The sequence below is a fragment of the Gossypium hirsutum genome, chromosome A06, assembly GCF_007990345.1.
Source record: "Gossypium hirsutum isolate 1008001.06 chromosome A06, Gossypium_hirsutum_v2.1, whole genome shotgun sequence".
NCBI lineage: Eukaryota > Viridiplantae > Streptophyta > Magnoliopsida > Malvales > Malvaceae > Gossypium > Gossypium hirsutum.
In genome coordinates, this window is record NC_053429.1 from 4,210,001 (window position 1) to 4,319,350 (window position 109,350).

The window sequence follows — 109,350 nt, forward strand, 5'->3', positions numbered from 1 at the left end:
AAGAGATATAGAAAAGCTTAACCATTGAACCAACAAGTTCATTCTTAACATAAATTCGCACAGAATTAAACTTAAGGCAATGACTCAAGAGTAGAAGTTAATTAAAATAAAAGAGCAAAACTTCCTAAAGCATAGCTTGAACCTCTAACCTTAAACAATCAAACAGATACATAGAGCATATAGCCAAAGATACAAAGATTTAATTACAATAAAATTCAACAATCAAACATTCAAAATTTTGAGGTATTACAACACACGCTAAAAAAATTATAAGAAAAGAACATGTAACTTAAGATTTATTAACTAATGTATTAATTTAAAAAAAAACCAAACAACTGAATATTTTGAATTAATATATTAAAAGGTGTATTAAAATTATAATATTCCTATCAAATTAAGTATAAGCATTTTTTTATGAATAAAGAAGCTAACTAACATTAATTAATTCTATTAAAAAAATTCCCCCACTTACCTATAATTCTAAATAATAATAAATGTGCTTCAAAATAGGGAAAAGAAAGTGTTATAAAAGAGAAAATTAAAAGAGAAGAAATAATAATAAGTGGGGAACAAAGACAACATGTTTGATGTTGGGGAAAGTCAAGTAAAGAGATGAGATGGCATAGTGGAACTGAAGCTGTCGGAAATAAAAAGAGTTTGGTAAGAGGTGTTAGGGAACAACGTGGGATTGTGGGTTCTCTTTCTTTTTTCTCTTTTCTCAGAAAAGAGGAAAAGGATAAAACTATTAATTGCAATTCTCAAAGTAGAGGTGTTATAGTTGAGTTAAAATTGAATTAATCGATCGAATCAATTTAATTTAGTTAATTAGTTAGTAATCGAATTTAATTTAGTAGGAGATTAGTTAATAATTTTTTAAAATTTTAGATATCGATTAATTTAGTTCAAAAACAGATAATTAAACTAAATGAATAATATATAATATATTTTTTATATTCAATTTATTTTTGAACTATTTTTTTATATTAATCAAAATAAATAGTATACATTATATATATAATATATTTTTTAAACTATTAAAAAAATGTAAATGAACATTAGCAATATATTTTTTTATATGTTTTATACTTATTTTAACCAAAAGAAAAAATATATAAATTTCGATTAATTTAGTTAACAGACCGAATTAATCGAAATATTTCAATTCGATTAACGGTTAAAGATTTTTACATTTTAGGTAATACAGTTAATAATATTTAATTTGGTTCAGTTAATAAATGAAACAATCGTTTGAACAACCCTATATCAAAGCTATGTTCTGCTTGTTATTGTCTCAATCTCTCCTAAAAGGGTTAATATATTATTTGATACCTAAGTTTGAATTCAATATTCAGTTTGATACTTCAAACTTTTTAATCCTAAATGGTACCTGAGTTTGGTTTTAATGTGCATTTTGGTATTTGAGTTTTTAAATTTTGATAGTTGATTTTATTTGTCCTAGTTGTGTGCCTAGATTAGCCTCAATGTTCAATTTTGATACATGAGCTTTTTTTTTACCCAATTAAGTACCTATCTTTTTTTTACTAGAGCACATATGTTAAACATTCATTTGGGTTACATGGTGTTGTTCAGTTTGGGTACTAGATTGAACATTGAAATCAAACTCAGCTACCAAATGATATATTAACCCTATATATAACTAATATTGATCCTTACCCACACTTTTGGTTGAGTTAGTTTTCTTTTTGGGTCAAATTATAGAATAAAAATTTGAAGGTCAAAATATGTTTCAAGTTTTTGTAATATTCGTAAATTTGGAAATTAGTCTTTCTACATTTTGAATTTGAAAATCCAAGTTCAGTTGTTAACAACATTGAAATTCTTCTATTAAATTTGTTGGTGTGACATTTTAAAATTAAAAAAAAATCATTTGTCGGCCACGTAACCAAAAAATTATTGTAACGGAAATGAATTTAATAAAAAAAATTTGATGATGTTAATAATTCTTAAAATATCATGTAAGTATTTTAATCATAATAAAGTATCTAAATTAACTAGTGTCATTAAAAAATTTGAGGTATCAAATTATGTGAAAGATTAATTATAGATGTTAAATCTCAAATTTAAGTGTAGTATGCAAACCAAAATTAATATTTGGCTATTGTATAATAATAATAATAACAGAAGGTTGTGACATGTGTTGCATAAGAAAAAGCCCGTGGCATTCCTTTTATATATAGTAGTATAGATTAAATATGGTTATGTTAGGAACCTCATGTGTTGGCCTAATGGTCAGGGTGTTCTCCACCTTAGGTGTGGCCTGGGTTCTAGTCGTACTAGTTGCGTTGTTGTTAGGGCTTTGCCTTCTTCTTGTAATTCATTAAAAAAAAAGATGGTTATGTTAGGTATAAATAATATTTCTAACCTTTTACCATGATTAAATTTGAAATTTAATATCTATAATTTAATTTGGTAAAATCTATGTTAGGTATAGATTGTCTTGGTTATATTATGGTTTTAATCTTTTTACTATGTTTAAATTTAAAATTTAGTTCTTATACTCTTTGGGTAAAACTTAGTCTTTATATATTACAGTGTCATTTGTTAATCTAAATGATTATCAACCTTAACAATTTTAGTTAAAATGCTTGTGTGGATTTTTTCTTAAAAGCACACATTTGAACTCATCATGATAAAATAATTTTAATAGACAACATAATGGGCCCCACCACGTACATCCCGAACGCACTCCTTAATGATAACCACCTTACCACGTCACTAATATCAGACAATAGGACTTCCCCTATAAATACCCTTTAGATCAAAGGAAAAATGATCTTCTCCATTGTCAACCATGAGCTCTTACTCTTAGCATACAATCCTCTTTTGCCTTCGGCTCTCCGTCTGTTTAAGTGAATCGACTTCTTTTGCACCACCACCTTTTCTTCCATATCTCTTCCTTTGTTGAGACTTGTATTAACAATTGGTGTGGTGAGCGTGGACAAACCATGGCTTCCTCCTCTCAGATTGATGCTTTCTTTAACCCAGCAAACCCAACGAACTCCACCAACCCAACAAACTTTTTAGCTTTGATGAACCCCGCCAACCCCATTGCCCCTAAGCTTCCTTCAAGCTAAAACTTCCCCCAAACCATTCCCTTGACTTAGTCACCAACTTCAAACAGACCTAGTGTGTCAATTTCTCATCCTCTCCCTTCATTCTCGTAGTTATTGGCATCACTTTTTATTCCACCAGCTCATAACCTTGCCCTTTTTGTTGTTTATATCCCACTTATTGTTTCTATGGCCAAAAGGGAAGAGAGGAAAAAGAAGAAAAATAGAAGAAATGAGGGGTAGAGGTGGAGGTGAAAAAAAAGAGCTGAGGAGAGGAAATTGTGGAGATGAAAGAAGAAAATGTGGAAGGGGAGAGGTCAGGAGGTTGCCACCGTTGATGCCCCCCAAGTGGCTAGGGTTTGAAAACTTACCAGAGAAAAGGGAAAGGGGCAAACACATGTGAGAGAGAAAATAAAATAACTAGAGATTGGTAATTGGTTTATGATGTGTCTTAGTTCTTTTTCAGTGAAAACGATCAAGTTTTACAACATAATTTTAATTAAATTTTTAAGAGTATGCTTAGTTTACGATTCATAGTTGAATACATGCATTTCTGTATATATCTATATTATTTAAGTGTTTGATTGAGTTGGCATTACCCCAACTCTATTATGAAATTATCAAAAACTCGTTATTTTTATAAATCAACAAAAAATTATTTTAAGGGTATTTTTGTCTCTTTATTTCTATATAAAATTTAGAAAATTACTTGCACATTATAAGATTTAAACCCAAGACATTATGATCTTCACTATTTTCAATTTACCATTTCAATAAAAGCCACATTTGATTTTTATATCAATGTTGTATAAATTTGTTACATAAAATTTTAACCACATCGTAAACGTGCCACAATCAAGTGTATATATAAAAAATAATCATTCATTTATATCATAATACTTTGAGGTTGAGAATATTGCTTTTCATGGTTATTATATCAAATCGAACCAGTTGAAGTGAAATTATTGATCCAACATATCTAATAGGTACCATAAAATAGGAAAAGGATAGAACCAATAAAAACTAGTTGAACTACTAAAAACTTTATCAAACAAGTTTAAAACATGTTGAACCGGGTTTAAAGTTTTAATTTATTTTTGTAATTTATAAAATAAATGTTTATGTTTCTTTTATTTTTTTATTTTTTTATCTGTTTTTTTTAAAATTCATAGTTTAATTGGAAACCTTTAATCTGTCCATTAACTTTTCTTTTTTCTTTTTTTTTAAAAAACTATGAATCACAATAATAATTAAACTAAAATTTTAATTGAAAAAAAATAAAAAAGATCGAATTTTTAATTACCAATCTAAAATTTTATAGAAATACAAACACTAACAGCATATTTTAACATTTTAATAGTGATGTGTATATATATATAACATTCACACATTGACTTGAATCTCCTGTAACAAAACGACAAATTAAATCTTAATTACACATATTCCCTAGGAAACAGTAGCTAAAAAGTAATAAAATATGGTCCGTCACCCATCACATTCAATGTAGAATCAACTGCCATCTGCCATCCTTTATTTTGGGTAAATTGCACCATTAGTCACTAAATTATGAGTAACTTTTTGTTTTGGTAGTTTAACTAAAAACATTTACAATTTGGTCACTAAACTATTCAAAAGTTTTTATTTAAGTTATTAAACTATTCAATAATTTTTATTTAAGTCACTGAATTGTTAAGTTTTTTTTTTAAATTCCGCCAGCGAGCTCCAAGCATTCATCTACGACTGGTATGGTGAATCAATAATCATCAACAAGTAGAACAATATACCTTAGATCCAAGTTGATCTGACGGTTAATGTCAGAGATCGAATAATTTTTTTTTTTTGAATTTTGATTCGGAGATCCGTGACACCCAAAGTTGTTTCATGAAAAAAATAAACTGTAGAAGAAAAGGGGAAAGAAAGCTTTTGACTGGTGCAAGTAATGCTAACAGAGAAAGTCACTGATGACTTAAACAAAAAGTTTTGAAAAATTTAGTGACCAAATTATATTTTTAAAATTAAATGACTAAAAGAAAATTTTACTCATAATTTAGTCATGTAGTTTACCCAACTTTTATTTTTCCTTTCGTCTTTTAGCATTTAGAAGCTGCAAAGGCTTCAATTAAATTTAAAGTGGAGTTTTGGACCTTATTATTGAATCAAAGGGCGGAGCTAGGGGTTGGCAGGGGTCCGCCCCCTCTTAAATAATTTTTTTTTTCATTTAGGTTCTTTTAAATTTATAAAATTTTAAATTAGTAAAAGTAAAATTATACTTTAACCTTAAAAAGATTTAAAAAATTAATTTAATCTTTTAAAAATTATAAAAATATAAATTATTAAAATGATGAAATTATATATAATTTAACTTCAGTCTCCAAAAAATTTTCAAAGTTCGCCCTAACTAAATCTCTATTTGGTCCAATTAAAAAGAAAAACCAACTTCCAGCTTATGATCCATTGAGTACATTATATTGCACCTTTTAGAAGCTCAATATTTCAGGTCAAAGATGCATGTACATTTTGGGCCTGCCTAGTTTCCCCAAATTTCTAATTAGTACCTTTCCAAGTAGGGCCTATGGTGCATCATCATAGGAGGTTTTAGAGAGATAACATATTAGATAAGGCTCTTAACTTTATTCTATTTTTTTAAAGATAAGTCTGGATACCCTTTTTTTAAGGCCTAAATAAGTCATTTTTCTTTAAATTTTCAAGTGAAAAGTTGATTTATTTTAAGTTTTTATTTAGGAATAAATTAAGTTTTAGGGGTTAGATTTGATATTGGTTAAAAGGTTTATTATAGTATAGATTACAGAGTTAAGGGCTTATTTGGGTTTAAAGAAATGTACCTAAGATTATATTAAATAAACTGGTGAAATTTAAGGTTTGAGCCGAGCTGATGTATAATTTAAAGCCCACTTTTAGGCCTTGAATATGAAAAATAAGCCTAAATTTTTTATCAAAGCTTGACCTATATTAAAATATTAAATTCAAGCCCGACCGTTTTATATTAAAATACATCAAATACACTAAAAATATTAAAATAAATATTTCTTAACAAATTGAAAATATAAATAAATAAAAAAGAGAGAATAAGCATTTGATTCGGGCTAGGTTTGAGTAAAAAATTATGCACAAGGCCTAACCCGTTTAGAAAATGGGTCTTATTTATTGTTTAATCTCATTTTTCAAGTTTATATTTTTGTTTAAACCTTCTCATTTTTCGAACAAACCTTTAGGCTTGAACGAATGACCCGACCATAATCAGGTCTATATGAGATACAAGTCATCTTTTTTATCTATAAAAATGAAAATTTCATTTTAAAAAATCACCGAATCTAACGGCTCTTCTTGTACTTTTATTAGTCTTGCAAAGTTTAATAGATGGACTCAAAATTGATGCCCATAAACAAGTGAAAGAAACCCCAAAACAAAGCAAAAGCCTGACCAAACTTCAATAAATTTTACATGAATCTCAATATCAATATGGTTCAATATTTTCAATCAAATTATGTGTTTCATCTCTTTATTGTAATATAATTTGGGACTTATTCCATATTTTCACTTTATTTCTGTTTTGACAGTCTATGTTCAGAGTTTGTGATTATCTTTTTCAACAATGTTAATTCAATATTTTAACTCGTATTTTTTTATTTAAGAGTGTAATATTCCTTATTAATTACTATTAATTTACAGAATATAGAGAATTAATCACTGATTTTTTTTATTATATAATATCAAAACCATAATTTCACCAATACATCTAACTGTTTTGAGTTGAAAATTCACACATGTATTATTGGTACTCACACAAGATCTTAGAGCTAATAAATAGAACACATATGTTTACAAAATTGGTTCAAATCTAATAGTTTATTTGGGTTTGTATATATAAACATTTTGATTATCCCAATAACTATAGAAATTGGGTCTGAAAAATTCTATAGAAGTGATAAACTTACTATTCAATTCAATAATTTACATACAGCTAGCCCCACTTTAAGTTACTAATAATTGTTCAAGATATTATACTTTCACTTATTACATCCACACAATTTAATATTAAGTTTTGTCCATCAAATTTCCTCATTTTTGGAACTTCAACCACTGCTTTGTCTGTCAAACCTATATTCTCTATCATTGAAAGCATAGCTATAAAGCCTATTCCTAACTTTAAGCAACCCACATTTTTTACCCTAAAAACCCATCCTCAAAAGTTAGTCCACATTCATAGTTTAATCATATATGTGTCAATATTTTTTTTTTGTTGTTGCAAAATAAAAAAGAAGTTAGGTATAGAAGGCTATGCTCCTTAGATTTAGAGTGATAAACTCTATCATATCTCTTTAAGAAAGTTGTTTAATATTTAAATTTTTTATTTTATGAATGAAATTTATTTATTAAACTGACTTTTTTGAGTTATATATAGTGAACTAGATGATATGATGATATATCATTTAATTCACTATATATGAATCCTGTATACATTATGATTTTTTATAATTTCTTTTTCTCATATACACAAAGATAAAAATCCCTAGCTTTGATATCAAAATTAACTTTGGAGGTATATATATATATATATTTGTATGTATGTGTATATTGACACACTCATTCCACTCTTCCTCCTCAAAATCCTAGTATGCTTAGTGAATATATCTGGCCATAAAGTGAAGGCTACTTTTATAGGAATCAAGGGCCTCAAAGAAAGCTTTCATATATGTGCGGACAAATGTTATCAGAAAAAAGAAAACATAGTTGTCTTTGGATTGATTCATTGAATCAAAAATGAATGATTTGATCGATTCAACTTGTGATATATAATTGAAATCAATTAAAATTGATTTGAACTGATAAAAAATTAAAAATAAAAAAACGTTTAAATACAATAAAACTCAAATCTATTTTTTTTTTAAATTTTAACAAAAATATTTTAAATATTTTAAAATATAATTTTCTTTTTTACTAGGGCGGTTAAACTAATAACTATAGTTTCAATTAATTCAACTTTCAATCCGGTTCTTACAATATTGAAAAACAAGTAAGATTTTTCATGTATCAAAATTAGTTGTTTTGACTCGAAATTATCAATATGTTTGGTCTAATCGTGATTTTGAATAGATATTATTTTTGATATTATATAATCAAAGGAAGTGTATACAGAAAGGTCCCCCATGAAAGAAAATTGATGGTGAAAACTCTGAATTTGCAATAAGGAATGGTTGGTTTTCAATGTTTATAATGTAAATGGACAGTTCATATCCTTGTCCAAACATATATATTTTTCAGTGTTCCCTGAAAATTTCTCTAGAAAAATAACAGATTATTAATATTCTAAGGGTGAGTTTCGATAGACAGTGCAGTGCGTTTAACTTTCTTTTTGTCTCACGCTACAGTATTGTTACAGTATTTAATCTCAACGCCACAACTGTTTTTACACTAATCGTAAGTAAACACACTACTTATCCAAATCCACCCTAAATAAAAAACTCAAAATTAGAACCGAAACAAAACAAAAATCAAATCAGTGGCCAGCTGGGCTTCTAAGTTGGTTGGCCAAAAGTTTTGAAGTAAACCATAAATATCTTTAAAATCACTACTTATTGTTCCTTGGCTGCTCCTCTCCTTTGAATGGAATTTATGCTCACAAAATCTTATTTTCAAGATTACTAAAGAATCTTTAAACTAATGGTTGCCATTGGCCATATGCTACATGAATGTTAATATGTAAATACTTATAAAATTTCTTGTAATTATTTTGGAAAAACATAAGAGAAGGATGAAAAAAAAGTTTGAGTATGTTTGTTAGATTAATTAAATGGAAAGAATAAAAAAAAATTAATGCATTTAAGTTCTAAACTTTATTAATTAATTCAAATATATTGTCTAATGGGATTAAGTCCTTATATCTGTTATAATAAATGTCGATAATAATGGTAGAACGATAGTAAAAAAAACATAAATTTTGTGTGGAACCCTTTTCGGGGAAAAACCACAAGTAGAGGAGAAAAAAAATCATTAATGTTGAAAAATGAATAATATAAGAGAAGTTTTGACTACATTTATTTAAGGGTTGATAAACATTGTTCTAATCAAAATCAAATAGAAGAATAATTCCCTTATTTTTCATTGTATTTATTTTTTCAACAAGTGACGGGGATTCGGGTTACACAATCTCTAACAATATCCTTACTATATATGGGAGAGATTTATTTATACCAATATAAAACTTAAATAATTTTACATCATTTCCTAATTTTTTATACAATTAATATTTTAACAATTTAACCGTCATATTTCACGTTCCATTCATATCAAGTTTGGCATAAATTAAAATTTCCTAACTATTTATTTTATGTAAAAAAATTCAAAATATTGATAATATTTTATATCGATATAGTAGAGATATTGAATCTATTTAAAAATTTACATGCATAAAACAAGTACAAATATATTGAAAAATTCAACAATTAAATTATTAAAATATTAATCTTATAAAAATTACAAATGGGTATAAAATTATTTTTATATATTTGTCTTTATGCATTGGAAGGTGCCACCGGCTTTGGTACCTCCGCTTTTTATGGTGGAATTGTTTGGTTGGCAAGAAAATGAAGGAAAAGATTCCTCAAATTTAAAAAACCCATGAAAATCCACCAATATTTTTTCTCTCTCTCTTTTTCATTTGTTTTGTCACTTTCCACATTGATGATTAAGATATTTTCTGACACTAGGGAAAAAAAAATCTACCCACAATAGTCATTGTTGCAATCATCCAAAAAGGAAACACATAAATTTTTTTAAAATAAATAAAACTAAATATAATAATTTAGAGTAAAAAAATCGAATTAAAACACTTTTACATGGGTATTTATTTTTAGTACGGTGCGTTTATTTTTTTTTGTTTCATGCTACAATATTATTACAATATTTAATTTATAATAAACGCATCGTTTATCCAAATAGGCTCTAATCTGATTAGAGTTAATATAATAAATTTTGGAGATCTGAAAGTGAAGTTAAATATCATAGATAACCATAAATTCCGAAATTTTTCCATGAAACATTCATTGGTTTTACAATCTTAATGCATAAATGTTTTGGAATATTGAAAATCATTTAATGTTGTTTCTGTATATATTTTAGAATTAATTTTTATGTGAAATAAATAAATAAATTTAGGGATAAGTATGATTCTGAAATTTTAGTTTAATGTATAATTTGATATGTGAATTGTGATTTAATGCAATTATATATATGAAACATTGATCGTGGTTTAAATTCACATATGAAATTTTAATTTTTATTCAATCGCATACATTTAAAGAAATAAATATATCAATTATTTTTATATTAAATAAATATTATTATTTGTGAGTGCAATACGTATGCATAAAATAATATTATATTGATAATGGTATTAGTGGTTTGTGAATATTGAATTAAATTAATATTTCATGAATAAAATTACACAAAATTAAAATTTATGTATAATATTGAACATCAAATAAAAATTCGTGCGTAATTTTATAACTATAAATTTACAAGACATTTATAATTAAATAAAAATAAATAAATCCATAAAAAGATATGAATGTGAAATAATATAATTGTGCTTCTATTTTGTGAATTATTGTATAGTAAGCTGATAATATTATTAAAAAATCATTAAAAACTTTTTAGTACTTTTTGAAAAGGTTTTGATTTGTTGTAAAGTTATTGGACAATTTAAATATAGAAATATCATAAAATGTTAGAAAATTATATGACAATAAATGAAATGAAATAAGGTTGTGCTTGTTTCATTGAAAATAGTTTTCGGAAAATGATTTTTAAAAAATAGATTGATTTTCTGGAAAAAGTTTTACTTTTTAATGTCAAGATGATTTTGTGTAAAATATTTTCCGTTGTTTGATAAATTATATAACATAATATTTTATAATAAGTAATATCGTGTATAAACTTAATAATAAATAATTCTCAATTTACGTACATGAGAGTGAATATTATTGCTTTAGACTTGGAAGGGATAAATGAATGTCAGGATGATTTAAATGAATACTTATATTTATATAATCAAAATAATCATATATTATACTATAAGGCATTCAATAGTGATGTATTTATAGTTTTAATATATATTTATTATTAAAAATTAATATTAATATTTTCAATAATATATTAAGAATATTATTTAAAATTTAAAATTTATTATTCAAAAAAAATTGTAATATTAAATACTTTATTAAAATAATAAGCTATATTCATAAATTGTTATTTTGTTAAATATAAATAATTAAAAAATAGAAAAAAAAATGATTCAACTATTTTCAGTACTGTTTATTCGATTTGCAGGTTAATTGGTCTAACCTCTTATTCTGAATCAATATTCAATCAGTTTTCAGTCTAATCGATTCAATCTATTGGTCATGTTCTAAATACAATTGCTTATTGTTGATTGAGCCTTAACTTAATTGAGACAGTTGTTATTGTAGCAATCAAAAGTTGAAGTGGGTTTGAGCATGCTTAAATACATTTTTTTTAATGATTTAAGGACTAAGAAGAATTATGAATAAAAACAAACATTGCATAAAGAAAAAGAAATATATGTTTATTTTCTTTAATCTATAGATTTCCATCACAACTTTAATAGAATATTTGACAATTGTACTTCGTAAGAAAAAAAATGTGCATTATTATCAATGCAGGAAGACATGAGTTCGAGTGCGTTGAATCGCATTACCTTTCTATTTATGGGTTAAGAAGAGGTTCTGAATAATGATCAAAACCTATAATCAGATTGCTAAAAAAAAATACTTTACCAAATATATCTTTTAGTTGAGTTCTAATTTCTTTTTGAAAATTTACTCATATAGTTGGTTACTCAACTATTAGTTATCCAATTATAAAAAAAAAATATGTTCGTCAACCAAATTATTGTTGTTATTATGATTTTTTTTTTATGATTCATTCATTACATCATTAGCACAGGGGTGAAAGTGTCATTTTAAATTGATATAATAATAAATTTAACTTTTAATATATATATTATTAATTTGGTCCTCATCCTATTTAAAATTTTAAAAAGTAAACCATTTAGAAAATTTAAAAACAATCATAAAACTATTGGCTACTTTTGCTGGAAGCTTAGGCATAGGGGCGAAGTCAGAAAAATTTTTTAGGGAGGCCAAATGAATTTTTTATTTTTTATAGTATATATTTATAATTTTTAAAGGATTAAATCAAATTTTTAAAATTTTAGGGGACGAAAGTATAATTTTACCTTTATTAACTTAAAATTTAAAAAAATTTAAAGGGCTGAAATAGTAATTTTTCATTTTAAGGGTCGAGTACCTTCCAATCCCCTAAATTCGCCTCTACTTAGGTGACAGGCTTGAGTGGAATCTTTATATTGAAAAGTAAACACAAAGAAACTGCTGCTGAATCACACGTCACATGTTTTTGTGGGAAAACAATTTCGTTGATTTAAAGTATTGATTCATATTAAATCCAATGTTGAGACGTGAACGACTTAATTCACCTCCACTTGTAGGAAGGAAAAAAAAAAGTACAATGATAAATTTATTTCTCAAGGTTCATATTTTATGTAGCTTTTAAAAAATAGTCAAATCGTTTTTAACAAAAATGATAACTAAAATATAAATTTTAACATTTTTGGTGTGACAATTCGCATGGCAGTTTATGTGCATATCATGTTAACTTAACATTATTTGTCTTATATGTCACATCAATAACTAATTCAAAAATTATAAAAAATCAAAATCAAAATTATATATAAAAAGTTCATAAATTAAAAAAATATATGGAGTAGAAGCGAATTGTCATGTAAGCTGGAGTGATTACAAAATTAGCGGCTTAGTTAGTATTTTCATTGAAAAATTTTATTTTGACTCTTTTTTTAAAAAATTTAATTCAAAAAAAAAGAATAAGGATTAAATTGATAAAAAAATGTTAAAGGCTAAATTTGACACTATGCAAAAAAAAATTCTATAAACATTGCATGACTTAAACAAATTATCCATGTTATAGAAATTGTTATAATAAATATCGATAATGACAGTAGAACGACTGCAAAGCATTAAGAAAAGAAAAATAAGAACACACAGATTTTACATGGAAACCCTTTCAGTAAAAAAAAACCATAGGAAGAGCAGAAGAAATTCACTAATGTTGAAAACCGAATAATACAAAAGGAGTTTCGACTATATCTATTCAATGGTTGAAAAATCTTGTTCTAATCAAAGTCAATTAGTAGAAGTGTAGTTCTATATGGACTCAACTTATGCGGTATAGACTATACCGCAGGGGCGGACAGTTGTAACCCTAGTCCAGTTTTGTGCTTAATGGGGATAGAAGTCGAAGATTGTTTCTTCAACAAGTGACGGGATTCGAGTTACATAAACTCTAACAGAAGCAATTTACCTAATAAATTCAACGAGAGGGTTTATCATTTCATAAATGGTACTTATTTAAAAATAAATGCTTAATTTTTTTTTTAATTTTTATAATTAAAACAAGAGTAGTGTCGTTAGGGATCGAATACAAACTCATAAACCATAACATCGATTCTCTTTATCACTAGATTAGAGGATGTTGGCATAAATGGTAAAAATTTAATCACAATTTGTTTTCTACATTGGACATGATAAATAATAAATTAATAATTAGAGTAAAAGTGTGAAATGTTAAAAAAGAAAGAAAGAAACAAAGTAGAATGTTGCAACATTTATAGTAAATTTAAGATGTCAAAATTAAGGCCAAAATAAGGAAACCTCCAAACTTATTATTTACTATCTATTGCTTTGAAACAAAATTTTACTTTTTAATTTATTACCCAATATTTTTTTATTTTAAATGAAATTAATTTTTACATAAATATGTTTTTTTTAATTTTGTATAAAAATAAATATCTAATATAATTAACATTTACTTTTATCCTATGTGGGTTTAACTCAAATTTGTTAGTTTAAATTTAACTAATTATTTGATACTTTATGAATGTACTTTTCATCTATAATACAATTAAGTTTTTTTTATTAAATTTATATCACGAATTCATTAGACACTAATTCGATCAGAAAATGACAAAAACAAACTATTTGAACTAAGAGTGCATTTAAATACTAAGTGTAAAGATTACTATCCTCAGAAAGACCCAACATATCATGAAGGCTGAAGGAAAGTGGAGAGTCAGATATATTCCACGAGCTCAAAATTTAGTGGCGGACCATCTCACCAAATTCGGTCTAAACTGGAAGTCCAGTCTTTATGTCTTCAATGAAGCTCCCAAGGAGGTTATTAATTTGTTAAAGAAGGATAAAGACAATGGTTGTTTCATGTAATTGATTTCTTTCAATTTTCTTTCAAAAAAAAAATACTAAGTGTAAAGATATAAACTATTTAGATACAATAAAATATAAATATTTATTCAAAAAATTAAATTGATTCAAATATTTTAGTATTAACTTATAGTTGAACCATCTTTTCCTTTTAGTGATTTATCTAAGAAGTAATAAATTAAGGTTAGTACTTAGTATATGGTTAGTGTATTTTTTTATTCCGCAAGTAATTTTAAAAATTGTTATATGTTTCTTTAAAAAAATATTTTACGTATTTTTAAAACACTTATTAACCCCTGAACTTATTTGTAAAATTTAAAAACACTACTAATAATATATCAAATAATTTTTCTTAAATAAAAAGGATTTTGAAAAAGTTTGATAATGATTAAAATATTACCTAACAAGTGAAAAAGTAAAAAAAAAAAAAAGGCAATGTGGAAAAGATTAGACCCAAAGTCTTAAAAGGACAAATGATGCTAACCTTGGCAAACACCAAAATGTTAAGAAAATAGAGTTATTTTGTTTATATAGTTTTTAATTCAATTACCACTTTTTTAAATTATATATGTCTGAATAATTAGAAGATATTATGATTTTTTGGGCCTCTAATTTAAAAAATTTTATTTTAATTATTCATTTAATTTTTTTATTGTTTAACTTGCATTATTTATTAAATTACCAAAAAATAAAAAAAGTTAACATTTGTTAACATTTTTTACATGGCATAAACGTGGATTGTCACGTTTGCCACATTAGCAATTAATTACTTTTTAAAAAATTAAAAATATTTTCTAGAGTTTAGGTTTAAAAATATTTTTCATACTTTTTAATTTTTAAAAATTTAAAAAATAATTAATTGCTGATGTAATTATACACGCGACAATTGCCACATCAATAAAATTAACAAACATTAACTTTTATATTCAATTTTTTAGTGATTTGATAAACAATATAAATTTAAGAGTTAAAAAAGATGAAAAATTAAATTGAAGACTGATATTTATGCCTAATTAAAAATCTACACCAATATATATCTGATTAATTTGGAATGAGGAAAATAAATTAATGAAAAAAAATCACTTCCATTACTTCAATCACTACAAACATATTTTCATAATTTTTTTATTAAAATTCTCTCTTGTTGCATTTAGTTTTTTCATTATTAATTAAAATTTATTTTATATTTTTATATGTATAATGGGTGTGCCATTAAATTAATTTTTATTTAAATTGTTGATATTAGAAAATATTAAAATATTAAAATATATTTATCTGAAGAAGTAATTTCGATCAAATGAAAATAAATCAAATTAATTCAAAATTATATATCGAGTAAAATTCTGCTGTTAATTCAATAATAAATTTATTAAAATATTAATAAAAAAATAATGAAAATAATTGGTCAATACGAAAAGAAATAAATTTCTTCGTTCGGTAAGCTACACAACAAGGTCAAGGGGAAAGGGAAAAATGGAAAAGACTGCGGAAAGCGAGTTGTCTATAAGTGAGGAGCACGCGCATGAGGAGAGCGTGGAGTAGAAAAGAAATAACAATGCCACGTAGGCTCTGTCAGCCTTTTCCTCCAGTAGTCCCCCTTGAAGCTTCGCTAACTGACAACTGTTTACTGCTTCACGATTGGACGGTGTGCTTTTTATTTTGGTGTTGAAAAGGCATAGAGTTAAGAGACCTCAATTACGAGGGATTAATTTAAACTAGGTCCTTCATTTTTCTAATATGTGTACAGAATAATCACTGTTTTATTAATTCATAATCTAATCATTTTCCTTTCATTTTAAAATTTGTAAATTTCTTTCGGTACATAGTAACTTGTGTGTTATTTTTTTAAATAATCTCATTATAAGTTCTGATAATATCTGTTTTTTTAGGAAATGCCTAGAACTAACCATAGTTCTTTCTTAAACTATAAATAGAAGAATAATGCACTTTAGTACATTCAAATACATGTCCTCTTTTATTATCTATGTATATTATATACACTTATAAAGTTTCTAATTAGTTAGTGTCACGAGTTAAATTAATACTAATAAGAAAAAGATTAATTTTTTATCATAAAATCACTTCATTAACAAAGTCAAAAGTACACTCATGAGAAAAGGGATAGTTTTACACTTTAAGACAACAAACTCTCCTCGAACATCCATTCCAAAATCTCTCGCTTACATTGGAAGAACTCAAAAAAACATTATTAACTAAAGCGTTTGATATACAACTGAACAATGTAATAAATATAACGATCTGAATAATATAAAGTTTTCTTAGCTAAATGATGGGCTGCCTTATTAGCAAGCCATTAGTCCACTAAAAGGATAGCTGTTGAAATTCAGCTCTCAATTTTAAACAACCCCTCAAATCAAACCGTACTCAGAAGCAAAAGATTTTCCACATTGGAGGGCAAAGATTACCTCTAAACAATTCGACTCAATGATGATACTAGTGAAGCCACAATGCTTGATCCAGGACAAGGCCTCTCGAACAGACATAGCCTCACCGACTTGCGGGTCCAATCACGTGGCAAACGACCTCGAGAAGCCACGCAAAAAGGAGCTAGTTGCATGTCATAGAACCATCGACATTTCGTCCAAACAAAGATTGTTCCTCCTCCCAATCATACAAGTACGCTTCAGAAAAATGGACAATGGCCGCCGCTGATATGTCATTACTGTTTCAGGCTGGCTAATTGCGAAAGTGCAAACAGGAACATATCATAACAGGTTGAAAAATTAAAGGCGTACCCCGCTACAGTCCATACCTCAGCCGCCTTCGGACAAAGTAGAACATGATCCATTGTCTCAGTCGACCCACACCGATTGCACTGAGGATCAAGGTCACACCCTTTCGCCACCAAAGCTGCCTTACATGGAACGATACCGCGCCCACACCTCCAAGCAAAGTCCTTTACTTTGGGCAGAAGAGGCAAGTTCCAAAGCCTCTGCCAAGGTCCCTGTACTATGTAAGACTCCTGATTCACACAAGCATTCAGCGCAACAGCATAGCTAGATTTTGTAAAACACAAGCGTAATGCTAGTTAACTATTTTAATGTAATACTAAATAAAAAATTTATATTATTTTAATTAATAAATTAACAATTAATACTTGAGTTAGGATTAAAATTTTAAAAATAGAAAAATATAAAAACTAAAAATGATTAAATTGGAGAATATACGACAAATACATTACTTATCATAATATGTTACTAATACCAACAAGTGTTGGGTGTAATGATAAAACACAATACATTTTTAAACAGATAATGTATGTTCGAACCTTAAAAATAACAAATATGAACCGCAAAAGGGACATGAATGATATAAAAAAATACCCGACTAAAAGTAAAATTTAACCTAATGAATTTAATTGATATTATTTGAGTCGATACTGAAATTTCAAAATTAAAAAAAAAAACTATAATTGATTAATTCAAAAATTAAAGGACTGAAATTAAAGCCACAATTTTCATATAACACAAAAAGAAATAAACTATATCCAAAGTCACTAAATTTTTAGTAAATTTACGTTTTAGTCACTCAACTTCAAAAAGTTACAAAATAGTCATTGAATTATTCCAAAGTCTTCATTTAAGCCTCTGGGTTGTTAAAATTATTATTGTATGGGTTTCTTTGTTTGCACCACCTGTACCAAGTTCTCATTTCCCTTCTCTCCTACAGTTCAGTTTTTTTTTATGAACCAAACTTTTAATGTAATGAATTTGCAAATCAAAATTTAAACAACTTTTTTATTCAATTTTAGACACTGATTGTTAGATCAACTTGAATATAATGTATGTTCCTTTACTCATCAATGGCAATTGATCCATTATTCTAATCATCGAATCATTGTTTGGAGCTTGTTAACCTGGACTTAAAAAAAAAATAATAACCCGTGACTTAAATAAATTTTTTTGAATAGTTCAGTGACTATTTTGTAACTTTTAAAAGTTAAGTGACTAAACTATAAAATTATTAATAGTTTAGTGACCTTAGGTACAACTTACCCAAAAAAAACTAATAGTAAAACTCAACTAGGAAAACCCAAATAAATGTCAAAACCAGTCAACAAAAGGAAGAAGAAAGTAGAAAACAGTATATACTATATACATACATAGACAACATAGTAGTAGCTATTTTATTTACATTTTCTTTTTGAAGAAAAATAAAGAATAAAAAGACAAAAGCTTGTAAAAAAGAAAAGGGAAAAAAACACACCCCAAATAATGGAGGAGAAGTGTGGAGGGATAGGATATTTACAGATGAAAGAGAAGAGTTGAAGAGGCAAAGGCTAAAAACATGGAGAATCCCAATGCTCTCTCACAGTCATATTAAGATTTAAGAAGAGAAACAAACCCCACTCTCACTCTCCACTCCCTTTATTTTATGTTTACTCTCCTTTCCTTCCTTTTTCCTGTCTCTCTTGCTTTAAAAGATTGAACTTTTTATTTATTTTTCAATGCTCTGTTGCTAATTCGATTGAAACCAACAATCCATTCTATAGGGGAAGAAGATCACTTTTTTTTTGTATTATTCCACTTTGGGTTTCTTTTAGATGGCGGAGCAAATGTCTGATGATGACGAAAGGCAGCAATCTCCGCCGTCAGATCTTGATTTCACTTCCAACAAGGCACGGACTTGTATCGTCACCGGGTCGGTTTCGGGTCATTCCGAGTTTCAGTCACTGTACCCGGATCAGGTTCTGGAGAACGTGTTGGAAAACGTGCTTCACTTCCTTACGTCGAGGCGGGACCGGAACTCTGCCTCATTGGTGTGTAAGTCGTGGTATCGGGTTGAGGCGCTTACCCGATCCGAGCTGTTCATTGGGAACTGCTATGCGGTTTCGCCGGCTCGGGCTACCGCTCGGTTCACTAGAGTGAGAGCTCTTCATCTGAAAGGAAGGCCCAGGTTCGCGGATTTTAACCTTATGCCACCCGATTGGGGTGCCCATTTCAATCCTTGGGTCCTGGCTTTTGCTAAGGCTTGCCCTTGGTTGGAGAAAGTTTATCTAAAGCGTATGTCCGTGACGGATGATGATCTAGCAACTTTGGCTGAATCGTTTTTAGGGTTTAAGGAGCTTGTTCTTGTTTGCTGTGATGGGTTTGGAACTAGTGGCCTCGCCATTTTTGTTAGCAAGTGCAGGTATTGTTCTTGTTTTTCTTCCTTTTTGATGATTATAATGCTATGCGTATATAATTAATGAGTTGATTGGATCTGTTTAAGATGTTTAGAGTACTAATCTATGGTTTATTGGCTATTAGGCAAAGAGATGTTATGCATTTCTGCTGAAAATTTTGTTTGATCTAATGCTTTGGGTTTGTAGATCTGTTATGTTTATATCTTGATCTGGTATTGTTTGGATGATGGGAAAAAATGTTGTAAGCAACAATGAATTTTTTTTTGAGGTTAAAATTGTATGGATACTTGATTGATGTATTTCTATAATTGCAGACAGCTTAAGGTGCTTGATCTGATTGAATCCGAGGTTTCTGATGATGAGACGGATTGGATATCGTGTTTTCCTGAGGGTGAATCACATCTCGAGTCATTGATATTTGATTGTGTAGAATGCCCTATAAATTTTGAGGCATTAGAAAGGTTGGTGGCAAGGTCTCCTTCACTTAAGAAGCTTAGGCTAAATCGATATGTTTCAATTGGGCAGTTATACCGTCTTATGGTTCAAGCTCCGCAGCTCACACATCTTGGGACAGGGTCCTTTAGCCCATCAGAGGTTGCAGGGCAAGGTGATCAAGAACCAGATTATGTAACCGCATTTGCTGCCTGCAAATCCTTAGTTTGTCTCTCTGGGTTCAGGGAAATAATTCCGGATTATCTGCCTGCAATTTACCCTATTTGTGCGAGTCTAACGTCTTTGAATTTCAGCTACGCCAACATTACTGCCGAACAGCTTAAGCCAATTATAAGCAACTGCCACAAGCTTCAGGTTTTCTGGGTATGTGTTTCATATTTTGTTCTGTACAAGGCTTTGTGAAGAAATTAGTTCTTTGAAGCTTACCTTGCTTTTGATATGCAGGTCCTTGATTCAATATGCGATGAAGGACTTCAAGCAGTGGCTGCAACATGTAAGGAATTGCGTGAGCTTCGGGTTTTCCCTGTTGATGCTCGTGAGGATAGTGATGGTCCTGTTTCTGAAGTAGGCTTCCAAGCTATTTCTGAGGGTTGTCGGAAATTGCAATCTATTCTTTATTTCTGCCAGAGGATGACTAATGCAGCTGTAATAGCAATGTCCAGAAACTGTCCAGATTTAGTTGTTTTCCGGCTATGCATAATGGGTCGCCACAGGCCTGATCATGTGACGGGGGAACCTATGGATGATGGTTTTGGAGCCATTGTTATGAACTGTAAGAAGCTCACTCGTCTTGCTGTTTCTGGTTTACTGACAGATAAAGCTTTTGACTATATTGGACGATATGGGAAACTGGTACGCACATTATCAGTGGCTTTTGCTGGAGATAGTGACATGGCGCTTAAATATGTACTCGAGGGCTGTCCACAATTGCAAAAGCTCGAAATTAGAGATAGTCCATTTGGAGATGCTGCTCTTTGTTCTGGTTTGCATCACTACTACAACATGAGGTTTCTTTGGATGTCTTCATGTAGACTAACTCACCAAGGTTGCCAACAGATTGCTCGTGCTATGCCTCGCCTAGTGGTTGAAGTGATTAGATCTGCTGATGAAGAAGAGGTGTATGACCGTGTTCAAACATTATACATGTATAGATCTCTTGAAGGGCCAAGAAATGATGCTCCAAAATTCGTTACCATCTTGTAGGCAAAAATGTGGTGCAGAAAGCTATTTCATTTATTCTCATTGTGGAACCGAATACCATGCAAGTTAAAACTATCCCCTTGGGAATTTTGATACAGTCATGGTGTGCATCTTTTAAGTATAACCCATGTGAAGGTCCCAACATTTGCAGCCAAGCAAAGTTGAGTAAATAACATCTGCTTCAAGCTTGGGCTGATACATTGGAATTCAAAGCTAGTCCCTGTGAGAGACGAGAGCTTACCTTTGATAAAGGGGGACAAGTGCAGAAAAGGGATCTCTTTGTAAGTTATTGAACCATGGATGTTGTTCCAGCGGTACGCATTTAAATTTTTACTTATCTTTTTTTTTTTTCTTATTTCATATTCATTTTGTCATTAGTCTAAGTTAGCCAGGGAACGGAGGTTTTTGAATGGAGGGGCAAACATGTGTTGCCTTGTCCTTTGAAGGTTCAAGAATCTGAGGATGTGGGTGGATCTATTTTTCTGTGCTTTCAGCAAAGCATCGATAGGCTGTAGAGGCATTTATCCGCTCTCATTTGTAGTTTTAAGATGTAGTAGTTTTATGGGAGAGCCCCATACTTGGACATCTCTTACTCTCTTTCACATTTTTCTAATTCCTCCATGTTTGTTATTTTCAAATGTGTTGTGGTTAGCGCCTGACTGTTGAATCTTGTTATTGTTCTTGTTAGCCAAAATGTGAGAGAAAGGGGTAACAAAGCCAAATATGCATGGACCATAAAAACTTCACCAAGACACTGTTCTTTTTTCCGTTTAATATTCAATGTGGAAATGATCAAATTGACAGGAAGTTCCATTTAGTGATGTATGGAAAGTGTAGTATATATCAAGTACACATTGCAGGGCATCTCCACCATGTGAGATTCCCATCTGTATCCACTACAACCCCAAATCTTAAAAAAGGGTGGGGGTGTTGGATGGTGCATGTTGGATTTTGGATGTTGGATGGTCCTGCCTTACAAATTTTCTCATGTCCTTAGTAGCTTTGAGTTAATGAAATTTTAATGGAGTTTTCAGCTGTTTCGAGGTTGGTAAAAGTAGAGTGTTCATATTAGGAGCCAGATTATATATTACTCCTATTAAAAAAATGAGTAAATTTGTTAAAATTTGGCGAGGTTGGGAATAACTAAATTATGACACGTGATTTATTATATGTATTTGGATAAGTTTTTAACAACAAAAATAGATATTAATTTTGATGAAAACATTAATTTGTTTTTTGATAAAATATATATATTAATTTATTTATTTTTTGAATATATATATAATTTGATGTTGGAGCTTTAGGCAGTGGTTGAATTAGACTCTTGTTATGTGCTCATACTTCGCAATGCAGATATATATATTAATCTCTTATATGGAAGGTGGGACCAATGATTTGATGATCTGTCACACCCCCTGCGTGTGTTATAAAGTAAAGCCAAGTCCACAAGAAAATGGTGACTCTCTCTCATAATTAGGATGGAAAATCTATCAGCCCTTTGTTTGTTGTTGTGTTTGGCAGGATGGTAAAAGCTAAGTTTATCATCAAAGTGGGATCTGACTCATCTCACTGTGTAATTGAGTAAGTGATGGGAAGCAAAGGCTTGGCCCTTCTTTCTTTCTATCCATTTGTAGGACTAGACTTGTGGACCAAAACCCCCATTATTTTTCTTCCAAGCTCTTCCATACATGGCTAAGGTTTCTTTTTACTAGGTATTATAAAATTAGTATATTCATATTATATTATAATTAGTAAAATTTTATTGTCATTATACTAGAAGTTGATTATATTTTATTTTTTTATTAAAAAAATAGATAAATTAATTATAGTACGTTAAATCAAAGAACGAACCAGTCTTTTATGTTTAAAACTTTATTCATTTATATTGCTAAAACTAGCTTGGCTGATGAAACAATTTGATAGTGATATGTGATGTGTCATATATATCTCATGTTAATGTATAAGGACAAGCTTTTAACGGTAGAAATGGATGAAACTTTTAATGGAATTTGTTTACTTTTTGATCTAACGTATAATGATTAATTTGCTTAATTTTTTAGTAGAGGTGTAAAATGTAATCTAATTTCTAGTGTAGGGGCTTTATGGTACTTTTACCTATTATAATCATGTTTAGAATATTAAATTAGATTTTAATAGTTTTGAGCACGGTAAAAGTACTGTGGAGGCTCACTATACAAGGAGTCAATAGATATTTCTCACAAAAATTAGACTCTATACGTTAGATAAAAAAACAAACAATTCATTTCTGTTAAAATTTTATCTATTTTTACTGTTAAAATTTAGAGTGTGATGAAATAATCAATTTTTTTTAATCTAACTATAAAGATGACTTGTTCATTTTTTTATTAAATGTAAAATATAATCGAAATTCTAGTATAAAAATCTTCATGATACTACACAAAGATAAGAAATGCAAGTCATGTGAAATTGGGTCAGCTTATTATCCATACTCTCCTGGATTGAAGGGGGATGCCATTGATGTAAACTGCATGGTAGCCCCTGCTTTTATTTTCCTCTTGTCATCATCTCTTTACAGTTTATGCCCTTTGATTTTTATTTTAAATCTTTGCTTATTTCAGCAAACCATCCTTGTCAATCTCCAAGGAAAATAAAAATTAAAAGAAAAAGAAAAAAACAGTGAAAAGGACCATATATTAGGTGAGGATTATGCCATTGGATTCACTTGGGAACTGCCCCTTTTGGTGGACCTATTTCTCCTACTCAAACATATCTTATCATTTGAAAAAGAGACTTAAATTTAATTGGATGGCCTTTGATTTTATTATTTATTTTCAAAAAAGTACATTACCCTCCCACTTTTGGCTATGGCTGCCTTGCCTGCCACATGCTATCTTACATTTTCACTATTACAACTACAAATAACAATGCTGGGTCTTTCTTCAATTTTATATAAAATATATTGCACTAACAATGAAGTAAAATATTAAAGACCTTTCAATTTTAATATTGAGAAAATTGGTTCTTTTAAAAAATTTAAATAATTTAATCTCTATTAATTTTAAAATTAAACAATTAAAGAGAATTAATTATATTGTTAATATTTTTTATCAATTATATATAATTTTGATTGGTATGTCGATAAATTTAGCCCTTTATGTGTAAATGTTATAGACTAAATTTGTTGAATTAAAACTAAATTGACAGAATGTGTAAATATTATAGGCTAAATTTTTTAAATCATGACCAACATGAAAGAATGTGTAAACTTTAAGGGCTAAATTTATCATTAAATTAATACAAATTATGTACGATTAGTGAAAACATTAACGTTCTGATTAATTATTCTTAATTACTTATTTTAAAAGAGATTACATTATTTTTTTAAAAAGGATTAATTTATTCAATATCGAAATTAAAAAGGACAAAAAGATACAATTTTACCAATTTTAAATTCCATTTAAATATCTTCAGTTTTGATGATTAAAAAATTTGTACACAAAAAGATTTTTCTCTTTTAAAAAAAATTATTTGCCATATAACATATCCTTCCAGAAAAGCTAGCAGCCTATGGCTATGAGCATAGACTCTCTGTCTTTACAATACTTTACATAATTAGCTTTTAACCATGTGTTAAGTTAATGAAAATTTATATAAAAATATTATTAAATAATTAAGAAATTTCACAATAATAGCAAATGCATGAATGACAAGTGAGATCATATTTTTTAAAAAAGATTATAACATTAAAACAATTTATGATATCGCTTTCTTGTTTTAAGATAATTTAAGGTGTTTTTTTAGAAATAAAAGTGACAGAAATCAATTACATCAACATAATTCATATGGGAGTTCATCTTAGTTGAAGATCATCTAATAATAATGCTCGAATACTCGTTGAAGGCTCTGTAAAAGTGCAAACCATGTTTAAATCTTCAATAGCCATCTTCGCCAAGTAACCTTATTTTTATTCGTTAAAATCTAGATAATTTGAAATTTTTAAGGTTATTTCAAGTTTAATTTAAATTTATTTATATTTTTAAATTATCTTCCTTAATGATAATACATTCTCTCAAAAATATGCATATGAAATTTTATTTTGAAATACCCTCACGTTTTGATAAAATTTTAAATCTAATTTTTCTAAATGATCTTATTCTATTTTATATTTAAATTAATTTTTTAAATAATCTTATTATAGGTTTTAGTCATATTTTCTCTTTTTAACAATGCCTAGAACTATTTATAACTCCTCTCCAACCCATAAATTGGAGGATAATACACTCAACGCACTTGAACTCAAGTCCTCCTGCATTGACAATAATACCCATATCAATCGAACTAAGACCCAATCAGCAAAATTTTAAAAGCATTAATTTTATATTATTTTCCTTTTACTTTAAATTTCATTATTAGATTACTTATTTAGTTTGAAAAAAAAATATCATTCGTTTATGATACCAAGAGAATATTCACACTAAGTAAAGAAAAGAAATAGATAGCAATTATATTTATCACTAGCTTTAGAGGTAATTCTTTCATTATGTTTGATTGAGGATTGCTATAATATCATTTATGAACATCTACACCTATTTTGTAAAATTTTTTCCTCTTCCATTCAAAAGTTCCACAATTTTATCTCACAAATACATTTCACAAACATAGATTTAATTCTCTACATATGCATATAAATGTGTGAATAAATGATAAAAGAATAAAACGCATTAATTTTTTACGAACAAATTACTTTACATCAACTAACGACTCTTGAATTGATTGAGAAAGTGTTCGATACCATTTTAGTAAGATCTTAAGTTCAAATTCTATAAATAGAGATAACAATATTAGGTAAGCTTTGTCTCTCCTTTAGAAGTCTAACTTGAGTTGACTACTAATTTAGTTGGAGCGTAACGTGACTACTAAATATTAGTAAGTTGTAGCAAATTGGGATAGTTGAGGCAATCTTTATTACTATTTATTGGCTTTATTGGGAAATTGACCTTAAATTATACCCTAATTCTCATATTGGACCTTAAAGTTTTTTTTCTTCAAAAAATGGTCTATAAACTATTAAAAACTCATAAAAATCAACAATTTAGTTATCGTGTTGATTTTACTTAAATACAAGGATGAAATTACTCAATTTATAATAAAATGATTAATTTACTTTTCACCCTAAGTTTAATCTCCAACTCTCAAAGAAATTTTCTAAAGATTTTCTTAAAGCATCAAAATAGATAAAAATAACATGGAGACTTTTTTATTAGGAGTTGGATAACATTTTATTCTCTCTACTAAAAATGACAAACTAATCATTACACATTAAATTCAAAAGCAAATTAGTTTTTTCAATTAAAAATTTCATCTATTTTTGTATTATTAAAAACCGGCTTATGTTGACACCAAACAATAACACGTGACATGCTACATATACTTCATGCCAATTTATAATAACTAATTTTTAACAGTAAAAACAATTAAAAATTTTAACAAAAAAATTAATTTACTTTTTAATTTAATATATAATAACTAATTTATCTATTTTTTAAATATAATATAATATAATATAACCTACCTTCTAATATAATAAACTCATTATTACTTTTTACCCACCAAAATCTATGAAATTCAAACACAAATTCATGAACTCACCTACTTCAATTCTCACCTCCAAAATAGGGTAAATAGGGTCTATGGCTAATGTGTGTGAGAGATAGAACAAGGGGCTCCTTTTTCTTTTTAATTTCACTAAAAGCTGAGAGAGACTTGAAACATGTCACTAATCTGAGAAAAGAAATGAAAACTTAACCTTTCAAATAAAAAAGAAAGTGGGGTAGTCCTCACCCCTTACCATCAAATTGGCCTTTCAAAAAAAGTAGTGTCAGATATCATCTGAAGCTGGTCAAAAGAACCTTGAAAAAGGAATCTAAGACACTTACTTATTTTAAGTTTTTTCATGGTGGAGCCCCATTTGGTCAGAATTGGCATTGCCCTTCTTCAACTTAACAACAAAGAATTTAATAAATCAAGAACCATCCATGAAAGAAATCTCCAAGCTTTTGGACAAAGCTTACACATCAGATCAAATTTGAATGAAATAAAGTAAAGATGGGGTTTAGTCCCTGTAAAGTCTGCCTAACTCTTTTTCTTTTCTATTCTTTTTTCCTCCCCCCCCTAAGGATACCAAAATATAATATAAAAGAAAACTCAGGTCAAATTGTGTAGAAAGTAACTATACTATGAGTTTTTTATGAGTTTTTTTGATGGATTTGATCCCTATATTATAATTTATTAAAATATGTATTGTCAGTCTTGAGACAACTTCTTTTTGTTAAGCCATGAAATAATTTAACATGATTTTTTTTAAATATGGTGATATATGAGAGATATTTTTATACAATTTAATAAATATTACTAGATTATGACACACAACGTAAAATTAAATATTTAAAAATTTAGGTTTAAATCTCATTATGATTGAGTTTTTTTAAACCTTAAATGAAAATATAAAAAGATAAAAATAACTTATTAACATAATTTACTTTATATATAAAAAGATAAATTGGTGTTTAATTGACTCGTAATACCAATGTAATGAAAAGTTTTAATATATCTATAAATATTTTTCCTACTTCTTGTCTTTTCATTTTTAAATGTGAAAAAAAAAAGTTATCCAACTGTATTAAAAAATGCCAAGGTATGTACTCATCACATGTTTAAAAGAGAATAACCCTCGTTAAATGAAAAGGCTGGTCTCCAGACTGAAAATACTTGTTCCTAAAAGTAAAGACTAAAAATAATCCGATTACATTAGAAGGGCTAAATCTACAAAAAAATGCATAGTATAAGAACCTTCTATAGAAATTGACCAAAATCCAATGATGCAGACTTTGTTATGGACAAATAAGAAAAATGAAAACCAAGACGCTCCAATTCAGGGGCAGTGTCAAACCACCATGATTACAAAACAAAGGGTATTTCTTTTGATGGTTATCAACGGCAAACACTTTGAAGTCCTAATCATGAAAATTGGAATATAAGAAAGGAAATATCCACTAATAAAGTGACTTACCATCATAACCGTCGCCAAAAACTTATCGTGGTGTTTAGAGCATTGAGCCATTTCGAGTCCTTGTTGTCCGTTGCACGCAACCTGCTCCAAAAAGCCAGTAAAAGAGTGGTTGTGTTGAACCCCCATAGCCAGTGAACATGGTTCCTGGCCAAATTTTTTACAAATAAGCATCTAGAAAATATATGATGTCATGCACATGAAAATTAAGAGAATCTGTTGTCCAATGCAATGGTTAAGAGAGGTAAAGCAAAAAATATTTATTATATAGTGCTCCCCAACATGACTTTATTGCTTAAGACATATAGATATGATAAATTTTGGTAAAAGTATTATAGAAGTCTGAGTCAGACTGAATTTTACTCTATTTACTCAAAAAATAGTAAATTAATATTTATACAATAAATAAAAGAGCAAACTAATATTTCTAAAAAATTTCATCTATTTCTACTATTAAAAACTGGCATAAGTGATAGAATACTCATATAATTACATGTGGCATGCCACATGTAACTTATTCTAACGTACAACGACTAATTTTTAACAGTAAAAATAAATGAAATTTTTAACAAAAGAACCAATTTGCTCTTTAATCAAATGTATAAAAACTAATTTGTCTATTTTTAAATAGAAACAAAATATAATTTAACTCCTAATAGAAAAGCTTTCACGGTACTTTTACCGATAAACTGTGAGATGATATGTTCATAAAATGATATTGATGGCCTACTTGTAAATATGCTAAACAAATTATGAGCAAAAGGGCAAGTTTTTTTACAAAAAATGCAATTTAGCAAGGGCAATGAAATGAATGGCACTAATAGGGGCTAAAATAACAGTGTCACACATTTATTCGCAAGCAAATTAAGCTTTCATACAATGAGTAAAACAATATAGGTAAGAACAGTAGTAAACGTAAGGGAAATTTGCCATCTTTTTCTTCTTTTTTCTTTTCACATCTTCTGAAATATGAATGTCTCAGTCAAGATTACATGTAAGAAATCTTGTTCATGCCATGCACTTGCGTCTTTTTAACCCCCGACCGAACTCCAGATTAACATTTCTGTATTTATAACTTGATGCTGTTAAATTTTTATGGTTTAAAATCTAGTCCCTGCGAATGCCACCAATGAAGTACATCCTTACATGGTTTGTGCAGAAATTGATAGAACAATACCGCAGTGGTGGACTTCACAATGAAGAAGCAGAATGTACTACTCAGGGCCAAACGAATCTCCAAACTTGTTTTCCATTGATTTTTTCTGGGGAATATTCCAACCTACCAAATATTACACACATTACCAATTGGACTAGCCTTCATTTGAACTTTAACCACAATTTTAAATTCTGCTCCTGGTCGAGGAATCATGTCCTCTATCTCCAAGGTAAACCAGGCATCTATCAGGAAGGAAGAAATTTTGAAGTGAGATGTAACTCTAGTGAAAATCCACTTTTTAACGTACAAAATCTGCATTTTCTGAGAAGCGGGATGGTTTCCTTTTTTCTTTTTTTTTTATAAATAAAACAAATTGGGTAGGGAAGAGCTTTGGGTGGCTTGGTCTTGCATGAAGTACTGCTCAAGGCGATTTAACTTCTTGAAAAATATTTAAAGCATTGTCAGCTTAAGCTAACATGGAGTTGACTCAATTATCAGCCCACATGGAAATAGCATTTATCCAAATATAGATCCTTAAAAAGGGTCCATATTATCCAAGCTCAAACGTTTATATATGTGGGTTTGAACTTGGGATAGATTTTGGACAAAATCCTCTTTCATTCATATTTTACAGCCTAGTTATTATAGTAAGCAACCTGTTGTGCAAACGGGACGGCTATCCTTGCCAAAACTCAAAACGCTCAGGTCGAAGTCTGTATCCTCTCCAGTGTTTAGGCTTTGGAATCAAACTCCTGCAACAAGGAAAAACATGAGGATTTTTTTGTTCTGATTACCGTTGCATTTGAGTCTCAAGCTTTTGATATAGCTAGTCATTTATGACGATGACCTGATGACCACATTAGATGCAGGTTCTAGAACCTGATTGAAGAAAATAGATAAATGGATATTAAGCCAACAAAAAACAGCTAAATGCAACACAGAGTATAGAAAATGTTGATACAAACAAAATTATCTGGGTCAAACACTGAAAACGAGTCAACTTACCCATCAGACTATTTTTCTTCTAGATCTTTGTTTTGTTGGTGCAGTACAAGCCGTCCATGAACTACAGTACTCTGAAGCAAGAAATTGATCTTTACTTTTCTCAAACCTATCATTTTTACTTCTAATGGACATTAACAAGGGAAGAAAAGATTTAGACCTATTATTCATGTTTCCAGAACATATTAACAGAATATAAAGTCACAGACCTGCTAGCTAAGTATAGCTCCAGTTTGACTTCCTCGAGGACGACTGTGGAAGTATTGCTTTGATTCCTCATCAGGAACGTTCTGCACCAATCCTTCCACTCTTACCTGGAAATCACAGTTCATTATAGCCCTTAGATATTCATAATGGAAACCAATGAACAAATTATAAGTTTGCACTATTTAGTCCAATTCTGTTCCACATTACAGCAAACTTCAATTTTGTATTGAATAATTCAAGATATATGCCTAATGGTCCAACACAAATTTCAACATACATCTGCAACATTTCTTTATTCATTAAAGCAGTTATTAGTAAGCTTATGGATAACATACAAAATTACAAGACGCACCCGAGTACCAGCAGGATTTCAGATTGCTCATTAAATTTACTCCCTCAGGAAGGCACCTATGCATAAGTACCAAGCTGCTATCATCTATCTCGCAATCCATCATTCGGACTCTTTCTCTTACGGACACACATTGACACATACACATATTGGCAGAAATAGGAAGGTCTCCGTGCACAAGTACAGAAACATTTTATCTAAAATCAGCATCCTCTCCATGTCAACTATGACAACCCAAAACAGTAGCCAGAATTCAATGTTAGTAATAGACTAAGACAACTCAGCAAGAAAAGCTTACTCCCTTGTTTTAGTCCCACTTTACATTTGTTTATACTCCTACTTTAGAACCAAAAATGGTCAATAGCAAAAGGCAGCTGGTTGCAAATGTGGATAATACATCCATAGTGTTAAGAATATGTGAATAGGATTGTGTCCCAAAACAATTGACAGGAAAGTAGAAATCAATTTCCTTCCCTTTATTTCGATTTCCAGAATGACCTATTTTGATTAAGAATTCAGACGCATCAAAGGGAGCTTGAAACCTTAGGAGTCATTAGAGAGGCCTAAATCTCTTTTAGCAGTAAAAATTCTGCTTGCCTTTGTTTTATTCATTGTCTCTTTAAATAGAGATAGCTTATTACAATGGTTAAGGAAAGTCGTATCAAACTAAATGAAGTCCTAAAAAACAACTATAATTCTAAGAGTCCTACCACATACCAAAAACTACTACTCGATATGCTGCTGTGTCCACAACAACACTCAGCTTCTGGAGAAAAAGCTTCTCAAGCTCAAAGTCAGGATAGACTTGATGATATAAATCAAGCCCAGTTAGTCTCACTTCAGTTTCTGGTTTTGAAGTATTTTAATGCGCTAATTCCTGCCAAAAGAGCTTCTCACATTGATGCCTAACAATATTGATTCATCACAACTATAACCTAAGCCCTTCACCCTTTGCCCTTCTCTCAGCCATTTCTGCCCTTGATGAATTTTTTACAAAAAAAGGCAGATGAATTTAGACAATTAGAATGAACCAAATCAGGAGTGCTGTGGAGCTCAACATCAAGTCAAACACAATCGGTTAACCCAGCAGTGAACAAACTAATGTGCAGATCTGCTCTGACATTCTTGCCCTTGCCAATCATTCCTGGAACTACCATTGGTATTTTCGATTGAACCCATTTGTTTCAGTCTGACATGCTTGCCTTAGCACTGAACTCATTTTTTTCAGGTTGACCAAATCTCCTAAGGGGTTGCTGCTTACCGAAGGATCAAAACAAAGTGAGCAATAATCTTGGAATTCTAACCAATTAGATTAAGTTGAAAATACCAAAGTTACACTTCACCCAGCACGTTGAAGGCTGCCAAACTCACATTGTCCACAAGCGGTCTTCTGACCCATCAAAAATAGGGAAGTCTAATTTCATGACCTGGGAGCAGCTCCTTTGAATGGCAAAACCACCCACCCGACAGCAGTAGCACCGTGCCTCCTCCAGCAGCTGGTGGGAGAGGTGCGCAGTCTAGGCTCTTATACTAAATTGTTAAGAATAAACGACTAAAAGATCAAGCCATAGGGTGATTGGTAGGGAAGTTGAGATCAATCGCCTTTCATTTATTCTGATTTCTGGAATGATCTATTTTGATTAACAATTCACACTTGTCAAGCATAGTCTGAAACCTTAGGACTCATTAGAGAAACCTAGGACTCATTAGAGAAACCTAGATCTCTTTTAGGGGTTTGGTAAAGTTTTGTTTGCCTTTGTTCTGTTCATCGTCTCTTCAAATAGAGATTACTTATTACAGTAATTAAGTAATGTCATATCAAACTAAATTAAGTGCTACAAAAAACAATTCCTTTTTTTCTAAGAGTCCTAAGACATACCAAAATCAACTTCTACTAAAATGCTGCAGTGTCCACAACATATATTTACAAAAAAGAAGTTTCATATTAAAAATAAAGTACAAACATACATAAAGGATTTCAACAGTTGGCATGAACCGCACTAAATCCTAAAGTCCACCATGACATGTTTCCCACAAAAAAATCAAGTGAAGAAAAGGAAATGATAGATAATCAGTATCTGAAATAGGTAAACTTCAATAATTTCAATCCTAGCATGCAGAAGTTACTCATATTCAAATATGAACCATGTTTTTTAGAAGAATAATCTTTACTTTCTTCAAAAGATAATTTTCACATCAACAAAAGTCATTCAATGTTCAAAATGAATAATCACAAGCCAGAATCCAATGTCCTACCTGCTGGTGAAGCCCATCCCAGTAGAAAAAGAAGTGATGCATGAGGGTTTTCAGATAACTCACGTGCCTTTCGACTTTCATAATTGGTATACCTGCTTAAAGTAAAAACATAAAAATATCACCAAAAAACATATATGTAAATAAAAACTACAGAAAACTGCTGTTAAAAGCACACAGTTCCATGATAGTAAAGGAACACTAACCAGACAAAACCATCTTTATCCACCTCTTTTAGCAATACCATTGCTGATGAGCTGCAGCAGACAGGAAGATGGTAAAACAAAACGAGAAAAGATCAACCAATAAACATCCAAAGCATAAATAAGTACTAAAATAAGCAAATAAACTCCAAAAAAAGCAGCTAACAGCTACCATCCCAAGCCCCATAACGTTGTTACGGGTTTAAACCAAAAGAAAAATGGCAGAGGTTGATGAAAAGGATTAGCACCCATAATGTTGCATTAACTGAACTCCTTTATCCAGAGGAATACATTTTCAAACTTCAAGCACTTAAACGAGTCAAATATAAAGCAGGTTCATATTGGTTAAGCTTATATTCCAATGTATGAAAATGGTTCGCTAAACCCAACCGAGCAATAAGTGATTTAATGAAGTGATCTAATCAGACCAGTGAAAATAAGCAATAATTCCAGAGCGCACATAGGTATGGAATATTGCATAAGTTTGCTTATTAAATATTTTGAAATATGTACAAAACACTTTAGCATAAAGAAAAAGAAAAAGAAAAGAGTTCTCGTAGCAGTGATAAAAAAAATATAAATTTTGAACTATAAGAAGACAATACTGATGAAGAATTAGAGAATCATCGCAGCATCATTTTATTTGCTTATAAAGAGATGGTAATCACAATATTATTGCAGCAACATGAGTAAAAACATAAACTAGAAGTTGAAAGAATTGAGAAAAAAAAGGAGTATTAAGTATTTACCATGAAATGAAAAGCCAAATATAGCATCTACTAGAATGTCAAAGTCCTCTGACAGGTCTGCAGGCAGAGAAAAGAGACTGACAGAGATTCCAGCTGCAAAACAAGCAGATTTACGTAACAACTCAAACCAGTTTATATTATTACAACATCCCTTGTGCCATACCTGAGTAACAAGGCCAGAATAAAGGGGTTTGGGAGTTCGCTTAGGATAACACGCAAAGGGCTTATACCCAAAGTGATACAAATGATGAGCAGCAACCAGCCCGTCACCTCCATTGTTTCCCGGACCACAAATAGCAAGAACACAATTATACTCACTCGGTTGACAAACCTGGAACAATAAAAGCTCCATTTGCACACCAAGAAACTATGTATCATCTTTTATGATCTCCAATAGAATTGTCAACAAAACAATATATACTTGACAGTAGTAGTAAGTGGACACTGACGGTAGCAAATAGCAAGACAAGGTAGAGCAACCAACTTAATATAAACAAAAAAGAAGCAGAACCCTTTATTGCAAACTTCTAATGCAATCTTAGACAAACTTAGACGCATCGAAATTCTGCGTGTTTACATTAGTATATGGCAAATAGAAAAAATTTTAAAATTCAACAAACAAAATGAAAAACGAAAGGTAATAGCCATTACCTCAGCAATCGATGTAGCTACGCTTAAACCAGCCAATTCCTGAAAATTCACATAAACTGAAACCATTCAAACTTTAAAACAAAAAAGAACAGGAAAAACGAATTGAGTTTTAAAAATGTTAACGAACCATTAACTGATCCACGCTAAAGCCAAGAGGCCCCATAAGAGTCTCATCAACCTCAGCAGCTTCTCGCTGTGTTAGGTACGAAATAGAAGCCGGATTTTGCACCGATGACTCCATTCGATGGTCCACTCACTTCACCGGATTTCAAACAAAACGGTCGGGTTGCAGGGCTCGAAATTTTACCCCCCCAAAAACCCAGATAATTAAAAGAATCTTTGCTTCACTTGGTTAAAGTGGTAGTAAGAAGGATTTACAGAGGAAAAGAAAATGAAAGTTTCTATTGAGAAGAAGCGAGGGAAATAGGCATATGATTTGGCTTTTATAAATGGATTGAGAATTGTTGTTTTACTAGTTTTAAATCTGCAAATGATGATTATATATGGGTTAATATACAATCTAGTATCTATATTTGGTTTCAATGTTGAATTTGGTACCTGAGTTTTTTTTTCAGTTTGATACCTTAGTTTGGCTTCAATATTCAATTTGGTACTTGGGATTTTTATTTTTTTTACAATTTGATATTTGAATTTGGCTTTAAAGTTTAATTTGGTACCCAGACCAAATGTTTTCATGTGGCCTAATGAATATATTTCACACGCATGCTCTAATAAAAAAAACATAGGTACCTAATTGGGACAAAAAAGTAAGTACCAAATTAAACATTAAAACCAAATTTAGGTACTAAATCGAGACGCAAAATTTTTTAACTATCCAATTGAAAAAGTTCACATGCCAATTTGAATATTGAGGCCAAATTCAAGTACCAAATTGGGAGAGAGAAAAACTATATATCAAATCAAACATTGAAGCCAAACTCAAATATCAAATAATATATTAACCATTTATAAAAACTAGTTTGCACAACTAAAATATATTAAAACATTTCTTCAAATGGTAAACTACATCATTAGTCACTAAACTATAGGTAAGTTTTAGTTTTGGTCATTTAACTAAAAAAAGTTACAATTTGGTTATTAAACCATTCAAAAGTTTTCATTTAAGTCACTAAACTATTCAAAAGTTTTAATGACCAAAAAAATTAGTTAACTGATCAAAACAAAAAGTTTCCTATAATTTAGTAACTAATGGTATAGTTTACCCTTCTTTAAAATACACTTAAATAATTGTAATGTTTAAAAAATAATATGTTTAAAAATTAAATTAGTATTGTCAAAATCATTTATTTCAATATTGTTTCTTAATTGAGTTAGTGTTAAGAGTCAACCATACACCAACTCAATTAGGTAATGAGTAAATTTTCATTTTTTTATAAAGTAAATTGTTTTTATTTTTTAGAGCATGATTTGTCTTTTTATATATTTAATATAGAAATTAAAAAAATGCACACATACAATAGAATTTGATTTTTTTTTCTATAGAATAGGATTTGAATTTAAAATACTATTGTTTTCATATCTTCACATTTACCAGTTCAACTAAAACCTCGTTTATTTTTATATCAAATTTTTATAAATATATTTGTTACATAATTTAATTTTTACCCACATTATGGGTGTGTCGTAATGTAGTTTAATATAAATGAATTAATACTTTGTAACCCGTATGATATATGTGTTAGATCTAATGCCTTAAGTATAGTATATTTATCTTTGTACACTTGTATTTTTCAAACAAACTGATTCAATAAATATCTATTGATTACATTAATATCTCTTATACATAACCCTCAAAGGTTTTGGCACGCAAAGCAAAATGTAAGCAAATATTAGTTCACTGGTTATCTAATATTTAACTAATATTAGCTCAATATTAGTAGATAACCCTCAAAATGTCATTGGACAAACACTTATTAAGTGGCTTTCATAATGATATATAATTAGGAAGAGCTTAGTTAGGATACTTGATTAAAATAAATTCCACAATAGAAGAGTTCATAGGTTAAAATTTTAGCTTATACTCAAAAGTGCTTTTTGATCCAAAAACACTTTTGAAAAGTACTGCTAAAATAGCATAAGTGAGTTCCATATATATTTATAAGCTTTTACTTTGCTCGGGTTGATTGGACAAGTGCCCAAATTTCGCGATTTGCTATTTGGCTATCTTGTATATTCAATAGGGGTGAGTGCTCGATTGAGTTTGTAACACCCCCTCACCCAAAGCAGTCACCGGAATAAGGCTACGAGGCATTACCGGACTTATACACTAACATTTATACCAAACCGAGTCATAAACTTTACACTTCAGATCAATTCTTATCAAATTTTATCTTAAAGTCCTTAATATGGGCCTACGGGGCCCTATATATGTTTTAGAAGTGATTTGAGACTAAACCGGAAACTTTGGAAAATTTTCCTTGAAGATAGGGGCACATGCCCGTGTGGCTTGGGACATGCCCGTGTGGCCTGGAACATGCCCGTGTGGCCTGCCCATGTGCAGATTCTGACTTTTCCACATGGCCTGGGCACACGCCCATGTGATTTGGCCGTGTGAAAACATAATTTTTGACCATTTTAAAGCTATTTTCACATATTAAACACGTCCTATTCATGCCTAAAACATTTACTTATATATCTTAATCAAATAACATTCTTTTTATCCATTTCTTGTACCTAAATACAATTATACACTAATAGAATCCAACCAATCAATTATTTCAAGCCAAAACATGTATATTTCATTTTCCATTCACAAAACATTACATTCAACATAGTTTACATACTTAATTATTCATATAATTATATTTCTAAATCAAATCATATACATGCCATATAAAATAAAAATTTGTTTAACAAAAATCTACCGGAGTAAATCTGGATAGTGTGACCCTTGGTGTAGATCCGATCCTTCGTATGTATATAAGTCAATCTACAAAACAAATCACATACACAAGTAAGCTTATAGAAGCTTAGCAAGCTCATAGGCATAATAACACAAATCTTACCGAACACTGTACACAATTATATATGTATTAGTTAAACTATTTCATCCTGCAAATCACAACTTCATTAATAAACTCATTTGAATGATTTTCATGATGCACTTCACGAACTTAATTCTTTTGGGCCCATTTCTTATTTATTTCCATTATCAAATTAGGGAACAATAATAGAGTTGAGTGCTTCATTATCCATTGCCATAGTAAACTATGGACTTTCTCATTATCACACATCACATACCGAAGCCATAGCCCTGCCATGGTCTTATATGGATCACATATCATACCGAAGCCATATCCTAGATATGGTCTTATACGGAATCTCATTTTCACATCACACCGATGTCATAACTCAGCTATGGTCTTATACGCGAGTATGAATCACATTGTACCGATGCCATAGCCTAGCTATGGTCTTATACGGAAGCACATATCACATATTTTCCGTCAACTCAGTATGGTTATAAAATGAAAGCACTCAAACCATTGTTCCAACTAATTTGTTCTTTTAGTTACACGTTATTCATTAGTTAATACAATTTGATAATATTCATCTACAATAAAATACTTTAACAGTCATAAGATTTTCATATCAAACATTGAACTTTGCCATATGAACTTACCTGGGCTAATTTGCGTAAGTCGTAGAAATTTAGGGACTATTCTTGAATTTTCTCCTTTCCACGATTCACTTCGTTTTCTTAATCTATAATTATAAAATCATTCCTTCATTAGCATCTATTTCAATTTCATTCTATTTCACAATTTATTCCCTTAATTTTCAAAATTACACAATTACCCCAAACTTTTCAATTTTTACAATTTAGTCGTTGCTCAATTCATTCATAAATTAAACTCATTGCTTTCAAATATCATTTTATCTAAACCATATAAACTATTTCACAGCCTTTGACATTCTAAGATTCAACACAAAACTCTAATTCCAACAACGTTCACAATTAGGTCCTAAAATAAATTTCTATGCAAATCTCTTCATAAAATCATCATATAATGAAATTAAAACCTTATACTCAACTTGCTATTGCAAATGCCAAAGCACCAAGAGCGGCAACTCCAAGTTCTTTCATACCCTCAGCTCAGGGAAAAGAGCTAACTGCTGCGGGAGAGGCGACTTCTCTTTCACTTCATTCACGGGAGACCTACCAAATCTGCGCATTTCTATAAGTCATGGTCACATGTCTTGTGAACATTCAACCATCAAGAGTGAAGGTCAAAGGAATGCTTTTCTAATGAAATTAAAACCATAATTCCATGACAAATCATCATAAACTTTCAGCACTTACTCATGGTAACTTTCTAAAATATTCATAAAAGCAAAAACTAATGAATTAGATATTAGGACCTAGTTGCAAAAGTCTCAAAATCACAAAAATCACAAGAAATAATCAAGAATTGAGCTTACATGTAATAGAAATATGAGAGACCAGCTTAAAATAACCCTTCAATGGTGTTTTTGCTGGAGAAGATGAAGAAAATTGAAGAAAAATCTAGATTTTTACCTAATATATCATATTTTACAATTTAATAATTACCCAATTCCAATTTTGCCCATTGTTCACACTTGATTTTTATTTTTCCAGCACACACCTGCCGTTCAGCCCAATAATAGGTGTTTAATTACCTATTTAGTCTTCCTTTAATAATTACTAGAGCTATTTAATCATATTTCACAATTTTACACTTAATTCAATTTAGTCATTTTTACCCAATTCACTACCGAAACCTTAAAATTTCTTAACAAAACTTTAATACTAACTTACTAACACTTCATAAAATTTATAAAAGTATTTATGGCTCATTTTATGAATTTGAAGTCTCAATACCTTGTTTTTATCTTATTTAATCTACAAATTTCTTTTAATTCATAATTTCACTAATTCGAAATTATTTCTAAAACCACACTTAACTTTTACTTACTAATATCTAAACTCACATGTCGGATTTAGTGATCTCAAATCACTATTCCGATATCACTGAAATTTGGGCCGTTACAACACTCCCCCCTTAGGAAATTTCGTCCTCGAAATTTCGTACCTGAAAACAAATGCAGATATTGTGATCTCATAGATTTTTCCGTCTCCTAGGTTGCCTCCTCCAATCCATGTCGATGCCATAACACTTTTACTAATGGTACTCATTTATTCCGTAGCTCTTTAACTTCCCGAGCAAATATTTTCACTGGTTCCTCCGAATAAGTCATATTTGATTGTGGCTCTATCTCAGTATGAGGAATCACATGTGAAGGGTCTGATCTATACCGTCTCAATATAGATACATGAAATACATTATGAATTTTCTCAAGTTCTAGAGGCAAGGCCAATCTATAAGCTACTGGACCAATCCTCTCAGTGATCTCATACGGCCCGATAAATGTGGACTAAGCTTTCCTTTTCTACCAAATCGTAGAATTTTCTTCCATGAAGAAACTTTCAAGAACACACGATCACCCATATTGAACTCTGTATCTCTTCTTTTCAAATCCACATAGGACTTCTGACGATCAGAAGCAGCTTTCAAACTTTTTCGAATAATCCGAATTTTTTCTTCAGTTTCCCGAATTAAATCCACTCCCATTAATTTCGATTCACTTAATTCTGACCAATACAACGGAGTTTTACATTTTCTTCCATACAGAGCTTCAAATGGTACCATTTTGATACTAGCTTGATAAATATTATTATAAGCAAATTCAGCTAAAGGTAAATACATTTCCCAGCTACCACTGAACTCGAGTATACAACACCTCAACATATCTTTCAAAATTTGAATCACTCGTTCTGATTGCCCATCAGTCTGAGCATGAAAAGCTGTACTAAATTTTAATTTGGTACCTAAAGCTTCCTGTAGTTTACTCCAAAATCTCGAAGTAAACCTCGAATCTCGATCTGAAATAATTGACGTCGGCACCCCATGTAATCTCACAATTTTTGACACATATAATTCCACTAAATTTTCAAGCGAAAAATCCGTTCTGACCAGAATAAAATGCGCTGACTTAGTTAATCTGTCTACTATCACCCAAATTGAATCTTTCTTCTTCGAAGTCACGGGCAATCCAGATACAAAATCCATAGTCACATGTTCCCATTTCCATTTTGGAATCATTACAAGTTGTAACAAACTCGTGAGTACTTGATGGTCTGCTTTTACCTGTTGACAAATCAAGCATTTCACTACAAATTCACAAATTTCTCGCTTCATACCTGGCCACCAATACATTTTCTTCAAATCACAATACATCTTCGTACTGCCCGGATGAATCGAGTACATGCTACTATGAGCCTCTGATAAGATATCATTCTTTAATTCTGGATTATTCGGAACACAAATTCTATTGTGATAGTATAACATACCACCATTATCAATAGAGTACTCTAAGTTCATGTTGTCTTGAACTATTTGTCGTTTTAGCACCAACTTCAGATCTTCATCTTGCAACTCTCGAATTCGTTGAAAGAATACTGGTTTTGCATTTAATTCCGTTAACATAGAACCATCTTCATTAACAGACAAATGAGCATTTAACGCCCGAAGAGCAAATAATGACGATTTCTGACTAAGTGCACCTGCCACTACATTTGCCTTACCCGGATGATAATCAATGACAAGATCGTAATATTTCAATAGTTCTAACCATTGCCTCTGTCTCAAGTTTAGCTCTTTCTGCGACATTAAATATTTCAAACTTTTATGGTCTGTATACACATAACATTTCTCCCCATATAGGTAGTGTCTCCAAATTTTTAGAGCAAATACGATAGCAGCTAGCTTAAGATCATGTTTAGGGTAGTTTCTCTCTTGTGGTTTTAACTGCTGAGAAGCATATGCTACAACTTTTCCTGACTGCATCAATACACAACCTAAACCATTCAGAGATGCATCACTATATACTATATACGGCACACTTGATTCAGGCTGAGTCAATACTGGGGCCTTTGTCAACCTTTTCTTTAATTGATCAAAACTTCGTTGGCATTCTTCCTACTATACAAATCCAACATTCTTCTGTAGTAACCGGGTCATCGGTAAAGCAATCATTGAAAAATCATTCACAAATCAACAGTAGTAACCAGCTAACCCAAGAAAACTTCGCACTTCCGTAACATTCTTTGGAGTTTTCCAGTTAATCACTGCTGACACCTTGTTCGGATCTACTCGTACACCATCAGCCGACATAATGTGACCCAAGAATCCCACTTCATGAAGCCAAAATTCACATTTGTTGAATTTTGCATATAACTGTTTTTCCCTCAAAATCTGCAGTACAATTCTTAAGTGCTGAGCATGCTCAGATTCTGTCATTGAATAGATTAGTATATCGTCAATAAACACAACCACAAATCTATCCAGGTAGGATTGAAAAATTTGATTCATTAAATCCATAAAAGCAGCAGGAGCATTCGTCAAACCAAATGGCATAACTAAAAACTCATAGTGACTATACCGAGTTCTAAAAGCTATTTTTGGTACATCACATTCCTTTACCTTTAACTGATAATACCCAGATCTGAGAACTATTTTAGAAAACATCGCGGCATCCTTAAGTTGATCAAATAAATCATCAATACAAGGCAAATGCTATTTATTTATTTTTAATCGTTACCTTATTCAACTGTCTGTAATCTATACACAGCCTCAATGAACCGTCCTTCTTTTTCACAAATAAAACAGGTGCACCCCATGACGATATACTCGATCTAATAAAGCCTTTGTCCAACAACTCTTACAACTGTGTCTTCAATTCTTTTAATTCAGCTGGAGCCATTCTATACGGTGTCATTGATATGGGAGCTGTTCCCAGAAGCACATCTATCACAAACTCAACCTCTCTATTGGGTGGTAAACCTGGTAATTCTTCAAGAAATACATCCATGAATTCATTCACAACAGATAATTACTTTAACTTTGATTCAGGACTTCGAGTATCAAGAATATAGGCTAAATAAGTCTCATTTCCTTTACGCAACAATTTTCGAGCAGAAATAGATGAAATCATTCTAACAATATCATCCAAATTTCCAGACTCAACCAAAATAATATCTCCTGTCTGACATTTCAAACTAATTCGTTTTTCTCGACAATTCACTACGGCATCATGTTTCATTAACCAGTCTATTCCCAAGATAATGTCAAATTCCCGAAAGGGTAGCAACATCAAATCAGCGGGAAAATCACGGCCCTTAACTTTCAGTGGACAGTTGTGGCATATTAAATTAACTACCACACTTTGACCTAACAGATTTGTAACTTGTACATCATAAACAGTAGGCTCAACAAATAAATTCTTTTCGGATGCTATCATAGTACAAATATATGAATGAGTAGATCCAGGGTCTATTAAAGCATACATAGGAACATTATAAAGATAGAAAGTACCAGCAATTACGTCCGGAGCTGTCCCTTCTTCTCTTGCTCGAATGGCATAAGTACGAGTAGGAGCTCTAACTTCTGATCGACTAGCAGTATCTTTCATACCCAAACGAGTAGCCCCTGTAGCACTGCTCTGACCAGAGCGTCTTTCTTTTTGAGGAGGAGTTTTCTATTTCTTCTTCTGTTCTATTTCTTCTACTTGTAATTGGGGACAATCACAAATAAAGTGATCCGTGGCCCCACATTTATAACAAGTCCTAATTTGCTTCTACATTCACCGGGGTGACTTCTTCCACAATGTTGGCACTTAGGCCTTTGGGTATTTTGTACACTACCAACACTAATAGCAGGTCTGTCAGATGCCTTATAATCAGATTGTCTTGGTCTACTCTTTCCCGATCTTTTCAGTGCTGAAGTGGCTCGACTAAATTCCTTTTTAGATTTCTTCATTGGTAAAGCTGAAAATGACTTAGATGCACTTCTTTTAAAAGATTCTTTACTTCTTCTATCTCGTTGCATCTTTCTATTATATACTTCTTCAAGTTTCTGAGCACGATCTGATAAAACAACAAATTCTTGTATCTCAGTGCCCCCTATCATCATTTTAATCTCATCATTAAGCCCTTCTTCAAATCTGATACACATTTCTTCCTCAGTGGGTACGATATCTCGAGCTTATTTACTCAGATAAATAAATTTTCTTTCATATTTAGCCACTGGCTTGTTTCTTTGTCGCAAGTCGAGAAATTTTCTTTTCTTCTTATCCAGATATCTTCTACCGACATATTTCTTCTTAAATTCATTTTGGAAAAATTCCCAAGTGATCTTCTCAGCCGGTACCACAGCTTCTATTGTTTCCCACCAGTTATAAGCTTCTTCTTTCAGTAATAACACAGAACATACTAATAATCATCTGGTGAGCACGCCATTTGCTTAAACAACCTCGTTATGCTTCGTAGCCAATACTCAGCTTTGATGGGGTCATCATCTGTTTTTCCCAGAAATTCTTCGGCCCCATGTTTTCTGAGTTTTTCAAATGGAGAACGTTTACTAGATTCAGTTGTCGGAGGAGGTGGAGGAGCAACCGGGGGTACTACCGATGTTGAAATAGGGGGAGGAGGTTGCTGAGTCTGATTTCTTTCTCGCACATTCTCATTATACCACTGATTCATTAATCCATAAATCATATTTTTGGGCTCTTGTTCTCGCATCAATGAAATTGAAACTTCACTACTTGTTTCTTGTTCAGAGGTTTGTACTCTACTATTAACTTATTCTTGCTCAGTTTGTTCTGGTCTATCTGGCATTTTTTCAAATCGAAGATAATCTATAATAAAAACAAGGATTAGATCGGATCATACACATCACACTATCACAGATTTATATGGCATGTAATTTTAAACACTTTTTTCATCATACATATTCCAAGAATTGGCTAAATCGAAGCTCTGATACCAATAAATATAACACCCCCTAACCCCAAACCGTCTCCGGAATAGGCTACGAGGCATTACCGAACTTATACACTAACATTTATACAAAACCGAGTCATAAACTTTACATTTTAGATCAATTCTTATCAAATTTAATCTTAAAGTCCTTAATATAGGCCTACGGGGCCCTATATATGTTTTAGAAGTGATTTGAGACTAAGCCGGGAACTTTGGAAAATTTTCCTTGAAGATAGGGGCACAATGCCCGTGGGGCTTGGGACACGCCCGTGTGGCTTGGAACATGTCCGTGTGGCCTGCCCATGTGCAGATACTGACTTTTCCACATGGCCTGGGCACACGCCCATGTGATTTGGCCGTGTGAAAACATAATTTTTGACCATTTTAAAGCTATTTTCACATACTAAACACACCCTATTCATGCCCAAAACATTTACTTATATATCTTAATCAAATAACATCTTTTTTATCCATTTCTTGTACCTAAATACAATTATACACTAATAGAATCCAACCAATCAATTATTTCAAGCCAAAACATGTATATTTCATTTTCCATTCACAAAACATCACATTCAACATAGTTTACATACTTAATTATTCATATAATTATATTTCTAAATCAAATCCTATACACGCCATATAAATCAAAAGTTTGTTTAACATGGCCAAATCACATGGGCGTGTGCCCAGGCTGTGTTGAAAAGTCAGAATCTGCACATGGGCAGGCCACACGGGCATGTTCCAGGCCACACGGGCGTGTCCCAAGCCACACAGGCATGTGCCCTATCTTCAAGGAAAATTTTCCAAAGTTCCCGGTTTAGTCTCAAATCACTTCTAAAACATATATAGGGCCCCGTAGGCCTATATTAAGGACTTTAAGATGAAATTTGATAAGAATTGATCTGAAATGTAAAGTTTATGACTCGATTTTGTATAAATGTTAGTGTATAAGTCCGGTAATGCCTCGTAGCCCTATTCCGGTGACGGCTTGGGGTTAGGGGGTGTTACAGAGTTGAGTTAAATTGAGTGAAAAGACGTCAAATTAATTGAGTTGGCGAGTCTTATTTTATCAGTTTAACTTAATTTGAATTTTTTTTCAAATCAAGTTACTTGAAATGAAACTCAAGTCGAGTTGAATCGAGTGAAATTGTTCAAGTTAAGTTAAAAAAAATAAACATGTCAAATTAAAATATTGTTACAGTATAATTAATTCCATGTTAGAGCATATAAATTTAAAATCATATATATTTGGAAATTTTTCGAAGCAAAATAAGAAAAAAAACACTATTATTTAAAAAAAATTAAAACTATTATAAAGTTAAATCATTAATTAACTTATTCTCAAAAATATTATTTTAGAAATTTTTTAAAAGATTTAACTTTCTATATATATTCTTTAGAATTTTTTTTAAAATTATAAATTTTAGAATTTTTATAAATATATTAAAATTTAAAAATTATTTTAATTATTTTTGTAATTTTTATTGAGATATGGTCAAATTTGCTCGTTTTCAAAATTGACATAGACCAAAGGGGTATTTATACCAATATGTTATTCGAATTATTCGAGTTATTCAAATTGTAAAATTTATTTCAACTCGAACTTGAAACTTGGATAAATAATTCGAATTGACTCAAAAAATCAAATAACTCAATATTTGAATTTTCTTCAATCTTTTCAAATTGAATCGAGTTTTACTATTTAAAAAAATTAAGTTTATTTTTTCATTTTGCACATTATTAAATATTTTTAAATTACTATTTAATAAAAACTTATATTTTTATCTTTTTAAAAGTACAAGATGTTAAACCTTCAACATGAAGTTTTACTTTAGATTTTAAAAACATTTTGATTTGTAATATTAATTTTTGTAAATATTTTAAGAATTATTTTCATTCTATTTTATTTCCAATAACTGACGTGGAAATTACATGTAATTTTATTTTATACTTAAAATTCCATGTCATGTATTTAAAGACCTAATCATCGTGCTATTAGTGATTTAACGAATATGGACTCAAAAAACAAATTTGATAACTCAAGAACTATTTTGTAATTTTTTAAATTTAAGTGATCTAACTAAAAATTTACTAATAGTTGGATGATCTTATGTAGTTTGCCATATATAATTTGAAATTTTAGGGGAAAAGAACAATTGTGAAATATGAAGAGGACGAGATTTTAATTTTATTTTTCCTTAGACCCTAGTTTGGCAAATTACAAAATCTACCTAAAATTTAAAAAAATTAGAGCCGCACGATTGTTAAACCAACGGTAGATCGTTCTCTCAACAACGTCGTAACAAAAAATAAAAAGGTGTTTGGGGGACATTAAAGTCTATAAATAAAACCTTTCAAAATCGGGCGAGAGCTCTCGCGTCAATTTGTACTTCTTTCAATCCGATTTGACTCAGTTACCTTGTTTTAAGGCGTTTTTGGCTCGCTTTCCGGTCGTTCGTTTCGATGGCGTCGACCTCAAACCGAACCGGTGGCGGTTCCTCCTACGGCGGTGCGGCTCCTTACCGATCAAGGTTTGATTTCTCTTCTTGAAATTCTTTCGATTCGATTCATTTATAATTCAGAGAATCCAGAGAGTTAAGAATTTATTAGGTTTCCTTTTTCATTCGTTTTTTTTGCGGTAATTTTGATTTATTGTTAATATTGAAATAGAGATGGTTTAAGCACGAGACCGGTGGCTAGCTCCGATGAGATACAATTGCGTATTGATCCGATGCATGCTGATTTGGACGATGAGATCTCTGGTCTCCGTAGCCAAGTTAAACAATTGAGAAACGTAAGACCTTTATCGCCTATTTGTTGATTTATTTTCTAAATTCATGTTTTATGATTTATTTGATGTTCCCTTTTATATTGGATGAATTGCATAAATGATATAATTGAATTGATAAAGTTCAACAGGATTTCGCTGAAAATTTGATGTGTGTTTTTTTGCCTTCATTTGTTTGGCTTTTAAGGATTCAAGCTAAATTTTGAGTTTAATTTATTGCTTAGATAAAATATTGTCATGCATTTGGATAGCTTTGAGTTCTCAGAAGATGCCATGATGATGTTGTCATTGTTTCTCTGGGCATATTCATTCTTGAAAAGAAAATTGAAAATTGAAAATTAAAAATTAAAACCAATGTTTATAAATATCAAAGGTCAGTTTGAAGTGAGATAAACAAGGCTTATAAGATTTTATCTTCTAATGGCATTGAATATGTTTTTCCTTTTCTTGTTGGAGTTGTTTTGTATTTTTGTCCATATCGACTTGTATCTTGACACTTGAAGCTAAGTTTAGCTTCTGATTTTTATTTTTCCTTTTGGGTTTGGGCGAGGGGAAGGGTTCTTTTCCCTCCTATTCATTCTCCACCCCCTTTATTTTTTGATGAAATATTCATTCTCTACCTTTAACTGACTGATTCGTGTTAATCTTAAATCTGTTACAGGTTGCTCAAGAGATAGGATCAGAAGCAAAATTTCAGAAGGACTTTTTAGATCAGCTGGTATTTATTAATTATTACTGCTAAATCTACGCTTTCTTCACAGTTGTTCTCTTTATGGTTTCTTACTTATGAAAAATTGCGATGATGTTTTGTTGCTTGCAAATAAGGAATGACCACCTTAGTTTATCAAACACATTTTTGTGGTTTTACTATAATATCAAAGTGAAGTGGAGGGGCAATAGAATTCTGAATTCTTTGAACCATTGTAGTCATGGAAAATAACCTGAAAAATAAGGGGAAATAATAATCATTGCTTATCTGCACTTGACATGGCATTATTGTGTAAAAAGATGGTGATAAAATCTTCATCTGTCACTAGAGTTATTAAGGAACAGTTTTCCCTTTGGAATTTGTATGGGAGGAAATGTCCTTTTCTTTATCCTTTCAGTTCATATGCTGTATTATTTAAGAAAATATTGATTATGGTTGAACATAATGCACCCCCTTGTTCTATGATTCATCCTGTTATTATTTTTCTCCATCTCTTTGAATTTTATGGTAGACAAGGAAGTGAAGTTATGATAGTCATCAAGTTCATGGTTGCTAAGCCTTAATGCAAAAGAAAACTATTATCATGCCTGCTAATGGTTTCTATCAGTTTCTTGTCTTGAATGATAATTGTTGGTTGAAGATAGCACGGCATAACGTAGTGCTTTGTGATTTATATTTGAAAAAAATGCTTTCTTTTTGGTTTCCCGCTTCCTGAACATATAATCTCACTTTATGACAGCAAATGACCATGATTAAAGCTCAAGCAGGGGTTAAGAACAACATCAGGAAACTGAACAAGAGTATAATCAAGCATGGGTCAAACCATATTGTTCATGTGGTTCTTTTTGCACTGTTTTGCTTCTTTGTTGTCTACATGTGGTCCAAAGTATCCAGGACATGAAGTTCGCAAGACTGCCGGATACATTGTTGAACGGGGATTGAAAATTTATTCAGCAAAGTTGGTTGTGTATAACTTTGTTTGTTCATGACTTTATCAGCTGTATAATTGACAAAGACATCAATGTTTCTAGGTTTAATGCTATGGTAAGAACGCTAGTTCTTTCATCCTAAAGAGATGTTTTGCGTTTATAAATCCCTAGTTTCTAATGCATGATTTGTTTAATCCGCGCTGCTATTTTTAATTGTTTTGAATGTTTTTGCCTCCTGTTATACTGAACTTGTAAATTTCAACATAAATTTTGAAGTTATTGTTATTTATTAAGATTCAACATCTTCTTCTTCTTTTATTTTTTATTTTTTATTTTTATGACCTTGAAAATGTTAATTTAAATCAAATTATGCCAAGCTGTTTTTAATTAACTCTAGAGGGGTTCATGGCCCGGGCCGGGCTCAACTAAAAATTCATGCCTATTTATTGAGCTTCGGTCGGGCTGGGTCCAAAAAATGGGCTTAAAATTTTGCCCAAACCTGACCTAAATAAAAATACTAAAATTCGGGTTTAATCTGGCCTGATCATATTAATTTTTATATTATTTTTAAATATATATAATACATTAAAAATACTAAAAATATCAAAATAAATATTTTTTAACAAATTGGAAATAAATTTTAAAAAATATGTAGATTTAAATAACACTAAGATAAATGTAACTTAACAAGCAAATGCCTCTAAAATAATAAAAAAATTAATAAATGCCTTAAAATAATAACAAAATTAATAATAAAATAAGTTTTATACAATGTCCAAACAGTAACAACAAAATAGTAGTAACATAATAGTAAAATGGTAGCAAAATAGGGAGAAAACAATAAGAAAATAACATTCAAAAATAAAAATAAAAAGTGCAGATTTTTTTTGTCATTTAGTGAATTCGGGCTGGGCGGGCCTGGGCTAAAAATACCTTACTCGAGGCCCGGTCTATTTTTTTAAACGGGCCTTAATTTTTGTCCAAACCCATTTATCGAGCCTATATTTTTACCTAAACCCTCTCACATTTCGAGCAGGCCTTCAGGCCAAGCTAGATAGCCCAGCCCATAAACACCTCTAAAGAACCCCAAGCTTTTGTCCGATACTCATATATTAGACTTAGAGCCTTCAACTAAATCCAAAAAATTGAGTCCCCACATAATCAAAGGAGTTAAAAAAATTAAATTTTCTATGATATAGATTATTTTATTTATTTTTATTGTTAAAAATTAATATAATTTACAAAATAAATAAATAATTATTTAAGGCCATGCTACATATACCTTATACTATTGTACATATATAAGGATTAATTTATTTTTTTTAGCAAAAAAATTTAACTTTTAATACACAAATTTTCATTTTTTTTACCGGTATCAAACTTCTAATACACATTTTAACAATTTTGTTTTAACTAAACCGGATGAACAGACTAAATTGGGAACTGAACGAAGTATCAATCCAAATAGAGGTTTTAAATTTTTAATAATTTTTTAATCGGGTAAACTATAAAAATAGTCAATTTTATTATTTTTAATCATTTATGTTTGAAATGTTACTTTTTAGTCACTTAAATTATCTTTTTAGTCACTTAAATTATCGTTTTATTACGAAATTGTCACTCTACCATTAAGCTCTGTTACCTCCCTAACAGCGGTCCTACATGGCAGTCCAAATGAGTTTTAAATGTCGACTTAGATGTCCTACGTGGCAATCCAAATTAATTTTATTTAATTAAAAACCTATTTTCATCTCAGCATATGGATATCTAAGTTGGCATTTAAAACTCATTTGGACGACCATGTAGGGCCGTTGTTAAAAATCTATTTTCATCCGACATTTGGATATTCAAGTTGGCATTTAAAACTCATTTGGACTGCCACGTAAGATTGATATTAAGGAGGTAACGGAACTTAACGATAGAGTGACCATTTCGTAACAAAACGATAACGTAAATTACTAAAACATAACATTTCAAACATAATTAATTAAAATATAATTTAAGGCAAACAAAAGTGACTATTTTTATAGTTAATCTTTTTTTAACCTAACTGATCAAATCAATAAATCCAAATAGAGGCTTTATATTTTTAATAATTTTTTAATCTAACCGATAAAATCAATAACCTGACCGACTTCACCACCAATACAGCTTAAAAAACATTTCATTTCAATAACAAAAATAGCTTACGTCACTAACGAAGGAAACCTTTTCATTTCCATTACCAAGCAACTGTACAACCGTGAAGTGATTTTGAAAGGAACTATTTACATCAATTCTATAGACAAATGCTCACCAGGCTAGTGCAATTATTTAGTTAACACGATTTGCTTGGAAGCCAGAAAAAGATGACAACATTGTCACCAGGATTGATGTTTCCATCCATAATCATCATTTTAGGCCACTGAAAATTGCAACCAGGGTGGGTTAATTCTCTCTAAATCCCCCAGCTCAAAATACAGCGGAGAGATAATCATGTATGTTAGCGGTGTCAGCTGTGGATCAGAAGGCTCTACAGAGGTTGTTAGCAGTCAAATTAGATGAACACTGCAGCTCTATAGGTCCAGGTGGACTACAAAGTCGACTCCTCTTTGGTTCCGATATCCTCACATGGGAAATTGCTACTGCAAGCACATCCACCACCCCGTTTTCATCTAGTTCCTCAGACTTGCAGCTTGAACTGTTTGACGATAAGACTAGCTCTGGACGTTGACTACGAGAACCACTGTCTATCCTCGTTGCACTTGACTCAGATCTGGGAGAATTGAATTTTTGGATTGACGGTTCTACTGGATTCTTCGACTTCGATTTAGTGTATAATGTCTTTAATGAGTGCTCGGTATAGAACAATATCCATGGATGCCCTGACATTACACGATTCAATAAAATTTAAGTTATTTCAAAGAACTGTAGTGTCAGCAACCCCTATTCAAGTCCGAATATAAATTTCTAACTAATAACAGATTGTTCAGGAAAAAGGGGATATAAAATGACCACATAAATCCAAAGAAACGAAGATAACATGATAAAATTCATCTACATTTCATAGCTGAAGACCGAAATATATAATTAGCAAAATGACATGATTCATTGATGGATGCAAGGGTGTTTGACAAACTTAGTAAAATGCATTTATTATTTAATTATTCTACGAATTTTAGAAAGAGACAGTTGAGGGCATTACTTAGTACTTCATCGGCCGTTATTCTTGATGAAACATCCCTCGTCAGTATTCTTGCCAATAAATCCCGCGCGGGTTTAGATACAGACTCCCACTTCCCTGACTGAAAATCCAGCTTTACATTCTTGATGGCCTCAAACACTTCCTTCAAGGAATCTCCTTGAAATGGAAGAACACCGACCAAAAGTGCATGTAAGAGCACACCAGCACTCCATATATCAACCTTCTCGGAATAATTTCCCAACAGTACTTCAGGCGCAACATAAGCTGGACTTCCAGCCAAACCAGACAAAGTCTGACCTGTAGTAAATAGTAAGTTGTCACTTAAAAGCATTAGCCACAGCTTAGAGAAAAATATAAATAGATTTGGTTATAGAAAGGGTAATATGTAACGGCCAGACAGGAAGAAAATCTTCCTTGTCTCACGCAACAATTTAATTTGGTCTCTACCACTTCCTTCGTGCATGTGTGCAATGGATTTGAAGACAACCACAAAGTTGTGATGATTCCATATTTGATAAACAGTGGGACCATATAAACTTAACTCTAGGTCTCCGAATATTTGGATAGTGAGTTGCAAGATAATAAACAAAGCAACAATTTAAAAGATTCGATAGAAAGGGAAGGTAATATTCTTCAAGGTAGGTTGAATATACCGCTCCTTCGTGCATGTGTGCAATGGATTCGAAGACAATCTCAAAGTTATGATGTTCCCATATTTATTAACAGTGGGACCATATAAACTTAACTCTAGGTCTCCAAGTATTTGGATAGTGAGTTACGAGATAAGAACTAATGCGACAATTTAAAAGATTTGATAAAAAGGAAAGGTAATATTTTTCAAAGTAGGTTGAAGATATTCACCATTGGAGATTCTCATGGCAAGACCAAAATCTGCCAGCTTTATCTTTCCTGAAGTTGTGAGGAGAATATTTTCAGGCTTTATATCTCTATGCACAACTCCCATCTCATGACAATACTTAATGACTAACATCACATCCTTAAAAATATTGGCAGCACGTTGCTCGGAATACTGACCCTCTGCCATTTGGTCAATCAAACGACCTCCAGAGCACAATTCCATTACGAGATGAAAGCAATCCGGCTCCTCATACACTGCCTGCAAAGTCACAACCCCCGGATGACCAGATAAATGCTGCATTATCTCTACTTCTCTATGAACTGTCTCTTCTCCCTTATGCAAGGTTTTACATGCAAACTCTACTCCACTAGTCTTAGACCTACACAACCAAACCAACCCGAATTTCCCCTGTCCAATTGGGTCGCCTTTAACATAATCATCCTCAATCTTTTTCTTCCGACCAGTTCGCGTAATGACCTCAATACACCCTATCTTCCTCTTAAGACCTCTTCCCGGAGGAACCAAAGAAGATGCACCGCAAGGTGGGGCGGTCGCAACACCAGCTAGTCTACTTTTACATGAACCAATAGGATGAGCATCTACATCTTCTTTGCACCTTTTTTTGATCCTTGCATAATCTTCTAAGGAATAATGGGACCTAATGTTAGATGATCTAGAGTCACAAGCGGGTGCAAAATTGTTGGTTACCTCCGGAGATACATTGGTTTCACTTCCTTTCCTCTTCTTTCTCATCAAGTCAATTATTCAATGTAAACAATCTTATCTAAAACTAGATCTTCGGTACATTGAAGTTTCAGGGAGAAAACAAATTAAAGATAATCAACGAAATACCCAATTTTACTGCTTTCCTGTAAATCAAGAACGAAAAGAAATAATTATAAAAAAATTGATTCACTAATCCATAAAAATTTTGTGAGACCCAATTAAGCGAAGGAATTAAAAATCTGATATATTTAATTAAAAAGGAAAATAGTTTTTTTTAGAAAATGAAAATCAAGATACTAAAATTGATCCTATTTGCTTTTTTTAGTGGATTCTCCTCGACCAGATAGAACCCAAGATCAAAATCCTATTATTCTTCCATGATTCAAAAAATTCAACCCAATCATAAAACAACTAAACCCCCAAAAAAACAAACCCAGAAATTAAAGGCGAAGAACGAACCTTTAAACAAAGCGAAAAATGCCACAGATTCCAACAGAAGGGAGACCTCGGTTGAAAATGGTAAAGAGAGAATGAAAGACAGTAAGAAGGGAAGGAGAATCAGTGAAACCAGATATAAGTATTATAATTGGAAAAACCCCGGGAGAGAAAATCGGAGGATCAAATCGGAAAACCTAGAAATTTCCGGGCCAAGAGATTTTGGGGTGATTTTTTTTATCTTATTCGCACACATTTAATAAATTATATTATTTATACTAAAAATTTTATCACTTGTGCAGATTTAAAATATAGATACTATTTTTAAATAACATCCTATAAATAATAAAATAAATAGTTTAAAGTTAATTAAAATATATGAAATATATACGATATTAAAATAAAAATAGATTAAATTATGGATAAAATAAAATTTAAGCATATAAATATCAAACAAATAATATTAAATGTAATATAATTATTTATCATGATTTTTCATCAATTGTGAGTTAGTATTGAGTTGATTTGTGATACCAACTCAATTAACAATATTATTAATATATATAACTGGTGGAGATAATAAATCGTGCATATTAAAATGGTTTATAAAATAACATCAAAATAAAATATTGGTTGAGTAATAAATTTAAGATTTTGTCAAAATGGAAAGACTAAAATACCTTAAAAAACTATAATTTATTTTTATAACGGAAGGGCATTTTTATAATTTCTTAATTGAGTTGGTGACCTAGTTGAGGATGATACCAACTCAGTAAAACATTTAATAAATAGTAAGTATGGACATACACATGGCAGAGATAATAAATCGTGTATATTAAAAATTTATTAAAATAAATCTTTAGTTGAGTTATAAATTTAAGTTTTTAATAATTAAATCAAATCATATTATATACATATTTTTATTAGTTTTTATTAAAATAAAAATACTAAAATATTATTAAATAATATAACTTATTTTAATTACGAAATGATATTTTCGTAATATCCCTAATTGAGTTGATTGTGGTAAAAGATTTCTACCTAAATTATAGGTCAAATTTCAATTTCAACCCCTTTACATTCTAATAGCTTTTATTAGTCCAAATAATACTTAAATAATGTTAATTATTTTCTTTAAAGTACTTATCTGAATTTTCTTAAAAATACCCTTTAATAAAACTCATTCAATATCTTAACTAAAATAGTTAATAGTCTTGTTTGGAATAATTAAGGATTAAATATAAAATTTATAGAAGGGCTGGAATCATAATTTGACCTAAGTTCAGGCATTTCAACGGCGAGGAAATTGGGGATGTGTGAGTTCTTAAACGCTACGCTTCTCTGCATCCCGGGGAGGGGGGGGGGTTTATTTAGGTACCCGCTTTTCAGAGAACCGGATTGGTTGGGTTTAAGTGATTCAGTGGTATACGTGGCCTTGAGATGTGTGCACTTTTATGTTTCTGTTAAAGCACGTGATGAGATGTGAAATGTTGAGTAACACGCGCGGGTCCAGGACGTGGACGTAGATCTTTTGGTTCTTGTCGATATCTCCATTAAACATGTCTTTTTGTACGGGTTGTTGTATTTAGCTTCTCGACATTGGGTCAAAGTTCTTTTCTTCGGCGTGAAGTCTATCAAGGTACATGTATATATTTTTAAGTAAATTAGTGTATAAAAGTAAAATCTTAATAGCAAGGTGATTAACACGTAAATATTCTGATCATTATATTACCATACGGAATTCATCAAAATTCTTATATTAAAATATAAAATTAATATAATAATTAAATAATAATTTAATTAAAAAAATTACCAAGTCATCTAAATAAAATATAAAAAAATTATATTAAAAAACTTTTCTTTTTTAAACATTAAACATTCCTAAAAATACCATTAAAATATTTTTTTAACTAAATATAACGACGTAATATAATTATGTTATTTGATAAAAATAAATAATAATTTTAAAATATTTTATATTATTTAGATAGTTTTCCATAAAAATTAAATATAATAATTTGAATATTTATTTTTTAAGAAAATGCTATTATATTTAATTTTTTAATAAAATAAAATTGACTTAATATTTTCTATATTAAATGATAAGTAGTTATTTATTTATTTATTTTTTTGATACAATGATATGGATAAAGGATGGGATAACACAGTTTGAACTCGTGTCAAATAAGTGCTTGATAAGAGGTTTAACGATAACTCGATACAAGTCAAGATATCTATCTATTTATCTTATTCTAACACTTTTTTTTTGTTAAAATTTTTATTTTAAGTAAAAATTTAAAATAATTATCAAACACATTTAAAATATTAAAAGTTAAAAATTTTTATTTCCAATTATATAAAAAAATTTGTTGACCAAACATACAAGATAAATTATTTTATGTCTCACTTGGTTACAGGTATAATAAGATAAGAAAAATGCTTATTTATCACATATGCAGTACAATAATTAGACATAAAAATTTCCATTCTCTTTGCTAAAAAAAAATGAATGATTAAATATCACCAATTAAATTAATTTATTGCTCACTCATATTTTAGGCTAAATTAGCCATATATGCCGCTATTTTTTTTAATTGGCCTAATAGACTTTTCTTTTTCCTGAAGATTTAAGGAAATAGGTTAATTTTAAAATGAGAGTATGGAAAGCGCGTCCAATTGAACACTTTTTCTGCACAGTTGGCAGAAAACATGTTAGGAAAAATGCGTTCAATTGGATGCGTTTCTTTTGAAATTTTTAAAAAACGCTTTCAGTTAGACACACTTTCATACTCTCTTTAAAATCGACCTATTCTCCTAAATCTTAAAAATAACTTACCTATTTGATCAATTAAAAAAAACTATATATACGCACAATTTAGCCCATATTTTAATATGGGTAAAAAATAATATTCATACAAAAATAACATTGGTAAATTTAAAAGCTTTTTTCTTTTTAATCCCAAGACTGAGGTGGTAAATTTCCATAAACATGATGGAAGCACCTCTGAAGGTAAGGAAAATGAAAATGGCGGCGATATTGAAGAAACCAAAAATGCTATTAACCCCAGTTAACCCCTCCAAAAACCTTGCTCAAACCCTCTTATTCCCATCAATCTATTCATTTGCAGCAAAACCCAAGCCCATAAACTATCCCAAATTCTCCTTCTCGGTTATTTGCAGCCAAAGCCAACAAAAATATCCACCTTTCGATTCTTTGCTCAACTCTTATCGTAAAGAAGAAGTTCGTTTCACCATAAAAGACAAGACTCAATTCACAGTTGTTTATCAGAGACTAATCTTCATTTGATAGCTTCTGGTCTGAAATCCAAAACTAGAGGCAAGGTAGAGACATGATTCTCTTCTTTCTATTTTGGTTTACGAATTTGTCTTTGTTATGATTTCAAGTTTTGTGCTTTTTCTCGGCAACCAAACAAAGGGTAACTTTAAAAAGATGGGATTTTTTTTTTAAATTCATTTGTGCAGGTTAGAGATATATATGATGGCGGGGGTTATCTTGTATTAGTGGCTACTGATCGTCAAAGTGCATTTGATAGGATTCTTGCCTCTATCCCATTCAAGGGCCAGGTTTTTATACTTGCTACTTTGTTGATGATGGTGAATATTTATAGTAGTAATTGAGATGAAGGGATTATTGTTGGGATGTCAATTTTCTGGTTCTTAATGAGACAAGTTTGTGGTGGTTTAATAGAACACGACATATAACTCCAGATGCTGTTTTCTCAGTACCATATAAAAATGTTGCAACTGCTAAGAAAGGTTCTGTCTTTCCTATTGAATTTGTTGGTAAGTTTCTTTGATATTCTCATATTTCATTTTGCCATAAAGATGGGATAATTTCATAAGATATGGAAGATAAAAAGGCCTGTTTGGTGTGGTTATTATGTATAAATGTTGATGATTAAAATTACCTTTATGCTAATTTTAAAAGTTGTTATGATTAGCTGTTTGGTGAAAAACAAAAAAAAAACAAAATTGAATAGTTGTTTGATAATACTATAACTTTTTATAGTTTGGTGACAAAAAAATATAATTTACTAATAGTTGAATGACCAAAAAAATTACTAACAATCGGGTGACTACAAGTATAGTTTACTCTATGCTTTGTTCATATGTCAAGCATTATAGCTTTTTATATAGTAATATCGTTGAAGGTTAAAGTTGTTATTAGGTCAATTTTAAAAAGTTGTTATTGTTAATTCGTTGGTGATCAAAAAGATAAAAATGAAAAATTATATAACCATTTTCTAACATTTCATAGTTAGAGACAAAAAATAATTTCCTAATTAATTGAATGCTCATTTTGTAATTTTTTATAATTAAATAATTAAAAGAAAATTTTATTAGTAATTAAATGACTACTAATATAATTATCATTATTTACTAGATTACCCCAAGTTATAATAGGTCACCTAAAGTTATTACTATCTATCAAATTATCCGGAGTTGTGATCTATTATCCGTGTGTTCAAGACACTAAAATTATTAATATTACCTTTTTTACCCTATTGTCTAACAAATAAAAAGAAAAAAAAGTTGACCTTCCATTGCCCACTTAAAAGGTGATGTGTTTAAAAGATGCATTTGTCTTGTATTACTAGTGTTGAATAGGTACATGGGGCAACCATGTGGTGCTGACATGGCTGTCACGTGTGACATAATTATTGATAGCTAAATTTGGAAGGAAATTATCACTTGCCATGGCAGATAAGGGTAATAATGAAAAAAGTAAATTACATTATTAGAGTTTTCATTTTGTTCATTTAATTAAAAAATAATTTAATTATTTAATTATTTAAAATTTTTTGTTTAAGTTATTGGACTGTTAAAACTAATGTTATATGATTTTCTCTGTTCTCACTGTCTGCTTCAATCGAAAGTGTTTTTTTCCTTTTCCCTTCTATGTTTTAGTTTTTTTAATGAAACAATTTTAAACGTCATGAATCTACAAACTAAAATTTAAACAGGTTTTTCTCCGATCTCCAACATTAACTTGGATCAATGGCATGCTCTTCTAATAAAAAAGTATAGATTACTTTAATATTGGACAACATGATTACAAATAAAATTAACAAGAAAAATAAATATTTTAAATAATTTTATCTAATTACTTCAGAATTCTATATTTATCGAGTTATTCTCTCTTAAATATTAAACATATACCCATTATCTATCATCAAAACAAAGTGGAGTGAATTTTGGTCCTTTATAAAATGAGAACGAAATCCTAACAAGTAAAAATAATATATAACTATCAATGAGGTTTTGATGTTGTTGGTGAAAAAGAAGGCTAAGATGCTTAGGCTTTATGAACTTTTACCATATGTTATGATTCTTTCTTTTACTTAACAATGGAAAGAGGATGAAATGCGACAACTTTCTCGAGAATTTAATATGGGAATTCTTCTTTAATATTTATCAACATTATCCTAGGATGCCGTGAAGAAAATAGCATCAATATGTGACAAATGAAATGAGTCGGTTCAACAAAAGAGAGTGATGGAATACATTGTTATGATAGTTGAAACGACGAATTTTCTAGCTACATTACAATACTTCTGTTCTTATTTAAGAGTAGCTTTGGTTGAATATTTTCTGTATTGTAAACGACTCCTCCTTAATTGTTACGAGGTTCTTTCAAAGGAGAGCAATGGAGTACACTATTTTGGTAGCTAAAACGACAAATTTTCTAGCTACATCACAATACCTCAGTCTTTATCTAATGGCAACTTTGATTGAATATTTTATGTTTTTGTAAACGATATATTCTTAATGGTTTATAAGAATCTTTTCAAGGAAGCATACTTGTCACCCGATGTCTCTTTTATTATGATGATTGTCAAGTTGATAATTTCTATAAAATTTAAACTTGAATCGGTAAATCCACTTTAAAATTCAAATTTATTTATTTTGCATTTAATTTGATTATTATTTTTTGAATTCAAAACTGAGTTAATTAAATTATATATGGACTCACTAAATATTTACATTTAGTAAATATAAAAATATTTTTAAACAAATTTTTTTAAAAATAAAGTAATTAACCAATTCAAAACAAAAGTAAAATAAATTTAAATAATAGATATTTCTTTATTAATAACCTCATTGGCTCCACATTTTATCATGAATAATAATTAAAATATTTAAAATTGAATATGATCCAAATCTACAACTTTACAAAAATTAAACTAGATACCTAATTCTTACTATTCATTTTCATATTTAGATTATAGGAATTGATAGAAGTGCTCATGGGTCGATATAGGTTTGGCCTGGGCCAATGAAATGTATCTAAACTAATCTTTCAACTTTGAGTTTAGTTGGATTGAAGATATGAGTTTATTTTTTGTCTAAGCCCGACTCAATTTAAAAAAGATAGATCCTAGCCTAACCCGACACGCTCATATTTGATTTTTTTAGATTAGTTTTTATTTAAAAATAATATTTTTTACAAAATATAATATACTAAATACACTAAAAAAATGCTAAAATAAAAGTTTTCTAGCACATTAAAAAGTATTTGAATTAAAAACATTATAATAAATATAATAAATATTTTATTATATTACATATAATTTTTAAAATTTTATATTTTGGGTTGAGTTATTTAGTTGGGTAAGTTTTTTTTTCTTTTTTTTAGATTTTGAATAATAAATTTAATTGTTATTGGGTTAGTGATTTAATATAAATATAAATATAAATATATATAATTATTATTTAACATATATAATTAGGACAATATTTTTATAATATAATATATTTGAGTTGGACTACGTCAGGCTCAAGCAAAAAATCTTACTCTAGACTCAATCCATATAGAAAATAAACCTCAAATTTTATCCAAATATATTGTTTGAGCCTTATATTTTGTTCAAACTCTCTTATTTTTTAGGCGAACCTTCACACTTGGGTGAGTGGCCCAACCATGAATAATCCTAAAAATATTTAGGGATTGTTTGGTATGCGAAATGGAGCATCACTTTTGATAATATAAAAAAAGGTAAATTCCGCCCTTAATAATGCAATTTTCATAAATTATTATCGTAGGTACCAAAAAAAATTACATTTTAAATACTACAGATAAAAATTATTTTCATTTTGATCCTCCATCATTAATTTAGTGAAATTTTATTTTGGTGACCGGTAAAAGAATTACAAAAAGATTGAGTGGAGGCGTGCCAAAATTGGCAGATCATTCATCTATTGGCTTTTCTGGAATTCACCTTCTAAACCCACCACCTATCAGTGTCGCCATGGACGAATAATTCATCTCTCAGTTTCTTTAGCGCTTCAAAGTTGAGAGATACACCCTTTGGTACTTACTGAACCCAATAGTTGGAAAAAGACGCTGCCGTTTTCTTGGACGCAATGAAGCTTTTTTAAAAAATAGTCTTAAACCCCTTCTTACATAAAACCCTTAACTTTCCAATTTAGAATAATTTACCATTCCACTGCAACCTAATGAATCGCCCCCATTTCTTCTTCCCCTTTACTCTCTTCCTTGCGCAACACGACTTCTTTGAATCTTTTTATTGCCTTTGACACCTAAACATTTCAACAATTCTTTTTTATTTTTTTCCCATTTAAATTGTTCATAAAATTTGGTTCAAGGTTTAATATCTTTCAACATTTCAGCTCCTAATGGGAAGATTCAATTGGCTAAGGCTAGTAAGTACGCTCGACCCAATTTTTTTTATTGACCGTTTATATTGAATTTCAATTTAATTCGGCGAATTATGCTTCATTTTTAGCTCTTTATTGATGATTTTATTTCGCGGGTATTCACATGCAGTGTCGACGGCATTGGGTTTCAACCATGCCTGTGGAATGGACGATTGATGGAGGCGATGGGTTTAGGAAATTTTCTACAATATTCCAATCGTTAAATCGTGAAAGAGGTATTACAGCTTAATTTTTAAGTGCCGATTTCTAATAATAAGCTAATCGTAACAGTTATCTTTATCTTTTTTTTTGGGGGGGGGGGAATTAGCTTTGCACAGTTGCAGTTTTGTTACTGGGAAACCCCTTGATCTCATGACCCCAGGAATGTCGTTGAAAGAGCGATATTTTCATTCAACAGGTTTTTTTCCCTTTACTTTTTTTTTTCTTTTGAACTTGAGGAATTCAATTCTTGTTAAGAATTCAAATTTTCTTGAGGTAATTTGTTTTACTAGGGTCTCACTTCTCTGCTAAACAAGATTACTACGAAATTCTTGGGGTGCCTGAAAATGCGACCCGAGATGAGATTAAAAAGGCATATCATGCAGTGAGTAGACTAAACTGTTAATGATTAACATGTAGAAACCATCTGGGGAATTCTTTTATTGTTTGTTTGGTTATGCAGCTTGCCAAGAAGTACCATCCTGACGCTAATAAAAATAATCCTTCTGCGAAGAGGAAGTTTCAAGAGATAACAGATGCCTATGAGGTTTGTAATTTCTAGTTGTTGGTTAAATAAATATAAAATTATTTTTTTGGAAATCCTTTTAAACATTTTCCATTCAATCGTTTGTTGTGTTTAATTGCAGACTTTGCAAAATCCTGAAAAGAGGAGAGAATATGATACGGTAACTAATACTTCCCTCTTTTTCCTTATTAGTTGTAGTACTTGCCTTTTCTTTTACCTTCCAGAAGTGAATCGCTTATACGGTTTTGCTACTATTGGTGCTTTAGGCTATTGTTGCCACCATGTTTTGTTCAGATAGGGCTTTTAAACTATCCGTAGTTTGATGTATGCTGTTTCTAAACTTATTGAATCTCTCTGAATCTTTATGAAAAAGATGCGTGCCGGAAGTTCAGAAGACATGGGATATGGTGCAAATGGTGCTGAAGGGTTTGGATTCTATGGTGCAAGTGGTGCAAAGGGGTTTAGATATACTTATCAAACAAACTTCTCTGATTCATTCTCTAAGATTTTTTCTGAGGTATTTTGTGTTCCCTCTGTCTATTCTTGTCTTTTTGGATTTGGTTATCATGATGGCTCAAAAATGCTGAAACTTGATGCGTTGCAGATATTTCAAGATGAGATGGATCAATTTGCACCAGATATCCAGGTCAACACATTTTTCTAGCCTGAAGTTTACTACTAGCTTCATGCCTTACATTTCAAGTTAAAATATGTTCTGTTTGGAAAACTTTTAGACAGAGATCTTGCTCTCTTTTTCTGAAGCTGCTAAAGGATGCACGAAGGATCTACAGTTTGATGCATTTGTGACTTGTGATTCTTGCGGTAAGTAGCGCCTAAAATTTTTTGGAATCATGTTGTGTTCAAGAACCATACAAGCACAAATGTAATCCACTAAATGCATAATCCCTGTAGTACTCAATTTACATTTGTTTAATATGTATTCTCATAATTTCGTTACTGTTAGAAATCAATTTTTGCTTAATTTGTTGCAAATATTTTCCAGCATCTTGTCGGATTTGTTTGTCTTCTCTTTCCATTTGTCTGAAGAATTGATTTCTTTCCTCATTATACATGATATAGTTTTCTTGTGCTTTTTATTGCATAATGCAGATGGGCGTGGCTATCCGCCTAATGCCAAAGTGAAAATTTGTTCAATTTGCAGAGGCTCAGGGACAGTGAGTTTTTTGACAATCTATTTTGATGGTGATTAGTATTTAAGTCTTTCAAATGGGATTCACTTTCGGAAGATGACCCTACCATTTTATTTATTATACTGTATTAACGCTTAACCAGATTACAATTCCTCCATTTACATCAACATGCCATGCTTGTAAAGGATCGGGCCGAATAATCAAGGTCTGATGTGATTTTAGCAAAACATTCCCATTTCTTCTCTTATTTGTACACCATGTTGACAAGGTTTCACTCACGATTCAGGAACACTGCATGTCATGCCAAGGTTCAGGGTTTGTTGAAGGTGTTAAAGAAATTAAAGTTACAATACCTGCAGGTAGTATTAGATATTTGTCTTGGGTGAAGCAAATTTTAATTTCAGAAGTTTGATGATAGCTTTGGTTCTTAGCAGTTTATATGCAGAAAGTGGTTGCACATGTATTTCTATAAGATTTAGAATGTAGCTTTAAGATAATCTTTACAACTACTTTGTTTGTATCTTAGGATCGCTTTGCAATCCTAATATATTCTTTTTTTCCTTGTTTGTTTTTGGTTTTGATTGTTCAGAAATTTCCTATGTAATATAGTTTGTTAATTAACCCATCTCTATGATAAGTTCATTTTCTCAAGCCAGCTAGATCAAAGATGGCTAGGGCTACTTTTAGTTTCTGAAATTTGCATGGATCTATGAATGCCAAACAAGTTCTAGGATGGAATATTGTTCACATGAATGGTCTTCCTTCAGTGGAAAACATAATATGTTGCTTAAGATAGTAGCACTAAGTTTGTTGATTGCAGTTGTTTTTCTTCTAAAAATATGGATTAGGTGTGGATTCTGGAGATACAATACGTGTACCAGAAGCTGGTAATATTAGGCGACAAGGAAGTCAACTTGGTAACTTGTTCATTAAGATAAAGGTGGAGTTACTTCTATTGCCTTGTATCTCTATAAAGCTCACTTAAGGGCTGTTTTCTTAAGGGTGATTATGTGCAAATGTAGACTGCATTTCATAATTCTGGCCATTAGATCTGTGGTTCTACTTTTTGTTTGAGCTGGCATACATGTGACACATTTATCTGAAGCCAGAATATGATAAGTTTTTACATTGATTTGAGGACACCAAAACAGCTAGTTTGAAGCCAATAACTAATTGCTATTTGCTTTTTGAGATATATATCACCTTTGCTTTTGTAATCTAGGTTGCAGCTGATCCTGTCTTTACTAGAGATGGTGCAGATGTTTATGTTGACTCCAATATTAGCTTTACACAAGTAAGAGTTTGTTCCATGCAAAATACTTACTACTGCATCTGATTAGAGCAGATGGGCAATTTCACCGTATTTGAAACATTTGATGTAGAGCTTTTTTTTTTTTTTGTTACTATATGTTTGTTTCCTGATGTTGTTTCTCTCACCTTGATCTTTTTTATGTGCTTATACTATATTATCTCTTATTATTAGTAAAAACATCTCAGTTGGTTTCTAAGTGTGTGCATACTTTCTCCCTTCTTGAACTAAACTTTATGTTGTTTCTCTTACCTTATCAAGAAACTTCTATTGATTTGTTAAAAAAATTCAAATAATTCTATCAATATTGGATTTCTTACAGGCAATTCTTGGTGGTGCAGTGGAGGTGCCTACACTATCAGGAAAGATTCAAGTGAAAGTAATAATTTTGGTTTTGTACCACTTTTTTATTTGCATTACACAATGTACCCTTCAGTTAGAGTTGATTGAAGGCAAAAGTAAATTTCTGTTACTAGAGTAGCTAATCTAGTTATGCAAAATTATGTTCTGAGTTTTTAAAATCATTAGACATGAGCCTCAGTCTTATCCAAATTTGGACATGTTAAAGTATGAAACCTGGGATGAACTTCTCATGTTTATATAGATACGTTATAATTTTTTAGCCCACTATCTAGAGCCTGAAATATTTTTAAATTTTTCAACAGTTCACATGCATCAAGGTATCCAACATTAATCAATTTGTATTTTGAAATGATCAGATCCCAAAAGGATGTCAACATGGACATCTTCTTGCTCTAAGAGGCAAAGGCATGTTTTAATCATTCCTCCCTACTGCCACTCCCGCTCCCTTTTCCTAGGTGCTGCTTGAATTTACTCTCGTGCAATTTCCTGCCATGAATGTGCTTTCTTTGTGAGTTCCTGCAGGACTGCCGAAGCATGGTTTTCTAGCATATCATGGAGATCAATATGTCCGTTTCCGTGTTAATTTGCCCATGTAAGTTTCATTTAGCTTATTCCAGTTTATATCGTTGGTTGGATTATCTCTACATTTGTGATTGTTGATATGAAGATATATGGATCTGTTTGGAGAGGATGGCACCTGAGATATTTCATTCCATTGATGCATGCCTATCTGTCTGCCTTTTTAACTGAGGCTTAGTTGAGTATGTTATGCTTCTGGCCATTGGAAAAGTTCTTATGATGCTTATTAAGATGATGACTCTAGTTACAAAGTTTACTTCTCTCTCATCCTGTCTCCTTTAATGTGGAGTAAAGTTGGATAATCTGCTAAGATCATTTTAATTCAATAGGCTATTTCATCAAAATATAAACTGAAAGCTGAGCATACTATACCAGTCATAGTTAGATTTGTGGGAACCATATTGCCTCAAAAATGCTTGATCTTATTTATTGTTTACTCTGCTGAGCATTTCTGCCTTATGGAAATGGAAGCTTTCATCGTTGGTGTACATACATGAGTGCTTGCTATAGCTGAGTATCAGACTGTGCTGGTAGAATCAAAGTTGCTTCATGTGGTTATTTATACTTGTAAACTATAGCCTCTGTCTAATCCCTATGGGAATTGTGGTTGATAGACTGGTAACTGCTATCTTTTTCTGTCTAGTCAGTCTAAAGATATCAGAGCATTCTATTATATGTGTCGTTATTATTGCTGTTTTCTACTGAGTGTTCATAACTTTCTTTTGGTACTGTATGAAAACTTTCGTTTACACAGGCCCTGTTTGCCAGAACTGGGTTTTATCTTTTTTTTCATCTTAAGACCAATATACTACTGTGAAAACATATTTCCTAATTTTTGTTGTCTCATTCTTCTTCCTCCCTACCTCCTTCAGTGAGATAAATAACCGGCAACGTGCGATTTTAGAGGAACTTGCAAAGGAGGAAATTAATAATGAAAACGAAAGCACCGATGAAGGCAACTGGTAAGTGTACTTCACAATAAGCTTGCATCTGCAAGTCCAGTTCTTTCAGGACTCACTTACATCCTTATTTTAACGAGTTCATATTAGTATTGTCAAATTTGATCCTAACTTGAATGCTCAATTCAATCTAATTTGATTATAAAAAAAGTCAATGATTCAAACCTGAATTGACTTAAACCTAAAACAATCTGAATCTAAAACTACTTTAACTCGAAACGACTTGAACTTGAACTTACTCAAAATGATCTAAACCCATAATGACCTGACCCGAAAACCAAGTCTCAAACTTGAAAGACTTGAACCCAAAACAGCTTGAACCAAAACAACTTGATCCTGGAATTGACACAAGTTTTAGAACCTGAAATCACTCAATCCAAATTGATCTGAACGAAAACTAACCCGACCCGTCCAATTAACAGGTCTAGTTTAGATTTTGGCACATTTTGTTCTAGGCATAATACAATGACTTCCATGATCTTAGATGTTCATGAAAATAGCTGTTTGCATCTGCATGTATCAATGGCGATGGCTGATGTTATAATTGGGAATGTCATCATGCTCCTGATTTGCTATCTTTTAGAATATGTTTTATCCTATATTCCAAAGTAGATTTTAGATTAGCTGTGTCATTTGTTGATAAAGTACAGACTTTTAGTTCTACTGACCAATGTTCAATCCCTAACAACCTCAAATACCAAAAATAAAAGGGGACCAGTTTATTTGGATTCAAATACATGTAGCAGTCATAAGTTGCCTGAATATTTTTTGGGGTTACTTTAATAATTATTTTGATTGTGATGAAGACCCTGAAATGGACAACAGGCTTTACCAGCAGCTATCTACTGGTTGAACTTACAGGTGGGAGAGAATTGTTGAACATGTAACAGCTCCAAAGTTCATGATTGAGATTTCTCTACTCTTGCTAATCCTGCTCTTCCTCAAAAAGACATTGGCCTAAACTCACTCCAATCACAAAATATGCCGCAACGGGGACGATATAGGAAATGCCCCGCCACCCCATTTTTCTTTTTTTCCAGTGGCCAGAGATGGGGATTGCTTGTTATGGTTTTAGAGGGTTAAATTCTCTAATTACCAATAGTTTGCTTGATTCATCTGGTTACTGATTACAAGGGCATCAAAGAGTGCATCCATTCCCTCCCCCGCCAACAGACTTTTGGTCTTATTAGAGTGCTCTAGCTGTCTGGATATGGTTGTTGTTGTAAAGCAACTATACAATAAATGAAAAGGAAATATGCTTATTTATTATATAATAATATACAGCAGCATCTTAAATTGACTGTTAAATATATTCTTGGAGAGAGGACAAACACTTTGTTTCTAAACAAAAGAACAAGAGATATTTGAGTTTAAATTATTTTTATTTTTGTTTTTGTTTAGTTGATTCTTGTATGTATGTGATATTCTAATGTTTCATGTCTAATAATGATAAAGTTGTTAAACTTTTTAAAAAACTTTACAAGTTTGGTGATAAATAATGTGTTTAAATAATTATAATTAAAAATAATCAGATTAAAAGCTGGACTTAAACCTAACACACTTTACCTTTTTCATTTTAGGCAAAACTTAATTACTATATGCTAACATTTGGTAACAATCCTTATTTATTGCTTCAAATTTATTACAACACAAGTATGACATGGAAGCTTCGCAGTATATATTTGGCTTCTGTCATGTACCAAGGTGCTCTCTAGCATTAGGTCTACGAGCACGTTTCAAACAATTAATTAATCAAATACACAACCATGAAACATTATAATAAACTGGGACAAGAACAGAATCAGATAGGGCCACGACATGCAAGAAACAATTTAATAGTTACAATTTGGAAACAAAAAATTTAGCAATCTCTGTTATGAGACGAACCATCCACACTGAGCCCTGGTTCACAATGAGAGCCGCCAGCACCTACAGCTTGAATATTAGAGCCCTGCTGATGCATTGGTACTGCCACAGTTTGTTCTGCTGCATGTGGGGTTGTTGGGGATGAGGCGCTGGTTCCGTCACTTTCTTCATCGGAAGAGCTAGCTGCTGCTGCTGCTGCTTCAGGAACCATGACTGGCTTCTTTTTCCTTTTGGCTAAGCAAATGAATCCAACCAGAAGGAATGCAAGGAAAAATGCACCACCGAGGGATACACAAACGGCGATAATAGTTGTGTGGTTGCCACCTCCTCCTCCTCCTGGTAGTGATGGCGGCACTGTCACCTCTGATTCTGACGATGGTGACAGGGAACTGAAAGATGGTGTTGGTGCAAGAGGCAAGCTACCAGGTGATAGTTTTGGTTGTGGTGAGTATGAAGGTGATGAAGATTTTGGTGGTTTTGCTGCTCCTGGTGGTGTTTTACTAATGTATGGTCCTGGTGCAGTAGCTGGCGGTGGTACTTTACCTGGTGGTGATTTTGGTGGTGGCGAGTATGAAGGTGACGACGAAGATTTTGGTGGTTTTGCCCCTGCTGATGGCGTTTTGCTACTGTATGGTCCTGGTGCAGCAGCTGGCGGTGGTACTTTACCTGGTGGTGATTTTGGTGGTGGAGGAAAGTGTGGAGGTGATGAAGATTTTGGTGGTTTTGTTGGTGGGGATGAGGAGTGAGGTGGTGATCCCTTGGAGGGTATAACCGGTGGTGCAGCAGCTGTTGGTGGCGTTGGAGCTTTACCAGGGCTTGGTGGATGTGAAGGTATAGACGGTGGTGTTGCCTTACTTGGAGGAGTGGTTGGAGTTGTAGGACTAGAGGGAATGCTTGGAGTAGGTTTTGGCGGAGCACAATGATGTGATGGTGCATGTGGAGGTGACACCGGAACTGTCGTCGGGGTCGGTGGAGGCACTGGATACGGTGGAGAAGGAGGCGGAGATGATGGTGGTGGTGGAGGAGAATGGTAATAATAGGCCATTTCTTTTAGTGGAAAACGAGATGTTCCAAAGCTACCTATGAAGTACCCTTGCTTTGGATTTGGGCTTCTATCTATTTATAATACTTGGAGATATCGGACGTAATCAGGTTTTAAAACCTATTGTGCACATTTATTTAGCTGTCATTGAATTAATAAATTGAATGATTTTTGCTTCTATTCTTTGTTTTCATATGATCAAATACTATAAATAAATTCATATGATCAAATACTATAAATAAATTGAGTTTTAAATAAATCCAACCAAAAACATATTCAATTAATTAAATATTTTATTAAACTCTAAAGCATTTTGGAGTTGATTTGTAATATCATTCTCACTATTATAGACTCGCTACTCGTTTGGGTCTTGACTCGTACTCTATATGATTCGCACCTTGAGTTTGGGTGCAGTGCTCTCGTGCCCTTTTGTGAGACCGTACGATGTGAGTCCGTACCATCATATAGGCGAACTCACATCGTATAAACATGTGTTAACCCTAGAGTAGGGTGCGTGTCGATGTGCATGATAACCTACCTATTATATCACATTCATGAACAATAACCATATCATATAAATACATAGATTAACCCATCTGAAGGTGACATACACAGAAACACTAACAAGATGAGATAATAGTGATACATTTCATGTAATTTATTTTATTAACTATTTATTATCTTTCCCTAATAATAAGAGCAATGTTGATTGTCGATAAATTATGTTGTGAATAATAGAAGTGGATAATCAACATATTTTCCTAATCCTTTTCGTGGACACATCTTTGTATTGTAGTGGAGCACTTGAAAAGTATATTGCACATCCAAAAATTATAAGATGATTAATATTTGATTCTAGACCAAAAGCAAATTGTAATAAGAAGTATTTATGATAACTTGTTGGCCTGATGCATGTAAAACAATATAACCCCATTCCGAAACAGGAAACTTTGTTATCATAAGTAATGTTTTAGCAATTAATTGGAGGTACTTGATAAATGATTATGTTGGACCATTTTATGTATGAACATAAATAACAAGACTTTTATTTTTTATTCCAATAATATACAATGGTCATTGAAAACTTGTACCCTTAATTTAATTATTTGTGCAAGTAATCTTGCGAATGTTATGTCAAGAGTTGAAAATAAGCATAAATGTGACTATTCGATAGATGTATTTATCAAAACCATGCAAAATTTAAATGGTCACATAGTGGGTGAATAGGTTTACATACATCACATCGGATACTTTCTAGAAATGTAGGGGATTCTTAACCTGATCTTAAATGATGAACGTCTAATAATCAATTTTTTATGAGAACAAACAACTCACGTGAATTCCTCGATTTGAAATTTCTTCTGATTTTTCAATAGACGTGGTACGAGGCATTACCAAACTTAATATGATCAATAATGTAAAAAAATCAGCCATAAATTTTTTTCTAAATTAAAAATTTTCATACATATGTTTAACATCCCTTACATGGGCCTACGGGGCTCAAAACATACATTCAGGGTGGTTCGGGACCAAACCGTAAACATATGAAACTTTTGCAACACTTAGAAAATTTTCACACTTTGGAGAGTCGCACGCTCGTGTTTTCAACCCCTGTAACTCTCTATTTATAACTTCATCACCCTTGTCAGTCGTACACTTCATATAAATAACAAGAAACGTGTATGGGCTTAATTCTCATTCAATTTCTCATATATATACACAATTTCACGTTATGTAATCATACAACATAGATCAGCCATATCTCTGTAATCTAAATATATTTTCATAACAACTTATCTTAATTTCAGACTATTTCATATTTAAGCTTAAATAACCAAAGTATTTGAAATATCATCTTTATGCAAATAGTACACATGAGGTATATAATTCTATAATTATGAATAAACACATTTATCAAACATTTTCCATATTCATATATCAATGTCTCATGTCTCCATATATCAATAACTGTCATTTTCATGAATTTCGAGTTCAATTTTATAATTATTTGTCTCGTGTTCAATTTATTCCATATTGGAATTTTATTCATTAAAACATTTGAATTATCAATACATATGGACAGTACATTCAAGATGAACAATTATATAATCACAAATGAATTCATTTATCAACCAAGTTCTATACTCGTATCTTATCAACTCGTACTTCTTTGTATCACATAATTCCATGTAACACTTACCAACTTTGTCAAATTAGTGAACGTCTTACGAAATTGAGTACTTCGTTTCTCGACGCCATAGTTCAACTATGGTCTTACACATCTTCACATAATAATGCCATAGCCCAGCTATGGTCTTACACATATTCATATATCGATGCCATAGCCCAGCTATAGTCTTACACGAATCACATATCTCACTGATGCCATATCCTAGATATGGTCTTATACAGTAGCATATATCACACCGATGCCATATCCCAGATATGGTCTTATACGGAAATCACTTGTCACTTGTCACCGAAGCTACCACTATTCACTGATCAGGTAGCCGGAGCTACCATTTTTCACTGATCAGGTAGCCGGAACTATCACTTTTCACTGATCAGGTAGCAAAAGCTACCACTTTTCATTGATTAGGTAGCTGAAGCTACCACTTTTCACTTGTCATTTGTCATTGATCAGATAAGTGTAGCCGAAGCTATCACTTGTCACTTTCACTTTTCCTTGATCAGATAAGTGTAGCCGAAGCTATCACTTATCACTTGTTGCCATGGTCCAACCATGGTATTTTCCTTCAATTCATCTTGTCACTGAACTGAAATGCTCAATTTGATCATTTATTCAATTTCATGCTTTTACATTATTCACGATTTTATCATCAATACATATGAAATAACACATCATGAAATTCATAAAATTAACAAATAATCACTAAAATTTAGCCATATAAACTCACAAGTTCAATTTTTGTATTATAACGATAATCATAATTTCATAATAAATATACCAAATAAGACATTATATAATTTCTAATCCAACACTTATCGATTATAATCGGGCATGTGATCAATTTATACACGAGTCATTCATATATTTTTGTATATTTTCCTCCTCTTCCTCTCCATCCACATCCTTAGTATAAACAACACACTTGAAGGTAATATCATCCATAATTTTCACTATCTACTTATGTGAATATTCAAGCTGTCCATCTGTGTCATAGTCACTAAATTATTTTTATCTTGAGCTATAGAACTCCAAATTAAGATCCATAAATTTTCCCAGAAACTAGACTCATATTTCTTCTTACCATAAAAATTTCATAATTTTTGGTTGGGCCAATTAATACAGTTTATTCATTGAAGTCTCCCCTGTTCTGCTATCTGACAGTTCTGACCCTTCTTCACTAAAAATTAATTATCTTCTCGTACAAGATTCGAATGATGTCCTCGTTTGTTTCTCTTGAAAATAGACTCATTCAGGATTCTAAACATATAAATTTAAGCCTCTAATTATTTTTATCTAATTTTTGATGATTTTCCAAATTCAGAACAGAGGAACCCGAAATCATTCTGACCTTGTCTCACAAAAGTTATTGTATCTTATGATTTACAATTCCATTGCTTACATAATTTCTTTTATAAGAAACTAGACTCAATAAGCTTTAATTTCATATTTTATTCATCCTAATTTGATTTTTACAATTTTTTGTGATTTTTCAAAGTTAAACTACTGCTGCTGCCCAAAACAGTTTTAGTGCAAAATATTGATTTCCATTTTACCCCAAATTTTACAATTCATACAATTCAGTCCTTGCTCAATTAACTCCTCAATAATTTTCTCAATTAATACTTTTTATAGACATTATAAGTTATTTCATAACTATTGAAATTCATAATTTCCACATAAAACTCTAACTTCAAACTCTTTTACAATTAGGTCCCAAACATTCACTTTCTATTCAATTCTTTCAATAAAATCAGAATATAAACAATTTAAAGCTCTAATTCCATACCAAATCATCATATACTTCCAGAACTCATCCATAAAAATTTCAAAAATTAGACATGGAATAAAAAACTAATGAAATAGTAAGTTGGGCCCAATTGTAAAAGTCCAAAAACATAAAAATGTCAAGGAGAAAGCAAGAATTAAACTTACATGGACCTAGAGTATGAAAACCAGCTTGAACCCTCCTCCATGGCTATTTTTCAGCTGATGAATATGAAGAAAAATGAAGAGAATTCTAGATATTCCAATTTAGTCCCATTTTTATTTAGCCAATTTTGTCAATTTTCCAATTTTTCCCTTATTTCACCCATTTCCTGATTTTTATCAGCTATTGCCGCCCAAAATATCTCCTTTGGGCTTATTTTCACTTTAGGTCCTTCCTCATTTGACAATTGAGCTATTTAATCGTTTTAGCAACTTTTACACCCTCTTCAATTTAGTCTTTTTTATTTAATTAACCACCCAAACGTCAAAATTTTTTGACTAAATTTTATTACTACCTCACCAACACTCCACAAATATTTCTAAAAATATTTATGGCTCGATTTATGAAGTTGAGGTCTCGATACCTCATTCTCGACCCAATTTACCTAATTAATTCTTTTAAATCACCAAATTCACTAATTCAAAAATGCTTTTATATTCACATTTGACTCATAGGTATTAATTTATTAAATTTTCAACTCACCCGTCGGATTTAGTGATCTCAAATCTCTATTCTCGATACCACTGAAAATTAGGCTGTTACATGATTATGTGAGTTCTCAATTATTTTTTCATCATTGATGATTTGGATAGGGTTAGGGATAGAGTTGTCCATGGGCCGGGCCCTAACAAGATTTTAGGCTCGGGCCCGACCTGAAAAATGAGCCTAATTTTTTTCCTAAACCCGACCTGAATAAAAATGCTAAAATCTGGGCTTGGTTGGTCCACTTGTATTAATTTTTTTATTTTAAATTTTTATATATAAATCTTTTAAAATATGTAATACATCAAAAACACTAAAAATATTAAAATAAATATTTCTTAGCAAATTGAAAATAAATTAAAAAAGTATTTATACTTAAATAACACTAATATATGTGCAATTTAACAAGCAAATGTCTCTAAAATAGTAACAAAATTAACAATAAAATAAGAGTTATACAATATCCAAACAATAACAACAAAATAGTACCAATATAATAGTGAAATGACAACAAAACAGTAAGAAAATAGTAGGAAAATAGCAGCAAAATAGTGGGAAAACAACAAACTTTTTTCTAAATTTAGGTCGGGCCAGGCCCAAACAAAAAAAACCTTACTCGAGGCCCAATCTGTTTTCTAAACAAACCTTATTTTTTGCCCAAACCCTCTCACTTTTCAGGCGGCTTGACCCGACCCCTAAACAAGTTTAGTTAAGAAGGAGCTATGAATACTTCTAGGCATTATATAAAAAAGAATATATATGATAAAAACCTAAATGATTTCTTGCTTTTCATGATTTTTCTACACATCATATTTCTTAATAAAATCATACAAATATCATCTCCTACAACATAACTAGCACATTGTGGACCATTCATCTTCCTACTATGTCTTAGCTAATAACAATAATAAGCTCCATTCACTTTGTACACATAATATAATTGTTACCGATGCCACTAAAGTTATCATTGTTTGGAAATTTACTTCAATATCATTGTCATAAATCAAATGCTTCTTTGCACTATTTCCTTTCGTTTTCTCTTTAACTGAAGTTTAATCGAAACGACATTTAAGTATTACATAAATTTTTCTGTACTTTTTGAAGGGTTTTTTAAGAACTTTGTTATTATCTTATTTATCTTTTTTTGGAAAAAAAAATATTAAAATTAATCACCTAAAGATTGTTATACCCATCACTAACCCATTTATGATCATGGTTACAACCATAATTACAATTAATTTTGTATTTTTTGAGATGATTATGTTATGCTGCATGGGAATAGAGTTGATGTGGTGACACAAACTTTCATTTTCTTCTTTCAAAATTGATCCATAAGTTCAATCAAGTTTTTACTCGCATTTTTTATTCCAAATATCTCATGTACTCGTAAAGAAAATCTAATAATGATAATAAAAAAATATCCTTACACATGTATATATACAAGGTGATGCAATATCTTCGATAATTTATGATGAAAAAAATAACTTGCTACGAATTTACCTCCATAATATTCAACAATAATATTCAAAATAATTTTTTTTTACAAAATCCTATAAATAAAGATAAATAAAATAAAAATATTACACCTTCTATTTAAGGCTTTTAATATAATAATGAACAAATCAATTTAGTAAATTATTCTATGGCTATTTGGTTTTTATACATGTTATAAAATAATCAAATAAAAAGCATACTAACCCTAAAATATAAAGCGAAAAGTTAATTGAGTCTTAATTCGATTGACAGGGGTGTTGACACCATTTTTTGGATGAAAACGGGGTCGACTTGGATTTAAAAAAAAGAATGAAAACGGGAGTCGCCACCAATCCTTTTTTGACGAGGTGTGATAGGGTCACCTCAAAAAGTGGTTGTTTTTAATAAATGATTTAATTTTATTAAAACAACGATTTTGGTCTACGAAATTCAGAAAAATGAGTTCGGGAGCCGGTTACGTACGAGGAAGGATTAGCACTCTCGATACGCCCAAAATTGGTACCTAGTTGATTTATTAGTGTCTTAGTGTCGAAAATTGAAAATTTGAAGAGTTTTAAAAAATACGATCCTTAAAAGAAAATCTGATCGTGAATTGAAACATAAGATTCTCTTGTTCCGAAGGAATATCACATCCAGCACGTTAGGACACGATACTCTAAACCATCAAAACCAAGATCACCTTATAGTTTAATGAAACCATACTTTGAAGCTTTGAGAGGATATTTGGCTATTTAGTCAAACGAGAAATCGAAACCCAGCACGTTAGGGCACGTTTTCTCGAGTTTCCAAACGCGAAATATTGCCTTATTTAGAAAAATTTTCTTTTTATGAAAGAATAACAAGTATGAAATTCAAAACGATGTGTATTTGATTTGTTCGGAATAAGGTAAAACAATCTACATTAAATGTATGCATTCGAGCTTTAATGCACGATGTGATTTGAATGAAACGAGGAAAAATGATGATATAAACGTGGCAAAATAATTGGCAAATAAAATACTACTACGATAAATCACAATAACATGACAATATGAGTAAACGAACTACAAAGTACCTAATGATAATAACCATACAACACATATTATATTGGCATCAATATTAATGATAAAGAAATGAAACAAAATAATATATGAAACAACTTGAAGTAACTAATATGAAACAAATTAAAATGAATGAGGTAAAAAACGATTTAAAACAAATAATATACAAAGCAAATTAAAATAAATAAAAAATGAATAACAAGCTAATTTTAGATGAGTAATATATGTAAAAACACGTTTGAGATAAATATTACAAGAAGCGATTTAAAATAAATAGCATGAAACGATTTAAAATCATCAATGTACAAAACAACAAAAATGATACATAGAACCAAGTAAAATAAATGATTTATAAAGCAATTTAAAATAAATAGTAAAAGGTTTAAAATAATAACAGATGAAAAATAAATTTGAAATAAGTAATATATATAAATATTTAAACAAGATGTTATATGAAAGTACTAAAATAGCTCAAAAAGAATTTTAAAATGATGATTTTATAAAACAAGCTAAAGCTATTAAGATAGTTCCACTCATGTACAAAAATATTGTGAGTCTTCACGATAATATGTATTATAAATTGAACACTCAATGAGAATAATATGTATAATAATATGTATATAAAAATATTGTGAAAAATGTAAAAATAATAGGATAAAAGAAATCTCAAAATAATTGAACAAATGAAAACTAACATATACAAAAATATTAAAAGTATTTTAAGATAGCAGATTATACAAATAAAAGGCTAGATTAAAATTAAACCTAAAATAAAAGGAATAATTTACAAATAAGATAGTTTTTTTTAAAAAATGCAAAGTATATAAATGTATAGGGACTAGGACTAGAAATAATCCAGGTCCCAAAACGCTACACCTTGGAGTGGACTAAAATGGAATGGTGTACAAATTTTTGGGGAAAAATTAAAATAAAACACATGGATGCTAATGGGGTCTGCTGGAATGTGATGCAAAAATGAGGGATTAATTGTGGAAATTTCCCATTTGACATATAAATGCACAAATTGGGTCTGGGCATGGATCAACACGCGGCCCCCACCCTTAAACACCACCGTTTCAATATTAAAAAAACACAAAAAAGAACCACTGAGCTCTGTCATTTTTACTAAAACTCATATCTAACCGCCCCCATTTTTCTCCTATTCTTTACCTTGGCCGACTCTTAGGCTTCACCGGCACATAATACGCCTCCACCACCGTCGCGGTTTCAGCCAGACCACAAGGATCTGTCGACCATCAGGCCGGAGGAGCCAACGTCGACTAAATCGACACCGAAAATAGTAAATAAACTCCTCTTTTAGATTTGTCAAGTAGATTCGAAATAAGGTAAGAAAAAAATAAGAACACAAAAAAACGAAAACCTTGAAATCGCTGTTTTTCCTATTTTTGTTGCTTTTATTTCTTTCTGCTAATGCGTTTCTTTTTGTTCTTTTTTTTACAAAAAATCGGAAGCCCGCTTGTTTACATGCTTGTTTCGGCTTTATAGCCTTATTTTTGCTCTCTGTTCTTTGTTGTTTTGCAGGTTTTGCAGAGCAAGTGGGCATGGGCGGTGGTGGCAGGTGCTTGGGCGGTGGCAGCTGGTGTCAGACGCGTGGGGGTATGGGGTGCAGACGGTGATGGGCATGCGGGGGGTTTGCTGGTATGGGCCCGGGCAGATTTTGGGCTTTACAGCTGCCCCTCTTTGCTCGTTGTCGTGTAACGAAAACAGAGCAAAGACCAAGAAAGACCAAATTTGCCCGGGCTTGCCGAGCCTTGGCTTCTTTTGGTGTTTTTCTTCTTCAAGTAGCCTCGTTCTGTTCTACTGTGTCTCGTTGCTTCAATCCACTTCACTGCGCTCCAGAGAAACATGACTTAAATCTATTTTGCTGCAACTCCATGGGGATGAGATTTGTTGTTTTTAGTCTGCTCCACTACTGCTTAGGGAGATAAGACTTGTGCTCTTCACTCTATTCCACTGTTGAATGCAGGGAGATAGAGTTATCGGCTTCGATGTACTCCACTGTAGTCAGGGAGGTAAAATCCGCCATCGTCGATCTGCTTTCTTCGATCTTCTTCACCACCAGTATGGGAAAACAAAATCTGCATCGTCGGTCCACTTCCTACCAATATAGGAAGATAGGATCTGATATCTTCGATCTACTTCACGCCAATACATGAAGACAAGATCTGCTTTTTTCGATCTACTTCACCACCAATATGGGAAGACAAGATCTGCATCTTCGATCTACTTCACGCTAATGCATGAAGACAAGATCTGCTTTCTTCGATCTACTTCGCCACCAATATGGGAAGACAAGATCTGCATCGTCGATCCACTTCCTACCAATATAGGAAGACCGGACATGTTATCTTTGATCTTCAATCTATTCCACTGCCAAATACAGGGAGATAGAGTTATCGGCTTCAATGTACTCCACTGTTGTCAGGGAGGTAAAATCTGCCATCTTCGATCAGCTTCGCTGCCAAATACAGGAAGGCAAGATCTGCAATCTTCAATCTATTCCACTGCCAAATACAGGGAGATAGAATTATCGGCTTCAATGTACTCCACTGTAGTCACATGGAGGTAAAATCTGCCATCCTTGATCTTCAATCTATTCCACTGCCAAATACAGGGAGATAGAGTTATCGGCTTCAATGTACTCCACTGTGGTCAGGGAGGTAAAATCTGCCATCTTTGATCTGCTTCGCTGCCAAATACAGGAAGGCAAGATCTGCAATCCTCAATCTATTCCACTGCCAAATACAGGGAGATAGAATTATCGGCTTCAATGTACTCCACTGTAGTCACATGGAGGTAAAATATTCCATCCTCGATCTGCTTCGCTGCCAAATACAGAAAAGCAAGATCTGTAATCTTCAATCTATTCCACTGCCAAATACAGGGAGATAGAGTTATCGGCTTCAATGTACTCCACTGTAGTCACATGGAGGTAAAATCTGCCATCTTCGATCTTCTTCGCTGCCAAATACAGGAAGGCAAGATCTGCAATCTTCAATCTATTCCACTGCCAAATACAGGGAGATAGGATTTGTTTCTTTGATCTGTTCTCTGGGGAACATGACCTGCAAAATCCATTTCATGGACCTATTTATGCCTAGTGTTTAGGATGACATGATCAGAATGAATCAAATGCTCCTAACTAGATGTGTATGTATTATATTTGTAGAATGTCATGAGAATGATCCATTTCTAATGCTTAGGTTGTCATTCCTCATTGTTCATCAAGGTTCTATCGCTGATGCCTTCTTGTTCAGCCAGTACCTCTGACAGAAAACCCAAAGAAATAGTCGCTATTTAGACTATCATTTCTCAAATGTTTCCAACCCTTAGGTTTGGTTAGTTCTAAACAATAGTCCTGTTTCAGGTCCTCGTATTATTTAGAAACTTTCAGAGTAATATGCAGAACTCCTTCTGCATGTGTATTGTCAGTCCATTAATCGTTATTTCAATGAAAAATGCTTGAAAAAGATTATCAAAATGGACAAAATGAAATTTTGTTGAGAGCAAAGCTCTAAACAAACAAATCAATCAAGATAGCAAATTTTGCTGAGATACGAGATGAATAAGATGGAAAATATTATCACAGTGGATAAGATGAAAATTTGTTGAGAGCAAAGCTCTAAATGAACACATTAATCAGGATAGCAAATTTTGCTAGAATACAAAATGAGAATAAATTAATCAAGATGATGTATTTTGTCAAAAATACAAAAAATGAATAAAATGGAAATAGGTGCCCCAGATATCGTAGCATGAGCTTCTCTGCCCCAAACTTCTTAAGGACCCTTTTGAACTTGATATGTGTTTAGAAGTCCTAGAAGGCTTTGTTGATGCCCCAAGATGTAGCATCTCTCCTTCTTATTAATTCAGAAAGGGCGAGACTACTGCATGCCCCACCTTTGAACAAAATTTGAACTGCCCATTCATGGGTTTTCAATTCAAAACCCTTTGGTCTCAAGGCGCCCTTTGCGGGTTTTCGCCTTGGCCTCTCCTTTTTCTTTTTCTTTTTTTTCTTTTTCATTTTTTCATTTTTCTTTTCGTTTTTTTTTAGTGAAGTATTTATTTCTTGAATCAGAATTCTCGAGATTAGGCAGGTTCTTGCCATCCATCCTGTCAATATCAACGCTTTTTCAGATAAGGCCTTCCACATAAGGTCCTTTCCAGTTTGGCATCCATTTTCTTCTGAAGTCCTTTTGTATGGCAAGAATATTCTTCGACATCAGGTCCCCTTCTTGGAATTCTCTGGGGCGAACTTTTTTTGGTGAGCTCGCGTATTTTATTTTTGGTACTTTTGACCAAGACGGATAACTTTGAATCTTTCCTCTTCAATCAAATTTAACTGATCATATCGGGCTTGGACCTGCTTCATCCAGATTCAGCTCTGACAAGACTTGAAGGGTAGAAATATCAACTTTGATGGGTAAAACTACCTCTATTCCATATACTAGTGAGAACTGAGTTGCTCCAGTAGAGGTTTTTCTTTTATTTGGTTTTTTTTGTTTTTTTTTTTTCTTTTTTTTTTCTCATTTTTTTTACTTTTTTTTTGCCCCCACTGAACTGTTCATTTTGAGGCGATATAGTGTTAATCTTGAACAGACTGCAAACTTCTGATGTCGTGCGGTTGTTCAAATTCAATGCATTGTCTAATATGATCCTTTTTGGCATTCCTCATTCACATATGATTCTTCAAGAAATTTGTCGAGTGTCGACTTTATGATATTGGCATATGAAACAACCTCTACCCACTTGATAAAGTAATCGACGAACACAAAGATGAATCGATAACCGCCAAAAGCTTTTGGTGAGGTCGGCCCAATGACATCCATGCCCCTCATAGAGAAAGTCGATGGAAAAGTCATAACATGAAGAGATAAATGAAGCACATAAATCTTGTCTCTGTAAATTTGGCCCTTGTGGCATTTCTTGGTATAACTGATGCAATCCCCTTCCATTGTGGACCAGCAGTACCCATATTTCATGATTCACTTGGCCATTACAATATCAATGCATGTGTTCCTCAAACACATTTTTTTAGCCTCAACAGTGTCCGCACGTCTTAGTAGCTCAGGCATATCTTGGTATGGTCATGTGAAAACATCATTGAATGACATCTCGCTTTGTCTCCGCGGTGATACAGGCTCTGATAATCAACTTTTTCTCTTCTCTTAAGCTCACAATTTTCACTGATTCTTTGTAAAGCAAGATCTGTTTCTCGACTTGTTCTACCATCCTTAACAATCAGGAGATAAGCTACAGTCTCGATCGTCTTCAAAGTTTTGAGGTACCTCTGGACACATATCTTGCTCAAAAGGAGATTCTGAGTCAATAGCAGTGTCGCTCATATCATTGATATCTAGAGACCTGTTATAGGAACGAAAGAAGACTCAACGAACAAATGAATCCAAGGATAATTATCTGTGTAGTATGAGCATGAATGAAATGGAAGGAACAAAAGGATGTTTGCCAAAACAAGACACAAAGATGCATTTCGTTGAAATAAAGAATAATGGACATGTGCCTTTTTCACAAAAGGATTTTCTATTGCTCCCAGGCTTAGAGCAATAAGAGTGTTCTGAATATTACTCTGAAATGGTCCTAAAAATTACAAAAATCTCCTCCACAGTCCAGTTGTGTAGAACACCTCTAGGGATTTAGAAAATGATAGGTTTTTTCGTTTTTAGTTCTTCTTCAAAGGCACAAACACCTTTCCTTTCCATACCATCGATATCTTCAGAGAATTCCAAATCTTCATCATCTATCTGTCTCTGTACTAGAGTTCTGAACTCAATGCACTTTTGGATTTTAGGAAATTTATTGTATGCAATGAAATGTAATGTTAATGAATGAAAAAAATGCATGCAATAAAATGTAATGCAGATGCATGAATGCAAAAAGAGACGCTGATTCTTGATTCAATTCTATTAGAACAACTTTACTAGAAAACAAATCTCTTTACATAAAATGGATATATACAGTTTTGCCCTCGTAGGCGGAGTCATTCGATCCTCTTCTTCAATCGAGCGTTAAGGTAAGTCTCATGAATTCTTCAAAAGGGACGTCGCTTCTATCTCCATTTTACTTGATTCGGGCCGCGACTCGTTACTCACTCATCCTTGTGATGCTCGTTGGCTTCTCTTTAAAAAGTCTAGCGGTTCTCGAATAATCTTTGTCATCTTAAGTCTTCAGGCAACGAGGCAAAGTCGTATAGTCCTCTACTGAACTATCATCCTTCTTTTGTTCTATCTTCTCGGACCGTATTAGGACAACCGTATCGTCATCCACTTTATCAAGAAACCCATTTTCTTATGACAAGCTCTCTATTTAGCAATTGAACGTGAATCAACACCTCTTTTTATGATGAAAATGCAATGCAATCATGACAAAAAGAAAACATGTTAGTACAAAGCAAAAGCAAGCAAGAATAAATAGAACACCTATTTGGGTGAATACTAGGGATTCGAAGTGGTTCTACCTAGGGTGAGCTCCTAAGGTTCACTACATGAGGTTTGGTTCTAAAGTAAGGGTACCTGAACCAGCAGATTCCTCGATCCTCACCCATTGTAGGCTCATGCGGACCGAGTTCGGTTCAGGGGGATACATTTCTCTATGGCCATGCGGAGATGAAAATCTCACGAAGACATAGGTACGGATGTATCCCGGAAGCGATTCACTATCCCATGCGGAGGTGAAAACCTCACGAAGGCGTAGTTTCTCACTCCCACTTAAAAGGGTATGACCAGCGGTCATGCAATGCAATGTGCAGAGGTATAAAATAAAATACAGAACACGATAAAAAAATAACTCAAAACAGAAGAGATGCAATGAGAGGATCGTAAATTTAAATCGAATTTTCCACTTTCAACAGAAAGACAAGAAATAATCAACACATGGCTTGACTCTCTTATTTTCCCCAGCGGAGTCGCCAAGCTGTTGACACCATTTTTTGGATGAAAACGGGGTCGACTTGGATTTAAAAAAAGAATGAAAACGGGAGTCGCCACCAATCCTTTTTTGACGAGGTGTGATAGGGTCACCTCAAAAAGTGGTTGTTTTTAATAAATGATTTAATTTTATTAAAACAACGATTTTGGTCTACGAAATTCAGAAAAATGAGTTCGGGAGCCGGTTACGTACGAGGAAGGATTAGCACTCTCGATACGCCCAAAATTGGTACCTAGTTGATTTATTAGTGTCTTAGTGTCGAAAATTGAAAATTTGAAGAGTTTTAAAAAATACGATCCTTAAAAGAAAATCTGATCGTGAATTGAAACATAAGATTCTCTTGTTCCGAAGGAATATCACATCCAGCACGTTAGGACACGATACTCTAAACCATCAAAACCAAGATCACCTTATAGTTTAATGAAACCATACTTTGAAGCTTTGAGAGGATATTTGGCTATTTAGTCAAACGAGAAATCGAAACCCAGCACGTTAGGGCACGTTTTCTCGAGTTTCCAAACGCGAAATATTGCCTTATTTAGAAAAATTTTCTTTTTATGAAAGAATAACAAGTATGAAATTCAAAACGATGTGTATTTGATTTGTTCGGAATAAGGTAAAACAATCTACATTAAATGTATGCATTCGAGCTTTAATGCACGATGTGATTTGAATGAAACGAGGAAAAATGATGATATAAACGTGGCAAAATAATTGGCAAATAAAATACTACTACGATAAATCACAATAACATGACAATATGAGTAAACGAACTACAAAGTACCTAATGATAATAACCATACAACACATATTATATTGGCATCAATATTAATGATAAAGAAATGAAACAAAATAATATATGAAACAACTTGAAGTAACTAATATGAAACAAATTAAAATGAATGAGGTAAAAAACGATTTAAAACAAATAATATACAAAGCAAATTAAAATAAATAAAAAATGAATAACAAGCTAATTTTAGATGAGTAATATATGTAAAAACACGTTTGAGATAAATATTACAAGAAGCGATTTAAAATAAATAGCATGAAACGATTTAAAATCATCAATGTACAAAACAACAAAAATGATACATAGAACCAAGTAAAATAAATGATTTATAAAGCAATTTAAAATAAATAGTAAAAGGTTTAAAATAATAACAGATGAAAAATAAATTTGAAATAAGTAATATATATAAATATTTAAACAAGATGTTATATGAAAGTACTAAAATAGCTCAAAAAGAATTTTAAAATGATGATTTTATAAAACAAGCTAAAGCTATTAAGATAGTTCCACTCATGTACAAAAATATTGTGAGTCTTCACGATAATATGTATTATAAATTGAACACTCAATGAGAATAATATGTATAATAATATGTATATAAAAATATTGTGAAAAATGTAAAAATAATAGGATAAAAGAAATCTCAAAATAATTGAACAAATGAAAACTAACATATACAAAATATTAAAAGTATTTTAAGATAGCAGATTATACAAATAAAAGGCTAGATTAAAATTAAACCTAAAATAAAAGGAATAATTTACAAATAAGATAGTTTTTTTTAAAAAATGCAAAGTATATAAATGTATAGGGACTAGGACTAGAAATAATCCAGGTCCCAAAACGCTACACCTTGGAGTGGACTAAAATGGAATGGTGTACAAATTTTTGGGGAAAAATTAAAATAAAACACATGGATGCTAATGGGGTCTGCTGGAATGTGATGCAAAAATGAGGGATTAATTGTGGAAATTTCCCATTTGACATATAAATGCACAAATTGGGTCTGGGCATGGATCAACACGCGGCCCCCACCCTTAAACACCACCGTTTCAATATTAAAAAAACACAAAAAAGAACCACTGAGCTCTGTCATTTTTACTAAAACTCATATCTAACCGCCCCCATTTTTCTCCTATTCTTTACCTTGGCCGACTCTTAGGCTTCACCGGCACATAATACGCCTCCACCACCGTCGCGGTTTCAGCCAGACCACAAGGATCTGTCGACCATCAGGCCGGAGGAGCCAACGTCGACTAAATCGACACCGAAAATAGTAAATAAACTCCTCTTTTAGATTTGTCAAGTAGATTCGAAATAAGGTAAGAAAAAAATAAGAACACAAAAAAACGAAAACCTTGAAATCGCTGTTTTTCCTATTTTTGTTGCTTTTATTTCTTTCTGCTAATGCGTTTCTTTTTGTTCTTTTTTTTACAAAAAATCGGAAGCCCGCTTGTTTACATGCTTGTTTCGGCTTTATAGCCTTATTTTTGCTCTCTGTTCTTTGTTGTTTTGCAGGTTTTGCAGAGCAAGTGGGCATGGGCGGTGGTGGCAGGTGCTTGGGCGGTGGCAGCTGGTGTCAGACGCGTGGGGGTATGGGGTGCAGACGGTGATGGGCATGCGGGGGGTTTGCTGGTATGGGCCCGGGCAGATTTTGGGCTTTACAAGGGGTATTGTTATCATTATAGGTAGATGTGGGTTCGAGTACGCTGAAGTATATTATTTCTCTTATTTATGAATCGGGAGCGGCTATAGATAATTTTAGACATTGTGTCAAAAAAGAGTAAATATGAGGAATTGTTACTCTTTTACAAAGTTTTATTTATCGGTCCTTTACATTCAATTAACTATAAATAATAGGCTTAATTATTTTATTAAAAATTACTTTATTAATAAAAGGATCTTCTTCCCTAAAGTAAAAAAAAAAAAAAAAGTCGTGATTTTTATTTCTCTGCTTTTCTGTGCCAGACCAAGCATTTGTCCATTTCTGCTTGGAAAGAATTAATGCTTCAAATCATCCACTACTTATATGATCTCTTATTAAATTGAATTCAAGGTTGGATTTTTAAATAAAATTTTCAATTTTTTTATATAATACAAAACTTGAATTTAAAATTTTAGTTATTTGATATTAAATTTTTTTATGATTTAATTTAATAAGTATTGGATATAGTGGTAAGGTACATTATATTTTTAGGAAAAGACACATGTTCGAACTTTAAAGATAACATTCTTAGAAGGAACAATAAAAAATTTCAAACATAAACATTATAAAACAAGCATAAATGATAAAAGGACGACAGTTCATTTAGGACGAGAATAAGATTAATCATCGCATTTGGTAGTACCACAATAATGAATTAATTTAAACATAGATATAATAATAATAATAATAATAATAATAAAAGTTTTCATAATACTAATTAATTTCCTATAATATTTCAATATAATAATTAATAAACACGTAATATTTAATACATTTATTATATTTATGTTATTTTTTTCATATTAAAAATACAATATGCACAACTTGTTGTCTATTATTATAAACTGTATACCATATGCATAATATCATATACTATATATCCATGACTGCTGTCCTGTAAAGTGTAAAGGATAGTGGTGTTTATGGATTATTTTATTTTCCTACATTTAAATAGTGCCATGATTTTTTTTAACCTATAATTTGCATAACTTATTATTAATATAATTCTAAAAATCATTTATTATTTTAACAAAAAATTGTTTAGTATAATAAAAAAACACTTTTTTTAATTGATTAAATCAAAAATTGATATAAATTAAATAAAAAAATTATTTCAAAATCGACCAAAATTGAAAATTGAGAAAACCATTAAAAATTGGTAAAAATTTATTGCTTTTAATAAAATTTTAAATTTTTTATTTTCATATTTAATTTATTTTTAAATAAATTTTTTATTTTTAAAAAAATTAATTAATAATTAAACCTTTTAATTTAACCTATTCAACTGAGAATTAACGGAAAAGAGGTAAACAAATAAAGAGTTGAGAGCAAAGATTAGGAGTGAACATGTGCATACCTGCCAAAATTTTCCTTTTCTTTGGGGGTGAAATCCTATTATATTTTGTAGTGATATTGGATTTTGATTTAATCTGAAGTTAAATCTTTAAAAAGTAAAGTTATTTCGATAATGTTTTCTTCGGTCACATTTATTTAAAAATTTTATTACGATGAATCTTGTGAAATCTTTTTAAATCAACGATTAAAAAAAAAGAAACATCAATCCATGGTTAGTCATGCCAAATAGGATTTGCGTTCAAAAATGTGAAATTACTTTTTAACCAATTTAATTGATTTAAATGCTAAAGAATGAGAAATAAATTTATAGAGAAAAGCAACATATCTAGTAATTGATTTAAAAAGGTCTAAGTCACCAACAAAATTTCCTAATTTTTAACGTGATTTGATCAAATGACTACAATTTTTTTTATTTTTGTCTTTTAACCACAATCGTTGATTTTAAAAAAGATTCCATGGAATCTCATTATATCTTACATTAGACATTATTGATTTCTCCATTTACAAAACTTAAACTTAAAATTTTGTTTAAGAGAAATCAAATCCATTGCCACTCGATTTAATGATAGATGGTATTAATAACCCTAATTAGATATCGGTAGTTGGTGCATAAACTATGATTCAACTTAAAATAACTTGATTTCAACTTTCACCCAGTACCCAACCTCTTGAAATAAATTTGGAATTTAATCTCTATAATTTTAATTTTAAGAATTTAGTCTTTCTACATTTTAAATTTCAAATTTCAGCTCCAACTGTTACTATTGTTAAGAATATTTTGTTAAATATAGGTTCATTATGTCATTTTTTTAGTTACATTGTTACTAAATGAGTTTTTATTTTTAATTTCAAAATGTAAACCAACAAATTTAACAAAAAAATTAACAGTGTTAACAATTGAGTTTGAATTTTGAAATTTAAAACTAGAGGAATTAGATTCTAGGAAATAAAAGTATAGGAACTAAATTTTAAATTTGTAAAGAATATAGGAACTTATGACATATTTTAACCTTATACAAGTTATGACTTGAAAATAGTAGAAAATAATTCAATTTGTTTTTTAATAACATTTTTTTCTATTAAATGGTTTACATATAATAAAAATATTTTTCCAATATCTTTTAAAATTTTACAAATTAATTTAATTATATTATCTTCAACAATTATTTAATAACAATAATCTTTTAAAAATTCATTGAAAATAATCAAATCCTTTATATATATATATATTCATCTCTAGAATTATATATAAATTTATATCCTATTAATTTAAAAAGGTGGATTATAATTTTAAATTAATAGAAGATAATATATGTTAAAGGTGAACATATTACAATTATGTAGAAAATAATTTACAGATTTATGTCATCCAATGGGTGTTGAATTAACATTGATTTCAGATCAACAAAAGGTAATTTATTAGTATAAATATGTCCATTCTATTTATTTTTTAAGATACATATTTTACACTAATTGTATGATTAACAATTTGAATTTTATGATTGTTGCATGGGTTGATCAATGTACTAAATGAGTGTTTTCCAGATTTGGAGTATAGAATGTATGTGTGCAAGACATATCTATGCCAATTGGCAGAAGACTTGGAAAGGGTTGAATAGGAAGATGCAATTTTGAATTGTGTCAGGTCAACTTTTGTTGAGGACTTTGATGATCAATTACAAAAATTAAAAGCAATGGGTGAGATATCGACTGATCAATTATTAGAGATCCATGTGCATCATTGGGCAAAGTCATATTTTAAAGGGAGATGCAAATGTGATGCCGTGGACAATAATATGGCTGAGGCATTTAATACATGGATACTTGATGCAAGATGCAAACCTATCATCACCATGCTTGAAGAAATTCAGAGTGATGGTGATGACTAGGATGCGTGTGAAGAGAACCTAGGCAGAAAAGTGGAGAACTAACATTTCCCCTGTTGCATTGGAAAAGTTGGATAAGAATGCTACAACCTCAACTAAATGTATGCTTGCATGGAATGGTGATGGAGGGTTTGAAGTGATCCATGAAAACAACCAACACATAGTTGACTTGAAAGAGTTAAAATGCACTTGTAGAGAGTGGGAACTTACAGGGATTCCTTATTGCCATGTTGTATGTGCCATGTACCATGACGGGAAAAATCCAGAAGCCTATGTTTCACCATGGTACAACAAATAGAAATATGTAGCGGCATATAGTCAGGTTTTACAACCAATTAAGGGGAAAATTTTTGGCTCAAGAGAGATGATTCAATTCTTCCTCCACCAGTAAAAAAAGATGCTTGGAAGGCCCAAGAAAAGTAGAAGGAAATCTAAGGATGAACCAAAAAAGAGCAAGTTTGGAAACGACAGTAAGAGAGGCTTTAAAATGTCATGCTCTTTGTGTAAACAAGTAGGAGTCAAAATTTATAGGTAATTCATGGACCACTTTATTTTAGATAAATTTTTCTTTACATTCATATTTGAAAGCTATCAGTGAAAGGATTTTAATTTTGAATATGAGATTTCAACTAAAAAAACAAAAAGGTTATTGGCAAATGAGATTTGAACAACCATTCAAATTGAAAACAAAATAACTTTCTGGTGATTTTTTTTCTCTTATGTGATGTGCAAGTTTAAAGGCTACGGTTTTTATTTTTTTTCAATTCATTACAGAAATTATAAATAAAATTATTAAATTAATTTAGTTATAATAACAAATAAAAAAAATCACATCAAAAAAAATAATGATGGTACACATAACATCCGAGGTGACATCTTAGCTGGCAAAAAAAAAAAAAAGTCGAACAATTGCAGATCGAGTTCTAGCACAAGTACCCAACACCAAGAGTGAGTTCTTTCCTCTGTTGGATTTACTTTGATACTTGGGGTTTGCTCCTACTAAGAGTGAGTTCTTTCCTTCTTTCTATTTTAATATGGTTTAATAGAGCTATATATCATCTCTTTTTGCATTGTTTGGTATATATCATAGCTTTGATATGGCTTTGTTTGTACCTTTATTATTGTAATTAGAATTACGTGTAAGAGGTGTTTTCTCAATCAGTGTTGCTATTTACTAGCAACCCTATGTATCACGGGGTAGAAAACTAGTTTATATATATACAAGATAGAAAATTATAAGATATAGTACGGTAATTATTCACCTTATTTTTTAATTATATTGAAATTTTAACTCCCGTTCATAAAAATATAATACATTTTATATCTAGTCATTATCAATGATGATTACAATAAATAAATAAATAAATAATATTATTTGCATTTATTGTTTTAAACCAATTAATGTGACGGCAAGTATCATCTTCCATTCAATATTCATAGTGTATGTTACTTGTAAAGCTTACGAAGTCGTTATAAGTTATTTTGATGTCCTTTCCCACCAAATACAAAAAATATGACTATTCTTTCTTGTATTTGTATATTCTATATTAAAAAAAATAAAGGTGTCTTTAAATAAATGATATGTTTATCTGTAATTATTGTAAAAATAGTAATGACGGTGAGATTAATTATTACGACGATGAAATTAAATATTATAACATAAAAAAAAACACTAAACATACTACCCATCCAGAAGGATCTTAAACCTTTCGATATCATCTATCACACCAAATAAACGTTATTTTCACCATTCATTTTTTTTTTCATTTTTTAATTCATTAGGAGAACTCTAACTGTATATATATTCATATAAACTAAATAAAGCATTAATTAAGACATTTAAACAAAATTGTTGATGTCAAACACCTATTCATTAGGCGTGGCACTAGAGGGATAGGCTAGTGTACTTTCTTAAAAATGTAAAATTTAATTTGATTTCTTTTAAATTTAAAAATTTTAAATTAATATATAATAAAATTATATTTTTTCTATTTTAAAATTATAAAATTGTGATTTAATTATTTTAAAAATTATAAAATATTAAGTTTATAGTGAAAAAATTACATTTTAACTTTCATAAAAAAAATTTAATTTAATTTCGACCCTTCCAAAAATATGTATTGACTTCGCCTCTTGCAATGGTCCAGCTCCAATTTAATATAACAATATATATATTAATTTTTGTCTATAGTAAAAGGGAGTACTAAAAATAAGAATTGCTTATGACTTTACTAAATTATCCTTAGCATGTGATTCTTTGATTCTTAATTCATACGTTGTTCATATTTCTTCATAACTATTGGTATCTTTATTTAAATAACAGTTGGTATTTTTCTTCAGGCATTTATATTATCCTTAGATTTTCGCGTAATTTCATATCATTCTTTCTTAAAGTTCATTGTTTACTTGAGAGAATGCAATTTCGCATTCTTGCATCAATCTTTATTCTCTCCCGACTTTAATTTTTAAAATATTTTTATAATTAGTATGTTTTTCATTATACAAATTTCTCTTAAATTTTTGTCATATCAAAAAAAAGGGAGATTGTTAGCTTTAATGTTCCAAGCCTTTTATATAATAACATTTAAGATAAATTTTTATATTATGCTTCCTAAGTCATTTGGTAAAAATATAGTTTAAAATTTTATCAAACATCTTTAAAACATTTTCAAAGACTTGCAAAGTACTCAAAAGTATGTTTCGAATGTGTTTTAACGTATCTAATTATTTTTTGAGTCAATATCAATGTGATTTAAAATTTATTCATTAATTTTTTTTTCCAAACTCATGTTTCATGAGAATTCACAGAGTGAGCAAAACTCGATTAGATTCTAAAAATAGAAAAAATTTGAATTTCTAGTTTATCGAATCGAGTTATTTGAGTCAACTCGAATAAGTAATTCGAATTTTAAGTCCGAATCGAGTTGAATTTTACAATTCGAATAATAGATTGGTGTAAATACCCTTTTATTTCCTGTTAATTTTGAAAACGAATAAATTAATCTCTCTTAACAAAAATTACAAAAAAAAAGGAAAAAATATAATTTTTAAAAATCAAAATTTATTTTTTTTAAAAAATCTAAAGAATATATAAAGAAAGTAGAAATTTTAAAATTTTTCAAAAAAAATAAATTTGAGAGCTAAATAAGTTAATTAATGACTTTGAAAAAATTTATAGTACTAAAATATCTTTTTTTTTATTTTCTTTGAAAAAGTTTTCAATATATATGATTTTAAATTTATGTGCTTAAACATGAAATTAGTTGTACAATATACCATAACAAAATTTTAATTTGACATATTTAATTTTTTAATTTAATTTAAATAAGATTCGACTCAAATCTTATTTTATCTGAATTAATTTAAATTTTTTAAATTAAATTAAAATAATAAAATAAAACTCATCGCTGGAGATTAAAAGCTCACCCTAAGACTTCGGAATTCACACTTTGGAAGTTCAGTCCCACTCAACTTTCCATATTACCTGATGGGTCGGCTTAAAACTGGCCTGAATTGACCAAAGTTTCCATATATAATGATTTTGGCACATGGGTGAAAAAGTAAAAGTAAAAAATGGCATATATACTTATATTTTAGATTTTATTTTTTTAATAACAATTTTCCTTTTTTATTTTATATAAAATATACAAATAAAAAGGTAAAAGTATAAATACAAAAGATTACAAATTTACTTTTTTTTTCTTGAAACAATACTAATATATCACTCTCTATGTTTTCTGCATTTTTACAAAAATATTATTAAAATATAATTATTAACAAAAATATGTTAAAGTAAAAATTATTTACAAAAATAATTATTTTTTACAATGCATATAGATTTTGATTGATATATCGATAACATCACTTAACTCTTTAACCAATCATTAATCAATATTTAAAAAAATATTAGTGTCGTGTCAGGCAATACCCGTATATATTTTTTAAATATTTGTTTTTTACAAGTATACACAATAAAATATGTTTTAAATGGTGCCACCAGCACCACCCTTTTGACTTAAAAATAATTGACACTTGTCATTTTTATGGTGATTTTTTTTGTGGTAGAATTTTTTTTTACTTCAAAAAGATGCTTCTTAACATATTGGCAGCATTCACTTAAAATTTTCTTTTTCTTTTATATAAATATATATTGGTGTCGCCTGATACAATTGTAGCACCAATAAACAATTTTTTTAAAAAAATCGTAATAATTGGTTGATGATTGATCGAAAAATTAGATGGTATCGTTAGTGTATCAGACAACACTTATTTGCACATGAGCAAATAATCTATTTTCGTAAATAATTTTTCTCCAACTCATTTTTATAATTAATTATTATTTACTATTGTTTTTTTAGAAAAAACTTTACATGTTTGTTTTTCGTGTTTCCTTTTATTTATTTATAAATATGTTTCCTTTTATTTATTTCCTAAGTTTGGTATAATGAATAAATGTGTGTAACCTTCTAACCCCAAAAAAATATATATATGTAATCTAAGGGTGCCGTATATGTGTCCAACACTGCTACCATTCATATATTACCTTAAGTATATCCATCTACCATTCTCTCAAGCAAATCTAAGATAGCCCATAGTCTATTATTTTATTTTTGCCTCTCCAATGGATGATACCCATAGGAACAGTGACGAATACCATCAACCTTTACTAACAGAACCAAGTTCAAATGATGAAGCAACTATATTGAGAGATGAAGATGGTGAAGAAGGAAAGGACTTAAGTACAAGGCTATGGATCGAAACAAAGAAGCTATGGGTCATCGTAGGACCTTCAATCATCAGTCGTGTTGCTGGTTACTCCATGAACATTATAACCCAAGCTTTTGCTGGTCACCTTGGTGATGTTGAACTTGCTGCTATTTCAATAGCCAATACGGTCATCGTTGGCTTCAACTTTGGCTTCCTAGTAAATTTTCATTAGATCAAACTTTCTTTTTTGTTCCATTAGTTTTTCTACCATATTTGTCTCTTAACATTAGTTTTTTTTTTTCATTTTACTATAGCTAGGGATGGCGAGTGCTTTAGAAACCCTTTGTGGACAAGCTTTTGGTGCTAAACAATACCACATGTTAGGCATTTACATGCAAAGATCATGGATCGTTTTACTCCTTTGTTGTTTCTTGTTGTTACCCTTTTACGTATTTGCTACCCCCGTTTTAAAGCTATTAGGACAGCCGGACGATGTGGCGGAGATGTCGGGGGTGGCGGCGATTTGGATGATACCTTTGCACTTTAACTTTGCGTTTCAGTTCCCATTACAAAGGTTCTTGCAAAGCCAGTCGAAGACTCTGGTGTTAGCCTATGCCTCGTTTGGTGCTTTAGGGGTGAATGTGTTGACGAGTTGGGTGTTCGTAAACGTGTTGGATTGGGGTGTGATTGGTGCTTCGTTGGCGTTGGATATTTCGTGGTGGGTTGGGTCTTTGGGGCTTTATAGCTACACTGTCCTCGGTGGCTGTCCTTTGTCATGGACCGGGTACTCGATGGAAGCATTTAATGGCTTATGGGAGTTTCTTAAACTCTCTGCTTCCTCTGGAGTCATGCTATGGTACATCAAAACAACATACATATATAAATATGTGTGTATGTATATATATCATCTTATAATTTGTTGGTATTTAATTTCAATCGGAATTGCAGCTTGGAAACTTGGTACTATCGGATTCTGATATTGATGACTGGATACTTGTCAAATGCAACTTTGGCTGTGGATGCCTTATCCGTTTGGTACGTCATTTTTCCTCGTACTTTTATAAGTATATAATAAATAAATATATATATATAACTTTAGGTAGGAACTAGGAAGTCATCCATCGTATAATATGCTACCAAGGTATTACTTTTCAATAATAATTTAGGTTTTTGAATAATTTTTAAATTTTTTCGATCAAATTACAGTCATTCAAGATGATTTCTACCACTTCGGAATTTAATGACAATTTATTCTTAAATTTACTGGGAGGCTATTCAAAACATGTTATTTTAGTAAATAATTTTTAAAGTATAATATTTTGATATTCAAATTTTATTTATATATTATTTATGCATTAAAAAAATTACTGCAAGTGGTATTTATAAATCACACATCAAATAAAATTGTTAATGGATTTTAAAACTTTAATGCTGGTTAATTTTAATGAGTACTCTTACCAATTTTTATGGACTATTAGTTTTTTTTAGGATAAATTATCTAGTTGGTTATCTAACTTTTAGTGTATTATTTTAGTTTTTACCTTTTTTTCACTTTAATCTTTAATTTTTTTTACCTCAATCAATACTTTAAAACGATATTTTTTAAGTGATCAAAATGAAAGAAACTTAAAAATTGAGTAACTAAAATAAAAATGCAAACATAACGTGATATGTATAATTAAACTTTAATAGATATTTTAATATTTAGGTGATTAAAATGAAAAAACGAATCAAATTCGACAAATATACTAATTTCATTATGTGTCTATTGTTTCATAATTTTTCTTGGTTTTTCGTGAATTGGATTTGGGGTCTTGACATTATTTCCCGTTGGTAAATTTTGACAGTATGAGTATCAATGGTTGGGAGCTTATGATTCCTCTGGCTTTCCTGGCTGCTACTGGGTAAGGACTCAAAATCTGTTTTTTATTATTGAATTGAGTAAAGAGGCCAAAATGTTGACCCATTTGAACTTGTATGTGGCACTTCAACTATAAAATAAGTACATTTTGAAAAATGAAAACCGAGTGATCCTTCTTCAATCTTCTATCTTATTCTTTTTAAAAGCAATTTTGTTTTTGCTATATTTCTCTAGGTTTTTTTTGTTCATTTCACTCAAAAAATTTAATATTTATAAAAATGAGATTAATTCAAAAATATTCACCAAAATATCTTAAAATAAACAGTAAAATTAGGTTATGGAAAATAGATGATCAGCACCACTTTTTTTTATTAAAAAAATAATTTTTAGAGTTTGACACTAGATGATTGGTACCATGTATTTTTTTCAAAAAAAATAAATTTGAGTTGTTGGCACACTGATAGCCGGCATCCCTTTATTTTATTAAAAAAATATTTTTTAAGAAAGTGGTGCCTGCCAACAAAGGGCCAAAATCACCAACAACAAAAATTGAAAATATTGCATCATATTTTTTAATTATTATTGCATCACTCACATTATTATTAAATTTAAAAATTAATTTAAAATATATTGAACTACATATTTTATAAAATATGATTGGAAAATTCAATCATGAAAATTCTCAAGGAGGGGTTATGTTATAATATTTCTAAATTTTTTTTGTTGGGTGATTTTGGCCCTTTGTTTGCCAACACCACTTCCGTAAAAAAATATTTTTTTAATCAGATAAAGGGATGCCAGCCATCAATGTGCCAACACCCAATTTTTTTTGAAAAAATACATGGTATCGGTCATCTAGTGTTTTAAAATCCCAAAAATTATTTTTTTAATAAAAAAAGGTGGTGTCGACCATCTATTTCCCATAATTTAATTTTATTAATCATTTCAAGTCATTTTTGTGAATATTTTAAACTAGAGTCATTTTTATAAATATTAATTTTTTTTGAGTAAAATAAGTAAAATATCCTAGAGAAATATAGCAAAAGCAAAATTGTTTTGTCCAAATTATTTGAAAAGAATAAGATAGAAGATTGAAGAAGGGTCACTTGGTTTTCATTTTTCAAAAATGTACTTATTTTTTAGTTGAAGTGCCACATATGAGTTCATAAATTGAAAGGCATATATCCACAAATATATCAACATAAAAGTTAGAAATAAAATAATAAAAAAATTAGTTTCTATAAATCAGATTAAAGAGTAATTTAAAATTTTTATTAAATTTTTATCAGTTTGTACTATTGAAAACTGGTATAACTGACGGAATAATTAAATAATAATATGTGGTGTGCTACGTTTATCTCATGATGATGTATAGAGATAAAGTTTTAACAATAAATTGGGAATAAAATTTTAATAAAAAAAAATAATTTGTTTTTTGATCTAACTAGAAGTGCTCATGGGCTGGGTTGAGTCGTATTCAAGTTGAGCATAAGCTTAATATCAACATACTTTATGCTTGCCCAAGCTTAAAATTAAGCCAAATCTGTTCATATTTGCAAAAGACTAATCCAAATTCATTTTAGGACTGCCCATATTATTTTTAATTTTTTTAAAAATTATTTATATTATATTATTTTAATATTTAATAAAAAATTATATATCTTTTTATTTATTGAAAGTTTTTATATAGTCATCTTAACATTATTTTATTATTTATATTAGAGTAGTTTTATATATTTACTATAGGTTTAATTTTTAAAAATGTGTTCTAAATTACATAATATAAAGTATGATAAACTTAAAAATGAGTCGGGCCAAACTTGGGTCTTGAATGTTTAAACTTGAGATCGGCCCATATTTTAAATAAGTCTAATTTTTTACCCAAGTCTATTTTTTGAGTCTAATATTTTTGTCCAAACTCTTATAAAATTCGAGTGATCCTTCGAACTTAAACGAATAACCTGACTCATAAACAGGTACTTATGTAAATTAATTAACCTATTTTTAAATAATAAAAAAGAGTAAAAATTGGTGACGGGTGTTGACAGAGTAAGGGTGGCAAATGAGCTAGGAGCAGGCAATTGGAAAGGGGCGAAATTTGCTACAAAGGTGTCAATCGTGCAATCGACAATCGTTGGAGTATTCTTCTGTATAATAGTGTTGGTACTTCGTGATAAAGTGGCATTGATATTCACATCCAGCAATGATGTCCTTGAAGAAGTTGATAAGCTGTCTTACCTGTTAGGCGTCACCATTCTACTCAACAGTGTTCAGCCAGTCTTATCAGGTAAAAGGAAAACGGGATAATTTACGTTAGTAGTAATTTATTTCTTTGTTTTCTTTTTCACTCAAATATGAAAAAATTAGAAATTAATTATCCAATTATTAGTAATTAGTCATCTAATTATAAAAAGTTATAAAATCCTCACTCAATTATTTTTAATTTTTTTGGTATTTTTATTTTTACGATTAGTCAGTCGTGATTAAAAAGATAAAATTAAATAGTTAGGTGACAAAAAAATTACTAATACTTGAATGATAATTTTGTAACTTTTCATAATTAAATGATAAAAAAAAGAGAAAAAAACATAATTGAATGACATTTACTGTTGTTTATGCAAAAAAAAAATTCATACTGTAAGGGCATATAAAGGTAAAAGTATCATAAGTAGGGCAGAACAAATTTTTAGGGGGCGGATAAATTTTTTATTTTTTATAGTTTATATCTTTATAATTTGTAAATGATTAAATCGAATTTTTATAATTTTAGGTGGGCTAAAGTATAATTTTACCTTTACTAATTTAAAATTTTTTAAAAAAATTAAGGGCAAAAAGAGTAAATTTACATTTTAAGAGGGGTCAGGGCCCATGTCAGCCCTCCCTGGCTTCGCCCCTGATCATAAGGTCTTTGTACTAAGAGTTGATTGCATTTTATTCGTTCTACTAAAAAAATAGACAAAATAATATTTGTATGTTAGATGAAAGAGTAAACTTATCTTTTTGTTAAAAATTTCATACATTTTTATTGTTGAAAACTAATCTTTGTACTATGTGTAACTCTCTTTGTGAACCACATCAATTTTTAACAGTAGAAATATATATTGATCATATTTGCTCTCTTTGACACAATGCTTAGAACTACTCATAGCCCCTCTCTAATCTATAAATAGGAGGATAATGTGCTTCAGCACACTAAAACTCACGTCCTCCAGTATTAATAATAATATTCATACTAATTGAGTTAAGACTCAATCAGATAATAATTTTTAAGTTGTTGTAAATTGTAGGAGTGGCAATTGGATCAGGGTGGCAAGCAACGGTGGCTTACATAAACTTGGGTTGCTATTATATTATTGGACTCCCTCTTGGGATTTTGATGGGATGGGTTTTCAAGTTGGGTGTCTCGGTAAGGCCCTCTTAACCCTTCCGAGTTCTAAAAACAATTCGACTTAAAATCTCTTTCTTTCTTTTTTTACCATTTATAACACCCTATAGATTGGATTTGAGTTATTTTAGAGTTTAGATCATTTTGAGTTAGGATTATTTTGACTTATAATTTTGGTTTTTTTGGGTAAAGTCATTATGGGTTTAGACCATTTTAAGTTATTATCAATTTGAATTTAAATTACTTGTTCGGGTTAACTTTAGGTTCATATTAATTTTGAACTGAATAATTTTAGATTAAGGTTGTTTTGGTTTGAGTCGCTTTGGGTTTATGTTGAGCTATTATGAGTTTAGATCATTTAGGATTCTTGTCACTTTGGGTACAAATTACTTTTTCAAGTCATTTCAAGTTTTGAATTATTTGAAGTTCTTGTTAATTTAAAAATGGATGTGAATTGTTAACTTTTATGATCAAATTAAATTAGATCAACTATGGGGTTTAGAGTTGGCATCAAAACTGATAAGTGTATATGAGTTGGTATCAAGATTGAGTACAGGTTTAGAGTTTATTTGATTCATGTTTTTGAGTGTGGATCAGAATTGACAACATTTTGTAATGGTAAAACCAGGGAATTTGGGGTGGGATGATCTTTGGAGGAACAGCTATTCAGACAGTGATTTTGGCTATATTCACAATTCGAAGAGATTGGAAAAAGGAGGTTAGAAGCATCATACATTCAAACATTGATTATGGTTCATTTAAAGACAGCTACATTGTCTCATTTATCACTTTGTTTACAGGCTGAAAAGGCTAAGCAGAGAGTTGGAAGGTGGGCGAAGTGATCAAACCACAGCAACCCATAATCAAGGGATCTACTAAATGGCCAAAGAATTTTGCCCATTTTGGGACACCTTAAACTGTCACTCCCAATAAAAATCTGTTAATTGTTTCAAAATAATGTTTAATGTCTTCCATCCCTGTTTAAATATCATAAGCAAAAATGTAGTGTTCACCTGTTTTCTAACTCCAAACACTTTGATTTTTCGCCATTGATGCCAGCAACTTCAACCATTGATTCAGCCAACTATGGCGTATCTGCCATTGGAGTTGTTTCTGATTGGGTTTGAAAATTCTTCTGGATTTATTGGACCAAATTATTACAATTGGGCTCTTCTACTTTGCATGGGTCTGGCTTCTTTTTTTTTTAATTCTTCATGTATGTTGTATAGTCCATGTTCGGGGTTAGGGGTTGTCCCTCTAAAAAATATCGTCCTCCAAGGTTTAAACATGCGTTTTCCCTTGAAAATGTAATGTGACTTACCACTGCACCCAACCATTAGAGCGTTGATTCTAGAGATTTTATAGTTTTAAAAGTAACAAAATATCAATATGCGCTAATTTTTTATTGCTTTTGAAAATTGTTATAAAGAAGTGCTTTTGAAAAGCTTAGTTTAAGACTTCCAATTTGATATTGTTGTTGTGATTAAGAATTGCTTTTAAAAATTTCGGGTTAGAAGAAGTGCTTCTGAAAAGAGCCGTAAAAAAGTGTGGTTTGTTAATTTCAAGTATTTAGTATTACCGTAAAAAAAACGGTGGTTGAAAATTAAAATATCCATTTTAGACATGATGTTAGAAATTAAAACATCCAATCAGAGAATATAGACTAAATCTACCACTATACACATAATATAGAACTGATGATTGAATTTAACCAAACGTACTTAGCTATTACCATTTGGGCTAGGACTAAAATTTTAAAATTTAAAAACTATGGGAACTAAAACTATCCAATTCAAAAAGTACGAAGACTAAACTTGATTAAATTAAAGTATGTGGACTAAATCTATAACTTTTGCAAAGTACAAGAGGTAATAGTAGAATTTAACCGTAAAATAGAAAATGTACTAGTAATTACTAATTAAGTTACCTCTATTGCAATTTACCCAATTAAAAACTATAAGAGTACTTAGGGATTCAGAGACATGAGTATAAATTAAAGAGATGAAAACAAGATAGAAAAAAAGGACAAATGAACTCAAACAATTAATTGCTAACCACTCTAGCTGTATACAATACAATGTAAGTATTGTTTTTTTTAGTAAGATTAAAATAAATAAAATGTTAAAATATGTCGTTACTGTATTTTTTTATAAATTTAAAATTTAGTTTATGTATTTTTTTTAGTAAATGAGTTCTTTTATTTTTCATATTTTAAAATTTAGGTTTAATTGTTAACCTTGTTAAAATTATTTCGTTAAATTTAAGTTCATTATAATGTTAATTTTTTAGTTACGTTGCTACAATGTGAGTATTTTTTTTTATTTTAAAATGTCACACTAACAAATCTAACAAAAAAATAATATTATTAACAGTAGGGAAATAACCTGTGTATGCAACGAATAAGTAAATAAAATAAAATCGACAAGATTGAACACGCAAATTTTATGTAGAAAAACTCGTCAAATGAGGATAAAAAATCACAGGCAAAAGGAGATTTCACTATAATAAAGGAGAGTACAAAAGAAAAAAAGAATCAAAAAGAAAAACCCGAACCCCCGAAATTAAAACCCTTTAAAACAAAAAAAAAAGAATTCTCTCGATCTCAATATTGTTGTTATGTTAAATCTAGAGTAACTAAGGCTTATTTATAGGCTGAAATTCGTAGCATGTATAACTAGAATATCTCTAAGTTAATTAGAGTTTAAGTGGAAAACTAAAATAGAGTTTAATTGAGAGAAGAAAGCCAAAAAAATTGAGGAACATGTTGCCACGTCGTGAGGGGGGCGTCGCGTTGTCAGAAGGAAGGCTCTTTTCTCGTCGTGACACACTGTTTGGCCCGAAAAATGCGAGACATGACTCCATATTAACAATTGGATCTGCATTTTGAAACTTGAAAAGTAAAGAGACTAAAATCCTAAAAATAAAAATACAAAGATTAAATTCTGATTTTGTGAAGAGTTTAGGGACCTGTGGCATATTTTAACCATAAACAAATTACCATTAAAAAGAGAATAAAATAAATATGAGAACGAACACCAAGACCATGCAGGCTAATGCCCAACAATAAGATGAGCTCAAAACTGGAAAGGGTCTTAGTAGTAAGGACCACCAATCACACCTTTTGAGGGATTTTAGGGAATCATAGTTGGACATATCGACCGTTATCACCGCAATTTGATGAGCCAGCACTTCACAACATCAAGCCTTTATAATATCTCCACTTATTTAGCATCCCATAATTGCATGATTTTCTATTAAATTTGAAATTAATTCAAATTAAATTTTTAAATAAGTAGTAAATTCCATCAATATCATTTTCAATTTACAAAATTTAAATTCAAAATTTTACTCATTCAAAAATTTGGATTTGCTTTTTAAAATTAGAATAAATTGAGTAATAAATTGTTTAGAATCGTAATTTTATTGATATGATCCGTGGTTTAACCTTATATGCATTATATGGCAGAACAAATTCTGGGAAGAACTAAAGTTCTAGATTCGATATAAGACAATTTAGTATTTCTTCATTCAGTCTCATCCAATCAAAATGTTTTCCCTTTTTATTGGATGGGTTGTTTTTTTTTTATAAATTATGAAATAAAAAGGGGTTCATTTTATCAATTATTTGATAATTATTAACTACAATCTTAATATTTTTACTACTTTTAGTACTAGTATCGACCTAGGACTAAATATCGATCTTATTTCTAAGACAAAAATGAAGATTTCTCCAATTAGAAAACTTTCTGTGCAATAAATTCCTCATAGTATATCGCCTTCTCTTAAATGTTTTACGTTCGTGATAATTTCTCTAATCTAAATATTTGTATATGTCTATTTAGTAATGAGTTTGAAATTCTTGAAATATTTTTGAATTTGAAAAAACTATTTTTTTTACTTTTCTAATATATATTATATACTTCTAATTCTTAAATCCATGTTAGTAAACGAAAAAAAATCTAAAACAATTGTCAATTCAAATGTATTTTTGACCTGATTCAACCGATCCGTACTAATTTTTTAGTCAACTAGTTCAACCTTTTTCTCTAGACAGGTGTATTGGCCAATTCTAGGTTCAACTAGTCTATTCGTTGAATCCCACAACCTTGGAATTAATTACAAATGCAAAGCTCAATGTGTTTTAAATCAAAACTAGTTTGATTAAAAAATTATTAAAATAAAAAAAAATCGATTTAACTGCCAGTTTAGCCGATTCATATTAATTCCCAATCTAATTGATTCAAAATTATTTTTCAAATTGATATCGTAATCGATTTCTTATCTAACCAATTAATCTAATCTAATTCAAATAACTACGTCAAAACTGTAATAATAGACTATGGCGGAGTCGCATAGCCCATTGTAATTGACCCCACAAAGAAAAATATTATATTTCCTAAAAAATACTTATAAAAAATTATATAATTGATACATTCATCCCACAAAAATTGAAAATGCTTGTGAAAATTTTTAAAAAGTAATTATTTTATAAAACAATTTTTTATATAAAAAATAAATTAAATTTTCTTCATTAGTAATTCTTTAATTTTCATTCAAAACATTACTTTTCTCTCAAATTTCTCTTGTTTTCTCGTATTTTCTTTAGAATTTTTTAAAAATAGGTGTTCAATTTTTCGATTACTTTCAAGTTGGTATTTCTAATTTGGTAACAACTATTTTTTCTTTTCAAGCTTTATTGATTAAATCCCTAAAAAATTAAGAGTGTAGCTTTTCTTGTGATAGATTAAAAATTTTATGCAAGATTTAATTTTTTATTTATTAAATGATTTTAGGATTTTGATTTTGTATAATATTCATAATATTGTAATTGGGTAATAATTTTTAAATGTTGATTAATAAAAACCCTTAAATAAATTGGGATCGGTTGTATGAATAATCTTTAATTTTTTGAATATTAATTAAAAATTAACATTTTTATTTAGAATTTGTTATTTATTGCGTGATTATTGTGAAAATTGATATATTGTATTATCATGTCATCAAAAAATACTTAAATAATTTTTATTTTTTATAAATAACAATTACTAATTATATGCTAGCTTCGTGAGTAAGAACAGAAAACTATTTTAAAAGAAAGTTTACTAGTGGTCGGAGAAGAACAATAAGATAAAAAAATATTAAGCATTAATTTATATGATTATTATAAACGTTTTAATTTTTAAAAAAATTGATCCCACTATCTAAATTTTTTTTATTCCATTCCTGATAGTAAATATTTTTATCAACATTGCAATCACTCGAGTTGAAACCCTAAAAATGATATTATTAGAAAATATTAATTTTCAAAAATATATTAATTGTAAGAAAAAGAATATTCATAAACTGGAAGGCCACGTGGATATTAAAAAGAACTTTACAATAATTAAAAGAACCTCAAATGATTATGTACACCATTCAAAGAGAAAGTTACAAACAACGGCTAAAAACAGTTTAGGAAGTGACTCGGTCAAAACTCAACCCACCGCCCACTAGGCGCCAACCGAAACAACTGGCTAAACCGAGTCAAATTGTTCGACTCATTGTCCGCCGTTGCAACCACCACCATTTTCCCTTTATTCTCCTTCTTTTCAATCGCCGCCACAAGGTTCGCCTTCGTCTCCTTTATCAAACCCCACAAATCATCGTTCCTGTTCCTGTTCACCAACAACACAGCTATCCTGTCCTTGCAACCCTCGAACCTGTTTATACAACTCAGGAACTCAGTACACTCACTCCAACTCAAACTCGCCATCCTCGCTCCGAGTTCCGTGACTCGGACGAAGATTTCACGTTGTACTGATCTATAATCTTCGCTAACCAATCTCACAATCTCGTGTACCAAGCTCTTCCGTTGAAGATAAAGTGAATCGGCCGGTACATTACCCAAATGATCGGCAAAATTAACAAGAACATCAAGTTCCTTTAGTAAATCCGAGTTCAAAAACCCTATGATTTCGTTCTTGGATCGTGGTGAGTTAAGGTGATAACCCAAGATCCTCGAGACCATCAAATTTTGTTCCAAGATTCCGGCGTACCATCGGACCCATGCCGACATGTCGCATGTCTCTGAATCGGAACCGTCTCGGAACGTCGATAAGTTGAGAAAATTCCGGCCACCGGAAGAAGGGTAAACCGCGAGCTGATCTTTCAAGATGAAGGAACCTTTGTTTATTATGTTATGGATTGTGTAGAGACATTTGACAGCGACCGATGAATCTTTGGTGCGGTGTAGACGGTCCATGACGGCTTGTATACAAGTGCATGCTGTGAAACGTGAGCCATGACCAAGGCCTATAACGGCTGCGATTCGGTGATCTGATGGGGGAACAGAGGAGCCGTGGGTGGTGGCTCGTAGAATGACGCGACGAGTGGAAGCTTTGTGGCGCTTCGTTGATAAAGTTGTTTTGACAAATGAACCCTTGTCTTTTAAAATTCCGGAGACGATTCTAAGCCTTTTGTGATACCCCATTGAAACAACACTTGAAAATATACAGAGTTGAAGGAAGAAGAAAGGAAAAGAACACAGTTCATGTCGATTTCTTACGACAAGCTATAAATACTTCAAAAAGACACGGCAAAAGAAAAAGAGTTAAAATCTGCTGGTAGACCCTGTACTTGTATAGAATTTTCAATTTGGTCCATGTACTTTAAAAATTAAAAATTCAATCCTCTTATTTTTTTTCAATTTAAAAATTAAATCTATCAATTTAACATCTTTATTTTCTATTAATCATATGCCACGTCATATGTGGGCAGCTTAATCAAAATTTTAAATCGACAAATTTTGATAGAAAATATTTACGATTTTAATAATAGGATTGAGTTTTTTAAATCAAAATAATAGAAAGACTTATTTTTTAACTTTTTTTAAGTACAAAGAATAACAACATATTTTAATTTAACCGGTAAAATATATGATTAATTAAAATAAAGGTAAACTACTAAAATAGTCACTTTTGTTTCTCTTGGGTTACATTTTAGTTATTTGTGTTTGAAATGTTACGTTTTAGTCACTTACGTTATCGTGTTGTAACATTTTAGTTACTGAGAATTAATTGTCGTTAACAATGTAACGGTAAGTTGACGTGACACGTTAAATCATCGTTTCAAAAAAGGAAAGTTAAAAGAGCATAAAAGAAAAAAAAAACATAAATTGCTCAAAACGAAAAAGAATGTGGGGACCAATTATATAATTTAACCTAAAAATTTTGCTTGAAATGATGATTTAACGAGTTATGCCAGCTTATCGTTACACCATTAACAACAATTAATGATTCAGTGACTAAAATGTTACAACATGTTAACGTGACTGAATAAAACATAACATTTCAAATATAAGTGACTAAAATGTAATTTGAGGAAAATAAAAGTGACTATTTTGATAGTTTATTGCTAAAATAAATTTTCTTTGAAAAGTTAATTAATTAATTAATTAAATTACAAAAGTAGGGGGTTTATTTCGTCAACTTCCCACGTTTTTTTTTTTGCTACGGGGATTATTTTGAGAAATTTGACTAGTAATAGGGATGGCCGTGTTAGAAAATGACATTCCATATAATATAATTAATTAATTGTGGAGAATAAAAGAAGAAATTTCCCTTAAAACGAGTGTTCTAGTAATTACTATATCAATTAGGACCAAGTCTATGATTAAAGACGTAAATTCTCAAGTTGACATTGTTCGGGATTGGACTCAAGCGCTCATATCTATAATTTAATATTTTTTGTCATTAGATTAAAAGGTTGTTGATTGAATTTTAATTTTATCGATGTCATTTTATTGTAATTTTTTGGAGTGTATGGGTTTAAGATGCATATTCTTCTTCTAATTTGATTAGTTAATAAATCAGGAGGGGTTGTGGAGAGTTTAAAAAATGTGGGGAGAAAAAACTAGATTTATGACACGTTCACAATGTGGGTGAAAAAAAATTCCTAACAAATATATTTATTAAAACTTTACATAAAAATTAAATTGATGTTTGGATATAACGATAAAGTTAATTGACTATCATGCATAATGTTTTGAGTTCAAATCTTCAATGATATACTATATAAAAAGATAAAATTATCCTTATAAAAATACAACGTAATTGTATATGAGATGGTACTTTAGTAATTTCATTATTGAGTTAGTATTCAGTTGACTCTAAACTTGATCATGGGGTGGGCCACTCGTCCAGGCTTAAAGGCCTGCCTGAAAAGTAGGAGGGTTTGAGTAAAATATATGCCCAAACAATGAGTTTAGAAAAAAAAATAAGGCTCATTTAGAAAATAAATTAGGCCTTAGGCAAGACTTTTTGGCCCGACCCGAATTTGACAAAAAATTTCTACTGCTTTTTGCTGTTGTTTACTATTGTTATGTTATTGTTTTGCTATCATTTCACTATGATATTGCTACTATTTTGTTGTTATTGTTTAAATATTGTATAATTCTTATTTTATTGTTAATTTTGCTATTATTTTAAAGGCATTTGTTTGTTAAGTTGCAACCATGTTAGTGTTATTTAAGTATAAATACTTTTTTTATATATATATGTATTTTCAATTTGTTGGGAAACATTTATCTTAATGTTTTTAGTCTATTTGATGTATTATATATTTTTATAAAAAAACAATCTAAAAAAAGTAATGCAAGCGGGCCAAGCTTGGGTTTAATATTTTTTACCTAGGTCAGACTTTGACAAAATTTTAAGACTATTTTTCGGGTCAAATTAGGCTCGAGCCTAAAAAAATAAACGAGCAAACTAAAATGACATTTTTTTAATGATTACAAATATTATTCTCAATTACAAATATAAACAATACATATTTAAATAATTATAACCTTATCTTTAAATTCGTATAAAAATAAATTTAGATAAAACCTATACATCCACATGATTTACATAAGTGATATTCAGCCATCAAAATTGTCAAAATATCAATATTTAAACTAAGCCCTTATTAAATTTTTTATTAAAATCTTAAATTATTTTTTTACTAGAATTTGGTCAACAAAAATGTTTTTTTTTTCTAATAAACTTTTATTTATTTTCGAAGAAATTAATCCATCCTATGAAATATTTCTTTTGTTGAATTTTTTTCACATACTAGTATTTTATCCTATATATTTGAAAATATTTTAAATTAATTTAAATGATTTGAATATTCAAAAATTCTAATAAAATAATTGGACCTATAATCACATTTAACTTTTTTTTAAGTAAGAATCAGAGAGAATCAATTACAACCACAAACAAACAATAAAAATTGATTATCTAATCGAATCTTATAAAAAAATTAACAAAAATTATATAAAAATTCGGGATGAATCGAAAACTTTTTCATTAAGCAAATTTAGCTTTAGGATAATGATTAGGGGAAAAATATCATTCATTTAGAAGTTTTAGAACATTATTGGAAGTCAAATGTTTGTTTTTGAGTCTTATCATGAATATTGTGATTGCGTGTGTTGAATCTCAATAT

At 30.7% G+C, this 109,350-nt stretch overlaps 7 protein-coding genes, 3 long non-coding RNA genes and 1 pseudogene across 13 annotated transcripts; 7 read left to right on the plus strand and 4 right to left on the minus strand.

The window, feature by feature from the left end:
- Positions 1-18,511: 18,511 nt before the first annotated feature.
- On the plus strand, positions 18,512-21,974 carry LOC121230328 (transport inhibitor response 1-like protein). Its single transcript, XM_041114910.1, has 3 exons — positions 18,512-19,576; positions 19,886-20,387; positions 20,469-21,974. Exons 1-3 carry the CDS (start codon positions 18,990-18,992, stop codon positions 21,225-21,227), a joined length of 1,848 nt encoding a protein of 615 aa, XP_040970844.1. The 5' UTR covers positions 18,512-18,989; the 3' UTR covers positions 21,228-21,974.
- Positions 21,975-29,100: 7,126 nt separating this feature from the next.
- On the minus strand, positions 29,101-35,295 carry LOC121230693 (pyridoxine/pyridoxamine 5'-phosphate oxidase 1, chloroplastic-like; annotated as a pseudogene).
- An 11,736-nt stretch (positions 35,296-47,031) lies between these two features.
- LOC121230329 (bet1-like protein At4g14600) lies at positions 47,032-49,276 on the plus strand. Its single transcript, XM_041114911.1, has 4 exons — positions 47,032-47,238; positions 47,378-47,501; positions 48,157-48,213; positions 48,944-49,276. The coding sequence occupies exons 1-4, from the start codon at positions 47,171-47,173 to the stop codon at positions 49,103-49,105; spliced, it is 411 nt and encodes a 136-aa protein (XP_040970845.1). The 5' UTR covers positions 47,032-47,170; the 3' UTR covers positions 49,106-49,276.
- A 2,043-nt stretch (positions 49,277-51,319) lies between these two features.
- Positions 51,320-54,637, minus strand: LOC121230330 (serine/threonine-protein kinase PEPKR2). Its single transcript, XM_041114913.1, has 4 exons — positions 54,362-54,637; positions 53,179-54,045; positions 52,318-52,614; positions 51,320-51,997 (listed from the first exon to the last, which is right to left on the minus strand). The coding sequence occupies exons 2-4, from the start codon at positions 53,927-53,929 to the stop codon at positions 51,636-51,638; spliced, it is 1,410 nt and encodes a 469-aa protein (XP_040970847.1). The 5' UTR covers positions 53,930-54,045; positions 54,362-54,637; the 3' UTR covers positions 51,320-51,635.
- Positions 54,638-57,240: 2,603 nt separating this feature from the next.
- On the plus strand, positions 57,241-58,265 carry LOC121230331 (uncharacterized). The gene is made up of 2 exons (XR_005928274.1): positions 57,241-57,679; positions 57,821-58,265. It is a non-coding gene; the product is annotated as an uncharacterized lncRNA (long non-coding RNA).
- Positions 58,266-61,505: 3,240 nt separating this feature from the next.
- Positions 61,506-68,507, plus strand: LOC121230332 (chaperone protein dnaJ 1, mitochondrial). 4 transcript variants are annotated; one of them, XM_041114917.1, is made up of 20 exons: positions 61,506-61,670; positions 61,991-62,023; positions 62,148-62,253; positions 62,346-62,435; positions 62,530-62,621; positions 62,700-62,783; positions 62,884-62,922; positions 63,136-63,279; positions 63,367-63,408; positions 63,497-63,584; positions 63,873-63,937; positions 64,056-64,118; positions 64,200-64,272; positions 64,762-64,853; positions 65,136-65,207; positions 65,545-65,601; positions 65,942-65,990; positions 66,108-66,177; positions 67,037-67,126; positions 67,930-68,507. In XM_041114917.1, coding segments are annotated over exons 2-20 (1,344 nt in total). In that variant the 5' UTR covers positions 61,506-61,670; positions 61,991-61,996; the 3' UTR covers positions 67,931-68,507. The 4 variants fall into 4 exon arrangements, with proteins under 4 accessions (XP_040970851.1, XP_040970850.1, XP_040970849.1 ...); XM_041114916.1 differs by having other exon boundaries at positions 67,949-68,507; XM_041114915.1 differs by having other exon boundaries at positions 67,985-68,507.
- A 477-nt stretch (positions 68,508-68,984) lies between these two features.
- On the minus strand, positions 68,985-70,034 carry LOC121230694 (protein TRACHEARY ELEMENT DIFFERENTIATION-RELATED 7A). Its single transcript, XM_041115910.1, has one exon. It carries the CDS (start codon positions 70,032-70,034, stop codon positions 68,985-68,987), a length of 1,050 nt encoding a protein of 349 aa, XP_040971844.1.
- An 8,104-nt stretch (positions 70,035-78,138) lies between these two features.
- Positions 78,139-79,117, plus strand: LOC107942597 (uncharacterized). The gene is made up of 2 exons (XR_001695876.2): positions 78,139-78,572; positions 78,769-79,117. It is a non-coding gene; the product is annotated as an uncharacterized lncRNA (long non-coding RNA).
- A 6,756-nt stretch (positions 79,118-85,873) lies between these two features.
- Positions 85,874-86,806, plus strand: LOC121230333 (uncharacterized). The gene is made up of 2 exons (XR_005928275.1): positions 85,874-86,307; positions 86,504-86,806. It is a non-coding gene; the product is annotated as an uncharacterized lncRNA (long non-coding RNA).
- A 7,642-nt stretch (positions 86,807-94,448) lies between these two features.
- LOC121230334 (protein DETOXIFICATION 27) lies at positions 94,449-101,068 on the plus strand. Its single transcript, XM_041114919.1, has 8 exons — positions 94,449-94,856; positions 94,954-95,495; positions 95,588-95,674; positions 96,487-96,543; positions 98,549-98,787; positions 99,788-99,906; positions 100,514-100,603; positions 100,686-101,068. The coding sequence occupies exons 1-8, from the start codon at positions 94,554-94,556 to the stop codon at positions 100,725-100,727; spliced, it is 1,479 nt and encodes a 492-aa protein (XP_040970853.1). The 5' UTR covers positions 94,449-94,553; the 3' UTR covers positions 100,728-101,068.
- A 4,150-nt stretch (positions 101,069-105,218) lies between these two features.
- On the minus strand, positions 105,219-106,419 carry LOC121230335 (putative clathrin assembly protein At4g40080). Its single transcript, XM_041114920.1, has one exon. The coding sequence runs from the start codon at positions 106,352-106,354 to the stop codon at positions 105,353-105,355; it is 1,002 nt and encodes a 333-aa protein (XP_040970854.1). The 5' UTR covers positions 106,355-106,419; the 3' UTR covers positions 105,219-105,352.
- Between the last annotated feature and the right edge of the window lie 2,931 nt (positions 106,420-109,350).

What these genes read in the sequence shown, in the direction of transcription:
- LOC121230329 (XM_041114911.1), top strand. Translation starts at nt 47,171, where the DNA reads ATGGCGTCGACCTCAAACCGAACCGGTGGCGGTTCCTCCTACGGCGGT. An exon ending in GCGGCTCCTTACCGATCAAG is followed by an intron (nt 47,239 to 47,377) that starts GTTTGATTTCTC and finishes ATATTGAAATAG; the next exon opens with AGATGGTTTAAGCACGAGAC. An exon ending in AAGTTAAACAATTGAGAAAC is followed by an intron (nt 47,502 to 48,156) that starts GTAAGACCTTTA and finishes AATCTGTTACAG; the next exon opens with GTTGCTCAAGAGATAGGATC.
- LOC121230335 (XM_041114920.1), bottom strand. Translation starts at nt 106,354, where the DNA reads ATGGGGTATCACAAAAGGCTTAGAATCGTCTCCGGAATTTTAAAAGAC.
- LOC121230694 (XM_041115910.1), bottom strand. Translation starts at nt 70,034, where the DNA reads ATGGCCTATTATTACCATTCTCCTCCACCACCACCATCATCTCCGCCT.
- LOC121230330 (XM_041114913.1), bottom strand. Translation starts at nt 53,929, where the DNA reads ATGAGAAAGAAGAGGAAAGGAAGTGAAACCAATGTATCTCCGGAGGTA. An exon ending in TGCCATGAGAATCTCCAATG is followed by an intron (nt 52,615 to 53,178) that starts GTGAATATCTTC and finishes TATTTACTACAG; the next exon opens with GTCAGACTTTGTCTGGTTTG. An exon ending in AACGGCCGATGAAGTACTAA is followed by an intron (nt 51,998 to 52,317) that starts GTAATGCCCTCA and finishes GTGTAATGTCAG; the next exon opens with GGCATCCATGGATATTGTTC.
- LOC121230334 (XM_041114919.1), top strand. Translation starts at nt 94,554, where the DNA reads ATGGATGATACCCATAGGAACAGTGACGAATACCATCAACCTTTACTA. An exon ending in TGTTCAGCCAGTCTTATCAG is followed by an intron (nt 98,788 to 99,787) that starts GTAAAAGGAAAA and finishes TGTAAATTGTAG; the next exon opens with GAGTGGCAATTGGATCAGGG. An exon ending in TTTTCAAGTTGGGTGTCTCG is followed by an intron (nt 99,907 to 100,513) that starts GTAAGGCCCTCT and finishes TGGTAAAACCAG; the next exon opens with GGAATTTGGGGTGGGATGAT.
- LOC121230332 (XM_041114915.1), top strand. Translation starts at nt 61,997, where the DNA reads ATGGGAAGATTCAATTGGCTAAGGCTA. An exon ending in AATTTGCACCAGATATCCAG is followed by an intron (nt 63,409 to 63,496) that starts GTCAACACATTT and finishes GAAAACTTTTAG; the next exon opens with ACAGAGATCTTGCTCTCTTT. An exon ending in TGTGACTTGTGATTCTTGCG is followed by an intron (nt 63,585 to 63,872) that starts GTAAGTAGCGCC and finishes TGCATAATGCAG; the next exon opens with ATGGGCGTGGCTATCCGCCT.
- LOC121230328 (XM_041114910.1), top strand. Translation starts at nt 18,990, where the DNA reads ATGGCGGAGCAAATGTCTGATGATGACGAAAGGCAGCAATCTCCGCCG. An exon ending in ATTTTTGTTAGCAAGTGCAG is followed by an intron (nt 19,577 to 19,885) that starts GTATTGTTCTTG and finishes CTATAATTGCAG; the next exon opens with ACAGCTTAAGGTGCTTGATC. An exon ending in ACAAGCTTCAGGTTTTCTGG is followed by an intron (nt 20,388 to 20,468) that starts GTATGTGTTTCA and finishes TTTGATATGCAG; the next exon opens with GTCCTTGATTCAATATGCGA.